The 144,179-nt window shown below is 35.2% G+C and overlaps 1 protein-coding gene across 5 annotated transcripts; it reads left to right on the top strand.

Annotated features, from left to right (window-relative positions):
- Positions 1–45,665: 45,665 nt before the first annotated feature.
- Positions 45,666–141,355, top strand: Musk (muscle associated receptor tyrosine kinase). 5 transcript variants are annotated; one of them, XM_087183567.1, is made up of 17 exons: positions 45,666–45,883; positions 60,433–60,559; positions 63,607–63,758; positions 65,906–66,033; positions 66,859–67,000; positions 89,653–89,682; positions 94,573–94,697; positions 103,884–104,048; positions 109,671–109,686; positions 114,610–114,640; positions 118,617–118,880; positions 124,042–124,217; positions 124,915–124,938; positions 133,437–133,638; positions 134,098–134,289; positions 135,417–135,565; positions 140,049–141,355. In XM_087183567.1, exons 1-17 carry the CDS (start codon positions 45,805–45,807, stop codon positions 140,729–140,731), a joined length of 2,685 nt encoding a protein of 894 aa, XP_087039693.1. In that variant the 5' UTR covers positions 45,666–45,804; the 3' UTR covers positions 140,732–141,355. The 5 variants fall into 5 exon arrangements, with proteins under 5 accessions (XP_087039693.1, XP_004848189.1, XP_087039694.1 ...); XM_004848132.3 differs by lacking the exons at positions 109,671–109,686; positions 124,915–124,938 and having other exon boundaries at positions 103,884–104,043; positions 114,634–114,640; positions 140,049–140,897; XM_087183568.1 differs by lacking the exons at positions 89,653–89,682; positions 109,671–109,686 and having other exon boundaries at positions 45,677–45,883; positions 103,884–104,043; positions 114,634–114,640.
- Positions 141,356–144,179: the final 2,824 nt, after the last annotated feature.

Here is a 144,179-nt window from a genome sequence, read left to right as displayed (position 1 = left end):
ATGTGTATGTATTTTATGTGCCCAAAATCACATATTACATCTGATAGATGCAGGTTTGGATTCACCTACTGTGTGTGGTGGGTGTAGGAGATGGAGAGAGCACTGCACAGCACCCTCTGCTGGACAGCATTCCTTTGTTACTGGGCAGTCTATGCTTGAACACTGTGCAATCATGAAAAATATCACTAAAATCACATAATGTTAGAAGTTTACAGTCTCGTGGGGCCACATTAGAGCCTCTATGCAGCCTGCAAAGTTCATATTGGACACTCCTGATATAAATGCTACACCTTATGTGTAGCCTGGCACCCTAAATATGCATATAATCCTAATGTAATGTTGTAGAAAGATGTTTACTTAGTGATTTGTAACATCAATAAATGTCTTCTGTAATCTAGTGAACATTACAGTTATATTTTTGTATTATTCTGAGCTATGAGATTTATACCCTGAATTTATTTATTCTCTTGTGTAGGTGCAGGAGGAAACTTTTTGGATGTCCAGGAAAATGGGTTTATGACATTAACTATGAACTACTTACAGATCTCTCACAGTTCAGACCTCATTGCAGGATTTTAGATAGTGGTCTCCAAATGAATCTTCTTAGATAAGTTACTAAAATCTTTTAACTTCCCCTGTTATTTTGTTTTTAAAAGTCTCCCAGTTCCTTCTTAGACTGCCATTATACTTGTGATTATTTCTATTTTTCTCATCTTCTTCTTGCCTTCTTGCATTATAATGCTTTACTACTCAATTTCTTTCTTTTTCATAAGTATATCCCACTTGTCCTTCATAGTGAATAATGGTGTCTTTTTTATTATCAATTAGATTTCCAGAATTTTATGTATTATATTGATGTTCATATAGGCTTTGGGTTTATTTAACAATTGTATCTTTTTTTGGCTTATGTTCTTTTATTGGTACATTTTAGGTGTGCAGTACGTTTACATTCATCATTGGGTGTTTGTACCTGTACATGATGTATCTTGGTTCTTATTTTTTCCCCATTACCTGTGCACCCTTCACCCCTCCACCCTTCCCTATTTACATACTTCATTTCCATTTTTTTCTTTTCTCATAATTTTTCCTTTCCATTCCTTCCTTTCCCCATCCCCTCCCACTACCCCTACCCCTTTGGACCTTTTCCTATTTCAAAGTATCAATTATTAGTTATTAATCCTTTTAATCTTTATTTACACTCTCAGTTTCTCACACTAGAGAAACTATTCAGTATTTACACATGTGTGTCTTATTTATTTCACTTAAGAGTATGGCCTCAATATGCATCCATTTAGCTATAAATGACTCTAGTTTCTCATTCTTTATGGCTGAGTAGTACTCTATTTTATAAAAATAAAACCCACATCTTCTTTATCCAATTTCCAGTTGATGGCCACTTGGGCTGTTTCCAAGCTTTAGCTATTACAAACTGTGCCGCAATAAACATGAGTACACATATGTCTCTGTGGTATGATTCTTTTAATTCTTTTGGGAAAATATCCATCAGGGGAATAGCTGGGTCAAATGGGACCTCCAGCCCTAGGTTTTTGAGGTATCTCCACACTGATTGCCACAGTGGTTCCACCAGCCTGCGCTCCCACCAACAATGGAGAAGGGTTCCTTTCTCCCCACACCCCCACCAGCATTTGTTATTGGTTGATTTCTTGATAGCAGCCACTCTTTCTGGGGTGAGGTGGAATCTCAGTGTTGTTTTCATCTGCATCTCTCAAATGACCAGTGATGTTGAACATTTTTTCATATGTTTACTTGCTGCTCTTACTTCTTCATCTGAGAAATGTCTGTTCATTTCAGATGCCCATTTTTGGATTGGATCTTTGAATTTGGGGGTTCTGATTTTTTTCAGTTCTTTATATATTCTAGATAGTAGCCCTTTGTCTGAGGTACAGCTGCTAAAAACTTTTTCTCACACTGTAGGTTAACAATTGTATCATTTTTATATCAGTAATTTTGCAATGTTTTCAATTGATAACATTGAAAATAACACAGTAATGAAGATTCACTTTAAAGCTAATCCTAAGAGAGGATCATGTCACTAAAGTCTTTCCCCCAATGTTTAAAAATCAATTTCACTGGAATGTAATTTATAAAAAAGTAAAACACATCTATGTTATTCAGTTTTCCCATTGCTGCGACACAACACCTTACACCCACAACTTAAAGGAAGAAAAATTTATTAAGCTCATGGTTTTGGGAGATTCAGTACATGTAATTAGGCTCAAGGGCAGAAAGATCACAGCAGAAGGCCATAGCAGAGCAAAGCTGCTTCGTTCACAGTGACTGGGAAGCAGAGCAGGGGAACAGTGCTGGAGAGGAATGGGCCAGAGAACATTTATGGCACCCAAGGTTATAATTCCATGACCCACCCTGACACACGTAAGAGTGTGCTTTACTAATATACTAGGCATTTCTTAATCCAGTGGAGTTGACAATGTCAGGACTAATGGTTTGCTTTAAGAAATTCACACAATTATGTAACTACCGTCACAATCAAGACATAGAACACTTCCACCACCCTACAAAAATTCCTACTAACTCTCATGACTGATACTCTCCCGTATGCCATCTCCAAGGAAACCACTGTTTTGTTCTATGTGGTGGTAGTTTGGCTTTTACAAGAATGTCACAGTAATGGCAGCAAACAACCTATAGACTTTTGCATCTTTGCATCTGGCTTCTTTCACTTGGCATAGTGTACTTCTGAGATTCATACATGTAGTTGGGTATTTTATTCACTACTATACCAAAGCATTTTTTTTGTAACAGTGAGGCATTAGAAAAATAACCTAAATAAATGTTCAAAAGGAAGTGTATGATATAAATTCAGTATCATAAGCCTCAATAGTAATCTATGAATTAAAGTTATGTTTTATTTAAATAGTCCTTTGTGAAAAGTCTATGAAATTTCAAGTCACAGTTAAAATTTGAAGAAATTTTATAAATTAAAAAAAAATAAGAAAGTAAGAAGTATATGCAGTATTTTTTCTAGTTTTGGAAGTGTACATGCATATACAGATTGTGTTTAATGTAGTATGTCTATGGACACATAAATGTCTGAAAGAATATATTCTAAGTTACTAACAATGATTTCATCTGTTGTGTGGTTGTCATTATCTGAATCTAACATGTAAAAGTATACCGACTCACATTATCCTTCATCCAATTTCTTTAAACTTCAACATATATTTTAGTACATTTTTCTAAAATCTTCTATAAATTTTATAATAATACCACAAAATTTAATACATAGTAATATAATCTTTATTCCACCATCTTCCATTGCTCTTAACAGGATAATTTTGAGATTAAAACATTCAGATAATTTTATTGAACAATTGACATTATTGAATCAGGACGAAATTCAAAAGTAGAAACAAATTGTGTCATACATTTATTTAATATAAGTGCAGCCTCGACATCCATTTTTTAGGACTCACATAAGTTATTTGAAACTCAGTTGTTTCTGCCACCTTTGGCTTGCTTAAAACTTTTCTTTGTGTGTGCTTGTTTGTAGTATCACCTACTTGGTCTTTATTACTGACTAAAAGCCTAACGTATCTTACAGTTGCTGACTAGGATAAACATCAGAGTCAGGTAAGTGAATACTCCTCGTCATGTGTTTCCTTTAAATTAGACAGTCCACAACCCCTGAGGGAAAGCCTAAGGGTTTACATTCACGGAACATAATCATAGTCCACAGGCTCATTCTGTCTCTTTCTCTGTGTCTCTGTTCCCCTCCCTCTCCTTCTGTCTGTCTGTCCCCATCCCTTCCTCAGTCTCCCCTTTCTTTCCTCTCTTTCTTGTCCTGCCCTCCCTCTCCCTTCTCCACCTCCTTCCCTCCCCTCCCCTCTCTTCTCCTTTCCTCTTGTCTCCTCTCCCTTTCTGCTCCTCTTCTTCCTCCTCCTTCTCCTTCCTCTTCCTCTCCTCCTCCTCCTTCCTCTCTCTTTCCCTCCTTCTCCATTCTCCTTCCACATCTCTGTCCCCTACCTCTCTATTTCCCTTAAGCTTCCCATTGAGATGCCTAACTTCTCTGAGCCTTCTGATTAAGACATTTATGTTTTTTGTACTTAGCTTTCTCTTCCTCACTGTGCTTCACTTGACTGATACTCTGAACTAACTTCCCCCCAACATAAACCTGCCAGGAATGTCCTAGAAAGGGACCATCTTGGCTTACAGTCACTGTCAAAACAGAAACTTTCAAACCAAAGTGGAAAAAATCTGTAACAAAAGAACTCATAACACACTGCATCCAAGAAGTGTAGGAGAGGAAAAACTTCCCTTAAACTTCTTGGATTCTGTGACTGGACCTATTAATTAAACTAACATAAGAAAGATTAACAGGAGAAAAGCATGAGAGTTTTATTTAATATTGTGTAATGCACATGGCAGTATTTATAAGGAAAAAAAATACCCAAAGAAGCCATTAGGTGCAAAAATAGAGGCGATTTTTTAAACAAAGATTAATAAATGGTGGTGATGTGTCAAGATAGAGACTTGAGCTTGCGGCTGTGGGACAGTGGGACAGTGATTAGGAAATATATGGAGGAAACTAATGGAAGATGAAGATTATTAATAATGTTGGTATAGATTTGTTTTGGCATTGACTCCCAGTCTCTGGTGATAAGAATATTCTTTTCTTTCTGGTTCAAGGAGGGCACATTTCTCATGAGAAGTTTATGAACTGCTTTTAGCAAGAAAGGGGAAGGTTGATGATCTTCATTGCATTCACTATTTCTCAAGTGTCTTTAGTTCAAAATAATCAATATATGAAAGCACCATATTTTGGGATGACATTTTCAGAACCCTTTCAAAAGCAAAAGATATCAAGCTTGGTCAGTAGACAAAAAATAAGCAAAAATATCAAAATGATTTTTGTCATTGAGATCTTATAGAGGGATTCATACAAAAAGAAAAGAAATCAAATAAATTGTGCAATGCATTTCATTCTTGTTGACACAAAAATGAACCAAGGACACAATAAGAATTTTGACCAAATAGAGTTAAAATTTTTCCAAAAGCTGAATTTGGCATATAGTGCTTCCAGTACTGGTAATGAGACTCCCACTTCTATAACAATTACATTTTAATGACAATAAAACATATATAAATATAATAAGCAATAAAGACCGAGTCACATGTGTTCTGTGTAGTTCCATTTTAAAGAAAATTTTAAAGAGGAATTGTGGAGAAATTTTTGTTGTAGGCCTAAGATAAAGTTATGAAAAAAATAATTTGAGTTATATAAATGAACAGTACAATTAAACATCTGTACTTAAGAGCTTTTGAGTATCATATATTCCTGTGTCTCCCAATGTCTTTGAGTACAGTGCAGTTACAGCCACATTATCTCACCTGTTCTTCCCATCAGCATTTCTGATGAGGAAAAAATTGGGAGCAGAAAATGGTGGAAACTTATACTTTCAGTGGCCTGTGAAACTTATTGACTCCTTGGTTGGAAAAATATAGTTAGATCTCTATTTAAAACTGGACATAAAATGAAATATCAACTGTCTTAGACATGAGAAGTTAAAAATTAGGATTGTAAACCTATTCTGAAAAACTCAAAGATTTGTTTTTCAATATATGGAGAGGAAGCCTTCTTTAACATAGCCTTAAATCCAATAAAGAAAAAATTATGGTGGACTTTAAGTGTACAATTATTTTGGGATATGACTTTTCATAAACAAAGCTAAAAAGACAAACTATAGAAAGAAAATATTTGCATCATCTGTGAGCCTATCATGAAATACTATCATGAGAGACAAATAGAAATCTTTCAAATCAATAAGAAAAAGTAAAAAAACTGAAAAAGAAAGGATAGAGGCAGGCAATTCATAACAGAAATACAAATGGTTTAGGAAAGTAAAAGTAGATCGTCTTCTCTTTTAACCTTCGAAATGTACATTATGTCATTATCCAGCATAAGCAGTGCCAAAATAGTAAGAGAGAAGATAAAGAGGCACATGGGGCAGAGGCAGAGAGAGAGAGAGAGTGATTTACTATCAGCCAAGGAATGCAGGTTGCTGGCAACTGCTAGAAGCTGGAAAAGACAGGGGAAGACTCTCCTAGTCTTCAGGGAGAGCGTGTCACCTTATCAAATTATTGACTTCAGATTTCTTGCCTCTAGAACTATGAGCAAATAAATTACTATTGTTTGGAGCCACAAAGTATAAGGCACTTGCTATAGCAGCACTAGGGAACTGATACAATTTCCTTAGCAAATTACCTATTTTGTGTTTTCACTCAGTTCTTTTTTTTGTTTCTTTTTTCTTAATAGTATATTTTGTCTGTTGTTTCATTTAACCCCTTAAAAGTGAGAATTTTATCTATGAATTAGATTTATTGTTTTCTACTCTCAATCTCAACAATTATGTTTTTATTTTTATTATTTCCTTGCTTTCTTTCTTTGATTTATTTTGTTGTCTATCTGGGGTTTTTTTCCTTATTTTAATATGTGCCTTACTTTGTTCCTTGCTTTGCATTTTGATCTGGGAATTTAATTCACTTATTTTGATTCTTTTATGTTTATTCATAAAATATTTTTAAATATATTAAACAGATTCTGATATATAACATTTTCATTTTTTATTATTTTTTTAAAAATCTGTAATTTCAATTTGATTTTCCTCTCCCATCTATTAGCTGAATGTAAGGATTTTCCATGTTTCTAGCTGAATCTGTCTTTGTTGCTAACAATTTTTATATTTTAGGGTTTATGATAAGACAATGAATAATATTTCTATCATGGTATTGTTTTCTTTGTGACATGACATATGATCACAAAGTGAATTTTTTTCAGTACTCAAAATTGAACCCAGGGTCTTGTACATGCTAGGCATATGTTCTACCACTGAGACAGGCTCTTGTTAAGTTGCCTAGGCTGGCCTCATAATTGTGATCCTCCTGCCTCAGCCTCCCAGATACCTGGGATTATATGCATGTGTCACCATGCCCAGTGAAAAGTTAATTTTTATGACCATCACATGCACTTGAATAACTACATTCTCCTTACTGGAGTTTATCATTTAACATATCCTGAAGATATATCCTCCTGATCATGTTGTTTAGGTCTTTTATCTCCTTGTTTTTTGTCAATCAGTCATGTAGAGAATGCTGTGTCAAAGTTTCTTATTATGAGTGTTTCCATCTATGTCTCACTGCATCTGTTGCAGCTTTTGCTTCACTGAAGGAATTTTATGTTATTTAGCACATAAACATTCATAATAATGTCTTGATTATGGATTATGATATTTAGCATTGAAAGTGTCATTTTTTCACCTTTATTGCTTATTGAATTGAATCTTTTTTTGTTTAACATCAGAATTGCTTAGCCTTTTTCCTTCACAGATTTCAGTTGCCTAATGTGCCTTGTCCATTTCTTTGTTTTCAGGCTTCTGAATCACTTTTTTAGATGTTTCTCTTGTGAGGTGATATTGGTGTCTCTTGTTTTATGAGCCATATTGAGAATCTTTTATTTATTAGAATTAAGTGCAGTCATATTTATTGGTGAGACATGTATGACTCAAATCTGTCATAGTATTTATTATAATTATAGTTTGTTATATAATTGTTACATTTCTATACATTTATTCCCTTACTATTTTAGGTTTATAATTTCTTTTACCATTTAGAAGGCTGTAGTAGCTGGGGATTTAGCTCAGTGGCACCACACCTAGCTTGCAAGCAAAAGGTCCTGAGTTCGATCACCAGTACTGCAAAAATAAATAAATAAATAAATAATAGAAGGCAGTAGTGATTATCTTTATCCTTATATCTTTTTTCTTAATTGAAAGATAAAATTGTATTTATCATGAGAACATGCTATTTTAAAATATATACATTGTGAATTGGCTAAATCTAGATAATTGATATATGCCTTATCTCTTAAAGTTGCCATTTATATGTGTAGTGAAGACATTTAAAGTCTACCCGCTTAGCATTTTTCAAGGACATTTTATATTGTTTAACTACAGTCACAATATTTCCTGAGAAATTTGATGCTAGTCTAATGATATTGGACTTATAAATTATTTGCTTTTTGAAGCCCTAGCAGATCTGAAAAAATCTCTTTCTTCATCTTTAATATCTTTTTTTTCTTAAATTCATTTATTGGTACATTTTAGGTATACAAAAGATTTACATTTCTCATTGGGAACTTGTACCTTTACATAATGCATGTTGGTTCTTATTTTTTCCCCATTCCTAGCCCTCCCGTCACGCCTTCCACCCTTCCCTATTTACAAAGACTTTATTTCCATTTTTTCCATTTCTCATCATTTTTCCTTTCCCTTCTTTCCTTTCCCCTGCCCCTCCCACTACCCCTACCACTTTGGACCTTTTCTTCCTATTTTGCATTATCAATTATTCATTCTAATCATTGGTACATTTTAGATACACAATATAATAACATTCATCATTGGAAATTTGCAACTTTACATAATCTCTCTTGGTTCTTATTTTTCACCCTTGCCCAGCCCTCCCTTCAACCACTCCAGTCCTCCCTATTTACAAAGATTTTGTTCTTATTTTTCCATTTTCTCATATTAATCCCATTCCCTTCTATCCTTTCCCCTAGCCCTTCCACTTCCTTCCCCTTTGCCCCTTTTCTTCCTATTTCACATGACCTATTATACATTTTAGTCCTTATTTACACTTTCAGTTTCTCACACCAGAGAAACTATTCAGTATTTATATATGTGTGTCCAATTTATTTCACTTAAGAGTATTGCCTCAATGTGCATCCACTTAGCTATAAATGTCTCTAATTTCTAATTTTTTATGGCTGAGTAGTACTCCATTTTATGAAAAATCCACATTTTCTTTCTCCAGTCTCCAGTTGATGGGCATTTGGGCTGTTTCCAAGTTTTAGCTATCACAAACTGTGCTGCTGTGAACATGGGTGCACATATATCACTGTGGTATGATTCTTGTAATTCTTTGGGGAAGATCACCAGCAGGGGAATAGTGGGGTAAATGGGACTTCCAGTCCTAGTTCTTTGAGGTATCTCCATACTGATTTCCACAGTGCTTGCACCAGTCTACACTCCCACCAGCAGTGGAGCAGGGTTCCTCTTTCCCCACAGCCCCGCCAGCATTGGTTATTGGTTGATTTCATGATAGCAGTCATTCTTTCTGGAGTGAAGTGGAATCTCAGCGTTGTTTTCATTTGCATCTCTCGAATGACCAGTGATGTTGAACATTTTTTCATGTATTTATTTGCTATTTCTACTTCTTTGTCTGAGAAATGTCTGTTCATTTCAGATGCCCATTTTCAGATTGGGTCTTTAAATTTGGGAGGTCTGATCTTTTTAAGTTCTTTATACATTCGAGATAGTAGACCTTTGTCTGAGGAAGAGTGGGTGGAGATGATTTAATACATTGTGGTTTCTCTTGCTGTGCAGAAGCCTTTTAATCAGAAGAGATCCCACTCGTTGATAGTTTGTGCTAGTTCACGGGGAACTGAGGTTTTGTTCATAAACTCTTTTCCTACACTGATGTCTTCAAGAGTTCTACCTAACCTCTGTTCCAATTGGTTCAGAGTTTCTATTTTAATATTTAGATCTTTAATCTGTTTTGATTTTAGTTTAGTGCATGGTGAGAGATACAGGTCTGGTTTCAATCTTTGGCAAGTTGAAGCCCAGTTTTTCCAGCACCATTTATTAAAGAGGCTATCTTTCCTCCAGTGAGGGTGTTCGGCTCCTTTATTGAAGATGAGATGGCTGAGTGTGTCTGGCATTGTTTCTGCATCTTCTAATCTGTTCCACTGGTCCTCAAGTCTGTTTCTTTGCCAGTACTATGCTGTTTTTACCACAGTAGCTTTGTAGTATAGTTACAAGTTGGGGATTGTGATACCCCCTGCCATGTCTCTGTTACCTAGAATTGCTTTTGCTATTCTGGGTCTCTTCTTGTTCCAAATGAATTTTTGGATTGTTTTCTCAAGGTCCATGAAGTATGCTGCTGGGATCTCAATTGCAATTGCATTAAATCTATAAAGTAGTTTTGGAAGTATGGCCATTTTCACTCTATTAATCCTTCCTACCCAGGAGCAGGGGATGTCTGTCCATTTTCTGATATCATTTTCAATTTCTCTTTTCAGAGTGCCATAGTTTTCAGAGAAGAGGTCTTTGATTTCTTTCATTAGGATGATTCCTAGGTATTTCAGTGTTTTGGATGCTATTGTGAAAGGAATTATTTGCCCTATTTCTCTCTCAGTGAGTCTGTCATTGGTGTAGAGGAAAGCTATTGATTTTTGTGTGTTGACCTTGTAACCAGCTACTTGACTGAATTTGGTTATTAAGTCTAGAAGACTTTTGGTGGAGTTCTTGGGGTCTTCTATATAGAGTATCACATCATCTGCAAATAATGACAATTTGACTTCTTCATTTCCTATCTTTATTCTTTTTATTTCTTTCTCTTGTCTAATTGCCATGGCTAATGTTTCCAGAACTATATTGAACAAGAGTGGTGATAGTGGACATCCTTGTCTTGTTCCTGATTTTAGTGTGAAGGATTTCAGTTTTTGACCATTTAGTATGATATTGGCTATTGGTTTTTCATAGATGGCTTTTATCAGTTTGAGGTAGAGACCATCTATTCCAATTTTTGTAGGGTTTTTATCATAAATGCATGTTGGATTTTGTCAAATGCATTTTCTGCATCTATGGAGATAATCATATGGTTTTTGTCCTTGGCTCTATTGATATAGTGTATTACATTGATTGATTTGTGTATATTGAACCATCCCTGCATCCCTGAGATGAATCCCACTTGATCAGGGTGGATGATCTTGATGATCTTCTGCATTCTGTTTGCCATTATCTTATTAAGGATTTTTACATCTATGTTCATTAGTGTAAAATTCTTTGGCATGGTTGTTTGATATTCACGAAGTTCCTAAGGTGCTCTTTGTCATTGAAGGATCTTATTTCTCCATCAATTTTGAAAGATGGTTTTGCAGGGTACATCAATCTGGGTTGGAGGCAGTTTTCTTTTAGGGCTTGGAATATGTCACTCCAAGCTCTTCTTGCCTTGATGGTTTGTGTTGAGAAGTCTGATGTGATTCTGATGGGCTTTCCTTTGTATGTGAATTGTTTATTTTCTCTCACTACTTGGAGAATTTTGTTCTTCTGTTGATTTCTGGAATCTTAACAATTATATGCCTATGTGTAGATTTTTTTTGATCAAGGCTATTTGGAGGCCTACATGCCTCATTTATCTGTATGTCAGGCTCTTTTCCCCTGCTTGGGAAGTTTTCTGCAATTATTTCTGTGAAGAGATTTTTTTATGTCATCTCCACTCTCTCCTGTTTCTTCATTGACTCCAATCAGTCTTAGTTATTCTTTTTTGCATCATCTAGCAGCTGCTGAATTGATTTCTCATGTTCCCTTATAATTTTGAAGCAATTTTTCTTTTCCTGGTCACTAATTGCAATCTTATCTTCTATATCTGAAATTCTATCCTCACATTGGTTCCTTCTGCTGTGTAGACTTTCAATGGAGTTTTTCATGTCCTGGAAATCTATTTGCTTTTGTTTTATGGATTCCATTTGTTTCCTATGTTGGGATTCCATCATGTTCCTGAGCTTCTCTCTAAATTTATTAATTATGTCTTGCACTATGGGCACAATCTTTGCTGTAATCTGATAAATTATTTCTGATTTCATTTTTTCCAGATCCCCTTTTGTTGCCAGTTCAGTGGGTCCAGGTGGTTGAGTATCAGAGTGTTCCATCTCATTTCCCTTTGAGGTTGCAGTAGGTGATCTGGATGTCTGGTTTTGAGACTTAGTCACGTGTTTTCTCATTTTGACTGGGGAGGGGGCTGTTGGCGCCTGCACGGATTACCTCCTCTGAGCTGGGAGAGGTGGGATAGGGGCCAGGAGCAGCAATAGGGATGGTGGCCCAAAAGCCCTTTCCTGGGGGCTGGGAGCAGTGGGAGGGATGGTGGCTGGGAAACCCCTTTCTCTGGTCCAGGAGCAGTGGGATGGTGGCTCAGAAGCCCCTCCCTCTGGGCCAGGAGCGGTGGGAGGGATGGCGGCCCAGAAGCCCCTTCCTCTGGGCCAGGAGTGGTGGGACAGAAGGTGGCCCCAAAGCCCTTTCCTCTGGGCTGGTAACAGCGGGAGGAATGGTGGCTGGGAAGTCCCTTCCTCTGGACCAGGAGCAGTGAGACGGCAGCTCAGAACCCCCTACCTCTGGGTCAGGAGCAGCGGGATTCAGTACCATGGTCTGGTGGTCTGGTGTCCTCTGCATCATTGTAGTGTGGAACCAGGTGGCTACCTGTCTGCAGCAGGCTGATTTGGCATGTTCCGCGTGACTCAGGACCATGGTAGGGCATGCGCAGACCTGTCTGTCTGCAGCAGGCTGACTTAGCATGCCTAATTTCCTCTTTTTATTAAACTGAACATTTATTTTCCTTCACAGACATATTATATCTTCTTAGTCAAAGCAATATTGATTAAGAAAGAGAATGTCAATCCCAACACCAAGGATTAGAATAAAGTCATTTGCCTCATCACAGTCAATAATTATTCTTCCTAAAACAATGTAATTTTGCACAAAAATTCCTTTGGTAATATTACTGATAAATCTTTCCATCATTTATACTCTTTGCAGAAATTTATTACTACAATTCATAGTACATTTGCAGACAATTTATGCTCTTACTGACCTGTGACAATCAGATAGTTGGTAGCTTTTTAAATTACTGAATCAATTTCCTTTTTTCTTTCCCCATTAAGTTTATTTGTACATTTTAGGTATAAAATACTGTTACAAACATCACTGGGCTCTTGTACCATTACATGAGTATCTTGGTTCTTTCATTTTTCCCCTTCCCCTGCCCTCCCTTCACTCCCTCCACCCTTCCCTTTTTGCAAAGACATTGTTTCCATTTTTTTCCTTTTCTCAAATTTTTTCTTTTCCCTTTTTCTCTTTCCCCTACCCCTCCCACTTCCCCTGCACCTTTAGACCTTTTCTTCCTGTTACACAATATCAATTATATATTTTTTAAATTACAATATCAAGATCTAGGAGACATTACCACAGATTTTACAGAATTTAAAAGAATATAGAAAACATATTTCAAAAATCTTTTTTGAAATAAATTTGACAACTTCTAAGAAGTACCTTGGAAGACAAATTAATGAAACTAACTCTGGAGGAAATATAAAATTTGAATAGCACCTATTAAAGAAAGTATATTCCTAGCTTGAAAACCTACTTATATGACAACAGCAGGCTCATATACATTTTAACTGATAAATTATATCAAACAATTAAAGCAGAAAAAAGAGGAACGCTTCTCCCCTCATTTTAGGAACTCAACATTTTGCTAATCCTAAAACTGGATAAAGATAATAGAAGAAAAATGTATGAACATAGATAGAAATTTGTTTAACAAAACAAACACTTAGAAGTCAGATCTGGCAGGATGTAGAAAGTGGTTTTGTTATAGGGATGGCAGTGTTGGTTCAGCATTGGGCGATCCACCCCCAAAAGTCATCGTTTTAACAGAGGAAAGGAAAAAGCCATATGATCCTGTCACTTGTTGGAGAAAAAGTATTGGACTAAATTCTACAGCTGTTCATGGTAAAAGCTATCAGGAGACTAGAAGTAGAACAGATCCTTCTCAACTGATTAAAGACATGTACTCCATACTTCCAGCAAGAATACCTTATATGAATGGAGAAGATGCAATGCTTTCTCCTTAAGATGGGGAACAAGGGCAGATATGGTTACTCTTTATCTGGCCATTAGACTTTGAAACATAGGTCTAAACCAAAATAGTCTGGTAATAAAATGACACAATTAGGATAGGATTGGCAAGGTAGAAGCAAAGTCTTTATGTGTAGATGAAATGATCATCTACAGAGAAAATACTAAGAAATCCCTAGGAGCCCCTAGAACTTGTACTTGAATTTAGCAGGATTAGAAAACGCAAGGTATATATAAAAATTCAGGTCTGTGTATACTTGCTATAGATGAAGAATTGGATATTGAAATTTAAAAGTTATATAGGAGTACAAAGGACCTAGAAAAGTTAAAAACAAAAACAAAAACAGTGTTGGAAGATGTTTAGTACCTAATTTTAAGACTTCTTCTAAAGCTAAAGTAATCAAGGCAGTGTTGGTGTAAGGAAAGACATATAGATCATTGAAATAAAACAGAGAATCTAGAAATAGAACCACACATATATGGTCCACTGAGTTTTGAAAGATTACTTAACATTAGCATTTTATAGAATATAAACTCAATTCAAGAGCCGAGAAGAGATAGTGTTTTCAGCAAATGGCACTAGAACACCTGGTATCTGTACATGAAAAATTAACCTCAACCCTTTTTTTCCATACATGAAAATAACTTGAAGGGATCTATGAACCTAAATAAGAAAGCCTAAAAGTATAAAACTTTAAGAAGAAATTATAAGGGAAAATGTTTATGAATTCAGGGTAGGCAAGAACTACTTAGGATACAAAAACCATGATGTATAAAAGAAAAAAATTGATAAATAAGATTCCATCAAAATTTAGAACTTTAAATGACATCATTAAAATGAAAAGTAGTCCTTAAACAGACCATATTTACAATGCATATAACCTACAACCAGAATATATAAAGAATTCTTAGAGCTCATTAATAGACAACCCAATTAAAATGTAGATATAAGAAGATGATAAATAGCCAGTATAGCACAAGGAATGCTGTGCAATTCTAGAATCAGAAAAATACTAATCAGTACAATAATAAGATTGAATTATACACTCATTAGGGAGATGAAGTCAAAAGTTTTAAAAGCCTTATCATGACTTTTTCTTTTTGTTGGATTCTCCCCTTTTGCATTTAATTTGTCACACCCAATGGATTCATTCTGCTGGGTTTCCTGGGGTTGTGATCCTCATTGTCTTTTCCTAGGGTATTGTCTAAAATTTTTTGGAGTGCCGGTTTGGTATTCATGAAGTTCCTGAGGTGTTCTTTATCATGAAAGTATCTTATTTCTCCATCAATTTTGAAAGATAGTTTTGCAGGGTACATCAATCTGGGTTGGAGGCTGTTTTCCTTTAGGGCTTGAAATACATCCCTCCAAGCTCTTCTTGCCTTGAGGGTTTGCATTGAGAAGTCTGATGTGATTCTGATGGGTTTTCCTTTGTATGTGATTTCTTCCTTTTCTCTCACTGCTTGTAGAATTTTATTCTTCTGTTGGATTTCTAGAATCCTAACTATTATATGCCTATGTGTATTTTTTTTTTTATTAAGGCTAGCTGGAGTCCTACATACCTCTCTTATCTGTATGTCAAGTTCTTTTCCCCTCCTTGGGAAGTTTTCTGCCATCACTTCTGTGAACAGTTTTTTTATGTCATCTGCACTCTCTCCTCTTTCTTCCTTGACTCCAATCAGTCTTATATTATTCTTCTTTGTATCATCCAGCAGCTGCTGGATTGATTTCTCATGCTCCTTTACAATTTTAAAGCAATTTTTCTTTTCCTGGTCACTAATTGCAATCTTTTCTTCTACATCTGAAATTCTATCCTCACATTGGTTCATTCTGCTGCGCAGACTTTCAGTGGAGTTTTTAATCTCCTGGAAATCTGTTTGTATCTGTTTTATGGATTCCATTCCGTTCCTATGTTGGCCAGGTCATCACTGAATTGCTGTATACCATCTATTCCAATTTTGTTTTCATCTTGAGGATCATTGTATCTATTGTACAGTTGTTCTAACTTCTTCCTGTCCAATGATCCTTTTACACTCTCTCATGTATACAGTTCAGGATTTTGGAAAAATTATCTGTTGCAACATCTAACTTCCAGTCATTTTGAGGAAGACAACTTACTGCAGTGTTTTCACTAGATTGTGTGAAGATCATAGACTGTCAAACTTTATCCTTCTACAATGATTTTAACTTGTTCATGTTGGTGTCCTCCAGGCCTCTCCCCTCCTCCTCTGGCTCCGAAGGGAATGGACGGTGGCGGCAGCGGCAGCGGCTCCTCTCACCCGCTCGCCAGGCTCCCACTCATGCAAAGTGTGGGTGGCCGGCGTGGCCAGAGGAGGCTGCACCCGGCCTGGGGAGGTGGAGGGACGGGAACAGGTGGCAGTGGCGGGCACAGGGCTTCCCTGGCACCTGATTCTTATATATTTATTTAAGTAGGCTTTGTGGACTAGTATGTGGACTGCTTTTGAGAACGTTCCATACACTGCTGAGAATATGTATTCTGATGTGTCAGGGTAAAACTATCTTTAGGTATCTATGAAGTCCATTTTTTCAAAGGTGTGGCTCAGCTCTACTATTTCTTTATTGATTTTTGCTTAGCTGATCTCTTTGTGACAGTAGGGTATTGAGGTAACCCACTATGACTGTGTTGGTGTTTGTGTCCTCTTTTATGTCCAGCAGTATTTATTTTATGAAGACACTTGCTCCAGTATTTAAGTTTTATCTCTTCCTGTTGAATTTTTCCCTTAAATACTATATAATGACCTTCTTTGTCTCCTCTGATCAAATTTAGTTGGAAGTTTACTTTCTCTGAGAAGCAAATTGCTACCCCTGCTTGTTTTCAGGATTCTGGTGCATGAAATACTCTTTTTCATCCTTTGGGGGTTTTTTAGTATATGAATATCTTTTTGGATTAGATGAATTTCTTGAATTCAATAGACTGTTGGATTCTGTTTTTTGATCCAGTGTGCCAATCTGTTTCTTTTAATTGGAGAGTTGAGGCCATTAACGTTGAGAGTTATTCCTGAAAGAAGTTGACTTACATCTGACATTTCATTCTTTCTCTGTTGATGACTCCTTTTTTGTTTGTTTATCTATTAACCTTGCTTGATGTTTTCATTCCATCTGGATTTGTGGCTTTGTTAGCTTTGTCATCTTTATCTAGGATATTCTTGAGTATTTTCCAAAGAGCTGGTTTGGTGTTCATATACAGCATCTCTTAAATTGTTCTTTTTCATGGAATGTCCTTATTTTTCCATCTATTTTGAAAGAAAGTTTTGCCAGATATGTTAATCTGGGGTGGAAGTTATTTGCTTTTAGGGCTTCAAATGCTTTACTCCAGGCTCTCCTAGTCTTGAAGTCTGCATTCAGAAATCTGCTGTAATCTTAATGGGTTTACCCTTATAAGCAATTTTTTTTTTGCTTTTCTCTGGCAGCTTTTAAGATTCTGTTGTTGTTGTTGTTGTTGTTGTTGTTGTTGGACATCTAGAAGTTTGATTAAAATATGTTGGGGGAACTGTTTTTAAAGTTGTTGTTCATTGGTGTTCATAAGTAATCCTCACTAACTAGTATGCTGAACTCTTTCTTCATAATTAGGAAGTTTTTTATTATGGTTTCTGTTAACAAATTTTTTGTTTCATGTGTACTGTCTTCTAGTTCTTCTCTAACTCCAGTTAGCCTTAGATTGGTCTTCTTAGTGTCATCTAATAGCTGTTGGATGAGTTTTTAAGGCTTCTCTGAATAATTCATCATAATTTACCACTTTGTCCTTAGTTTTAGAAATCTTGCATTTACACTGGGCATTTCTGCAATTTATAAATTCTGTATATTTTTCATACTTGGCATTTATGTCTGATACCTTTCCATGGAGTCTATATCTTTGTTAAATTTGTCACTTAAATTTTGCACTGTTTTCTTCAACTCTTCCAATTTTTAGTATGCTTCTCCCATATTCACATTGGTCATTTTCTATGATTCTATGAACTTTTGGTACCTGTCCTCTTTGAACTTGGCAGATTTCTTTATCTTTCCTTAATCAATTTATAAACATCTAGCTGAGGTTTGCTTTTCTCTCCACTTGTGCCCCTTAGATCTGCCTTGGGAGAGTTGAGAGACCTCACAGGTATTTTGATGGCTTGTTTTCCCATAATCCTGTGTGTATGTATATATGTGTGTTGTGGTGTGTGTGTGTGTGTGTGTGTGTGTGTGTTGTGTGCTGAGGGTTGAGATCAAGTAGAGTGATGAGAGATTATATGCTTAATATGAAGATCTTTTTAATGAGATTTTTCCTTCCAGAGATATGCTCATGTTTATCTTCTCTGGCCAGAGTCCAGTGTAGGGGGACTCCCTTGCTAGAGTGAGTGCTTCAGAGGACACCACAGGAATGCAGCTTTCCTCAGTGTTTGGAGGGGGAAGATGGGGATGAGGATCCATTTTATGCAGAGTCTGTCCTAAGAATCTGGGCTCTGCAGTGCTAGTTCTGTCACTCAGGCTATGTGTGACGCTCTCATATGGCTGCTCCCCAGAGGAGCGGGGTTGGGGGTAGACAGTCCAGCCATGGCAGCACCACTTCTTCATTCAACTATCCAAGTGTTTGGTTTGATCTACAAATATCATCTTTCCTACTAATTTTTCATTTCAGAGTGAAACCTCTCCCCCCCACACACACTTCATAATACCTTCATTTTCAGTGACTCTTCTCTGCGCATCTCCATTACTACTCCCCCTCTGGTAAGCTGTGTTGGATCTCTAGACTAGTCTTTGTGTCAGCTATCCTCTCCTCACCATGTAAAGGAGATCAATTAGCACGTTTTCTTCTGAACTCATGTCCTGGCCAATTTCCCGCATTTGTTACTCCAACTTCTGACTCAGTTCATTTTTTTCACTTATTATTTACTTATTAGGGTATTTTACTTTATGTTAGGCCTTGGAAGTGTTGCTCATTGCAATTTGCTAGCCAACATGTACACTTGACTGTAATTCATGTTCTGACTTTGATATGTTCTATAAAAATGATGATTGTAAATTGAATATGACAAAAGTACAAGGTAAAATGAAGGGATACAATAATGGTAAAGTCCATATTTAGATTTTGAAAACCATTTTAATGGCATAATATATAAGAATTAAACTAGGTAAATTTCCAACATTTCTTCTCAGTTCTACTTGTTAAATGTTTTATAATGTTTAGCTGTGACAATTACTGACATCCCTAAATTCTGAGCTTTTTTTCCTGAAGAAATATTCTCAAGATGATCAGCAGATGGCACTGCTAACTTGAAGAATCACTTCTTAAATGTATTAAAATTGGAGACAGTTTTTAAAAGATTGGTGGTCACCATTTTCATTACACATGTAGCTTATGAAAATTTAAAAAACAAAGTAGATGGAAAAACTTAAAATTATTCATATTTCAAATTAAATTGAGAATTTAGCATACAATTAAATTTTGTACACAGGTTTAACAAAAATGGATCATATCTTTCAGGAGCTTAATAACTATGCTTTTAAAATGAACAATATATTATAAATATATTATCATACTATCAAATTTTCTACAGCAATATGATTTCTTATGGCTACATAAACATATCAAAATTTAGGTAATCAATGATCTGTTAGAGGAATCATGTTACCCCCAATCTTTTATTCTCATAAACAACACTGTCATGAACATCCTTGTGCCAAATTCCCTAGTTATAGGTCTCATTTTTAATTGTCCTCATAGGATAAATTCCTAGATGAAGTTCTGTATTCAAATAATTTTTAAAGTATTATTTTCATTTTCATTCCTCCAAAGGATATATAATTTGCATGCTCTTTTTTCTTTGGAGATCCAACATATATCTTACATTAAAGAACTATTTGCCTCAAAATCAATAAAACTATAACTTTATTTTAAAATAATATATCTTTGATTATAAGTTTATTAATGACTTGATTTTTGTACTCATGTCTTTTAACTTCTTTAGAAAACAGAATAGTTAATAATATCACTATTTTGTGAGCACTGTTTATATATTAAATTTGTTGTTGCCATTAAATTTATCCCAAATATATTAATGCCAGTGATTAATATGATATTCAGACTATATCTGTAATTCTTTATATTAAGTTTATTAATTTTCTTTGAAAGCTATTTTATCATTAATTTTAATAAACATTTCTTAAGGTGCTATGAAAAGGGCTAGTCTATATTTATATGGTGTAGAATATACATTTTACAATCAGGTTAAAAATTTTTCAAATTCTCCATTAAATTGTATGTATTTTTTACCACTGGATTTCTCATGGTGAAGCAATGCCAAAATCTTCAAGAATTGTGTTTTTATGCATTTATATATTTTGTATATTTTAAAGCTTATATTTTCAATGTGATTTGTGCATTTTTACTTTTTAAAAAGTTCTTGGTTGGGCCAGGGATTTAGCTCAGTGGTGCCACTGCCTGCCTCGCAAATGGAAGGTCCCAAGTTCAATTCCCAGTACAAAAAAAAAAAAAAAAAAAAAGTTCTTGGCACTTTTCTTAACTCAAATTGCATGTGACACATTTCCTAATCAATATATCAATTTGTGTATCTGTTAATATATGAATTAATAGACCCTTCCAATGTTATTGGAAAGCTTGATCTTTTTGTTAGCTTTAAACATTTTCTTCATCATGTTTCCTATCTTTTACTGACAGCCTCCTTTAAAGCATAGGTCTGTGAACCACAGGTCTACATTATCACATATTGAGCATTTATGAGGTCTGAATTCCATACCACACAAGCTATAAAGATGACTATCGAATGTCTCATATACACTCAAGTTTTAGGGAGGTGCCTAATTGGAATATAATTATTTCCCATTTAAATTAATGAAAGTTAAAAAATAATGGCTATTCACTTTATGACAGAGTTTTTAGGAAGAATTGAAATTTTTAAAGCAAGGAATAAATGCATGTACACATCCAAACATCCACATGAATAATTATTATTGCTATCACAACCTTTTCAGAAGGAGGAAGTATAGAGTTTAAGTTCCTTGCCCAAAGTAAGACAGCCAGGATTTAAAACCATACAGCAAAAACTATCTATTTGTGGTTTTATTTCCACAACTATGCTGGGGGTGGGGATTTAAAAAAAAGCTTAGAGAGCTGATTTTATTCAAAATTCTGTAAGATGTTGTTTGTGACATAATGTCACTTGCTGCTCTATGGCTGAGGTCCTTGGTAGCAGCATGTAAAAATTTGCAGTGGGAATTGCTTTAGGAATATTAGATGATTGTCTCCTTGGCAGGTCTGATGATATTATTACAGAGAGCCATAGAAGCAGTGATGGTGATTAGGAGCTTACAGCTGAGGTTTGGCAGAATATTTCACTGAAAGGCTTATGCAACAAAATAATAACAGATATAGGGTAGTAGAACAGACCCAACTTTGAATTCATCCCACACATTCACTCACCCTGAGGATACCCACTAAATGTGAAAAGTTCTGTAAAAACACCTTCATGGAGTGAAGGAGCTACAAACAAAAATAATTGCATATTTCTTCATGAATATTCTATTTTGCCTCTCTGCTAATGTGGCCTACAAAAAAATACAGGACTTTTCTACTAAGAAGTTGTGTTGAGATGGGAGTCAATGTAACTCACAATGTAAGAAAGACATTCATGACATCAAAGAGTTGGTTTGTGTAGCTCCAATTCATACCTGGCCTGTAATGCTGTGTGATAGCTGGAATCTAGTAATCCTCATTTTTGGTTGATTGGTCTTTTGACTAAACCAATCTGCAGTGGTGAAAACTGAACAAGGCTTGGAGGAAAGCTAATATAAGATTTAGAAAGATCCACTCATGGATTATACTCCATAGATTTTTTTTGTTATTTAATTTTTATTTTTTAACTAGTACATGTTTGTAGTATATAATGATCGCATTCCTCTTGGGAATTTGGTACATGTACATAGCACATCTCAGGTCCCCCCCAACACACACACTCTTCATCCTCTTCCCATTTGCAAAAGATCTAGCTCCCTACTTCCTATTATCTTTTATTTTGCACTTTATTTATATTTTAGGTTTCTAGTGTAAGAGAAATGTATAATATTTAAGCTTTACTATCCACAGATTTTTATTGAGGGCTTCATACAATAGGTTGAATCTTAAAAGTTACCCAGAAGGCTTTATGGAAAAGGCTTGGTCAGCAACCCGAGGCTCTATTGGGAGGTGGTGGAACCTTTAAGTGTTGGGGCCTAGTTGAGAGAAGTTAGGTCATGAAGTGCCCATGACATGGATATTGGGACTCTGACCCCTTCTTGATTCTCTTCACTTCTTGACTATGTTGTGAATAGACTTCCTTCACCACATACTCCTGACATGACTTACTATGCTACCATAGGCCCAAACTGATGATGCCAAATAACCATGGATTGAAACCTCTGAAACCATGAGCCAAAATAAATCTTTTATCTTATAAGTGGATTAGCTCAGGTATTTTTGTCCTAGCAATGGAAAACTGACTACAATACTACTGAACCAGTCAGCATGAATATCTATAATTTCACCCATAGAGTTGTAGCCTTAGCTCTGACAATTACCCTGAACTTTTTCTGACCTAAGGGAGACTGTACACAGCCATGGTATGGCCTAGGGGTGACCACAGTCATCTCATATTCCAGATGACATTGACCTTCAAATTAAAACATGTCTTGTGTGATAGGTACTATTAGTGGAAAATGAACCCAAAGCTTTTCTAATTTTAATGATAATGAAAACACTATAACAGGAGACTAAAAAAAGGGCGACTTTCAATGGCTCAAAAGTTAGATTTGCCTCAAACTTATGTAATATTAAATATCAAGCAACTGTGAAGAAAATCCTGCAGTTGATAAACATTGCCTTTTATAACTGGAAGCTTCAGTAGAAAATCTTCAATATATGAAGCCTTATAGAACATACCTACTATCTACCCTTCTTGAAAAAGAAAACAAATATTTTATTCAATAAAAAATTAATTAAAATTCAAGATGATTTTGTGACATATTAGAAGTGATGAATAATGTTAAAAGTTGTCTAAAGTGTTATAAGAATAGCTACAAAACTGGACATAAAGATGAAAATTACATAGAAATGATTATTCATAAATTATATTTGGAAATGTATTTTAAGATAATATAATCACAGTGACTAATTTAGGAGATCAAAAAAGCATAAAGAAAAATATTCAGTTGTAATTATACCTTTGAGAGAAATCTGTTTTTCTGGAAACTTAACATTTTAGTGTAAAGTATTTTATCTTGCAATGTATAGATGTGCGTGGAAACCATACTGTTTAAGCAAATTTTATTCTTATATTTTAAAAACTTAATAATGGATAAAAATCCAATATTCTTAAATTCTGAACATACTATTTTATGTACTTACATAATCTTATAGCATATAATTTCCAAATATTTCCCCTTGGGGGCCTTTAGGTCATTTTAATTTTTTATAATTTTGACTATTATATATGAGGTGTAATAGAAAAATACAGTGAAAGTTTAAATTTTTAAAAAACTGGTTACAATAAAAGATACATTGCCATTAATCCCCTTCAAAATATTCTCCCTCTCTTTGAATCCACTTATTCCATCACTCTTTCCATCTTCTGAAGCAGCTCTCGAAGTTCTCTTCCTCTGTCCTTAATTGTGTTGTCCTGGCTGTCTCAGTGTCCTCAATGGATTCAAAACATTTACCTTTGATGTCATTTTTACTTTGGGGAAGAGCCAGAAGTCACATGGTGTCAGATCCAGTGAACTGAAAATACACCATAGTGTTTTTATATGACTGCCTTTCCACTGACTGGCACTTGGCAGCAGCAGTCACTATATTTTTTAAATTATACTTCAGAAACACACTCAAGAACAAGGACTTCCAGATCTGCTTCAGAAAGTGACAGGAACAATTAAATATTGGTAAGTGTGTTTAAAGTGAAGGTGAGTACTTTGAGAGGGACTAATGACAATGTGTCCCACTGTGATACAGTTTTTAAATAAATCATTCACTGTATATTTTGATCACTATTGGTATATCATAAGTACAAATCTCTTTTACGTCTCTGCATTGGATAGAGTCCTAAATGTGAGATTAGTTGGTTCAAGTGTATTTTATTTGTGAAGTTCTTTGTAAAAGTTTCTAATTGATTTATACAATCTTCATCTGTGAATAAAAGTTTTAGTCTATGTCATCAGTAACAATAACTATCATTGGAAAATTTAATTTTCCAGTTTTAAAGACAAAGGATCACACATTTTACTCCACATAGGCTCTGTGTCATCCAAATCAGGCATTCTGAGGGAAATGTGGTTAGTAAAGGAGGAATTCTCTCTGGGATGAATGTGATTGGTAAAGCAGGCAAGCAACCATGGTAGACATTTTAATGGCACCAATCCCTCAACCACATCAGACCCACTTTCTACCATTCCCAACTAACACTCTTCCACTACACTGTCTTTCTAGCCCTTAGCTGCTGTTACGTTTTCAGACTATCTACCAGGTAGACCAGATAATAGCAAGTCAGCACTTGCATTAGGAACATGGTATATTCTTCTACAATTTGCTAATTAGAAACAGGGAGCCATTTCTTATCTTATGCATTTGTTTTAATTTCTTTGATGAGAAAAACTTAATAACATTAGAAATTAAGGCATTCTTACACTCACCACTAGCTAACAATAATAGGCTTCTTTTACCTTATTATCACCATACTGCTCTGTACAAGCAAATGGAAATTGCTTTTATCTCCTAGTATCACTAAGTGAATGATAATTCTAAGAAATTCTATGCATTGGTCAGCCTTCTGTTCTGTGACCAAATACCTGTCATACACAATTTAAAGGAGGAGTGATTTATTTTGGCTTATGTTTTCAGAGGTTGCAGTACATTGTCAGCTGGCTCCAAGGCTGAAACATCAGGGAAGAAGGGCATGATGGAGGAAAGCTGCTCACCTTATTGCAACTAGGAAGTAGAGAGGGTTGTAAAGAGCCAGGGAGAGAGGAAGGGGCTGGGGACATGAATACCTTTCTAGATTATACCATCAGTGACCTACTTCTACAGCACATTCAGCTATAAACTCATCAATGATTGAAGCCATTGATGAAGTTACTATGCCTGTTATCTAATCACCTTGCAAAGTTCCAACTCTGAATACATGAACCTTTTGGAGAGCATTTTTTATCTAAACCATAACATTTTATATGTACATTATGTTTATTACTTTTACCTTTTTTTTTTTTTTTTTTTTTTGGTACAGGGGATCGAACTCGGGTCCTTGCGCTTGCGAGGCAGGCGACTGAACCACTGGGCTAAATCCCCTGCCCTATGTTTATTACTTTTATTTCTTTGAATATTGATGGGTTTGAGAATTTTCAGAATTTATGTTAGGAATTTTTAATTCTGTATTGTCACTGTATTTTGTTGAATTTTCTGTTGAAACTATTCTTTTTTTCTTACTAGCTTATACAAACTCTTTGTGCACTGTGTTTAGTAACCATTTGTAAATTCTGTAACAAATATTTACCTTTAAATTCTGTCAGGTGGGAGGAGTGGTTCTACCTTATTTCTAAAGTTTATCTATAAACTTTATTTGTATAAGAATTCTAGGCATCTTCTGACCCTATTATCTTTGCTTCCAGGGAAGAAAAGCACTGTAATCCTACCAATGAGTTTAGGAATATATAATGTATTTCATGTCTCTGGGCTATCACATGCCTTGTTCATTTTTTTCCCAAAGTTCTATTTTTAAACTTGCCACTACATATTCTTTAACCAAGTAAGAACAATGTGATTACATGGATACATGTTATAATAAAATACCATTTCAATGATAAACTATGTAAGCAAATGTTTAAAATAATTTTGTACAATAAACTTTTATTATTTGATATATGTGATATTTAAACATTGTTCTTGTACACGAGGAGTGAGAACCCTGCTGCCTGCAAGTGAGGCTGTGGACTGTATCTTAGGTTGTGCCACCAGCTGGCCTGTTGCATGACACAGAATGGTTTCCACCAGTCACAAATTACATCTGTCTATGCCTCTATTTGTTAGACAATCTGGCACCAGGAACAGCTGAACAGAAAGACTTGAAAACAACTTGCTTGATTGATGTATCCAGAGTTATCTCTAAATCCAAATAAAATGTTAAGTGCTATCAAGAATTTGTGAATCAGGCATGTCTCTCTTTGAGCCATGACAAGGTCTTGCTAAAGCTTTTATGACATCCATGTGTGAGAGATACAGTTGGCTTGTATTCAATAGAATTTAAAGCTGATTGTACCATATAATTAATCAGTGCATACTTTTTATCTGACTGAAATGTGAGGTAGACCATAGGTCTAGCATTTATATCATGATGATGAAAATCTTTGGAACTAGAGTTTCAACCAGGTAAGAGAAACATAGTATTAATTAAGAATGAAGAAAGTTGTTGATAACAATGAGTATGTTGCAAGAGGACCTGTGATTGATGAGATCTGTTTATGGGGAACAAAATGCCAATCATGACAGGCATAAATAATACAGGGTAGCTGAGAACCAACCACTAGAACTTCACTTTGGGGAGATACTAGCACTGAGTCTCCAGGTGTAATAAAAAGAAATGTTCACACTTTTATATTTGTTAAGAACTATGGGATGCTATGAAGAACTATGTTAAGAATGCTATGGGACAGTGCAGATATAAAGCTTTAAACAAATTCTATACCTGTTCTATCAGTTGCTGCCATTTAATAATACTGCCTAACTTAGGCTGCAGAACAAATTATTAGAATAGTGTGAAGTTCATGGAGTCAACAGGAAAGCTAGAGAATTGAACTCCAAATAAGGATAAAAACAAGAGTTGGATTCTGTTGGCGTCTCATTGCAACCACCACAACCAAATATCCTGCCGTTGCCATACACCATGATGGTAGGTGAATTCCAAAGTGTCTCTTTGCTCTTGCTGATGCATTCAAGACTCAAAGTTCAGGTTATAAATATCTGATTGGCTGATCCTGGTCTCACACCCACATGAGGCCTGATTTTGGCCACAAGGGACAGAGAATCTGGACCCTTCAATGTCTTTAGTGAGAGAGAGCACCTTGACTTTAGAGCAAATCTCTAAGTATAGAAAGGGAGGGAAGGGTCTGAATATTGAGCATCAAAAAAATACAAAATTCTGTATTCTTACTTATAAATATTTGTTTCATTTTATGTTAATTCTTTTTAAATTATGTTTCTTAAAGTCTGATTTTTTTTCCAATTTTGATAACAAGAATCTCTTCTACTTATTCTGATATCAGCTGGATATATCTCTCTAAGAGATATTTTTCCATATCTCACTTGGGTCATATAATGAAGTTTGAGCTCTAGCACCTTGTTCTAGGAGCCCAAATTGAATGCAGAATTATAGGGTCAGTAGCAGGCCTAGCAGGTGAAACTTTCTGGAGAGGGTCTCATCATTTATCTCTCAACACCTGTACGGCAAATACTATATCATATACACCAGGTCCCTGTTTCTAGTGTTGCCACTAAAACCATGGTTAGCACTCTGAAGGCCTGGGGCCTGGGCCTTGATAAAAGTTGTCCAATGCCATCCTTGCCAGCAGCCTCTGACTTTATAAAGCCATCTATGCCCCAGACCTCTCAGGATAGCTACTCTGGAATCCTGTTAGATTCCCCAGAGGCAGCTACAACATAGAAAGAAGTCTGGCTAGCAGGAGCTACAAAATGCCTCAAAGAGGATTTTTCTGTGATCTGATGGTCTGTTTCTAATTTAAGCCCAAGACCATATAAACTATGGAATTTATGATGTTCACAATGTCTTCCTAAATTTTGGAAGGTTCTGCTTTCTAAGGCAAGTGATTTGCAAATCGGTCCTTAATTAACCTTCTTTTCACAGGCCCCATCTGCCTTATGAGAAATTCTAGCATTCGAGTGGCTCTCTAGTTCCTTTCTGCACATGTAGTTGTTTCACCATTTCCTGAGTGATTTAATTAGTTACTGTGGAAGAAAATGACAGATATCTGTTGTCAAGTACCACTTTCCCCTAGAAGACAAAGTGGTCTCCATTTGTTCTACCTCTTCCTTTGAATCCTTGTCTTATTGCTTTCTCTTGGCATCCATGGAAAGGTACAAGGATAAAAACAAATCAGGCAAGAAAATCTCTCACACCCCCATGTCGTATAGAATCCTCTTCTTCCTGGCCTCATATCTACCTAACAATGGCTCAGCTTTAATCCCCTCCTCCCTGGGAACCATCCCAGACTCTATATCCATTGCTTGCCTCCCACAGTGTCCATACTCTATATACCAAGAGTTCTCTCCAATACTTACTGCACTATTTCATAATTGTTGATACCATCACTCACTTTCCTAGCCAGGCTGCAAGTTCCTGATAAGACTTTATCCATCACTGTAATTCTAGAGTCAAGTTCGGTTAATTGAAATAATGTACATGTTTGGACAAAGAAATAGAAAAGTTATTCATAGGACCTCCAAATTTTTCCTAAGTTGGAAGCATTTAAGATCTTTCATGCTTTGTTCAACCAATTCGGGAGGACAAAAGTGCAGAATAAAGAAACAACTAAATTACAGTACTAACGATCGTTTTTGTTTCTGCTGTTTTAAAAAGCAGCATGTATTGGAGGTTAACTTACTGATATTAAATAACTGCCAATAAAAACAATGACATAAACATATCTTTGGATAATACTTTCTATTAATACCCAATTCTTGGTAATAAATACATTATTCTGCATTGGTAGAAAAATGAATTGTTCACTGTGAAAATGCCACCATTCACATCACTGACTCTAAACAATATACAATCTCGTCTTTTATGGCTCTCAGCTGCACACTGCTTGGGAGATAGTTTAGATATGAGCTAACTTTTTATATCTAACAAATGCCCAATAAAGACACTTAGAATTTCAGTAGGACTGAATTTACCCCTTTTCCAGAGGGCATATAATTACAAGGAAATCCCCTCAGATGGCGTGCACACTCGCACACACATGCATACACACACACACACACACACACACGCATGCTATCTGCAGAACAGCTGTGTTGTATTATAAGTTGGAGGGGTTTTGTTAGTTCAGATGTTTCAGGTCTGCAAAAGCACTCTGGAGAAGAAATAAATATTATGGGCAAGTCTCGTTTCCATGCTTGTAGTGGGGAAACACTTACCAGCAGAGTTTACTACAGCTTTATACTAAAACAATCTCATAAAAGAATAGCAGCATTACTCACTCAGCACATGACTGCTGAGACAAGATGGTGTCTGTTTTATTCCCTAAATATTCAAAACATGATTCCATTCAGACTCCTCTTCCAGATGGATTTTCTTTTCAGTAAAAATAATGGGAATAATGATGGATTATATACTTACTTGATCTAGTCTTTTTTTAAATATTCACTTTTTCCCTTTATCAAATATTGCATACTTATAAAACTACACAAATGAAAGGGTGAGCAAGATCAGAAACAAACATTTGAACTGTCCAAGGAAAGGAAAACTGTTAAGGGTTGGGTGGAAGCCTAATTTGGAATGCAGGTCATTCCATTTAAGGATCTGTTTTGTTTTGAAAGTTCAGAGTTTGAAGTTTGACAAACTTGGGCATGAGAAAAGTACATACTGAAGACTGAAAGAAGTATGAATTTATTCGTTTATAAGGAGAAAAGACTTTCATAATAATCAAAATATTAAATGTGCAATCAGCATTTTATCCTTTTATGGTCAAACTAAATGTGAAACCAATTTATAAGAAGACTTTAGTGAATACAAGTCAGAACAAGGTGAAACAGAGAAATTTATTTTTAATGGCAGTAGCCTAAGATACATCTGTCTCCTTATGAGATTTTGTTAAAGGGATTAGAAAATACTTTGCCATACTCTTCTCAAAGCCTGGGACATTCTTTTCCCATCCTTCACTAACTTTTACTAATCCATCTAATCTTAGCTTAATTATCACTTTCTTGGAACTTTTCTGGTCTTATCTAAGTAAAGGTCCCTGCAGCATACTCTAGAACACCATGTAATTTCTCTATAATACTCACCCCAGTGTATGCTCCCATGTCTGTTGGCTGCTTTTAAGTTCTGTCAACCTGTACACTGTGAGTTCCAGGAGAGCAGGTACCATGTGTGTTTTGAGCACCACTGAGTTCTTGGTGCTTGCCACATCTACAAGCTTTCAGAATAGATTTGTTGAATACCTAAATGAGTGCATAGGGTAGTGGCTAAAAGCACAGGTGCTGGATTCAGGCTTTCTTGATTAAAATCCTGGCTTTGCTTCTTAATAACTATGGGAGCTTGAACATGTTATAAAATTAGTCCTCTTATCTGTAAAATGAGGACAGTGACAATTCCTCCTTTACAGTATTCTGAAGAGGAATAAATACATTTATAGATGTAAAATACTTACAAAAATGACTGGCACACAAGCTGAGTTAGCTGTTAATATCATCTTGCAAAAGATAATTTTAAAAAATATTGAAAGCCTAATTGCTAAAACTGTATTTCCCTGCAATACTACCGACATGGGTACTATCAGTTCTGACCTCTGGAGATACTCATTAATATTTTCATGGTTCAGCAGAACCAAATTTTTTATCACAAAAATTTTTAAATTGAATATGTGAATATTTTAAAACATGCCCTTCTGGCCTGAAACCAGTTTTGACTTCTTATCCATTATGCAAAGTTTTCAGAACTTCATTCTGATGGCAACTGTATTATGCTTATTTCCAATTCTTGGGAGGTCCATCTTTGTAATATACAATTATGGACAACAACACTCAAGGTGGAAATCTTATAAAATTTGGAAAAGAATATATAATAACTATAGCACAATTTTAAACAACTGAGGTAATTATTGCATTTGTTTTATGTTTTAGCCAGGTGTGGTGGTGCACACCTGTAATCTCAGCACTCAGGAGGCTGAGACAGGAGGGTCGCTGCAAGTTCAAGGCCAGTCTGAACTACATAGTGAGATCTGAAAAAAAAAACTATATATCTTGTTTAACAATTATATATTATTATATTGTAAGGAAAACGCATATGGCTAAGAATGTCTCTGATTCATTCATTAATTCAATATTTATCAAATGCCTAACTGGTGCCAGAAATGAAACTAGGTTCATGACACTTTGGCGCTTTGAACTAAAAAATGATACAAATAGGATTCTGTCATTTGATCAATTAATATTCTGTTCACAAAAAATTTTATAAATAAGTTTTTGCTTATGACGTCTTATTTTCAATGATAAAATACTGACAAAAATAATGCATGAAAATGCATTGCTAAAACAACAAAAACATGCCAATTATCTTTTTCCTTACCCTGTATACACATGAAGGGCATCCTCTAGTCATTAGCTAAAGCTATTATTAAAGCAATTATTTTCATGTAAAAGTGAACCTTTTTACTTGAAATTATGATGCACTTATGTCAAAACCTACCCTTTCCTTATTTTTTATAGTCATTATGGTACTAAACTCCAAATCATTCCTTCTTGATGTGTTTTCAAATATTTAAGCCTGAATTTTTCATCTTCTCCCTGTTTGGAACTTCTATCTTCCTATTGTTATCACATAGGAATTCTTTTTTTTTTAATAAAACAGGATTTTAGCATAACTAGTCCACAACCTAAGCCAGTGCACTGACTTTCAGAACTGGAAGAACCTCAAATACCTTTTACAATTACTCATCTGTTACTCAATTGCTCCAGACCAAAAAAAAGGAGAAGAAACCCCTACAGTTTTTACACTTGTATTATTTAGAGAGACATATTAGAAATGTTTCACAATGATTGTGATTTGTCACATTCTGATAGTAATTCTATAAATTGCTTTATATACATATATATGGGCTGATTATTAGGAACATAACTACACTATACATTACAAGGTCTAGAATACAAAGACATTAAAGAAATACAATGTATAAGTATAAAGCATATTTATGATTCCCTTCTCATTTACATGCTCATGGAAGACTCTAGTAATCAAAAGTGCCACTCTGCTTTGGTCCTAAAGTTGCGTCTGTGTAGGTTCTAACATAGTGTTCTGTACAGTCATCTTAGTTGTCACTCGAGATATTTCTTGTTTGCCTTTCTGTGCCTCACCATTATATTGTCCTAAAGAATAGAACGTATTAAAAAGATGTGATTTCAGATCAATAGGAAGAATAAAATGTTATTTAACAGGTGATGTGGGAATAATTGATATTTTTATAAAAAGATGCCATATTTCTACTTTCTATTATGTACTAAAAATAATCTGGATCTATTGAAAATTTTAATGTTAAAAATTAACTCCTAGATGATCTAAAATAAAATAGAAGTAATTGTCATGTTTTGGGGGATCCAGAGAACTTTCATGAACATAAAAGCATTAGGGAGAGGGCAGAAGGAAAACGTATGCTAGATTATGTTATATCAAAGTTTAAAAATGGCTTTTTTTAGTCATGAAAGACAGATTCAACAAATGACAAAAAGTTTGGCAATATATAAGTATATAATACTAAAAGTTCTTAATATAAAAAGATAGTATACATTAAGAGAAAACAAATATCCTGAAGGAAAAATAGACAAAACACAAATTCACATAATTTACAAAGGAAGTATTAATGACAAAAACAAAGATCACAAGAGGTTAAATTTCACATTAATAACAAAATAACACAGGATACCTTTTTATCAATCCTCATAGGCCAAAAATGGTAATGTGATAGAATGCACATTGGTCTAGAGGCCAGCTTCTTACCCACTACACCATACTGCTTTTTTAGGGGAGCGGGGGATATCTGAAAGGGAATCTAGAAACAGATTATAATCATTGATGGCTGAAATGTACACAAAACCATTTGCAGTGATCTTCAAATTCTATTTAACATAAATTTTCAATATATAACAAATGCAGATGAGAAATTAATGTACAAATATAGTAATAATATTTGTTTCCTATTTTGGAAAGACTTAAATAATTTTTATTTTTATTGCTCTCATGTCTTATGGTTGTATTCATCTTTTTTCTTTTGACAATGAACAGTTATAATCAGAAAAAGATTTTTAAAAAGAAACTATGGAGATTTTTAAAAAGAAACTAATAAAGAGTGCTGAAAAGTCACATCAATTTGTTACAGTCTCCAAATATTTCTTAATCTAGAGAGACAACCAACCTAGTTTAATCTGGCTATTGCCAAAGAAACTTCTTAAAGTTACTTCACTCATGAAGACAGAAATCCACAGAAAAATGTCTTCTTGGGTATATATTATAATAGTACATAAAAGGCTATATACATCACAGCTCAGAATTTCTAGGACTTTTTCTAGTCAGGACAGTTCCATCTGGTTCTTTCCCTGAGCTAAACTAAAGCAACAAGTCTGGTCCATGGGCCACACACTCAGGCTTGGAACAAGGGCCAGAAGCATGGTTGCTTCGCCTCCTCTAATCCTAGTGATTACTTGGACATTCCAAAAGCAAGTCTTATCTGTGGGCTTATATTTTTATTAAGTTAAATCTCCTGAGAACATCAGAGTTATGCATGGACCACATTTATTTATCCTTGCATCAGCTCAGAGATTGTTGTAAAAATTGACTATAAATAAATTGACCATGTCATACTGATTCAGTTGTTTAGTGTACTTCTTGTACTTCTGAGCCACTGAATTGTTGAGGAGATAAACTGAAGCTGTAAATTCTTTTTACCTGAACTTGTAAATTTTTCAAAACTGAAAAATTCTTTTCTGGATAGCTTTACATTATATTACACACTTCTGAGCCATTATTTACCAAGCATGCTCACAGTAAGTGTACTACACTACTCATACACAATGCTAGAAGATGTCATTCTTGAATTTGGTCATATGCAGAAGTAGTTTGATAATCTGTGTGTGTGTGCAAATAGCAGTAATTGTTAGGTGAGGAGATTGGGAAGCTAAATGTATTTGTTTCTTTCAATCAATCACTTTACAAGAAAAGGGGCTAGTAATTTTGGGCAGCAATTTTCAAAGCTACCTTAAATACAGTGTTGACCAAATATATTATGCTTTCATTTTTTGAAATGAAGAACCCATAAATCAAATTAAACTAAAACTAATTAATGTACAGATCTCCTAAGGACTTGTCAAATTTTTTTGTCTTTAATGTTAATTTCTGTTAAGGTCATATTAACTCTTCAGTTTTCCAGGTGAGACTGACACTTCTCATCCCTTAACTCCCTCCTTCCAGCAGTATGGGACCACAGTGATCTCTCTCTCTCTCTCAGAACTTCCTTCCCCTTCTGCCCACAAGAATATAAACACCCAGATTTCCTCCAACTTCGTTGGCAATTATTTCTTACTCTTTTGCTTCATTAACTTGCTCTTCTTCCTCAATACAGCCAGGATCCTAAATGATACAAACTAAGGAAAGCTCAAATAGTAGTCACCTTTTTGCTGTATATGTAATATCTCTGTAATGTCTTCCTATCATTTTTTCCCCTAGTGAGCTGGGTTACTACTATAATTTCCTTTTTTTCTCTACCAAAAGCATAGACTTCAACTATGTATTATTGAAGCCTCAATATTCATTTATGTTCCATCTATATTCACCATGCTGATCTCTGCTGCCCTTTGGGTAAACAACATCAACCTGTAGAAAAACCCCAAATTTATTCTAAAGCCCAAATTTCCTTTCTGATCTCTAGACCCAAATCTGACCTGCCAAACAGACATTGGTTTGGGTGTCAAGTAGATATCTCAAACTTGACATACAAATCCAAATCATAGGTAAGAACTTTTACCCCCTTAAACTTTTTTGTTGTCCAGTCTTCTGCCACACACCACATCCATCAAGTTAAGCAATCCAAATATCTGGGCATAATTTTTTCTTCCTCTTTCTATCTCACCAAATCCTATCATTGTAACACCCCAGGGGGAAACAACAATCTTTTTATAACCTAGTCTTGGAAGTGACATACCAGTACTTCTGCAATCTGTGCCTTAGAAGTGAGCCATTAAATCCAGCTCACACGCTAGGAAAAAGGACTGCATGAGACTCCACATTGGTACCACTGTAGAGGCTCCTACTGCATTCATCTACTTTTAGGGCAGCCTTGGGAAGGAGTTCTCTCAGCCTTCTGCAGTGCTCCAAGCCTTGCCAAGACCTTCTCTCCTCACAAAGCCGTATGGCCTGATGGATGCAGTCGTCAATGTTTCTTTTGGAGTCCAGAACCTGGCTTAGGGCCTAGCAATGTTTTGCTGAACTGGATTGAGTTGTATAACTCTCAGCCATGGTCAGAAAATACAAACAGTGGTGGTCGATGAGCCTAAACTAAGAAATAGACTCATTACATGGATACCTCTTTTGAAGATGTTATAGTTCAGTGTTTTACCATTTTTCCACAGTGCTCTGAAAACATATTCAGTGTTTTCAGAGAATACAGAGTAGGAGTGTGGAACACTGTTTATCGTAACAAAGAAAGAGGAAGGAGGCAGGCAGAGAAAAATAGGGATGAATCCTGATAAGGGCTCTGATGATGATTTCCAGGCTGCTCTGTCTCTCCGTATTGCCTTAGGAAATGCTGGATGAGGTTTAGGATAGTAAGGGAGAAGAGAAGATACAGGAAGGAGGCTTTTAGGGCTCTAGTGTACCATGTACCAATTGTATTACACATGGAACTAAGCAAGGACGTTCCGTACCACTGCCTCCAGGATCCCAAATGATACAAACTAAGGAAATCTCAAATAGTAGTCCCCTTTTTCTTGTGTATGTAATATCTCTGTGATTTCTTTCTATCATTTTTTCCCCTAATGAGCTGGGTTAATACTAAAATTTCCTTTTTTCTCTACCAAAAGCTTAGACTTCAACTATGTAGCACTATGCAACCCCAGGCTTTCTTTCTCTCCTGTGTTGACCGTACTTTCCCTCCAAATATTCATTTCCCTGAGGTGTAAAACACAATTCTGTCACATAATGCAACTCTAAATGGAAAGAAAAAAAATGGGGCATGAGTCAAGAAATCTCTTGCAATAATTTCACTTCTTTATCAGAAGAATTCAGCTCCAAAGCCTAAAATTCTTAGACAGAAAAGAAGATATGTACTCATTTATACACTTTTATCATAAAATAGATATTTAGGACATCAGGGCCTCTTCTAGACAGGAGAAACAGATATAAAGGCTCTAAAACCAGGCTTCAGTAATTTTACATTATTGTGAAGGTAATAATTCTGTTATAGAGTATATTGTGGCTTAAGAAAGTTGAGTGTAGAGTAGGAGCTCCCAGTGAGAGCAGAGAAGACATCCTACTAGGACTGAAGCCCAAAATAAAACTTCTCAGGAAAGAGAGAACCAGGAAGAATATTGAGGGACAGAGGTTGTTGGGTAAAAATTAAAAGGGAAGGGATATCCTAATAGAAAGCTAAGCTCAATAAAAAGTGTAGAGTTCAGAAAAAGCATGATGATTTCGAGTAACTACAGTTATACCTAGAAGGAAAAGTGTAAGAAAGAAAAGATCAGACAGGATAAGTGAGCAGAGGTTTGCTATGGGAAGGAATATAAAGTGTATTTCCAAATTCATGGAGAATCACAAAACATTCTGTCAGATAATGATGTAACCAAATTTACGTGCTACATGGAGTTCTTTGATGCTGGTGTGGAGAAATTATTGGCGGGGAGACCCATTAGGGAGCTGGTGAGTGACCCCTTAAACTGAGGCACTATCGAAGAAGCCAGGTGCTCAAAAAAAGCTTCAATCAAAAGTAATTAGTCAATATTGTCATATGTTTAGGAAAACTCAAGTAAGATAGATACAGATATTTATTAGCTTACCAAGGCTTTTTTTAAAAATTTGACTTTTGGCAAATATGTTTTGCCAGAATATTTAAAAACTTTTCCTAGTCAAATTTATTCAGTTTTATGTAAATTTTAACTTTTGTGTTTTATGTTAACCTTTCCAAACAATAAGATTTCATACATATTTTATATGTATATATTTTTATATGAATATATATTTCAACCCACACTCTGTTTTCTTCTAGTACTTTTGGTTGATCTGGAATTTTACTTTGGTGTAATATGTGACATAGATGTAATTATTTTCTTAGGAAGACTACCCAATTAACTTGATTAACTTTTCTCACTGATTTAAAATACCAAGCATTGTGGCTATATACCCCAAATTTCCATAATTAATATTGATGACAACTGGCTAAATAAATAAAATCCCATAATAGAATCTGCCATCCACAATGCATAAGTGGTAAAAGCAGTAACCAAACCAGTGATAGTGATTCCATGGTGAAATCCTCGGGGTTCTGGGGTCAGAAGTTGATGCCATTATCTCTTCTTTCTCTTACAAGAAGCCATACCTCCTGCTCCTTATGAACAACTGGAATATTCTTGGATAAGGTTAAATTGGAGGGCAATAGGGTCTGAAGTTTTTCTTTTGCTAAGCAGCCAGGAAGTAAAAGAGAGCTGTGGCTTGGAGAAAACCATGCTTTAAATTCCTGGTTTCCTTTAGCTCAGGAAGACTTCTCAAAGCCTGCTGAAAAAGTTACACTGGTCCAAGACAGCAGGAGACATCCTTGTCTCATTCCCATACATATTAGTAGGACAAAGTCCCACCACAATCCTGACTTTATCATTAGACACTTGTACATATTGTATTACTAGCTAAGCCCAACTGCTTGCCAAGATTGTTTGCACCAATTTGTAGAGATCTGGGTAACTCACCTACATATGCCAGGCCTTGCCCAAAGTGATCTTTAGACAGTGATTGCTAGCCCCATTGTCTTTCCAGGGTTACTGGAAATGTTCTTCTGCTGCCCTATGCCTATGGAAACTGATCCTTACAAACTTTATCAATGGGCTTTCTTGTCCATTAGTTTCTTGCTGTGTTTCACCAATGGCAGTATTTGTGATTTCCAATTTCTCAGTTGGACACATTACAGAAGAAGATAACATAATCATTATTTTGATTGGTTTAACCTTTAAGTTTCCTAGGACATTATAATACCCACTATAATAGAAAGTGTATAGATGACATGCATTGGTTTAGAGGAGAAAAACTATACCCAAAAGTCAGATTTATCTCCATTAGAAATCTATCTCCATCATTTACTAATTATAGTACTTTGGGTACAATTTTTGATCTTTCAGTGCCTTAATTTTCTTAACCACAAAACAGATATTTACTGTTGCAAATGAACAGAGAGTGACTCTGGTTAACTTAGGAGATAGGAATTATTGGAAGGATATTGACTATCTTATGGCATCTTTGGAAACCCTTGAGAACTGGGCAAGAGTAAATGACAGTCAGATGACTAGAACTACAGCCAAGATCTCAGCATAGGAATAGTGCAGTCAGGGTGACACAGCTCTGCTGCTGGGCACTGGGCACAGCCACTGGCACTGTTTTCAACAGATACTGGATACTTCTGAAGGCACTGCCATGATTGCACACTGCTATTGGCACCACTGCCAGCAGACACTTGATGCCACCATCACTAGAGTGAGTCCCAATTCTGCCCTTCTTTGTGTTACTTATTCCAGATTCTGAGTCCTTACAAAGGCATCTGACCATATGAGTTTAAGAACTTAGGCTTGTAAAGAGTATTTTCTTTTCTTGGCTTTTATAGAGAGCATGTACTTGACTGCTACCACAACCCATCTAAACACAAAGATATTCAAATATTAAATTTCAAAAATCATTCATTTTCAAGAACAAAGCCTTCCTTGAGAAGATGTTCTTATGACCAGCAGTTGATCATAAAATGTCATTTGTATTTGTCATTAGATCACTGAAATGAAAGTTTTGTGTTATTATCTGTTTGTTTCTTTTGTGTAAGAATCTTTTTGATTTATGTCTTGTACTTTGAGTAACTACTTTGAGCTAACTATGCACAGTGTACTAACTACTGTATTGTTATTCTCTTATTATTTTGTTATGAAATTCTGTTTTCATTTTTGGGTTTTTTTGGTACCTTGGATCGAACTCAAGACTTTGTCCTTGCGAGACAGGTGGCAGAACCACTGAGCTAAATCCCTAGGCCTCTGTTTTATTTTTTCATAAGATAAAAAGAAGTTCTTAAAAATCCCTCTAGGTTATCCCTGAGAATCTAAAACCCCATGGTGTAGACTGAGTCAAGGTATATGAAGCTGAATGAAAAACAACAGCATCACAGCTTTCTCTAGTAAGAAAATAATGGAATTAGCATTCCCAGTAGATAGGGTGGAGGGCTTCTTCTTTCAGTATTGTTCAACCAGATGTGAGAATCTCAGAGTCTAAGTTAATCAGCTTTCCCATCACTTGGACAAATATCTGACACCCACAGTATAAAAGTACATGATTTGGCTGACAGTTTTAGGGGATTCAGTCTATGGTCTGCTGTTTATGGTCAGCTGGATCCAATTCAGAAAGGACATGATAGAAGAGCAGGAGGGAGGAAGACTGGTCACCTTATGGCAAGTAGGAAACAGAGAGAGAAGGAAGTTGTTAGGGAGGGAGATATATCTATCCTCCAAGCACATGCTTCCAATGACACACCTCTTCTAACCAGGCCCTACCTTTTAAAAAGCACATTTAGCTATAAATTTCATCAGTGGACCAAGCCACTGATGAATGTAGTACCTCCATGATCCATTCATCTTCCAAAAGCCCCACCTCTGAACATATAAGACTTTTGAGGGAAATTCTAGACCTAACCTATATGAAAGTCTTAGAACCATAGTACAGTTAGAGTCTTAAAACCTTCCATAGGTTTTTCAGACCAATATGTTGATGCTTGATCAGTTTTCAGATTGATCTGTTGACCTAGAAAGAAGTGCTGAATTCAGGGATATCACCAGTGGATCTCAAAGAATAGTTTTGTTCCGCAGTCCTAAAGAGACTGTAACACATTGGCCTATTGTGGATCTTTTTTAAAGAGGCAAGGGGTTGTACAATAGGGAAGCAATGTAGTCAGTCTTTGGGAAAAGTAGAGAAGTGAGTAAAGATGTAACTTGCTTATTGAATGATCAAAAAATATAATTGTGGCAATATATGAGAGTGTTGGCATACCTTTCTGTTTTTTTAGTGTGTCATCTGTGCTCTGAGAAAGGTTAGGGATCCTTAAAGTGGCCATCAGAACTGACCTTCCATTGTCTTCCCAATCTCCTCCTCAGTCTTCCTCACCTGTCCTGTTCCTATGGGAATTGGCCTTTATCAACTCTATCAAGGGGCTTTCTAGTCCTCTAGTTTTCTGCTGGGTTTGGCCAATGTCAAGAATCTGCTGAAATCCTTGTGGACTCAATCCCTCAACCTAAGGTCTTGCCTCCTATTAGGAAGCTGTCTCCACATAGTTAACTCTGCCTCTAGGTTCTAATAATTTTTTTCTGTCTTTTCTACTGGAAGGTCTAGAGATAGTGATGAGCAACTGTTAGTAGTTCATAGATTGTACACTGATTTTTGTGGTTTCTCAACAACTTGCACCTTTGTATATCTCTCCTAATTCTACTTAAATGGGCCAACTCTTTCCTTCTGGGACCCTAACAGCCCAAGATACCAAGGGTATAAACTAATTGCATTTCAGTGGGCCACTTTTCCTTTGGTAAGTTCCTGCTAATTTATAATTAAATGCTCCATTTTATACATGAAGGTGAAAATCTGGTGTTTGTCTTGACTTTATAATCAAATCCTTTTGATTCTTCTTTCATCTTGTCTTAAATCCACCCTTTCCTCTCCACCTACACTAGTTCAACATTTCATTCTCTTTTCTGGAACACTGCTTTCCTAATACATCACTAACAACTACCTTTTCCACCCTCAACTGCCAAAATAAACCCAATCATTCAAATCCTGTTACTTGGGAGGCTGAGAAATGCTTCACACATATATGAGTATCAGTATAAATTTGTAGATAACAACTCAATTGTTTGTTTTCCAACTCTCTGGAATGTGAGTTCTGTATCTTCTTAGACCTTGCCTTCTATTTTTTTATGTACAATAGAAGCCATCACATGAAGATTGAATAAACTTTTTGCCATCTTGCCCACAATTTCCCTACTTATTCCTTCCTCAGCATCTTTTGTTACAAGATATTGTACTCTATGTCCCAGCTCCTCCTGCCTTTGCTGAGACCTTGAACCATCCATTCTTTTTTCTCTCTCCTGTGTCTTTATTCTCTGTCATTACACAGCACACTCCCAAAGTAAACTTTAAGTAAACTTTTTAAAAATCTGTCTGCAAATGCCTTCTTCCTCCAGTGCTGTGCAACATTCCCCACCCCTTCAGAGTTACTCTTCTTGAGGTGATTATACTCATCTACTGTTTCCATTTTCTTGGCCCTTATTATTTATTTTTAATTAACAATGATAATTGGATTCATGTATGTGGCATGATGTGACATTTTGATCTATGTATGCATGTGGAAAGAGTCAAATAAGCTAACATTTTCATCACCTCATCAGTATACCAGCTTTTGTGACAGGAACATTGAAAATCTATTCTTTTAGTAAATTAAAAATATACATTAAAATGTATTTCTCCTGTCCAGCTGAAACTTTGAACCCTTTCCTCAACTCTCCTCCTACCCTAGCCTCTGATAAACTACCTTTCCACTGTATGTTTCTATGATCTTGACTTTTAAAGATTCCTCAAATAAATGAGATCATACAGTGTTTGAGTTTCTGCCTGTGGCTTATATCACTTAGCATAATGTCCTCCAAGTTTATCTATGTTGTTGCGATGACAAAATTTGCTTCTTTTTAAGATTATACAGTATTCTATTTTCTTTATCCATTGATAGATTCTTAGGTTGCTTCTGTATTACCTATTTGAATAATAGTAGAATTAACATGGAAATATGTAGATAGCTCTTGGAAATGTCAATTTTCAATTCCTTAGGATATATGCCCAGAAGTGGGATACCAGCATTATATAACGATCCTACTTTTAGGTTTTTGAGGAAAATAACTAAAATTTACATTATCACCAACACTATTTGAGGATTTCCTTTTCCTCACATCCTCATCAACATTTGATATCATTAGTATTTTTGATAATAGCTCTTTGGATAGTAGTGATGTCTCACTGTGGTTTTAATTTGTGTTTCCCCGATGAGAGAGATGTTGGGCACTTTTCTTGTATGAGTTGAAATTTTATATCTTTTCTTTTGTAAAATATCTATTTAGATCCTTTGGCTATTTTATACTTGTTTTTTTTTTTCTTGCTGTATCAAATTGAATTCCTTATATATTTTGCATAACAATCCCTTATCAAATGTATGGCTTGCAAATGTTCTCTCCCATTGTCTAAGTTGTCTCTTCACTCTATTCTGTACAGAAACTTTTTAGTTTGATGTCCTTGCATGTGTTTATTTTTGCTTTCCTTTTCTGTGGTTTTGGAGTACTCAAGAACTTATTGCCCCAATCAATTCAGAATTTGTACTTTTGTTTTAGTCACTTCAGAGTTTCAGGTCTTACAGTTGATTCCTTTATCCAGTTTGAATTAATTTTTCCTATATGGTATGAAATAAGGCTCTAATTTCATTCTTCTGCATGTGAATATACAGTTTTTCACCATCCCTGTTCTTTTCTCATTGCGTGTTCTTGGCCCCTTTGCTTCCTATGCATTATTTGATCTATGTGAATCTGGTTTCTCATTTAATTCTTTACTATTCTCTGACACTTTCCTTTTTCAAGGTCATAAATGCTTTGTATGTTGCTAAATTCAGTAAAAACCTTTCTGTTCCTTGCTTGACTTCTCAGCAGTATTCTGTATACTTCTGCAAAATACTTGCTCATTCTGGAAATGCTAACTTCTCTTAACTTTTATAACATATATAGTTTTTTTTTCCACTTTCTTCAGCTACTCCTTGTCAGTCTTTTTTCCTACCTTGTGATTTTTGACTAACTCTTAAAAATTGGGATGTCTTTTGGTTCAGTTCTAGAACCTCTCCTCCTTCTACCCTCTTTCCTTAGGTTATATTATTCACTTTTATAGCTGCAATTGCAATCTACACTCCCATGGCTTTTCATTTATCTTAAAGTGAAGTTCTTACTGAAGTACACAACATATTGAATGGTGTCCCTTCCTTGACTCTGTAATTTAACAGTCATGCTCTGTACTCAAACACACTAACATTCTCTCCTTTCCATCATAACACCACATTCCTTCATGTCCCTTAGTACACCTCCATGCTTTTCCCACTGCATATTAAGGCCTACCCCAAGCCCTTCCTTGTGATCCTTACTTATCCTGTAGGACTCAGGAATTTGTACCTACACATGACACATCCTGCTTCTTCCTTTTTTTTCCTCACTCCTCCCCACCTTGAGCTTCCCATTAAATCTCAGGCCATGGACAAAACATAGACGAGTTCATTATCAGAACATAACAGGAAGGGCTTTTGTCCAATTCCCAATAGAGTCCTTCTTCCTATCTGAAACCCATGAGCACCGTCTTTACTGTCTGCATTCCTGTCTGCATTCCTGTCAACATTCTGGTCCTCTGAACTCCCACCAGATTTGTTCATGAAGCTCTGCTATCCTATGCTAGGGTGTCTCTAGCTTGCATCTCCAAACATTTTCAAACTCCTCCCATACCAATCCCAAAAGCGTCTGAATCATGGTCGAAGCCACAGTCATGACCATATTTCTCTGCACAGATTTTCCATAAGTTTTGTGTTCCTGTGATAAAATACTTTATAAACAACTTAAAAGAAAGAAAGATTTATTTTGGCTCATGGGTTCAGGGGGTTCAATTGATGGTCATTTGTCTCCATTGCTTGTAGGCCTGTGGCAAGGCAAAAATATCAGGATGGAAGGGATGGCAGAGGAAAGCTGCTCACCTCATGGCAGCCAAGGAAGCAGAGAGAAAGGGAAAGAGCCAGAAATGAAAGTCCAGGTGAAAATATATGCCCTTCAAAGCCATACCCTCCTTGTGTGGCTTTGCCCAGTTAGGCCTCACCTTTTAATAAGACTGTTGATCTATAAAGTCATCGATGGATTAATCCACATCATGAAGTTAGAGCCCTCATGATTAAGTCACATCCCTAAATCTCATCAGATCTGAACACTGTTCCACTGGGGACCAAACCCGGAACACATGAGCCTTAGGGAAAATATATCCAAACCATAACATATACTGTCCCTGGGCTTGTTCTAGCCTATGACTGAACATGGCAGGAAATATTAGGACACTACCATTTCTGTCCAGTGAAGCATTCCCTCGACAGAGCCTCTGTTCTTGCTATCTCGCCAGTGATTATGAGACTTTCACAGAACTGCATTGAATTCTGAATCTCTTCCTCTCCAGTCTTGATCCCTATCTTCTCTCCTTTCACAAATATCTGCAGTCTCAGTGTTCTTACTCCCTGCTAGTACATTGACCCTCTCTCCCCTTTATTCTTCATGATCATTTTCCTTGAAAATCTCTGACTTGTCCATTACTGCCTTGGAACCTGTTTCTTTGAGGACACAAAGTGACACATGGAGGAAGATACTACTTACAAACCTTGCACAAAGCAACTGTCTTTTTCTATATGCATATATACATGTGTGTGTTTCTGAAAAGATCTGGAAGAATATATATCAAATTTAAAATTGTGATTACTTCTGGGTAGGAAATTTAGATTGGGTGATGATAGGGCAACATGAGTAAAAATGAATTACTTATTGTTATTTGTTATTCTTATTAGTTAAATAACTTCTGGAAGGTTAAGCAACAAAATAAACACAAAAATTAATAATTGCTGCCACAAGAGAAAGGAAGAGAATGTCTCCAACAAGTGTGGAGATTTTTTGCTACATGCCTTCTTATGTTGTTTACTGTTTTTTTAATTTTAATATCACATGCATGAATACATTTTAGATTGTTTTATAAAGTGGAGGTAAGGCTGCAGTTTTGCCCTCATCACTATGGTTTATGTGCATTTATTAACATTGATTCATCACTCTCTTCCCAAGACTGCCATACTGTAAGATCCAATATATCTCATTCTTTTTGTTTTTTAAGTTTGAAAACTTTTTATTAGTACATGTTTATAGTAAATATTGCTCACATTCCTTGTGGGATTTAGTACACATACATAACACATCTTAATTCCTTTTTTCATCTCCTTTCCTTCCCCTTTCTTCCTCCACCTCTTGATCCCTTCCTTCTTTGATAAAAATCTAACTCCCTACTTCCTACTTATTTCCTTTTATTTTGCTCTAATGTGTCTAACTCTCATACTTTTGTTAGCAGGTGTTGGCTGTGGTCTCATGCAGTTATTTTAAGTGTGAAAAGATGACTGCCTTCCAGTCAGTTGGATAACTCAGGAACAGGCCACCATCAGCAGATCACTGAATATTAGAGTAAGAAATATGATTGCAAAATATAAGGCTAATGGGGCAAACAGACTCTATACATTCACCTATGTCACATTTGGTAGGTTAAAATATATTTTTATGTGAGGAGGAGACACTGTAGGCTTTTGAGCAGGAAGACTTTTGTGAAAAGAGATTAAATGATAAGACCCAAGACAAAGAGAAAGTACAGGATACTATGACTATAATCCAGGGACAATGAATGTCTGAGGATGATGCTGAGATAACATGATACTGGTGTGAATAAAAGGTGAAGAAGAATTCAAGGATGATTTATTTGGTAAAAATCTTCATCAATTAGAATGAATTTGATGTGGAGGCAATAGTGAGAGATGGAGAGGAGGCTAAAATAGATCCAGGTTTCCAGTTTGAGTGCAGGAGGGGGATGGGCTGCATCAGGAGATCAGAAAATCTATACTTCAGGGAATACAGTGATGGTTGCAGAAGTCATCTGGTATTGTCCTTCTGCCACTGTCTTAGAAGAGATTTTTAAAGGATTTTCTTTCCCTTGTTCCTCCAGCCCTCCACTTGCATTACTGGCCTAAGTGATTCTCACCAGCTGGCCGTGTCCATCATTGCAGCCAAGTCTGAGAATTCCTGATTATACTTAGAGCCTGTGGAGCTGCTGACACGAACAGTCATTAGCAGATGACCCTATTGTAACAAACTATGCTTTAAAATGTAAACTGTGTGGCGTTTTCCTTGCATTGTCCGGAAGGAACTTTCTCCTGAGTGAGCCTGGATTAAACATGAGAGAGCTCGTCAACATTCCACTGGTGCATATTCTCACCCTGGTTGCCTTCAGTGGGACTGAGAAACTTCCCAAAGGTTAGTTCAAGTAATCTTGTCTTCTTGTTGACTGATCAGAGTCCTAAAGTGTATGTGTGCTCGATAACTGCTGATTCATAGTACGGTGAGCTTTGGTTTTACTTGGCAGCGTGTACGTATACAGAAAGAGGAAACTATATACATAAGTAATTGGAAGATGGTCTTTTTCCTACCGATATGCTACACCTAAATTCTGTAATAACAAGTTTCTCTATACAGGCCAGGCAGAGTCCTCCCTTCTAGGGGAAACATTAGCAGGTTGACTGCAAGTTATCAGGTCTGTTTTGTATATGTGTATGTCAGACTTCAGGGTGGTCTAAATGGATGATGAAAACCTTTTCACACCAAGGTTGCCAGGAATATAATCCTCCCAACTTCCCCACATCTAGAGTGTTTGGCTTCTGAACAAAAAATCATTTCCATATTTTCAGTTTTTGTTTTACCAAATCCTTAATAAATATTTTAGATGTTAAAATCAGAAATAGATAAACATGTGTAGCCAATGAAGGCCTGAAGACAATAGATTCACAATAACTTTGAGGGTGGAGTTATGATTTGGCTGGGAAAGAGACTGCAAAAGTTCTTTCAGAGCCTTTGGAATGTACCGGAAATAACACCACCTCAGGGGAAAGGAAAGCAACTTAAGAAACTGACAAACACCTGTTGCAGTAGCAAGAATGTCCACAGAGATATAGTTTCTGGCCAGTGTATTATGAAACTGACACTAGTGAGTATACTTCAAATCAAGAAGACTGAATCTATGATTTACAAATGATTCAGGGCTTCATTGAAACTGTTTTAGAAAGCAAGTTGAATGGTATGAATTTAAAAAATATTCATAGTGAATGTATTATAGTGAAGTAAAAGGGTTCTGTGTTTTTGAACACATTTAAATTGTTTTCCCTCTGTATTACTCAGTCAAAATGACAAAGAAATTTGTATTGTGTTGATCAGCAGATGTAGCTGTCTATAGATGGGAAACATACCTTCAGATTTTGCAGTTCCCTAAAAATTCTGTAGCCACAAGGTCAAGTTTCACATACAAATAAGAAACAGCGTTCTCTTCAATCTGATTGTACGGGTTCACTTCTGTTTTGGTGCTTCAGTCTTTCCATTTTACTAGAGGAGAATAGTACCTTCTAATACACTATACCATGTAATTTCCAGTGAATTCTTTTAGGTATCTTCAGATGAAAGAGCATCTAGACATTGCCAAATAGCTAATAATAGCCAGAAAGACTTAACATTAGCTTCAAATTATTTTAATACTTCCTGATTGTATAACGGATGTCCGGTAAGGTAGCATCTGCAAATTCAGACTTATGGATTCTCATAAGTCTAATCTGTTTTACTCTACATCACACAGTTACATAAAAATGAAATAGCTAAGTGCTAAACTTCACTAAAATTCAGTCTTATAACCTGGGCAATTAATTTTGATGGTCCAAATCAGAATTTGGTGTGCAAAACCAAAAAGACCAAAACCACTGTATGCAAAACTCCTAATTTATATTCTAGAATTTTGATAATTTTTAGTTTCCAGACTTCACAGATAAAGTCCTAATTCAAATAAACACTGTCTCCATTTTGAAAACTTCAAAATGCTGTAGGGCAGAGATAACTATGCCAAATATCCTGACTTTTAAATAAAATAATCAAATTATTAATCCATCTTTGTTTCTTGTAATTTATCATCAACTATAATTAAGATTTAATATTTGAAAATTAAACAATATTTTTTTCTTAGTCTACTCTGTTTATTATAAAATCTGAATTAGTGTAGATTTAATATCAACCTTAGCCTAAAACATCCTGCTTGGGGCAGTAAATATCCATTTAATACATATACCAGTTCTGAAAATAAATAATAGCATGAAAATAGTATTTAAAATTTTAAATGTTGAACTGTCCAAAATATACTGATAGAAAAGAACCACTTTAATGTGTTATTAATTTGATTCTATTAAAAGTAATGAAAATGCTCCACCCAAACCTTCTCATAGTTGTTTTCTCTATTCTGGCCAAAGGTAATAACAAAAAGACTTTTACCTGCATACTTTTACCTGCAGCCTCATGATCAAAACCTCATGATTGAAACCTGCAGCAATAATGTATTATAAAATAAGTGGACATATTTAAAATAGTACATGAGTATTCAGAGGATTCTTTTCTAATTCTCTGTCCATAACTTCCTTAATAAAATTACCACCCAGCTTTGGTATTAATATTGAACTGTGGGATTAATTGTTTATTGTTTTACTTTTAATTTAAATTTGTTGCCTAATGTTTGAAGACAAGAGAGCAAAGGTCATTGTCCTTCTGGTCTTTTCAACTAGTGAGACTTTCAATGATAAGCTCAATTTCAGTAGGAGAATTTTACAAACTTCCATGCATGAAAGTTGGCAACATTTTACTGAATATATGCCTCAACCACATATTTCAAAAACACTTAAAATGCTTTATGGGAGAAGATCAAGCATATGGAAGGATTTTAAATTCTGGGGGAATATAGGAGTTCATGTAAACAGCCCTGAATTTTCTTAACATGCACAAAGAATTCCTGTCAAAACCTCGCTTTCAAGGTGACCCCATTTACTACCACACCTAGAAATTTTTGAGTCTGATTTATCTTTAGATAGATTTGAGTAACCTCCTCTTTTAAGTCATATATATATATATATATATATATATATATATATATATACACACATACACACACACACACACACACACATATATGATAGGACTCATAGATTTGACATATGACTGAAAAGGTGTGGACACAGCTGTCATTGAAATCCAGGACAGCAAGTCCTGGTTGGATGTTTTATATTGACATACATTGCAAGCATTACTCATTGTGTGCTTAGGGAAACACAGTTGCTTTAAGCATCATTGACCTTAAAGAACTAAATGTCAAGATTTCTTTAATCCCTACATTAATTCCAAAGAAATAGGTCTTGAGGTCACTGGAGGAGAGTGATAAGGAGGAATGGGAGGGAATTTGAAGGGAGCCATCCATTCAGGAAAATGACAGAGGATTACAAGGGCCATGCAGTGCCCAGCTGGGGCTGAGGACAGGAGCTTTATAGTGATCCTGCCCTGAACAGTTGTCTCACTTTATCCAACCGCACTATATGAATACATAAGTAGTGAGGACAGATGGTTGGATTAATTCAGGATTGGTGCTTTCCAGGGTCAGGACAGCTAAAGAACTAAAGGGTAAAGGAGTTGGGGTTAGAAGGCAAAAATGCCATGGGGCAGAGGGTGGAAAATGAAGAAAGTGAAACAAGGACACTTAAAGCTTGGAAGAAAATATTGAGATCAAGATTCGTTTTCCTAGTCCCCAACATCTTTCTGTGTATATTTTGGTAAATCATATCATTTCTTCATAAAATGATAGTGCCCACCATAATTCAGTATTATGTTAGAATTATCAATGATTAATGTAATGATCACCCCTGAATAATCACTTGTGTGTTTTACATGGGTTCTTATGAGACTATGGTTTAACCAAGAGGAACACCTCCAGATGAAGAAGTTTCAGAAATTAATAGCTTGTGCAGAACTGCCTGTACCACATACCATTTCTCAAGGCAAGGGCCAAGAATGTGTTCTGTTAAAAGGAATTAATGACACGCATTAATATGTGGTTATTGAGTATTATTATCAATGAAACTTACTGCTTACAAAGACATCATAATAAAACTTTTAATTTATTACATTGTCAGTTAAATATGTGTGCCAGTTCTTAAGATATGCAAGATGATGATTAATAATGGATAGCCTTTTGGGAAGATTTGAAAAGCCATACTGCACTCATAATGTTAAAGAAACATGAATATTTTCTAAGTCTCAATTCTAATTTTACTGAACCAGAAAGCATAAAATACACCTGGGTTCTTTAAATGCCCAGTCATTTGGTCATGTCAATCAGCAACTATTCGATCAGAAGCTGGTATGTCAATGGCCATGTCCACTTTTACCCATAAACTTCAAAGGAAATGTAACATCATGTCATACTCATCAAGTGGCTGTTATTCAAGTTAAGTTCATTTTGGGTCCAGAGAAGTATTGTGTTTGTTTTCATGTATTCGTATTCACGTAGTCCTTGGAGCAAGACAAGAAATGGTGCCCTAATTTAAACAGGCTCTGGCTGAGATGAAAGCAGGGCAACAAAATGAGAGTAAACAGGAGACAATCTGCTGCATCAACAAATATCATGAAATACAACTATGTGACTGTGTCAGTAAAAATTTGAAAGCAAATTTGGGTAATTTTGAAATATGGGCAAAGCGGATTTAACCAACTATATTCTGCCTAGAGAAGTTGATATCCGTGTAACCCTTCCTCCTCTGTAAGTAGTATCATATGACACAGTATACCATAGTTAGAAGAGAGGACCTGTAAACCAAACTTAATCCTGAAGTTCAGCTCTATCACTTCCTACTTTTGTGATAAAGACAATTTATTTAATTATCCCTAGCCCCCCCCCCGACTAATCTTCAAGGAGTAGTATTACTAGCATCTACCTTTTGTTTGTTGTGATAAATGGAAGAATGAGTAAAAAGTATAATGCATGAAACACAACAGCTGATTCATCAATTTTACATACTGGTATTATTAAAAACAGTCAAATTTTACATAAGACTGTCATGTCACTGAATGTTATGAAAGGTGCTAAGGAAGTAAAGTTCTTAATAACACTGCATACATTTTTTTCATGTCTAAAATCATCAAGACTTTAGAGTCTTACTTCTTCGGGCTTAATCTCAATAACAATTGTGTCATCTCATTATAAAAATCATATTAATAATAAGACTATCACCTCTGCCACTTCTTTATATGTGTGATGAATGAAAAAAACTAATGTTTTATTTTATTCTTTTTTTTATTGGTACATTTTAGGTATACAATAAGTTTACATTTATCATTGGGTGCTTGTACCTGTACATGATGTATCTTTGTTCTTATTTTTTTCCCCTTTGCCTGTGCACCCTTCACCCCCTCCACCCTTCCCTATTTACATAGATTTTGTTTCCATTTTTTTCTTTTCTCATAATTTTTCCTTTCCCTTCTTCCCTTTCCCCTTCCCCTCCCACCACCCCTACACTTTTGGACCTTTTCCTATTTCAAATTATGAATTATTCATTTTAATCCTTATTTACACTTTCAGCTTATCACACTAGAGAAACTATTTGGTATTTACACATGTCTGTCCTATTTATTTCACTTAAGAGTATGGCCTCAATATGCATCCATTTAGCTATAAATGTCTCTAGTTTCTCATTCTTTATGACTGTGTAGTACTCCATTTTATAAAAAAAACCACATCTTTATCCAGTTTTCCGTTGATGGGCACTTGGGCTGTTTCCAAGTTTTAGCTATTACAAACTGTGCCTCTATAAACATGGGTGCACATATATCGCTGTGGTATGATTCTTTTAATTCTTTGGGGAAGATACCCAGCAGGGGAATAGCTGGGTCAAATGGGACCTCTAGCCCTAGTTCTTTGAGGTATCTCCACACTGATTTCCACAGTGGTTGCACCAGTCTGCACTCCTACCAACAATGGAGAAGGGTTCCTTTCTCCCTGCAACCCCACCAGCATTTGTTATTGGTTGATTTCTTCATAGCAGCCATTCAGGGTGAGGTGGAATCACAGTGTTGAAAAACAACTAGTATTTTTTTATAAAATAATGCATGGTGTTTACTTATACATCCAGGGTTGCTATGTTCATATATTTTTTCAATTTTTCTATGTATCCTTTAAAAACAGTGTGTCAATAATATTGTTTATACAATTCAGCTACATGCATCTTTACCTAGCACTAAAACATAAACATTTTCTATACAATTAATGCTCTTCAAAATATTATTTGCAGTGATTTATAATACCCTGTTTAGATAACAATGTGCTGGTATATATTAAATATCCATCTCTCTGAGATAAAAGACCCTCATTTATGGCACTTATTTATTTCTGCAGTGTAAATACTCCACATCACAACCAATTTCAAGCTGGCAACAAATACTGAAAACTGTTATGAAACAGGGGCCGGGGATTTAGCTCAGTGGGATTTAACCACCACCTGCTTCACAAGCGCAAGGTCCCAAGTTTGATCTCCCGTACAAAAAAAAAAAAAATGTTAGGAAACAGCATCCTTTGTATCCTTGTATAATATCCTTGTATAACACCATCCTTTATGTACTATTTCTACCTATGATACATTAGATGAAACTAACCTCAAGAGCATAGATAATAGTAAAATGTTCTTAAATAGTAAGTACTATTAGTTCTTAACATAACCTAATTATAAATTTATACAATTTAGTTTTTAATACTGGCTATATTTAATAATTATTTCATAAAACTCCTAAAAAATTAACAACTGGCTCTTGCAAACTGGTACAAGCTTGCTCCAACAAACTTTAGGGGGAAGACACCTATCTAGGCGCCCAGCTCTTCCCTCACTTTACTGTACAATTGGTACAATTTTGTGCAGATAACCTGTTTTTGTATAATTCAGTGAACATCATCTATGCCCCTTTTTATATGTGAAATTATTTCTTTGGGATATATTCCAGGAGCTAAATATTAACAGTAAATCTGAAAGTAATCCAGAGACCAGGAGAACAATTAACAGTCAAGGTTTCTGTTTCTAAATTATAGAACCAAATAACACTGACACTGTGTTTCATATAAACCAAGCACAATTTTAAATGTTTTCCATATATTCATTTGTTTAACTCTTATGAAAAGCCTAGTGTAGGCTTTATTATTATCTTGACGTATAGTTGATGAAATCAAAGTTAAGTGTGACTGGGTGTCTTGGGGGGACCTGGGAAGTAATAGAGCTGGGATTTGAATGCAAGCTCTGTTCTAGGCTTCCTCTCAATGCCTGGTAACAGTCTTGTATCCAAAATCATCAATTAACCTTTGGGTCCACCATTACTACAGCCTACAAGTTTCATATAATTTTGTTTTAGTTTTTGTCTCTCAACATCTATGTAACTGTCCTATTATGGTAGATAGATGAGCTAGGTAGAAATAGTATAGGCAGTCAGATAGGGCTAGGTCCTCAAGAGGGTTAGGACAAAGGTGAAACACACCACAGTGGCGACCGGAGACACATTGGATGAAAAACAGGCCTCAAGATAAAGACAAGATGACCAGACCTACCTACTTCCTCAAAGAGCAAACACTAGGCCTAATGAAGTCTACATAGACATCAGCCACCCTGGTGGGTGACCAGAGACCTCTGGACCCACCGCTTCCTAGGAGAACCTTTGTTCTTTCCATCCACACTTATTACATTAATTGTTTCCCAACTGGGCCACCATTACCTAAGTGACTATACTTGCAAGCTTATTGGATGTTCATGGCTGTGGCTCACGTGGGTTTCACCCTATAAAAATCCTCTGTAAAGTGGGGTTCCCTGGCTACCACTCGGAACCCCTTCTGTCCCTCAGGAGCTTCCCTATCAATAAATATCTTCCTATTCTTAACCTTCATTGTTCCTAGGACTCATTCTTTGATTTCTAGAGAACAAGAACTCGGCATTAACAGGTTGGGAGATATAATATTTCATATTTCATCTCCAGTATTATTTCCTGTAACACTATTGACTATTTCATTGATTAGTTGTTTAGAAAAATATAATTCTTCAAAAAGATTAACTTTCTCAAACTCTACCAGTTAGAAGTTTGTTTCTATTGCACTTAAAAAAACTAATATTCCTGTGATATTTTGATTTATTTGTTGTAACTTTTCTATTACAATGGTAATATGTATTCACTTTTTAAATGCTACAAGGCATAGCAAAAAATATAAAAATATAAAATTGCATCTAATCTTCATACATAGAGATACTTTTAACATTTTTATATCCAATTTATTCTTCTATTTTCTTTTTCTCATGTATACATATACATATAATTGATTGTTGGTTACATATTTTATACATACATATGTTATATATGTGTCTATTGACATATATGTTACATATGTTTGTGTGTCTCTCCGTGTATATATCTGTACATATATTTATATGTATAGTACATATGTCTCTCTCCATATATATATATGTATGAAATTTTCTTTGTAAATTTAGGGGACAGTTACTTCATTGAGAAAAGAGGAGCATTTAGACTAAAATCTCTCTTTTTAGTTTTCGGCACACAAATGGAAAAATCTATGGCTACGTCCATCTTTTCAACGTGACTCAAGAGGACTCTGTTCCCCAATTCCTCTTCCTAGCTGTATCCCACATTTGTCTCCTTCCTCAAGAATCTGTTTCTTTCAATTATCTCCCCTTTCTCTTTAATATCCAACATTTTTCTTTCTACTACATACTTAGGCTTTGGCATTCAAACCCACCTTTGGGCCATACTCTCCTTCTCTTCCTTCTGTAGCTAACTCTGCTGGAAGAAGATGGCAACCCTCAGGCACAGTCTCCTCTTCCATCACTCAGGTCACCCCCACCTCACCTGTTCTTCCACTGCCTGAGGACCACAGAACCTGCGTGCATCAGAGTCCTCCTTGTTAGGAAACTCAGCAGGCATTGTTTGGCAGCAGCTGATTCTCCCTGCTCACTGAAACACATGCTGTCTTGGACTCTGCCAAAATTCTCTGCTGGCTGCCCTTACAGGGCTGGTTTTTCTTATTCTCTTTTCCAAGCTCTCCATTCTCCTGCCCATTCCTTGTAAATGTTACTGTTTTCTTGTTATCGGCTTAGGGCACCAATCTTCTTCCCTCTTTAAGCCTTCACATATGCTATTTTGTCTGTCCGGAGTAGTCTTCCCTCCCTACTACACCAAACCAAATTCAAATAATCATGTCTGTATGAGTATGTGTGCAAATGTATGTCTGTGTGTGTCTTTCTTTACTAAAATGTTTTTTAATGGATATTGGGCAGTAAATTCTGTTACTGCTCTAACATCTATACATATCTCCTTTCAACTATCGCTATAAAGAATCCTATTTAAAAGACTTTTCTAATAAATTATTTTTACATTTTTGTAAGAATTTATTCATTTTTTTTAATTTAGGATTTTACATCTTGTTTAATTCACATCTGCATGTGTTAGTCCAAAAATTGGATAGGAAACTTCTGTATTTTATATTCCCCAAGGCTTTTCTGTGACATGACAATTCTTTCACAAAAATTCAAAAGAAATTACCTGAAAACCTTTGAGGGCCTCATTTTTTCCCCAAATGTTCTTTGATAATCCAATCACTTCCTTCTATTGGTCTTGCTGAAAATTTCATAACATTTTTACTATGTTCTGATGCATAGTTTTTGCCTTTAGAATGCTTTTAATTACAGTATTGATTTCCTATTTTGATAATAAAACTACTTACAACAATTTTGGTTTAAAAATTCTTAATTGTTTGGGTTTTGTTTTTTAATAAATTACTCACTACTGTCTAGTATTATTGCATTGTTATCTAATAGTATGGCTTTTATAATCTATGTTTTAAAATTTATTAAATTTTTAGTTTTATTGGAATTTGAAGTTGTGTCATGTATCAGGACTTAGAGTTTAATAAGCATATCTTTATAATTAATTTTATTCATTCCACTCCACTATATATGTAATTATATTTTTGTCTTGATTTATAAGCAAGGTGAAGTTTTTCTGTTTTACAGATTTTATTATGAGTAAAAAATATTGATTTATGAAATCAACTTTTTCACCTAGGTTAAAATCTCCTTTCTAATTTAGTGCATTTTCAGTACTTCCAAATGTTGCATCTCTGCATCATTTAAAAACTGTATTTTTTTTTTTTTTTTTGGTACTGGGGATCGAACTCTGGACCTTCTGCTTGCAAGGCAGATGGCACAACCACTGAGCTAATTCCCTGGCCCTAAAAACTGTATTTTTAATTGCTGCATTCAGTGTTTTAAATAGGTAATTATAACATTAACATTGAAGACTTATATCTTCTCCAGACATATTATTATTTTCGTTTGACTTATGAGTTCTTCAGTGAGATATGTTAAAGACTTACATTATGCTAGAATTTCCTCCATATTTTCTTGTGATTTTAGTTCTACTTTTGACTTCAATATTTTGAGTCTATATGTATATATTATATATATGTATATTTTTCCCCCGGGTACTGGGAGTCAAACTCAGGACCTTGCACTTGCCAGGCAGGCGCAGTATCACTGAGCTACATCCTCAGCCCATTAAGTCTATATTTTTAAATAATTAATATGATTCTTGTATCTTCTTCATGGATTTTCCTTTATGAGTAATATTTCTCTTTTTCCCTATAAATGCTTATTACCTTGTTTTTTTCTTATATTAAAACTGCTATATCACTTTGTTTAGGTAATATTTGCTTTATATTTATTTTGACTTCTCTTTATTTTCAATACTTCTACTTTGTTCTACTTTATTTAGATGTCTTTTGTGCTTTTGTCTCTCATTTTATAGTCTAGCTTATGCCACTATCATTGACTGTGAGGTCTGATGTGTTTGGGTTAGTTTCATCAACAAGATTTTACTTGTTCTGTTAAACATGACTTTTCTTATCTTTGTCTTCTTTCTCTTCCTGTTTTTTGTTTCCTTGATTATTTTTTGGACTGATAATAGATTTTCTAGCCCTTCTTTTTCTTCTGCTGTTTTAGAAGTTTGCATTTTTAGTCTATTCTTCTAGTAGTGACCATTAATAAAGTTTGACGTGTGCATTTAATTATAGATTTTCACCCCATCTGTGTTTACTCAGTATTTCTATTATCTTACTGTTCATGGCCTAGAGCTTAGCATGTGTCAACTACCCACTAAACTTCTTCCTAAACCCTTATCTTGTAAATGTTTGTTTAAACTTAATTCTGTTTCTTTTTTAAACATACCAAAAATAATGATTTTCATGTTAATGTTCCACCATATAACAAAACTGTGATGATATCTTACCAATATCAGTGCTGATATTGTTTCTCAAAATGTCCTCTTTTGAGGGCAGGTTATTGCTTACTGAGTTTATGTATTTAATAACTGTTTTAGGAACATCTATGAAAAGAATATGCTTTCAATATGTATCTCTTTTTTTAGGTGTCTTCATTTTGACTTCTTTAAAATTATCATCTAAAATAACTATACAATTCCAGGCTAACAATTTTTTTCAGCCTTGTAAAGATATCAGTCTATTGCTTTTTGGTATCAGTTGTTTTGGCATAATCTCAAGGTCAGCCTAGTTGGCATTTTAATAAATGTAGTTGACTTTTTCTTCCTAGTAGGGCTTAAAAATTTATTTTTAATTTTCTAAGATTTAATCCACTTTATTTGGGGATTTATTTTTCTATTAATGATGCCTGTCACGCTACATTTTATGCCTCTTTAATATTCTTGAATAATGTTCACCTCTGTTTCTATGTGTTACCTTATGCATTTTTTAATAGTTACTGTATTAGAAAGTTGGCAAAAAAGAGGGAGCTCTGATACACAAGATTTCATTTTACCTGAAAATTCTGCTCTCTTCTGCAACATTTTCCTTTATTCCTCTTTTAAAAATCTCAAAAATACAATTCAGTTCGTTTAAACAGCACATCAATCATTGTGTTAATGTTGGGATTTGAAAGGGGTCTAAAAAGTGGTCCATAGCTAAAGGCTTTGAAAACTGAGTGTGGAAGAAAGACATAAACAGATCATTTTAATAGAATTGATGTGACAAGTGTTATAAGAATAATATATACAGGATGGCCTAAGGTTAAGGAAAAGGGCATTTAGTTCTGTGTAGGAAGGCAGGGGACCTGGGAGAAGACAATGCTTAAACTGGAACTTAAAGAAAGAACATTAGCTGGGCAGATATAGACCGATTAAACACTCCTACCCACCATCCCTCCCACCTGTGCAGATGAGCTTGCTTTTCATTTCACTAAAAAACATGAAGTTTGTTCAAAAAGTGGAAGTATTTTTGTGTTCAAACAACGGGCCAGTCTGTTCTAGGCACTTGATAAGACTATCACCACTTATCCTACTTCTAAAACGTTCTTGTTACTTGGCTTTGATATGCACCTTGCATTTTAACTAAAGTCATTATATAATTTATTGTTCAAGTTTAGCTCTTTTTGAAGCACAGGGGACATTTTTTAACAATTATGAGATAATAACAGGCATACCATTATTATATATTATATTTTATACATCCTATCTTATCATATAGATAGTGGGCTTTTACAAGGCAGAAACATACCTTATAATTTTTCTTTCTCTGATTTTTGGATTTTTTTTATTGACACATAATATGTGTACATATTTATGAGTAGAGTGTGGTGTCTTGATTCATATATACATTGAGTATGGATTAACTCAGGTTAATTAGCATATCCATCACCTTAAAATTCTAGTTATTTCCTTATGTTCCATACATTCAACTTCCTCTCTTTTATTTTGAGATACACAGTGCATTACCATTCATTGTATTCACCCTGCTGTGCCATAGAACACCAGAATTTATTCCTACTGTCAAACAACAACATTATACTAGCTTATCAACCTCTTCCTCTCCTCTGTCCTTCCTATTCTCTCAACTGTCTACTAGTGACTACTCTGCTCTCTACTTCTACAAGATCACTGTTTGTAGATTTTACTCATGAGTTAGATAGTTCAGTGTTTGTTTTTCTGTGGATGCCTTGTTTCTCTTACCATAACGATCTTCACATTCATCCACATTGTCCCAAATGACAAGACTTCATGCTTGCTCATGCCTAAATAGTTTTCCACTGTGCATACATACACACCATTTATTTGCTTCTAGTCCAACCCACTACCCGCTACATGGGAAGACTAAATATCTGTTGAGTAATAATAATGATAACACAGTAGTGGTGATGATAATTATGCAATAGGATAGATTTTCAAGCTCACCTAAACATAGGTTCCAGAATTTTTTCCATACAACACAGCCTTTTAGATGCCCCAAACCCCAATCCTTTTATTTTGATGGCATTCACAAGTTTCTAGAAACGTTGAAGATGGAGGTCATCTTTTAACCAACACATTTTTATCCTTCCTAACTTCTTTTTCCTGTCACACTTTTCAATCCAGGTAATTCTCAATTCTCATTTGACAGGAGAGGTGAGGGAGGCAAGAAGGCACTGTATCTATAGCCTCTCTTTCTGTTTTCTTTCTTTTTGAAAAATAAAATACACTTATTGAGATATAATTTATGCACCATGTACATTACCCATTTAAAGCGTATAATTCACAGTTGTGCATTATTTACCATAATCGATTTTAGAACACTTTCATTAAATATAGTTAGATAAAATCCTGCATCCCTTGCTAGTACTTCCTATTTCACCTATTAACTAGTTATCACCCAGACCTAGGCAAACATTAATACATTTTCTGTCTCTATAGATTCTGGACATTTGATATATATGTGGATGGCTTCTTTCACTTAGCTTATTATTTCTAAAATTTCTCCATGTTGTAGAATATATGAGATTTCACTTACTTTTATTCTTAAATATTTCTTTGTATAGATATAGTACATTTTATTTATCCAATTCATGTGACAGACACTTGAATTGTTTTCAACTTTTGCCTAGTGAATAATGCTGTTATGAACAGGGGTGTACAAGTATCTCTTTGAGTCCAAGGTTTTGATTCCTTTGAATATATATCCAGAAGTGAAAATGTTCAATCATATCATTTTTTAAAGAAATATTATATTCTTTGGTGGCAGCACCATTTTAATTCCTACCAGTAATGCACAAAGGTTTCAATTTCTTCACATCCTCTTCAACACTTATTATCTTTCTCTTTTATTATACCCATTCTACTGTGTGTGAAATGTTATTTTGTGGTCTTGATTTGCATTTCCTTAATGGCTATTGATATTGAGTCTCTTTTTATATGATTATTGGACATTTGTATATTTTCTTTGGAGAAATGCCTATTCAGATTTTTACCATTTTTTATTTGGGTTATTTTTCTTTTTATTATTGAATCTCTATTCCATTCACAGGCAGAATGTGAATTCTTTATAAATTTGATGAAACTTAAGCTTCAAAGTCTCTCATTTGGAGATCCCCTTCTTAAACTCTCAAGGGGCCCTAATAATGTATTGTTGTGAACATATAAATTTTTGAAATTTGATAAAAATTAATTTTAGACAACTGTTGAGAATTCTGTCCTTTTCCATTCTGACTTCTCTTCAGACTCACTTCCATTCATGTTAATTGGTTTTGGGGTGGCCACAGAAATTTTGTATTCACAATTATATTTTTTTTTCTTTAAAAAGGGAAGCCAAATTGTACAGTGTTGGGCCAGACATAATCTGATTCTACTTCTACTCATATAATAAATTTTAAGCCTTACTCTCCTGAAAGCCTTCTTTTTTTGACTCTCAAATGCCTCGTTTGGAAGTAGAAGCAAAGTTTTTTCCAGAAAAAACCTCTTTCCTCTTGGCAAAATTTTGCTCTGGGAAAATATAATTATCCCTCAGGTAACTGATGACTTCTGACTGCTTTAAGGAAGGGCTAGCAAACACATTCTAGAATGTTCTCCTTTGATTTGTCCTCTCCTTTCAGCTCCTGTCATCACTACTCCTCTTGAAACTGTGGATGCCTTAGTTGAAGAAGTGGCTACGTTCATGTGTGCAGTGGAATCTTATCCGCAGCCTGAGATTTCCTGGACCAGAAATAAGATTCTCATTAAGTATGTATTCTATTTTATTCTGGTAGGAGTATCTGTGGCTGCCTTGCTGTTTGTCTTTGACATAAATGAAAGTATACCTCTGGATAGTGCTACAGTTCACCTTCTAGAATATGTAAGTGCAAATTGTCTCATTTTATAAATATAAGATCTGAAATTCAGTAAATTTCAGAACACACCCCCCAGAAAAACCCCAGGGATTTACCTGACATGGGGAAGTCAAGGAAAGTTCCAAATGAGAACTTAGAAGAAACTTCAGAGTCATTATGAAATACTGTGATATTCTTAGTTTGGACATATACATATATTCCAGGACATGCTGAGAAAATAATAGGTAACAGCCTCATCTCCTGTATTTCTAATATCTCAATAAAGTGCAGTCATTTGTCAAGGAACCTGACTAGTAGACCACCTTTTCTTTTTTTTCCTGTACTAGGGATCACACTCAGGACCTTAAGCTTGCCAGGCAAGTGTGGCACCACTGAGCTACATCCCTGGCTCACCTTTTCTTTTTAAAGTTAGAAGTGACCCTCAATATGGAGTGAGATAGACTATCAAAGACATAAAATGATCATTTGGCAGATAAAGGTTATGCTGTCCTTTTCTCATTACAATAGTTATCTGATGAAAAATACTCTTTATAAAGGTCTGTAACAAAGTGAATTACAGGCTTTCTAGCAGGCAGTGTAGCTTGCATAAAGGCTAAAAGCTCTTGGTTCATTTATGCTATTTTAATAACAAAAAAAACCATAGACTGGAGAGCTTATAAACAACAGAAACATATTTGTCAAAGAGTCAGAAGATTCGTGTCTAGTAAGGGCTCACTCTTTGGTTCAGAGGTGACCATTTTTAGTGTTGTGTCCTCACATGAGAGAAGTGGCAAGAGAACTTTGGGTCTTTTTTTAAGGGGCACTAATCCCACTCATGAGGGCTCCACTCTCATGATCTAATCATCTTTCACAGGCTTTCCCTCCAAATATTATCACATTGGGGGTTAGATTTCAACATATGAATTTGGGAGGAACACAAGTGGTCTATGACAGGTGTTTAAATGGGTATTGATAGAGGGTCCATGAACTTGGATGAGAAAAATAACATCTTTATCTTCACTACCCTCTATAATAAATGTAGCATTTTCTTCCATTATACATGTTCTAATGGGGGAAATTACCCTGTATTGTGAGAAACTACCTTGTGTGCCTTCAAGGGTTCCATCAGGAAAGGTCTCCTGGAAATTCTGGAACAGGAAGACTCACAGACCAAATTAAAATATGTGAAGTATTTTTTAGTAGCTTTTGAAATCTGGATAGGTTGAGAATTTCCCAAATCTTCTTCAAATCCTGATTTATTTTTTGGCTTAGCAATTCTCCCTCAAATTATATAATAAAAGAAACCAGGCCATTGCTTCAACACTATGTTTGGAAATTTTCTCAGCTAAATATCTGAGCTAAACATGGATGAGGTTTGTTTTCCATAAAACTGCAGGATACAATTCAGCTAAGCTCTCTGCCATGGTGAACAAGGATCCCCTTTCCTTCACTTTCGAGTAACGTATTTTTCATTTCCATCTGAGCATCCACCAGTGCTTTTAACATGCGTATTCGACCACTGCCTATTCATAGTAATCTAGGTTTTCTCTGAAATGATTTAGATTTTCTCTACCATCCCTCTTTCTTCCTTTTAAGTCCTTACTAGCAGTCATTAATATGCATATTTCTACTCACAGTTTCTTCAGGAAGTCTAACCTTTTTCTATCACGCTCCTCAAAATTCTTACAGATCTACCCTTTTCTAACTGCAAAGCCACATATCCACTTTTAAATATTTGCTGCAGCAACCCCATGCTTTCAAGTATCAACATTTACATTTATTTCCTGTTGTTGCTGTAACAAATTACCACAAACTTAATGGCTTAAAGCAACTTAAATTTATTATATTATACTGCTAGACTTCATTAGTATGAAATAAATCCCACTGGACTAAAATCAAATGTTGGCAAAGCTGAGTTCAATGCAAAGGCCTTTTCCAGTTTGCAGCCTTTGGCCCCTCCCCCATTTATACAGCTAGCAATAGCCACCAGTCCAATGTCTGCCTCCGTTGTCATATCACCTTCTCTGACTCTTCTGCCTCCTTCTTCCATCTTTTAAGGATGCTTATTATTATATTGGGCCTATGGGAGTAATCTAGAATATTCCATTTTGAGATCTTAACAAGTACAAATTCTCTCTTGTCTTGTAAGGTAATTTATCCATGGGTTCTGATGATTAAGACATGGATTTAGGGGGACTGTCACATATTTGGCATAAAGAACTCTTATTTAGTTAAAAAATAACCCTCACTTTTATGTTAGTTTGATGTATGTTTCTTCTTAAATATCGTTCTTTTTATTTGTTTGTTTGTTTGTTTTCGTACCGGGGATCAAACTCTGGACCTTGCACTTGCAAGGCAGGCGGTGGCACCACTGAGCTAAAGACCCAGCCCTCAAATATTTTTCTGTTGCCCTAATTCCTTTCTCAATGGACAGTCTGCACATAATTAAATTGATAATGTATGAATAGCATATGTTTTTTTTACAATTTGAAGCTATTTCACTTATTTATGTATCACAAGTAACTATAGCTGTGCCTGGCTCTTATTAGACCCTCAGTATTTGTTTAATGAAAGAATGAATATTCAATTAATTGTTAGTTATTTCCATAAATATTTAACCCTTTCTGCTCATCACATTTATGCATAGATGTTAGCTGATTCTTCCTAGTAATTACGGGAGAAGACTGAGATCTTGATTATGATATACTTTCCTAAATAGTCTTTACACTTGGTCTTAGCAGCAGCCATTAGCTTTTGAAAGCAATTTTGAAGGACTCAGTAGTTGTTTGATTATTAGGTCCTAGCTTTATGCTACTATATCAAGTACAGCTATTCTTAAAACTCACTCAAATTTCACTTTTCTCCTGCTTCTGCATTGACAAGTCATCAATGTGATCAGTTAAGCAAAGGCAACAAATCACAAATGATGCATGAATCTGTCTTGTCCTCTGTGACCCGCAGGCTCTTTGACACCCGATACAGTATTCGGGAGAATGGACAGCTCCTCACCATCCTGAGTGTGGAAGACAGCGATGATGGTATTTACTGCTGCATAGCCAACAATGGTGTGGGAGAAGCCGCTGAGAGTTGTGGAGCCCTGCAAGTGAAGATGAGTGAGTGGCAAAGTTGATGAAAGTTGACTTGGTACAATTGGAAACAGTCAGTAGTAAATACAGCCTTCCTTCTTTATGTCTGGAGGTTTTTGTTGTTGTTGTTGTTTGTTTTTGTTTTTGTTTTGCATGTGGAACAACAGCAACAACAACAAAAACTGAGTAAGGAAATCAGATGAGTCTATTTTGCTAAATGCTGAAGACTTGATTTTGAGGATGGAATCCAATCAAGTATTTCAATACTTTGTGGTGCTACCATATTTGTAATGCTTCTCTTTTTCTCTCTAGTACTAATATTCTAGATCTTGTTTCTATGTTAAATCTTTCTACTTTCTCTTCTCTTCTTCTTTTCACCCTCTCCTGAGGAGAGTTCACTTGTCTTCATGTGAGTATCTTCCAAATGGTAAATTTTGGGAATGCTCTCATAGTGCTTGGAAAGAGCTGCTTCATGAGACTCCCAAGGACTCCTGGCCCCCATCACTACTCCAGCTTCCCTCCCTCCCCCAGGTTATCCCTCATCAAACCTTCTAAGGTTTATCAATTAAGGACTCAATGCTGGCACAGCAGTATACCTCTAGTATCCTGCTTCAACAAGAGGGCCATTTCTGATTGGCCAATACTCATGGCTCTCTCATGAATCACGTTTCTTTAATGTGGGGATCCAGGACTCAACATCAATACTCTACTCATTCTTAGTTTACTTCATATTCAGTTTCACACAAGGATTCTCCTTAGTGCTCACCTCACAGATGACCAAGACATCTATTTCACTGAGAAGACAGGAACTATTTCATTTAAACAGGCAAATACTTCATTTGGTATGCTAGGTACAACATGTGTGACTCAGCTTTACCATAGAGATCTTGTCCAGAGAACACAATTTAAAAAATAGACAAGCCCCTTTTTGACAGTTATAGGAATAACAACTCCCAACCCAGGCTTTTACTAGCAAGTAGATGATAATACAATTCATGAGGTGCCTGGGAAGAATGTGAGGTCTAGGTATTCACTAATATCAATTAGACTTATAGGCTATAGATAACAAAGCTGATATTTTCCCATAGCATACTTTAAAGCCTGTAATGTATGTTTGCCAGAGTTCAAGACAATATAAACTATAAATGATGATAAATGCCTAGATTAAAAGCCAATATGTTATGTAGAGTTTGCAAGTATCACATACAATCACCCCCTACCATTCCTTTCTTACACACTGAAGTAGAAAGGAAAAGAGAAGTCCTTTACACTCAGTGTCACAGATTGGTTCTGGCTCATGACCTGAAAGAAATAAAATGCTTCCATTTCTTATCAGTCTGTCCAACAAAGACATTCTTTTATTTTATATCTTTATGATTACTAATGGAATAAATATACTTTTTAATTATTTTATAAATCTTTGAAGTACTAAAATAACTAGCATTTTAACCTGTTAATTATTCTGTATGTTAGACTTAGTAACTTCTTTATTTGAAAATTTCCTATTATAGAATTAAAATTACCTGACATTAGCTATTTCTTCTGAATGATTAACTTGGATCTTTGATATAACAGTACACTGCACAAGTTTACTTTGCAGACTTGAGTTCCCAAGTTATGCGACAGATATATATAGATATATATAGATATATAGATATAGATATAGATATAGATATATGTGTGTGTATGTATCTGGTTTACTTTCTAGAGGATAAATTTAGCTCATTATTAAATATCAACTTTAATCATAAAATTAAGATGGAAATTATTGGGAAAGCAGGTCATAATTCAGAACAATATGGAATACTCATATTAATTTTTCGAACATGTTCATGTTTACTGGATTAATTTAAATAATGCTGACATCTTATGTTGATCAACTTTTTCAGTAACTAGCTTTTAAAATTCAGAATACTGTGGAAATTTCTGACACCTAATCTGTTTCAAAAAATTGTGTTTTGTACAAGAGGTCTTATAAAATAAAGATAACCCAAACTTTTAAAAATGATTTCTGCTTGATAGCCACTAAAAACTTGTCTTAGAATTTGATGAAATTTAAAATGTAATAGCCTAAAATTACTTTTGAAGCGACAATGTAGAGTTGAACAGAAACTTAAAACTAAGTTCAAACCAGCCATATTGTCTTCTAATTTTGCATTTTTATTTCCCTATAGAACCTAAAATAACTCGTCCTCCAATCAATGTAAAAATAATAGAGGGATTAAAAGCAGTCCTGCCATGTACTACGATGGGCAACCCCAAGCCAACTGTGTCTTGGATTAAGGGGGACAGTGCGCTCAGGGTAAGTGATTATTGTATGAAAACATATTTTAAAATTTAACACTCTTAAACAGTTACATGCTTACAGACTTTAAGTTTAAATTTTGATCATATGCATTTTAAGTAAACTTAAATATTTCTATTTATCTTTAAATTTCTATTTATCCCTAAATATTTATTCTATTTAAACTTCAATATTTCTATGAATTATAGAAATATTTCTATAATTATGCAAATTATAGGACATTTCATGAGGCTGAATTTAACTCAACTGCTTCAAGCAAAACAACATATTACAATAGTTGAATGCAGAAACATGTATAAGAATCCAGGATTTTTTTATTAGGCTAGATATTAAAGAAATTTGCAAAATTAAAATGTAAAAGTGGCACCAATCTTCTCACTAAATCCCTTTTTTTTTTGTCATGAATTATATGTGATTTGTACTAACATGGATGGGGTTTGTTACTATCATTTTTAAATGAATTAATGAATATATATTTTATGTTTATTTCTTTTAAAGTTTCCATTTTAGTTTCTAGCAAGCAAATATAGATAAATAAAAAAACAATGCCTTAAATCAAACAGACTTGGGTATGATTTTTAAGGAGTCAAGGAAGCTCTTGTGTCCTCATGAGATGAAAGAAAATGACAACATCTCTTGGGATCATTATGATGGTTAATTGGATCCTCTTGTATTCGCTTACTTAATATTTTATCTTATGCATAATAAGCACTCAATGAAAGTTAATATTTTTGTTGGCAATACTTATAATGATGACTTGATGAAAATAACAAGTGTATCCTGGACTGGATGTTTTCAAACTCATGTCCTGGTCTCTGGCAGGAAAATGCCCGCATTGCAGTTCTTGAATCTGGGAGTTTAAGGATTCATAATGTGCAAAAGGAAGATGCAGGACAATATCGATGTGTGGCAAAAAATAGCCTGGGGACAGCATATTCCAAACTGGTGAAGCTGGAAGTTGAGGGTAAGAAGCTGCATGCCTTCCTATCACAGTGTGATTGGGGACCTCACATTTACAGGGAGTGCTGTGCTTTAGCTTAAGAAAGAAATGTAGATATTCCTGGTCCCCCGGCTGTCCAGATCACAGACCATAGGTCAAGACTATGAGAACAGTGAAGAAAAGTTAAGAAAGAAAGAATTGTTCAGTATCATAACAAGTCATATTCTAGTTATTTCCCACAATCACCTGTAATTTTGATCACCATAATACTAAAGTATAATAGTATAATACTAAAATAGTTGGACTTTTGGTGCTAAAATAATAGACATTTTAGAACTTATTGCTGGCTTAGACAATTTTCTCTCATTTAGAAATTTGGAGACAACTATTTTATCTTTCTTTTAACAAAAGGTATAAAGAAAAAAGATGATCTTTTGCTGATTGTACTTTGTCATAAAAGGATGAGAAAATAAATGGACTCAAAACAACAAAAAATGATCATAGTTTTATGGATCATTTGATATGTAGCAGTTTGTCAACATAGTAGTATGTTGTCAAAGTGATTTTTTTAATCAGTTCAATGGCTCAGTGTGAAGAGTCTTCATTGAAAAATCAGAATCCAAACATTTGATCCTAAAACTGCATATTTTACTTAAAAATACACACTACCAGCATACCTATTCTGTGAGTAGACTGATTACAAAACCTTGCCATTGCTTTTTATTCCAAGGCACAGATTCAATATCTTGAGCTATCAGTTTTCTTTCTGTAAAGTGGGGGTTGTTATACTTAATGAAATAAGATATTGACAGCTTTTAGCTATGTTTGGCCCTTTTCGAACGCTCAATAAATGCTGGAATCTGTAGGAATTGCCACTTTTTTTTTCTTACCTGATTAATAAAACGTTGTACAATTGCCTACTGGAAGAAATCAGAGTTCACGCAGGAAAGGCTTCAAGGGTTCCAAGATCTTTGAGTCCATCTTACTCTCCTTTAGCCAAAATTTATCTTTTCCTGTCTCTTCTCTCATTCACTATTTTCTCTTTTATAGTTATTTTTATTTCCCAAGTTGGTCTTTGTCCTTCCTCCCACAAATTTAATGATCTCATTTCCCAAATTTGCCACAATTGACACAACATTTTATTATGTCACTACATAGATTACTCCTAAAATTTTCATTAACTCTTCAGGGGCAAAGAATGAATTTGGTGGAACTAGAGGCTGTCAGAATATAAAAATATATTTTTAGCACAGTTACTATATCTCTATTAAAGATTAGTATTAACAATTGATGTGATTTTCTTTTCAGTGAAAGCTAAATAAACAGAAACACATCTAGACACACATTCACATATATTGAATATATGCATGGGTACAGTGTTTCCTTGAAATTGGTATTACCCATTCATATAAAGTGCTGCTGAATTTTTCTTATCAAACTATCCATTAAAAGTCCTCCATATTATAATAATGACCCTTTTGCCACTGTGTTCATAGATATTAAAATAACTTGCTTTAACATTGGCTCCACCAAAATTATCGCCAATATCAGTTAGTTGGAGTCCAATTACACCGTTAGGTCCTGGCTCACCATTTAATTTTGGATCATGGCTATTCGTAAAACTGAATACTGCCTTCTTTGTTCCTAATATTTAAATGATCTTGTTCATTTCTTTCACAGTTAATAGATGCTACAGATTTTATTAAGCCATGACTGTACCGAAAACGCATAATATCATTTAAAGTTCCTCTAAGAATAGGTAAGACAATCATTTTAGCTCAGATATCTATTTCTACCCCCTCTTGTTCTTATTAAAATAGTCCAAATATGTGACATGTTTAGCAGCTGATGGTACACAATAAGTATTTAATAAATGCCATCTACAATAATTATTACTTGTAAAACATTAATATTGCAGCAAATCTGTTTCGGCACTGGACATTCTAAAAGGTTAACTTCCACTTGAAATGACAGTTAAGGAATTGCTACAATATACAACAAGGACATGTTCTCTTCAAAGGAGAGCTGATTCAAGGGTGAAATGCAATAGAGAAATAAACAGAAGAGCCCCCAAAGTACCTGCAAAGGTCTACTATCTTGGCAGTGGTAAAAATGGAATGTGTGGTTGGACCATGATCAGTTGAGGCTGATGAATGTATGTATGCACCATGTAGTGACTCTGCAAATGAGTTACACATTGGATATTTTGAGTCAGAGCTCCATAGTGCCATTTGATGCTGTCCCACACTTACTATGGGTGGGCATGCCAGGAAAAAAGAGGCCTTGCCACTGAGAGCTTCTAACAAGGACAAACATACCAGGCATGTTAACACACTGGGTATAGTGTGACTCCCAGCTGTCATAATGAACATAAAAGAAACACTATCATCCAGGGGAAATAAACTTTGCTTTCTAAATTACCATCTGCAGGTTTTTGGACCTCTGGAATGGGAACATAAGGACATTCTACTCCTCTGTCTTGTCTCAAATGATTCAACAGTGACATAGAATTCTCAGAATGTTCCAGCATGAATGTCTTTCTAAAAGGATGAGCAATGAGATGGCTAACATTTTTTAATGTGCCACTGATGCTAAATGCTTTGGTTGGATTATCTCATTTAATCATCACTAACAGTCTCTGAGAAGATCCTTTCTTGTGATAGTTTAGGAAACCGGGGAACACGGAGATTAGCAAATTACAAAAGGCCACACAGATCGTACTAAGAAATTGAGTAACACTGAATGCTTTCTATTCTATTAAAGAAAAAGAGAGTCCTGTGTGATGATGTCAAGAGGAAAGAAGGGTAAATTTGAGTCATTTGTAGGAAAATAGTTGCACCTTGAGACCATAGTGCTTAGTGAAATAAATCAGATACAGAAGCTTAACTATCACATAGTTTCTCTTATATGAGATACTCAAGTATAAATAATTCAAAGAGCAAAATATAAGATGTATAATAGGAAACAGGGAAATAGACCTTTTGCAAACAGGAAGGGAATCTAGAGATGGAGTGTGATGGGAGGGATGTGAGGGAAAAGGGAGATTAAAAGGATTAAAATATGCTAGGTACATGTACCAATTCCTCAAGATGAATGTATTCATTTTGTATTGCAAACATTTACTAATGAAAAAAGAGTAGTAGCAGAATGGAAGTGAGGTATTTTGTAAATGAAAGACAAAAAAGGAATGTAGAGAGGAGGGAGGAAGAAACAAATTTTTCAATAAATTTGACAGAGAAAGAGAGGAGTCAAAAAAGGAAGCAGTTGTTTTAAAGTATTGAAAATATTAAAGCACCAATGAGAAGATTTGAACATATATAAGATAAAGGAAACATTTAGGGGACTGTAGTGCTTAGCATCCACAAGGGATGACCCAGGGGCCAAGTGAAATGATAAACTTTATACTGAGGGTGACCACATGTCCTGGTTTTTCCAGGACAGTTCTGGCTTACACCTGTTGTCCTGGGATAATTATTAACGGAGTTACTCTTTTACTTTCAAAAGTATTCAGGCTTCCATGATAAATGATATGGTTACTCTCCTTGGCCAAGAAGAGAGGAGGTTTTTTTATTTTTTATAATAGAAAGAAAGGAGAAAATGTCCATTTACCAGCATGAATTAATAAGTTAAGTGAATATAGTTTGAGAAAGCTCTGTTCTGATGGACTCTATTTTCTCTAGGAAGTAGAAAGTAAGGTTATCTTCTGAAAATACTTTGTAAGGGGGCCAGGCAAAGGGGGTGGGGATAAAAAGAGTGGAAAGGTTTTAAATAGCTGTGAGATGGGAGAGATGACTCACAAGAGAAACTAGGATTGCAGAGGGACATCAAGGTATACTTAAGAAAAGGACTATGAATATGGAGTGGCACCAACCTGCATGGCTGCTGGGTCCCTCTCCCAGCCCATGCCAACCATGTTGCTCTGCATAAGTTCAGAAAAAGTAGAAAGTTAAATTTAAAGGCAAGACATAAAAGTCGGAGTTTTGCCAAGAAGGAAAATAGGGCAAAGGAGAATATTCCAAGAGAGATTGAATCAATGAAAGATGGGATTTTTATGTATCAAATATACCTAAGGATTAATATCCAAATATCAAATATAATAGAAATTAAACCTAGCATTAAACAGTTGTTCCAGCAATATGGAAGACAAGGTAATATGAAAGTCTTCCTACTACAAACACCTGTAAATTCTGGGTTCGCTGTGCAATTCGTATGAATAAAATGTAACTCCTCAGAAGTCAGAAATCAACAGAAGTTGAACCAACAGACCAGTAAGCTTCTAAAGTAGTTTCTTCATTGTCCAGGAGGCAATGGGAGAGATGTTCATGGTCTTAAGACCTAAAAGAGTCAGGAAACAGTCTTCAACCACATGAACCGGAGGTTATCATTGAGAACCTATGTAAATCTGAGGACCACAAAAGTGGTGAGATGAGCCAGAAAATTTCCAGGTATAGGAAAAAAGATAACACAAAGGTTTGACTGTGTTCATCTAAGTTCCAGTTGTGACAAGAGGAAATAAAAGCCTTTTATGAAAAAAAAAACCACTGAGAACACAGCGTTTGATATTAAATTGATAAGATCAGCACAGTTTTGAAATCCCCCACTGAAGAAACTAACATAAAAAAATTGGTTCTGGGCCAAAAGTTAACCACAACAAAAAAATTTTAAAATGCACTTTATCCAGTTGACGTAAGACTTTTATGGATAAAGTCGCACTGGGGGTGAGTTCACAATGTAAACTTTTTTTACCTACAGGAAGCAACCTACCTTCAGTAATAGTTAGGTGGTATAATAAACAGAAAACAGATATTACAATACAAAAAACATTAATAAAACAATGTAATAAGGATTATAAAGTAATCACTTTAAATTATTAAAGACACAAAAGAAGGAAGAAAATATATCAGGAGGAAGGAAGGCTATTCTGAAAAAGAATTAAATATAATTTTAATAAAAGAAAAATATATAATGATTGAAATTAAAATGTAATGGATGGGAATGGGGATTTAGCTCAGTGGCACCTCACCTGCCTCATAAGCGCAAGGTCCTGATTTCGATCCCCTTACCAAAAATAAATAAATAAAATAAAATAAATGAGTAATTATATATTAAAGAGATAATTCACCCATTAGAAGAGACTCTTAAGAATTTAGAATTCCATGTAGAGATTTAAAAAATGAATTTGAGTTTAAGAAATATCATTATATGATATCAATATCAGGATATGTTACAAATATCAATATCAGGATATGTTACAGAAACAGCATGGAGGAAATGACAGGCAACACCCAGACACTTGACTGAGAATTTGATAGCAGTGATGAAAACTCAAATCCTCCAGTATGAGAAGCACACCAAGTCCCAATCAGTAAAAATAAAGAGAAAATAAGAGAACAATTTTATCCAGGGACATCACAATGAAGCATAAAAAATAAAGAGATGGTATTTTGGTACTACTGGAGATTGAACTCAGGCCTTCACATTGAGCTATATCCTCAGCACTTTTTCTGTTTTATTTTGTGACCAAGGCTCATTCAGTTCCCCAGCTGGACATAAACTCGCAATCCTCCTGCCACAGCCTCCCAAAGTGCTGGGATCTCAGGCATGCACCACCTCTCCCAGCTTAAAGAGATGATCTTAAAAATGGAAGAAAAGTCATGTTACTTACAAGGGATAACAATTTGAATCACAACCATACAGCATATGTAGGGAAACCACTGCTTTCATCTATGCTTATGATTGGTGTACCCTCATAGAGGTCTTTTTGGGAAAAAAGTCAAACTTTAAAATGTATATAGATTTGTCACAACAATTTAATTTCTGATAATTATCTAAAGAAACATTTAGATAAGCATGTGTTCAAGATTATTTATTACAAAGATGTTTATAATGGTAAAAAATTAAAAAGAACTTAAATTTGCATCAATATGAGATTGACTAAATATGTGATGAAATTCCATTCAGTCATTAAAAGAATGAGATTGATCTATATACATTAACTTCTAAAAATATCCATCATATATGTGATAATATGTCTGTTTCCCATTTCTGACCCTCAGTTTCCTAATCTCTAAAATAAAAATAAAAGCACTTACATCTTTAGTTGATGTGATTATTTATTAATATGGGCACACAGTCAACACTATATAATTTTTCCTCTTTTTGTTATTTACTTCATATAGTAAGTACTTGTACTGTGCAAGGTACAGTTCTAAGTTCTTTAGGATATTAATTCATTACTCATATAATATATTCATAAATTTAAAAGTTAAATAACAGTATATGTTATATATTATATATGTATGTGTATAAAACTTAACAGGTCATCATCTCTATCTACAATTACATGGGAGGAGTTAGCTTTCATTGTACACTTTATACAGTTCTATAGATTTTGAACCTTCATAAAGAGACCTTTATAATTAGGAATAATTAATACACATGCTTATACTTAGAAAAATATTTCTTCCAAATATTATACTATTTTGAAAAATGTCATGAACCTTTCATTCATAGATGTGAGATGTTGTGTTTGCAGTTCTTTTGCTCCAGTTCTTCTCCTGGACAAAAAGGAATGGGAAACATTTTGTGCAAGACAATTGATTCCTATGTTGATTAGGTATTTGTAACACTTGACTACTGGGTGAAGAATGTTGGAAGTAGGGGTCCTGATGAACAAAACATGGAACATACCCTTACTTTACAGAAGTACATTGGTCACTTGCCCTTTGATGGGACAAAATTCCTGATTCCCACAACTTAAAGGAGGAGAGGCTTAATTTGATTCATGGTCCAGGGAATTCAGTCCATGGTAAGCTGGCTTCAAGGCACAAACATTATGATGGAAGAGCATGGTGGCAAAATCTGCTCACCTCATGGCAGCCAGAAAACAGACAGTAAAGAAGAAAGGAGCCAAAGCCAAGAAAACATCCTTTTGGGTCATGCCCCTTGTTACACACATCTTCCAAGCGGGCTCATCTCCTTAGAGGACATTTAGCTATGAATTCATCAGGGGATTAATCCACTGATGAGTATAGTGCCTCCAATAGCCAATTATCTTCCAAACAACTCCACCTCTGGACACATGAGGGATACTGGGGGATAGTCTAGCTCTAAAACTTAATAAAAAGGAATCAATCAATAAGAGTAGTTGTTGTGAGACCTGTACAAGAAATAAGTGGAGCCAACTAGATGGAGTAGGTGAAGGGAATCAGACAACAGGAGCTGCTGATAGATTCTCTACCTATTTGGAATTTATCATTTTTTTGGAAGATCCAACATGAAAATTCAGTCTGGGCTCTGATTTCTCTCTGAATATTTTCCACACTCTGTGGATGTTACTGAATTATGGCATAAAGGGAAAAGTAAAACAAAAAAACCAACATAAGTTGCCATAAAAAGTAAATCACTGCTAGTAAGATCTACTTGACATTGGAAGAGAACTCCTCATTGTTTCTCAAGTTCCATAGTCATCTGGAATGTAGAAAAGCATTGTCAGGCTTACAACTGTGGAAATGTTAACCCCTGTCTGTGGTACCTCTGGGATAATAGACTTTAGAACATGTTTCATAGCAAGATATGTCCAGGGACATCTTTTTGTCTAATATCACCTGAGAAATCTATAACATACTACATAATTCTGAGGCTTATTTTTCGTATTTTACTGTATCTGGATTGCATCACAGAATCATTGGTTTCTTGTGATTAATATTGACTAGTTTTTTGTTCTTTTGTTGTAAATTTTAATATGTCTAAAATTGAGATTTATCTCATAGATGCTGAAGGCTGTTGAAGCTGATTCATGGCTTCCACCCTTTATCTAGACTCATTCCTTATGTTTCCTAATCTAAGAATGAATATACAATGATAAAACAAAAACAAATCAACCATATTGCTTCATAAAACCTTCTCATTATAACTATAAATATTCCTTCTGCTTGTGATCATTTTTTTAAAAATTAGTTTCCCATAAAAATGAAATCATCATTTTCAGTAGGATGAATCCATGTAGTCTTTTATCCACCTCAATAAATTATGTTGACTATATATTAGATTTGTTAGGTTGAAAACAGAAGTTAAGTAACTTTTTAAAGTCTTTATAGAAGGAATTTCCTTCCAAGAGAGTCTTGCCTGCTTCCAGAATCCACTCTACATTTTACTTTAGGTATGGTGCATGCCCAAAGAATTATCTATACTGAAATAGTTTTCTCCTGATCATGGGTAAAGGCCAGGAAGACAGACACTCAGTGGTCCAGGGAAATGACAACAGAATGTACTGTTGTGAATGGTGGAGCTGGGGTTTCAAAAAGAGGTTACTATTGTGGCTTCTCTGGACAACCTCTGAAGTATAAGACTGAGTTCATTGGGCCAGGGATTTAGCTCAGTGGTTCCGGCCCCTGCCTCGCAAGTGCAAGGTCTTGAGTTTGATCCCTGGTACCAAAAAAACAAAACAAAAACAAGACTGAGTTCATGTTCTTCTTCTTAACCAGTGACATATATCCCTTTTAAAATATATTTTTAATGAATAATAATATCACAGAAAATAAATCTTTTGTGTATGATGATGTACTTTTTGTTTTTATAGCTGTCAGGGCCTTTGTTGTAAGTTTTTTAATCATTGGAAAAGACCCATTGCAATATAGAAATATTTCATTTTCCTTGTTATGTTCTTTGCCTTAACTCAATAACAGGATTTGTTTATTTGGGGCTGAATGTGGATCTCACTATACCCTGTGAATATCACATTCACATGAATCTTGTTTTGTGTATAGAAACTGTTTGAGAGAGACTCAAATTAAAATAGATGGATGTTGGAGAGTATCAAACTCCCTGTTAATTACATTTTCTATTATTACTTTTTTTGCTCTTGGAGCTTTGAGTCATTAAGAAAAAAGATTGGCCAGAAGGGAAGTTGGGACCAAGACAGGGCTATCTGTTCTTACCAGTGCGAAAAGGTCACTTGGCATCAATACAAAGCCACAGATGAGAGCCAGGGAGGGTCTGGAAGCAGAAAAAGAACGAGAACTGAGTTCTTCTACACAGAGGGTTGCTGTGGGTTTCTCTAATGCTTCTCTAATTCCTCATTTCCACAGGGCTTTTACAAGCAGCATCTTATCTCAGCATGTGGGAGAGGCACCTTGGGAGCAGGGAGGAAAGGGAAACCATGTGAAAAATTTAAATGGGCTCAATCCACTCGTCTCCATCACTTGTCAGGGGATCTGAATGCTGTCAGTACAGTTTCTTTGCAGTCTTAGGCTTTACCCCATACACTTAGGGCTGACCAAGTCCATTCAGAAACTTATTTTCTGAAGTTTTTTCCAAACATATAGAGTATGTCAAAATAAGTAGAATTCCAAGAGACCAAAATAAATTGTAATTCATATCTGTCTGTCCAGGTCTATTGCGTCCAAGAAGCAGCTATGGTAGATTTAACTACAAAAGAGCTGCTCTATTTTTTAAAGTATTAGACTTCTAGCTGTCTTCCTTCCTCAGGATCCAATGTTCTTGTTGCCTCTGCAAACATGGAAGTGATCATGTGATGTTTACACCACATTTGACTTGCTTTTTCCTTTGTTTATGCTGCAGCTCTTAATATGACAAATGCCACAGAGAGAGGTATTTGAACCCCCAACGTGTGCTGTGAGTTCAGTGATTGCAGTTTTAATAAATTTGCAGTGGTCCTGTTCCCGGCATCAGTCCTACTTGTCTGATGCCACTAACAGGTTTGATTTGCTGTCATGAATACTTTGTGTATTTTAAAACCAAACAAAAGAATAAATCATAAACCTTTGATATCCCTGGGTCTATATCATTGGGGAAATTAAATCTGCATGATTTAGTAGAGTGCATGCTCAAAAAGAAGAGTTTGACCAATTGGTTTTGACTTTAGGAGACATTATGTAGAAATATTTCATTTTCCTTGTTATGTTCTTTTACTTAAACAGTTCTTTAGGACTTTCAGGGAAGAATGCTAAAGCTGGCCTTTAGTTAAAGACCTGTCCCTAAAGTTCCTCAATGAAAGAAAAGTGATAAAAGAATTATAGCACTGAACAGATAATGCTTCAAAGGACAGTTAGACTCTCTTAAATTGTGGTGTTAACGAAAATGTACTCAAAAATAATTAAACCGTTCAGATAATGTAAACATGATACTGTTTGAAATGAAAAGTTATTATGACCTGAAATAGGCTTACTCTGATTGAAATAAATTTTATTTTTATTTTTAATAAAGACAGATATATTTAAAAGAGATGTACAGATTCAAACACAGATGCACAGAAAAAGAAAGTTCATTCTCTGTAATGAATTAATCTGTCCAACAAAAATGCATTGAACAATATTCCAGGAACTATGTAAGACAGAACCAGCCATTACTTCTTCTCTGGGCTTAATCTCACAATGTAAATGTAAAATTCCCAGGCTTGGATTCATGCAAAGATGTCATGGAAAGCTCTTAGAAATCTGTGGCAATATGGAGTTCAAATAATTTTGCATTCGGTTATTTCCTTCAGATATCAAATATATGATTTTGAGGTTTTAATTAGTATATCACTTCCATGAATAATTATCTACACATGACATGATTTTTGGAGGGAACTTGATGTGCTAGTTAATTACACAAGCTCTAGGCTCTCAAGAAAGCTACATGGGCTCAAGAATCTAGCAGTGCTGGGAAACCTATGCCACTCATGCCACAGCCAGCTGTTCGCTATCATTAAAAACTTGAAAAGGTGCACCATCGCTGGCTTCCTGAGTTAAAATCTTGGTCCCATCACTTACTATCTGTGCAACTTTCAGTAGGTTACTTAATCTCTCTCTGCATCAGTTTTCCCACCTACAAAATAGTTAATATTATTTATCTCAGGAGTTGTAGAAGGATAAACCTAGACAACATATTTATAACTCTCATGAGAGTGGCACAGATAAATCACTCAATAGTTAATAACGTTATTTCTAGGGCTGATGTAACTTCCATGCAATAGAAACAGTGATATGAAGGCAATTATAGCTCTTTTTCCAATGTGTCATCCTTCTTTCAGGTAGAAACAATAAAGTTCAATGGCAAAAGCTAAATTTTCATCTAAAATAGAATTCATTTTGATTCTATCTGAAGAGAAATCACAGACTTACTATCCAGAAAGGGCTCTCAAAATCATATGCCTGATACTTTATTTCATAGATAAGGAAACTTGAAACCAGTTAAAGGATTACTTTGCCCAAGTTAGCAAGGGAACTTGAATATCTTGATTCCTACCCCAGGACACCCTCCACTAGCCACTCTTGATTCTTTCCTTTTTAAATCTTTGTATTGTGTAAGTCAGTAGTTTGGAGAGTTCACATGCTCTAGTATTAGTTAGACCTGGGTGTTAATCCTGACTGGGTAACTTACTAGTTATGTGATGGTGGGTGATTTACTTGACCTCTGCAAGTCTATTTCCTCATTCATGAAATAACAGCATCATTACTTAGAACATGGAGTTCCTAAAATGGACTAAGATAGTATGTACAGAGTCTCATGGGAGCTCTTTGATAAGTATTTCTTGTTGCGAGTATTGTTGTCTATTGTTTACATTTTTATACAGCTAGATCACCTCTATCCAGAGATTCCTACTGGTTAGGCTTCTCAAATTTCATAACTAGAATGTCAACATTACCAACTGCTCATCTGGTTTCCAAAGAACATAAATCTATCCCCAGTCAGCAATGCTTTGTACTTGCATTCTTGGTACTTGTTAGAGATTATAACTTTGGTTTGGCACCACTGTGATGAGTGATGTAGGGAAGCTTACCTAAGGAGCTGTATGAAGCTGTATCTATGGCAAACTGGAAGGAATACCCTTCCAAAAAAAAAAAAAAGCATAATAAATTGAAAGTAACTTTAGTGATGTAACTTTAGATGTAATTACAGAAATGCATATTTACCAAAAATCTTGTTTGGAATATTGATCATTCTAATTGATCATTCTATTACTTACTGCTCCTTTGTAAATCCCAACTGAGAAATTGCCTGGGGAAAATAAATGGTATTCCATGGGAAACTGGCATTTTCTCTCCCCCTTCCTGAGTGAACACTGTGTGATTTATTTTATTTTTTGCCTTAGCTGGCATGTATCTTAGACTCCAACTTGAAGCCTAGTCATAGTATCTGTTACACTAAACTTGACCAGAAGTTGCCTTCTCTCTTATAATATCCTATTATTTCACTTAACTTATGGTCATATCATTGATTTTAACTATCTTCCCCCAAAAAAAAACTTTTAAGGAAAGTAATAGAAAAAAATTTTCTTTTTAAGAAAAGAAATAGAAAAAACTAAGTTGATATATTGGTAGAATTCTTACTCCAAGTGGCTCTCAAACATCCTTGTACATCAGAAACATCTGCAGGTCTCTTTAAAAGGCATAACCTCAGGATATATTTCCCAGAGGTTCAGATTTGGCAGGTCTCTGTTAGGGCTTTTTAGTAACATCCCCATGATGCTTCATGCAGGTGATTTATGAACCACACTTTAGGAAACATTGACTTAAAGTTTTTACTTGGAGTGTCTTTATTCCAGATGAATCATAAAAATCTAAATATAAAGTTAGACTTTCCATAAATAGGACAATATAAATGTCAGGATACCTCCAAATTTACCCATCTATGTCCCATTTAATGAGGTAACTCCTAAAGATACAGAAAACATAAGATATGTATATTAGTCAGTTTTCTGTTACTGTGAAATAATATCTGAAATAATCACCTTAAAAGAAAATAGGTTTATTTTGGTTCACAGTTTCAAATGTTTGAGTCCATGGTCTCTTGGCCCTATTGCCTTGGGTGGCATATGACATGATATAGAGAGAGTGTAACAGAAGACTATTTACTTGATGGCCAGTGAGAAAGAGAAAGATATCAGGGGTCTAACATCCCCTTCAAGGGCACACTCCCAGTGACCTTGCTTTCTCTCATTATCCCCTCTCATTAAGATTCCACCACCTCCCAACAGCACTCTGGGCTGGCAACCAATTCTTTAACACATGGGTTTTCAGGGTACATTCAAACTATAGCAACTTAGTTCATTTCTTGAAACGATTTTGAATTTAGTGAGGAAGAGATGGACATGCAAACAAGTAGTTACAATAAGTAAAGTGCAATATATTTGTAGTGATAGGAGTTTTCATAGGGTACATACCTAGGACAGAGGAGGTAGTGAGAGGTCAGGTAGTGAGAGATTCAGAGAGGTGAGGTACAACTGGGCTTTAAGATGAAGAGCTCCTCATGGTGTGGATAACAATGAGAGAGGAAAAAGAAAACAAAGGAGAAAATACATATTCATCATACATGCACAGCCTGAACCTGACTTATAACCAGGGAGTAAAATAAACGCCAGAGAGTTTGGAACATCATCTGTTAGTGGTGTCATACAGGCCACAGGAACCTGTGATTTGATTCACAGTCTCACACTGAGATTCTGTTCGATAGTATTCTTTTGGATCCTCTTTAAATGGGTAAATAATATCTATCATGTCCACATAGGAAACTATAGATTGGAGGCATGTTCCCTGTTTGGCTTCTAGAGTTCCATCTGAAGGGCCACAGAAATGTTCCCAATCCAATCCACCAAGGTGGAATATTATGGTGGTAGTAGATTAAGATTGTTATGGCTCCTCTTTCTTCTTCCTGGTAAAATTTCTAGGGGCAAAAATTAAATAAATAAATAAATAAATAAATACCTTATTTTTTATAAAATTCAGCTTTACTGTTTTCAGAGTACGGGTACCGTCCTGAGCTTAAGTGAAAAATGTCTTTAGCAGTAAGCTAAGATTTTTGATAAAAGTATCATGCTTATATAAGATTAGGAAAAATTAGGTAAATCATACATGGAAACTTCTATACTATCTTTGTAACTCTTTTGTAAATCTAAAATCATTTTAGAATAAAAATGTTTTTAAAAGGTAGACTGAGAAAGATGCATGTCCTAGTAAAACCATTTTAGCACCTTGTTCCATCAAAACTGGAAGGTGAATTTCTTTTTAAAAACTGAAAAAAGTGAACCAGACCTGAAATTCAACATTTTTTTAGCGAGTAGTTAAACTCCTAATATAGTTTCAGAACCAGTTTAACAAAAATATTCTCAATAGTGCTGTATCTGCATCTAAGACTAAAATGAAAACAAGTGTAATTCATGAAGCCCTTGTCTGATTTACTTGGTAGACATTTCTTGCTCATACTCATTAGTCACCATCCATATTTACAAGCTAGAAAAATATTATCATCTCAAAAGCCACAGAAATGTTCCAACCCAAGCCACTTTAGAGACTCATGGAGGCAGGCAGCCATTCCTTTGAGGACTTTGAGAGGAGTAGTCCCTGCCTTTGAGGATGATGCATATCTTCTCTAAAGATGAGCCACAATGGGTAAACCACCTCATGCATTGTTCTGCTTCAAAAAGAACAGAAATGTAAACAGTGGCAGCACACCAGGATCCAGTTTCTTCGCATTAGCTACCAAGAGTTAGGAAAGAGAAACCAGGTATTTATTTAAGCTTGTCATTATTATTGCCAGATTTTTTTAAGGATTTGAAAACAAAAGAAGAATTTGTTGAGAAATGAAGGTCCACAGAGCTTCCATATGATTGCCATGTCTTAGCCAACCAATTTTTCAAAACCAAGAAATTTAAAGATTAAATAAATTAAATGGACCCTTTTCATTCTTTGTAGTGCTTGTCTACTAACAGGCATCTTCCACACAATAATTTTTAAACCACAGTGCTTTATGAGATTGTCTAATTATGAGTAGATTCAACTGGCCCACACTGATTAACATCCACATTTTACTAAAATGGTCTAAAGAATGAATTTTACAGAATGATTCCTCTCTTAAATAATTCATTTTAAGCATGGAGTTAAGCACATGCTTTTAATACCTAGCAAAAGGGTACTCAACATGATCCGCATCCGGGAGGCAGCCGGCTAAAGCAGGTTGACATTTAAAAAATAAAATAAAATAAAGCTCTCTCTCTTTGAAGTCAGTCGAAGGAATGGCCTTCATGAGTCACAAAGATATCCTACAGATCAAAATAGCTCTGGAAGAAAAAAAAAAAAAAAAGAGCTAAAAGGCCTGGCTTCAAAATTTGCCTCCAGGACTTTGTAGCTGTGTGTTAGGTGCTATATTAACTTCTTTATATAAATCGTATTATTTAGTCTTCTCCATAGCTATATTAGTTGGAAGTTAATAATTATATTTTCTGGATGAAAAAACTAAAGTTCCAAGAAGTTAAGCAATACACCCAATCCAACAGCTAGTAAACAGAGAAGTTAGAGTTAAAATATAAATCTACAGCCTTGATTGTTATAAGGGTATTATATATGAACACAAGGGAATTATCCATGTAATAAGGTTTTGATTTCCCAATTTCTAAGTTTTGCCCTTAGAAAAAACTATGGAATGGTATTCTTATAATACCAGATGATCGGAAATTTCTTTAAGATATTGACTATTAGGAAAATTATAAACAGCTTAGTGGATTGACTCTGAAAATAAAACAATCCTTTGGAAAGAGACTTTTTTCTGTAAGAAAAAAAAGAGTGCCTTATATAAATGGAATTATTTTTACATTTATTCTTGATACACACCTCTGACTTTTTAGGAATTTTCACAGATTTTCTTAATCTTTAATCCTGTCACCAAATGAGTTCTCACAACATGAAAAGCTCAGAATATTTATATTTGAAGAGTAAATTTAGGGCTCAAACTGAGAAACATCTATAACTTTCTATTTTGAGAAATGACTTTGTAGCATTTATAAACTTTCTATTTCAATAAATTTATACTATAACAAAACTAAATGCATTTAGAATTATAGACAAAAGTAACAGAGAGTTATTTTTCTCCTTCACTTATGTTCTTAAAATATTTGTGACCTTCCCTTTTGAATGTTGGCCTTGTTATTCAAAATAGGCCATTTGCCCTTCACATTGGACAAGCACAATAAAACTTTCAATAGGCTCTTCACTGGCAAAAATTCAGCCTTGTATCAGTACCTTTGTTTTATGTCTTCTCTTAATTCTATCAGTTTGGGCTTCATATGTTTGAAATTATACTATTAAGTACATACACAGTGATTATTGTTGTAAATCCTCCTTTGAGAATTATATTTTTAAACTTTGGAGAATTTTTTTTCATCTCTATTAATATTGTCACTACATTTTCTTATTTGTTTGGTATTTATTTTCCTATTCTTTGGTATTCTTCAATGCTTTTCTTTGCAGAATATAGCTTGATTTTTTTTTTTAATAATCCAATCCAACAGACTGTGCTATTAGTAGACAAGTTAAGGTCCTTATATTTATTCTGAAAACTTGCTTCTATTGTTTATAACAAGGTTTTATTTTATTTTATAATGTATTCTGTTTTTTATGCTATTTCTTGTCTGTACTTCTTTTTAAATTCCTGTTCTGCTTTCTGGAGGATTGATTTCACTTTAATTCTCCACTTTATCCCACCCCATTAACAACAATATTATATTATGGTGATTTATTACTTTTACATTTTTAGTATCCAGTCAATACTAATTTTAATAAAGTTTAAAATGACATACTATCCTCTCCAGTTTTCTAAACCAAGGCAAGGATCTTATCTTACTTTAATTTCCTGTCTAACATCAGTTCTCCTCATCACTTGCCATTTCCCTTAAGTATTTTCTAAAATTTTATTTATCTCAAAAAAATTGGACAGCTTTATAAACCATAGTTAAATAGTTCTACTTACTTATATCACCAATTTTTGTGCTCGTGATTCCTTTTCTGTGTTTTGTTTTCAATTTCTTATTTCTGAAGTATGTTCTTCATTTGTTCTTTCAGAGACAATGTGGGTAGTAGACTCTCTTTGCCTTTGTATGTTTGAAAATATCATTTACACTAATCATTCAGGTCAGCATTGAAAGCCATGTTGGCAAATACTTTTCCTCAGCATTATTCTCTGCTTTTGTACTTATTGAAGAGATAGTAATCTAGCTCTTTTATCTGGTAATTTTATATTTTTCTCTTTTGATAACCAATGTTTCTCTTATAATTATCATAGTGTCTGCTATTGACAATTCAATAAATTACACCAAAAAACGTCATTGTTGTTCAATAAATTACAGAACAACTTACTATAAACAATAGGCTGGTCACTTCATTGTTTGTATGAGTCAAGAATTCCAGAGTGGCTTCACTGAGCCACTCCCTGGGCTGTATTTGCATTGAAGATGTTGACTACATCTGCATTTCTCTGAAAATCTGGCCAGGCTGGAGGTTCCAGATCAAATATGGCTTGCTTACGACTGGGTGCATGTTGATGCTGCCTGGTGACAAATCTCTGTTCATCCCCATGTGGGTACCTCCACATGTTGATTGAGTGTTCTCACAACATTGTGTCTTGCTTGCACTACTCCTTGCCTGGGATTGAATAGAGAGCAAGAGGAATATTTTCTAATGGCCCAGCCTCAGAAGCCATACACAGATACTTCTGCCCCATTCTATTTGTAAGAAATGAGTCACTAAGTCCACCTCAAATCTAGGAGAAAAATTAGATTCCACTTTTCCAAGAAAGGATTTGTGGACACACTTTAAAACCACAACAGTGTCAAATTATTATCAATCTGTCTATATACTCATTTCCATAGTGGTTTGCAATCTCACTGCCCCTTGGAAACATCAGGCATTTTTCAAAACCTTCCACAAAATGCACATTCCCAATGTTCCAAATTTATTCTCCCCATTTTTTAGCTAATCTTTCATATGTCTCTCTCTTTTTCACTTTGGCCTAAAGGCTTTATGATTTCTTAAGTACAATTATTTTATTCCCTAATTCTTCTTTTGACTTTGTCAGTGGTTGAGTTTATCCTCCTCTCTGTGTTATGTGTCAAGTACAGCTATTATATTTTTAATTTCTAGTGTTTTTATTATTTTTAGAATTATTTGCTCATATATCAATTTTGTCTTTTGTTTCATAATTTCTTGTTCTTTTTTAAAACAAGAAACAGTTTTTGTTTTATTTGATTTTGGCTTTTGGTTTTTGTGATACTGGCTTTCCAAATGAGCTATGGCCCCAGTCCTTTCTTATTTCTATTTTGAGACAGAGTTTCTCTAAGTTGACCATGCTGGGCTTGAACTTATGATCATCCTTCTGCAGCCTCTCAGAGAGCTGAAGTTACTGATGTGTGGCACCACTAGTTTGTTTTTTTTTTAAGTTTTTATGTTACTCTTTTTTGCACAGCTTTATTTCTTCCAGAGTAAGCTAATCTCCTGATTATAGAATCCATTTAATTTCTTAGCATTTGTTTTCCGAATGTGTTTCAAAATTATGATTTGCCCCTGAGAACTATTCTGTCTTCAAAATAATTTCTCCTTTTTTTCTGGTATTTTTGGAGGTTGCTTTTAGGAAGTCTTTTAACTTCTTCATTCTAATGAGGTATTATGAATTGGAGTTAGGATCCCTAATAAGTCATGTTTTGGAGTTCAGCCCATATCCAATCATGAAGGCAGAGGAACGCATGACACACATTCTGGCTATAATACCAAGACTACTTCTTCATCTTTTCACAACTAAGGGACACTTCACTCCTGCCCTTTGGTTTCAAGCACTGAGCTGTCAGCTCCCCATCTTAGGTGTTTTACTGTTAGAGAAATCAAACTTCAGGCTCCCTCTCCCAGTTTAGAGAACCAGGACTCAGTATATCCTGTTTATCAATTATATTTTGTCCACCTTCTAATGCATTGACACATTTATCTTGTTTTTCAACATGGCTTTGTCTTTTTATATAAAAAATAGCTGGTCTCTCCTCCAGTATTGCTATATCCTTGTTCTAGCTGGATGATTTTGCACCATCATGATTAGCAGTCTTCACTCTTAGAAGTATTACAATTATATGTGAATTCTATCCAGTGAAACATGTAAGAAATAAAATATGATGTATTATTATTCAAAAGAGTGGTTATAAATTAATTTTATAACAGTATTTCTAACCAGGGTCCTAGGTCTGGAGCCTGTTTTCTTAACCTTTATGTACTATGCTACCACATGATTTATTACTTGCATTGCCTTGATCCTAATCATTGCAATAAGAAATGGGCTAGTATACCTGGAAACTCTAAAATTCTCATATTCAAATGCACCCTTTCCTAAATATCTCAAGTTCTTTCCCTTCATGATTTCAATACTTGACTATTGCTCAAACTTTTCCAAAACATCCAACAATTTTCCAAGGTAGAGCTAGCCAGATCATATTTCTTCATTTGCATATTTTCCATGATAATTGCATTATGAGAAAGAGGTCCCAAGGCCATCCAACAAGGAGCAAAAAATGTGGACTCTCAGTTTTCTCAGAGACTTCAACTCTGTGTAGTCAAATTCATATTGTCTTCTCGGCTCCCCTCACTTTTTGTGGCCAAAATAATGCAAACTTTTCCACATTTCCACAGTGCCTGTTTCTCTTTTGGTTTTGTCTCTTTTTCTCCACAAAGTCTCTATCACCTGTATGATTTCATTAAATGCATTATTTTTAATCTCTATCAGGGAATATTGATGACTTCCCTTTCTGTTAATAATAGGTATCTCCTCTACATTTGTTCTCCAGTCAACTAATGCAGTGAGTTTAATAGGAAAAACTTATTTTATCTTTCTTAGAATTAAGTTTAACTGTATATGCAGTCAAATTGGGGAGATAGACCTTAAAAAGAGTAAAGTAAATGAAGATGAACATTGGATATTCATGATTTTCAATTGAATCAACAAACTAACTACACTAAACTAAATGATTAGATGACTGCAAATAAAAACACACAAATTTATGTTTCTAGAAGAAAAGCATTTAAAAAGAGGATTGCTGTTCTTTGAATTTGTTAGACTTTACATTTGTGTTAGGTTTAACCCTGAATATCACAAAATAGGAGGAACTGGTAAGTTCAAAAGTGAACAGTCAGAATGGGGAACCACATTATCACGTTTGGCAATGTGAAAATATTTGTTGGATATTTTCTCATTCGTGTCTAGTGGTAGAAGTAGGAAATAGGTCTTATGGGCAGTAATTATAAAGAGATTGGTTTTAATTTGGTTTGATTTAAAGAATATTCTTTTTTAAAAAAAGATTTGATCAAAATGTGCTGCGATAGTGATACTGAGTTCCCTATAAATACAAATATTCAAGAAAATGATGTATTAATATTTAATTTGAATGTTGAAGTAAAGGGAATAGATTATATCAGTAAGAACAGTCCTTGATTCATTATTCTAACTATCCTACTAGACAATCTCAAGAAGGCAGAAGGAAAATGCATGACTGATTCAAATTGCAAAGAAATTTTTTGAGTAATTATTTTCCTATAGGAGATTGCATGAGGAAAAAATAATAAAAATATGATATTAATCCCCATATAGTTCTAACCCTACCCTTTTAGAAAAGATTAAAAATATGTTTGGAAGATAAGACCAATGCACTCCATATAAAACAGTTCAATGAGAATATAATGATTAAATACGAATAAAGACTATGAGGCAGAATATTTAAATATTGGTAAATGGTAAAACAGTAATTTTGGAAATCAAGAGGGATTACAGCAGGCTGGGAAAGCAGGGCACATGAAAAAATTAGGACTCCAATTTGATCTTAAAATGATCAACAAGCTGACATCAAGCTGCAATAGGTTTTACAAACTATTTGTTAATAATTTTCTCTAATTTAAAGTAGCTTCAATTGTGTGTGCATGCATATATGTATGTGTATATATTAATGCACAAGCATGCATAAAAATGTATATTTGGATTTATGCATAGAATGATATTTGAAGTACTGATACAAAAGTGAAATTTCCAGGAGAACTTCTAAGCTCCCTTTTAGGAAAACAACAAAACTTAGATTTTTTTAATTTCTTGAGTTGGTTCTACTTATCTGTGGTGGTTCAGTCTTTCAAACTTTACATTGCTTCCAATCCCCAAAAAATCAAGAAAAATGAGCAATAGTAGTAACAGTAACAAATGAAAAAAAAAAAAAGAAATCAGAATTGTCCACTACTAGGTCTATGCTCAAAGTATAGTTCAAGTGTTGTCCAATAAAAGATCAGTGGAGCAAACTTTTAAAGGAGACTCAGAATGGATCTGTACTTGCTCTAAGAAACCTAAAGACGAGGTGTACAAGAGATCCTCAGAATTGACAGCTGCTCTTCAACTTGAGTGAAATAAAAATTTGGAACCACACTAGTTGTGGAATAAAGGCACTTATCCCACAGGAATTCCATGGCCATCCCAACTATCATAAATAGTTACTCGGCTAGTTTTTTTAAAGAAAAAGAGAAAAAGTAAAAGGAAATTTTGTTTCCAAACCTGGAAACACACACATCGTTCCAGGGAATTCAAAAGACACCCTTAGCCAAAGGCATTCTAATAGAATTTTTGAGGCCTATTGTGTCTCAACCATCCATACTTAAAAAAATAAAATGAAATAAGGATGTGCTGCCGACTTGGTGAAGGTAGAAAAAGTTCTTATGCAGTAAAATCTAAATGAGAAATTATAAATTCACTTAAATTTGAGGGTACTGGGTATTAGCTATAAAAATATGACCTCACTATGACACTAGGTTAGAGGAGAATACTCCATGTCTGAAAAAGAGGTTGAATTCCTGACAAATCTGACACAAATATTCTTTATTTGAAAAATAAGCTGGCAATATGAATTATGCTCTATCACAGAGATATCAAAATTCAGTGAGATGAGGTATTATGTATGTAAAACTACCCATCATCTGTGAAAAACTGTGTATTCTTGTGATTAGAAGTTATTGCCAACAGCATCATTATTCTTATTTATTAACAAATATTGCTGGTGGCCTATCATTAACTCCACGAAAAGTCTGAATGGACATGAATAAATAAACCTTCAGGAAAGAAAAATAGAGCTTCATGTGGGGTCCACCATGACTGATATGGTTATAATAAACATTTTGGAAAAATTGATTTTGTTTTTGTCATCTATCCTCTAGGATTTTTTTTTTTAAACTTTTAAATTCTCAATCCATTAGGTACAATTTAGTGATTTTCACATTCTCTTCTGCAGCATGCTTCACTGGTAGGTTCTCAGAAGGCAATGACTTGCTTCTTTTGCTCTCTGAGTGTTAAGTCAGTGTTGTGGATCTCTGATGGTGGAAGGCTCTGGTTCAGCAGAAACCCCCTAATCCTCTGTTTACCACAACAGGAGTCTATTGCCATAGAAATGATAGCTGAGAGCCCACATTCAACATTACTGACTTCACAGCAAGACCTTGTAAGCGGAGAAGCCAAGCTACAAGGAGGAGCAGAATGTATGAGAATAGTGGGGACTCTGTTGCCTGGAAAGAAAGGGGGATTGTCCTGATTAAAATAAAAATGCATGAATGAGCTATGTTGTTGGGTATGCTGTAGTTTATTTTCTGTATAATACTGCCTGACTAAAAGTAGTAATTTGGAATCTTATGTCATATAATAGTTTGCTTTCAAAAAGGTCAGCAGTTTCCCGATTGCATCTGTTTCTTATTGAAATAAGAAACAAGCAGATTCTAATTAATTGTGTTGCACAATTGATGTTCTCTGGTCAAAGATTTTCCTTTTCATGATGCATTGTTTTGTTTGTGTGTTTATTTGTGTGTTTATTGCGTGTTTTTGTTTTGTCTTGTTTCTATTAACAGAAGAAAGTGAACCTGAGCAGGATACTAAAGGTATTCTTTTTTTTTTTTTAACTTTTTGTACTGCTTCTTTTTAAGTGCATGTCTCCTTTCAATTGTTTATTTTCACTGACCTTCCAAACAACTCTGAGTGCCGTTATTTTGCTAAGAAACATCAAATGACCTATGGGGGATATGAAGTCACAGCATTTAACAAAGTGTTAGCAGATAGACTACTTTGTTATATAAACTGCTTATTGACCATTTACATTTCTTAAGAAAAGACTGAGGAAAGAGAACTCTTTAAATTGGGTGTCCTAAACTCTGGAAACACAAGCAAATGAAATGTAATAAATCAGCATATGAGTATAAATCCAGCATAGGTTGGAACAGAAAGTTACTCTTTGTAACAGACTTCTTGGATGGGTGGGGCTAAAATTTTGGAGAAATGTTAAGATGCCAGATTAGGTTTTTACTGTCATTATTTCAACAGGGCAAGCAGATTATGCAATTTCTCCATGTCAATAAAAAATAATTTCATTTTAATTGCATACAGATATGTATATTTTGTAGAATATGTTTAGAAGAAAGTGACTGGAAATCAATTTTTTCTGGGAAAAACCCTATTGTGAAACAAGAGTTTTCCATTACAAAAAGTACCTTGAATTTTGAGCAAGCCCCACAATTTACAACCTTTAACCTAATCCTCATCTGATACTTTGGGGATAAATTTTACAAATTGTCATATAATAACATTTTTGACTCTAGGGGTTATTTAGACTGTTATCATTTAAAACAATACTTCCTCAGAATCTCAAATAAAATGCAGGTTGACTATCCTTTAATCCAAAATGCTTGGGATCAGAATGTTTCAGATTTCAGAGTTTTTAATTTTTTCAAATATTTGCATAGACTTTAAGGATTTTGACCAACCCTAATTAAAAAATCTGAAATCTAAAGTGCTTCAAAACTGAAATTTTCCAAGAGTCATGTCTGTGCTAAAAAAGTTTCTGATTTGATTTCTGGTTTTAAGACTTGTTCAACCTAGTATTTGAAATGTTTTCCTCATTCTAAATACCAGCTTGCTTGTAACCAAGTTCAGGAGAAAACATTTCACCTGGTTCTGTATGATTTTTGTTAAGTTTTTCTCCCAATCTGTTCCTATTAGTCATTAGTTTTTTGAAGCATATAAGAACCTCTTTAAAGAAAGCTAGAAAATAATAACAAATGAAAAGAGTAAGAGAAAATAAAATGCATGTGAGCTCATGGTATCCTTTTAAATAGGTGCTCAAAACCGGAAATTGATCAGAAACATGAATATTCTTCTGATTATTCCCTTACCAAGGCCAAACTGGTAGGGACTTACCCCTATTCCTTGAGCTTCCCATTATACCAATAGGGCAAATTCAGGGTGAACGATGGCCTTATCTCCTTAATACATACTGCCCCATAGAACGAAAATCAATAACAAGACATCATGTATCTGAAAGTACTTTGAAAAAGGGAGGAGGTGGAAGAGGAGCAGAAACAGATCACAACATGGTTGTGTTAAAAAAGACTTTGAAATTGCTGACTGCTTAAGCGCGCAAATTGAATTGAATACATTGAATATAAGAGTCTCAACTTGCAGTTATCTCTACAAATCTGCCCAAGAGAAACAAAACCCAAAACACATGAATAGATTCCATTAGAAAAAAAAACTGGAGATAAATGTATTACCTGTGTGTACTTTCCATGCTGAAGAAGAAATAACTTGCCTGACTGCAGGCAAATGAAAGAGATCAAGGTGAATTGAAGAATAATGGACAAGATCATATATGGCAAGAGGAGCTGGATACGTGTTTTTTCTTTAAAGATCCATATGAAAGCATTTTCCAAATGATTAAGTAATTTGGTGTGCAGTTTACTTGTTTATGTAACAAAATCACTAATATATTTTTATTCACACAAAGAAATACAAAATAAGGATATCTGATGGACTTTGTTTGGATAAGGAACATAACATATTATGTTTTAAATTGGTGACCTAGAATGTGTTTTCAGTCTGTGATTACCACTGAAATAATGGGGTTTGTAATTGTACTGTGCCCTAATACATTATTGCACATACATTATCATTCATGGAGGTTAGTCTGCCATTTATTTTTAACTGAAACTGACTTTATTGTTCTCAATGGTTGTTAAATGTTTTGGAATTCCTTTTAGCATCCATTTACCTTTCTTATTTACAAGTGGGTACAAAGACAGATGGGTAAAAATGTATCAGCGTTACTGATGGTTAAGCTGGATTAAAAATAAAGCTTTTTTACTCCATCTAAAAAGTAGACTATTCTAAAAAGTAAACAATTTCTAGTTCCTCATCATCCTTCTCACCCTCTCTCCACTCTTTCCTGCTACTCCTAGTTGTTGAATGAAGAAGCCCCACCTGGTGAATTTCCCACCACACATCAACACCTTTCCCTTCACACATGCAGGATAGCTGGGAGAGTGATGGTTGGAAGGATGACACACACACCATATACCAGTCCCTTCCCCTCCTCTTCCCAGAGAAGTCACTCATTCATTCATTCATTCATTCACTCATTCAGCAAATATTGATCAAACACCTACCATGTATTACATAGGAGTCTGGAGATAGACACAGATGTAGAGGTAAATCAATTAGACTGCACTGATGAATAAAGCAAACCTTGTCCTTGTGATGCTTACGTTCCAAGGGAAGAGGCAGTCAAATGAACAAATAACTAATTGATTCAGCATTTATGAAATAGTGATAAAGAAATAATAATGGAGAAAAATAAACAAAGGTAAAGGAAATGAAGACAAGAAAGCATTGTGATAGTGAAACATTTAAATGGAGACCCCAAAGATATTTAAAACTTCCTTTGAAAAATAGAAACCAAAAGGAAGGGTTGATGATAGCTTTCCATACTGAAAAAAAGAGGGTTGAGTCTCTTTTTTATCTTTTGGAGAGAATGTGAAAGTCAGGAGAGACCAGCTTCCCTGGTCTTTTTACTTCTCTTAACTCGCTGCACTTTAACAATGGAAGCCATGGTGAGAGAAGGGTGTATCTGCCCCCTTAGGGAAGGAGAACAGCCATTTATCAGCACAGTGTCACATTCATGAAGCTGTAATGCCAACAGTACTCTTTAATGCACCCTTATCTCCCCCCACTAGAGCCCCCAGAAAGTTTTGAGATGGAGCAGAGAAGAAATTAATTTAATTCCAATGTCAGCATGAACTGTAAAATAGTAATTGACTCTCTAACTTATTTACTATTTCACATAATGCTTAGCTGTGTTGTGCATATGGGTCATCAGAGGTTTTGCAATGAGCCCAGTTGATATTTCAAATAATGTTAATACCAGCCAAAAGAAAAAAAAGATATAAATTAGAACAAAATAAATCCTCCCTGATTACTAAATTTCCAAGAATTTTAAATTCCCCAAATTAGAACTTTTGCCTTTATAAATTAAAGGAGTAAAAAATAATCTAGATTTCATTCTTCTCCTTTTTTTAAAATTCTGATCATCTTCAGCCAGAAGGCTCTCATACAAGTTCAAGGGCGCAGTCAATGTTATTAAAACATTTTTTCCAGTACTTATGAGATTGAAATGATCCCATTCCAAATTTCTTCAGGATCTTGCTTGTTTCAGATTCTCAGAAGCCAAGGGACTCAGGGATGGATGCTCACTGCAGTAGCCTCTCACTCAAAAACTGTAATACTAAACGTACAAGAGTTATTCCAGCCAAATGGTGCACATGGACTCAAACTACAGATAAAACAGTTAAATGAGAATATAATGCCTATAAACTTAGATTGTTGGGAAAACAAAAATCCAAAGAGAACCATACTTTGTGATGTCTCACTTAAAGCTCTTTTTTTTTTTTTTTGTACCGCGGATCAAACTTGGGACCTTGGGCTTGTGCCGCAGGCGGCGGCACCACTAAGTTAAATCCCCACCCACTTAAAGGTTTTTTTACCTACAACAGATTACTCTTCTCCTCCCCATCCCCACTGCTATATATTTATTGAGGAAACTAAGTTATTTACCATTTCAAATTTCCTGAATTCTGGATTTGATTGAAATGTATCTCCATGATATTATTTAACACGTTGTTGATTCATTTCTTTATTTATTTATTTGTTGGTAATTAGACCCCAGAACTTGCTTAAATTCAGGCTCGGTTTTGCTTTTGGGGTGGACAGATTCAGCTGGACTTTAAACATTTAATACTATTATTGATTTTAAAAGGTTTTTTTCAACTACTTATTGCTTGTGAGGACATCGCCTTTCTTGCTTTTTTGTTTTCCTGGCTTTGGGTCCAGTGGGGTTTTGCTGACCACTACTGCAACCACTGTGGATTGAACCTAGGGCTTTCACACTAAGCTATATCCCCTGCCCTTTATCTTTCATTTTGAGAGAGTGTCTTGCTAAATTTCCCAGACTGGGCTCAAACTTTCAACCTTCCTGCTTCAGCTTCCTCCCAGACTACTGGGGATTATAGGCATGTACCACTATGCCTAGATGGGGCCAACATTTATATATTCAAAATGTCCCAGATTAAAATAGGATGATGAAAAACCAAATAGACGAAGAATTGTGTTATATGTTGGGCGACAATGGTGGACATTTCTAAGGAAATGTCACTTCAACAGAGATTCGAATGGTTCAGGGAACCTGGGGATGTGTGTAGGAGACCGAGGAATAGCAAGGGTAAGATCCTAAACTGGGAATAAGCTCAATGCATCTTGGGATGGTGAGAAATGCAACACAATCGTGAAAGGTGCTTGGAGGCCAGGGCGTGCCACTTGGTATTATCCTTAAAACAGAAGGAAGGATCCCACACCCAGAAACTGGTCTCCTTTGCATTTTTTAAAGATCACTGAAGCTTCTTCCTTCTCTAAAGGAGAGTCACTCACCACTTCTGTTTTCCTAACAGTTTTTGCCAGAATCCTGCGTGCTCCTGAATCTCATAATGTCACCTTTGGCTCCTTGGTGACTCTGCGCTGTACAGCAACAGGCATCCCTGTCCCCACCATCAGCTGGATTGAAAATGGAAATGCTGTGAGTGTTGTGTGTTGGGACTTGTTTGGGGAAGACCCATTCATCATGAATTTCAAGATAGAGCCTTTATTTGTGCAATTACCCTGATCTCTGTCATTGATACCACTTGCATCATTTTTTTGAGTCTTCCAATATCTTTGTTGTAGGGATTACTGATGTGAAAGTTAAACACTAGAAGTTTGCTTCTTTTCTTGTATCATGGAAAATAGTAGAATATTAAATGGGTACAATTATTTTCTGCATATAAAATAATTTTCATATAATGTGTCAGTGACATCAGTGAAAGGTTGGTTGCCTTTTATTTGTGATAGGGGATACCATTGCAGATCTGTTTTTGTTGTCTGTTTTTCCACTGACTCTTCCTGTTATGGTTATTACTTAAAATACCCACCCCACCCCCCCACCCCCCGCCGCCAAATATCATTGTGTTGAAGGATTGGTTGCCAGCTGTGAGCTTTTGAAGTGATTGGATCATGAAGATTCTAATTTCATCAGTGGATGAATCATTTATGTGTTCATAATTTGATAGTATTATTGGGAGCTGATGGAAATAGATGAGGCTTAGTTGAAGGCATCATCAGGTTGTGACCTTAGGGATTATGTATGGAACCCTGCCCCTTTTCTGTGAATCTTTCCCTTTCTCTCTGCTTCCTGGCTGTTGTGAGGTGAGCGGATTTCCTTTGCCTGGCCCTTATGCCATTATGTTTCTGCCTTGCCACAGAACTAAAACCAATATAGCTGGCTGACCATGGACTGTATCCTCTGAAACTGTGAGCCAAAAATAAATCTTTCCTTCTTTAACTTGTTTTTTTTTTTTTTTGGTACCGGGGATTGAACTCGGGTCCTTGCGCTTGTGCAGCAGGGGGCAAAACCACTGAGCTAAATCTCCGGCCCCTTTAACTTGTTTTTATTAGATGTTTGATCATAATGACAAGAAGCTGACCAAGATACCTGATCATTGTATTGTTTTCTTGTGTGTCTAGTTATCTTTGATGACTTGTTATTCAGTATATTGGGAAAAAATGTCAGAAACTATTTTGAGGTCTAGATGAAGGTATTTTCCATCAGAGAGAATTATTGCTTATTTTTATCAAGAATAAATTTCTACCACCAATCATGGACAATCTGAAACTAAGCTCAAGGTTAGAAGCTTCTTGGACATCCCAGATCATTATAACATGAGCTGTAATTCTCTATGTGGGCTAATTCACTTGTAGTTCATAGTGACATGTCTCTGATATCTAGTTCTTTGTGTTATTAATTTAATGTATCTTTTACTATACTATAAATCTGTGTGGGCTCTGAGTTTTGACTTATTTCCTCATTCCTTAAGGCTATTCAAAAAAAAAAGTTCAAATTTTCTAGGGTTGAAAAAGGTTCTCATGGGGGAAAAAAACTTAAGCTTGCTATACTGTTTAAATTATTTTTCAGTTTTGATTTTTTTCTGTCAGTGTGATGGTTCATCTGAATATTCTAGTTCATCAATATCTATGAAAAAGACCTACTATGGGTTATTATTATTATTATTATTATATCTTATAGACTCTACCACTTGTTTAATTATGTTCAGTTTACATCTAGTTTTTCAGTTTCTGATATTCTTTATGAGGTAAAAAAAATTATATATGAAGTTTTAGGTATGTATACCCTAGGTAAATACTCACCACTGAGCTACAGCCAGCCCCACTCCCAAGGTTTTCATTACTAATTTCATAATATAAATATAAATATATATATATGAGAGAACTAAATAAAATACCTCGTCACTGATTATATCAATGTTTTGATGAGCATGTGATTTTTTTGCTTTATATTGCAGTTTTCCCTTAAGTAGAACCATTGTTTTATTTCTGGTAACATTGCATTTTTGCTTAATTGCACCATTTCAATTTGTTTTAATTTTTATTCAAGATTACTACATCCATTTTCAAAACTGGGAATGGTCTATCCTTTAGCGGGCTATCACAATCATGATCTGTTATCTCTTTAAGTCTTTACTGTACAGCAAGGGACATTATGCCAACTCTGTAGCTAGTCCTATCAAGGACACTTTAATGCCTTAAAAAGACAGTAGGTACATGTCCAATTCAGTCCCTTAGGTGTGTGAGGATGACTCTTAGTATTACTAAACAACCCAACCCTTGATAGGTCATCTAACTGTACTTGGCTGTTTTTATTCCATCACCTGCAGGATAGTCTCTTGCCAACTTTGTGGTGTCTTGGGTGTAGTAAACATATCATTCTATAATACATTAACAATAGCATTTTAAAGGCCCAGGAAGGTCTCAAACTAGTATCACAAGAAAATGGGGACTTTTTTTTCCTGTAGGCAGGCAAAATATTTTGTTATAATTGAAATCACATTAAGTTTTATTTCTGTCCAATCTGAGGCACATTCCACTAGGGACTTAATTTATTGTAGATCCTCTCCACTTTCTCTTCTCCAGGATTGTATAAGTCTGCTAGGGCTGCCATTACTGTATAGCACAGATGTGGTAGTCATATACCTCAAATATATACCATTTGTATTTGTCAGTTATACCACATTAAGCAAAAAGATGTGAAAAAGTTAGATTGGAAAAAGGAATCTCAGAAAAGTGATGGTCTCTGGCTGGGAGTGTAGCTCAGTAGTGTACACTTGGCTAGCATGCGCAAGGCCCTGGGTTCAAACCCAAGTGCAGGGTGAGGTAGTAATGCTCTGCACCTCCCAGTCCCTTGTGCCTAAAATGCAGTGCATCTAAGAAAACTGACTGGTTGTAGTCCTGAAAGATGAGAACTAGGACACAGGGCATAAGAAGAAGAAGAAGGGGAGGAGATAGAAGAAGGGTGTGGAAAACAAAGTGTGCTAGTGTGGTGGTGGTTGCAAAACAGGGAAAGGATGCCAAATTCTATGGCTACCTCAGTAACAAGGAGTGTCTTGTATTCCGTTACAAACCCCCAATCCTTACAATTCATTCATTATTATTTTCACTACTGCCATTTTTGCTGAAAGTATTTTTCCCTTTTCTGATACTTAAAAACATTTTTTCACAATTAGTTATTAAAATTGGTTGATTTCATGTGTCTCTTCTATATCCCTTCAGAATACAGTAAATGAATGCTACTTTATCAGCTTATCACTCAAGCCATGATAGAACAAGAATTAGATAAGAAACTGGGGGTCTTAAGTGGTTAATGCCCCTCTTCAGCTAATGTGATTTGGAGGGAGTCCATTTGCCATTTAGACATTGATTTTCTCATGTTGAGAAATGTCAGGTGGCTGTCAAAGATCTCTAGTATGACATCAGGGCTAACATCCTCTAATTTTGTTAAGTTTTTACAAAGTAACTTGTAGTCCTTGCTCTTCTTTACCTCTTTAATTGCACTTCAAGTATCCATTGAAATTGAATCATTTTAGCCAATGTGTTTTATAGCTCTCCTCTAGAAGCCGCTGCAATTGACTTCAGTCTCTCAAGGTAGTATAAAGAATCCTAAAGAAATTGGGGGATTGACAATGTAACTTTGGTAATTTGTCTTATTGTGTGAAAACAATAATAAAGAAAATAGAAATATGTGTGCTTTTTAAACATTCAAGCCAGGAGTGGTGGAATACGATTATAATCCTAGCACTACGGAAAGCTCAAGCAGGAAGATCTTAAGTTTGAGCCTGGCCTGGGCAACTTAGCACTTTAGCAAGACCCTATCTCAAGATAAAAAATACAAAATGGGGCTGGGGATGTAACTTGGTGTGAAGGCCCTGGATTCAATTTCCAGTTGCACCCTGCCCCGCCCCCTCCGCCAAATCCAGGATTTTCAAAAAGCTCATATGAGTTTAGAAATGAAAGATATATGATTACTTCCTCCTAGAGTTCAGGACTAATAAGAGGAGGATAGCTGGAGTTAGTGTGGTCTTATTGAGACCCCCAATTTAATCATTCAATGTGTGACTCACCAAAAGAGAAAGCAAAATAGATCTATGACTCTGATTCTAAAACAAGAATAAAATAAATAGTGACTTTCCTCCAGGAAGAAAGTAAAGGTACATTCATAGTTCTCATAGTCAGCATGTGTCGATTTTGTAGCCAAGGTCTTGGTAATAGGACCCAAGTCAAAATGAATTGGAGATGACTTTGCCTATACTGACGCAAATTACAGGAAATGAAGGCAATTTAAGGCATTGAATGTCATAAACATAGCAAACCAGAAAGTCTATGTAGGGGAACATGAAGGAACTCATAACTCTGATATTGTTTTGGGCAGAACAGATGGTATGTGAGCTTTAGAACTGGTAAATCAAAATAATTACATATAACAAGTCTATGTGGAATAACTCAGCAGAGCTTTTAACACAGGATAGAACAGAGTTTGAACTGCGGCTCTCAAGCAGGAGTTAGTGAACTAACCTCTTAACTCCCTGCTAAGTACATGGCTGCTAAAAATGGAAATGCTTATTTTCCTCCCTTTATGTACATACCAGTAAATTAAAATCCTAAACAATCAGAGCTGGAGAAAGTTAAGAAACATGCACCAAAATGGTTAAGAAATATTTTGCTTTCTTTCTATGGAAATGACATTAATTTTTCAGGGAAATTTGTAATCTAATCACAGAACTTCAGAGGGACTGGTAATGTTCCTTTTCTTTTATAATATTCCACAAAGAAATTAGGTATAGATGGAACAGATTTTACTTTTTTAAAATTTTTATTTATAGTAGACCTTTTTTTAAAAAATCCTCTTTTTTTTTTTTTTTTTGGTACCGGGGATCAAACACAGAACCTTGAGCTTGTGAGGCAGGTGGCAGAACCACTGAGCTAAATCCCCAGGCCAAGAAAATCCTTTTTTAAAATAAGCAGATCTATTTAAAGCTATAATGATAATGTCTTTGTCATTGAGACATTAAATTAAAACTTTAGAAAATTTAAGTGACTTTCTTGCTTTGTCCGATAAACATAATCCTTAAAATATTTTCATTTACTAGAATTTTATAAAATAAATAGATAAATCATGTATTTTGAAGATTGTAATTTTAAATATTCTTACAGGGAGGCTTATCTATATTTTATGCAGATTTTTAAAAGGCACTATTTTACATATAACAAGTCTTATATAGAACAATTTAGCACCCAGTTTGAAAGAGACCAATACTTTTGGTGATGTATATTAGAAACAACATGGAAATATCTCCCTATCATCCCTTTATGTATGATGCATGGACAGACATTATTATAGTTCTTTGAAGGTGGATTCTATGGGGCCTCTTCCTAGCAGTTTCACAAAATGTTCTCAGCCACTTGGAGCTGTTTGCAAGGCAGCAACACTGAAGCCAAAATACCGTTCAGAGTTCTGCCTGTACTAAGGTCAAATCAAGAAGTTACCAGGTTATCCATAGCTGTAGGCAGATTCTCTCAAGAGAGTGTTGTTAATGTATTAATGATAATAAAAAATATCCCACAGGTCTGTACTCCTTTACCACCTTCAAAGATGCTTTACACATAGTATCGCAGGTGTTAATTAGTGTAGCTATTTGAGAGAACTTATTTTACAGTCTCTTTTTAAAATTTTTATTTTATTATTTTTTACTATATAGATCTAAGGTATACAACATGATGTTTTGATATACATTACACAGTGAAATGATTACTACAGTTAAATAAATTAACATATCCATCAACTTAAAAGCCAGCACTATTGCTTAAAGATAGCACACTGTGTCTGAGAGCAGAGAGCTATTTATCTGGCTCCTCCTGGTCAGTATTTGTGAGTAACTTGGAGAAAACAATGTACTTGATGTAAATATCCAATATAGTCACTTCAATTAAGTGTAGTAACCCTCAGTAACTATGGAGATTGTTTCTAGGACCCTCATGGATAACAGCATCCTTGGATGCTCAAGTCCTTTCCATAAAATGATGTGGTACTTGCATGTAACATATGTACACCCTCCTGTATACTTCAAATCATCCCTAGACTACTTGTAATACCTAATACAATATAAATTTTGTGTAAATAAATATTAAACTGTATTGTTTGGGGAATAATAACAAAAAGGGTCTGTACATGTTCAATACAAAAATAATTTTTAAAAATACTTTTAATCCATAGTTGGTTAAATCCACAGATACGGAATTCATGGACATGAATGGCCAACAGTACTCTATTTCTTAGCCATACCTTGGTAAGAGCTCACAGTAATAATCTGGATTCATCCTTTTGATCTTTTAAACCGGGGGGGGGGGGGCAAAAGGATTCAAATGGAGGGCAGAGGGTTGTTTTTATTTTTAGATCTTCAAAAATACTACACTGTTGGTCAGGGTGATCCATGAAGAAAGAAAAACAAATTCAAACTATGACTAACAAGGCCTGCTGTGCATGAGTCACCAATGAAGCAGGCAAGGCCTCTGGACACAAGAGGAGAAGCATTTAGAAGTCACATCATAATGGAGCAGTGAGCCCTGTAACTTGCTGGTCTCTTCACTGAACTATTTCAACACCTGGATGAAGTCCAGGAGAAGAGAGGTCAGGAAGCTTAAAAATTGCTTCTCTTTCCTACAAAGAATGTTTTCAGTGACCTTGAAGAGGGATTTAAAAATGACTTTCTGAAGTGTGAACATGAAAATAGTGGAAGTTTCGGCAACCTTGAGGGCAATATTTGTTTCTAAGTTTCTTCCAAGATATTGCATAGCCCTACTTCTTGAAGGAGAGAACCAGTTTTGCAAAGGAAGAAAACAGCTACCTTACAGATTTCACTTATGTAAACTGGAATGAGATTATCTTTATAAACAACACACAAAATACAAAATAACATAAAGGCTTGCAGTCTTTAGCTTTTTTTCCTCATTGCTGTTTTGTTAAAAGTCAGTTAAAGTATAAAATTAGATTTCAAGTTGTTCAATTTTTAAAATCTAATTTGGATACCCATAACATATAAAACTTCTGATAAAAGTAATAATGATGAATTCAGTTGGAATTGCCTACTACTCAGTTTATAACACTCAATGATATTTTTCTGTCTTGTCACTTTCCTGTAGAGACCAGGCTGCTTATCTGGAGAAAATACCACCATACTTGATTTTACCTGGATAGTTTTTCTAGTTAAGATAAACTAACACATGGGGATTTAACTGATTCTACCATAGGTACTGAGACCAGTAGTGAGGGTAGAGAATAAAAAGGTAAAGAAAGAAATTGGACAAACTTCCACTGCCTAATTGCTACAGAATAGACCTGGTGCCAGGGATACTCAACCACTTGCAGCTAGAAGGAAAGCTGGTATACATTAGTGCTTTTCTTCCCCTTGCTAGCCTGTGCAAATCTTCTTGTGGAAAATAGTAAAAACACTTTCTCCAAATTCCTCTTTCTTGGCTTTGTTCCTTATTACTGGAACAGAAGAATCTTTTTTTCAAGATTCAAGGCAGTCAAACTCGGCCACTACGGTCCCCCGCTCTGCACCTCCAAAATGAGGTTGAGGCACATCCTGGGCCAATTCCTTAATTGTCATTCACTCAAATTTCTCTCAAACTGCCATCATTTTTCCTCATTTAAATAGTTATAATGAAAGAACAATCACTTAAAATGGTACAGTGCTCAAGAAAACAGTGAAGGAAGAACTATCATTTTAAATGCTATCTCCTTAGTGACATTTGTCAGGTATTTACCTTGTTCATAGCTGGTTGATTTGTTAAGGTTATTCTATTAAATCAGATGTTTGTTTCTGTGACAAAATACTTGTGAAAATCAGATTTATAGGAGGAAATCTTTCCATGGTTTCAGAGAGTTCAGTCAATGGTCAGTTGATCTTGTTACTTTGGACCTCTGGTGGAGCAGTATGTTATAGCATGGGAACATATTGTTGCTTTTCTTATTTTCTTTCTTCTTTTTATTTATCTATTGTCTTTTATTTTGCAATGCTGAGGATTAAGCCAAGGGCCTTGATATTTGCTAGTCAAGCACCGAGTTACATACATAGCCCTTTTTAAATATAATTTCATTTTATTTTGAGACAAGTTCTAAGTTGCCAGGCTGAGCTTGAACTTGGGATCCTCTTGTCTCAGCCTCCCATGTAGCTGGGACTGCAGGTGTTAGCCACTGCACCCAGCTTGTTTTTGTTTTCTAATGATTCCTCATTCGTTCTCTTCTAGGACAGGGGATGACCAGGGCACACAATAATTAAAAGCACAGTCTTTGTTGTCAGACCAACTAGGACACAAATTCTAACTCTGCATCCTAATAGAACATGTTGGGCAGAGTCTTTACCATGGAGTTAGACACACTGGCTGACTAATGAATAAGCACTTATCTAAATTAACCTGTCCAATTCTATACTAATATAATGTTGATATTCTAGCTCTTCAGGGACATTTGACTTTCTGGTTCAAGTAGTTCAGAATCATTTATGTCATGACTCAGAAATAGAGTTGACTTCACAATCATTTTTTTTGATAGCCATCTATCTATCTGATATGCAGTTCTAAAGCAATGATCAAACGTTATAAAAATAAGTCTGGAAGACTATAACCCCTCAGACTTGACAGCCCTATCTTCATGCTATAGAGGAAACATCTTGGAAGATACACACAGGATCTCTTTCATACTTTGCATTAGTTATCTGTTGCTATATCACAAAGCACCCCCACATTTAGTGGATTAAAACAGTGATTGTTTATTAGTGGCTATAAGACCATGCATCAACTGCACAGTTTTCCTGATGGGGTCAAGATTACCTGATGTTGGCTGGCTTGGCTCCTATGATCAACAACTCCACTGGGTGCTGGGTGGTCCAGAATAGCCTTACTTCCATGTTTGTTGGCTGTTGTTGGCTCCCACTGGAAGCAGTGGGGATAAATGGCCCATGTGTATTTTATCCTTTAGCAGGCTAGCTCTGGCTCATTCATGGAAGGCCACAGGTTCCAAAAAAGAGCAAGCCACAGTGTGCAAAAACTTTGCAAGTCACTGCTCAGCATTCCAAAACACATCACGAGCTGATCTAGATTCAAGGTGTGAAGAAAGACATTACCACTTAAGGGAATACCTACAAAGTCACATTGTAAAAACATGGAAATAGGGATGGAAATTGTTTGGCTACTTTTGCAATCTACTACACGTCTTTTGGTCATAAAACTAATACTTTTTCCTTCTAGTCTACATATGTAGTATATTAGGAAATCTTTGACCTAGTTCCATTTTTTAAATTTCTCCCTACTCTAAAAGGTTTCTTCTGGGTCCATTCAAGAGAGTGTGAAAGATCGAGTGATTGATTCAAGATTGCAGCTGTTTATCACCAAGCCAGGACTCTATACCTGCATAGCTACCAATGAGCATGGACAGAAATATAGCACTGCAAAGGCAGCAGCCACCATCAGCATAGCAGGTATGATGGGCCTGCATGCTTGCATTGCTCTGAGAGGGGAGAATTGTTCTATTCCACAACATCTGGCATTAGGGAAAAATCTTTCGTTTTTTATTCTCGTCTACTTTGGACTATTTCCTCTTCCATGGAGACACCTCAGAGATGAATTAGATAAGGATGCTGGCAGATTTGTTGTATCAAAGTTCACTCCTCCCTTTTCCCTCACTTTTCTTTTCTCCCTCCATTTCTTTCCTCCTTCCTTCTTTTTCTTCCTTTTATTTTCTTTTCCTTTCCTCTCTCCTCCTCTTTTCTTTTTTCCTCACACTGAGTTAGCTAAACTTTCCAAGGCTTTCAAATAATAAGTCAGCAAATACCTAACATGATTGAGCCAATTTCTGCATGGCTGTTTCTTGACGAAATTTTTACCTGTGAGCATGATTTTTGTGGGTTTTGTTTTATGCAAATGACAACAGGACTTACAGGTATTTTCAAGAAAAAAAGGCTGACAAATGAATTTCTAGGATATTTATGTTACATTATAAAGGTTTATTTTTAAATTTTAAATGTCCCACAGGCCTCTGAGAACATTTATGGAATTCCTAGAGATGGAAATGATCCCTGTATCAGGAAATACCAGGCTCGTTATATTCATAGCAGGCCAGCAATCCAAGAATCATCAAAGAAGTGCTTGGCCTGATGTGTAAGAAAAGTACTGGTAGAACCTGTGCCCAGGGCCAGCTCCCCAGAGCCTGTTTCTTATTACAATGCCCCTTCTTTGATCTTCCCTGATGGAGAACTTCCCAATTCTGTTAGTGATTTTTGATATGAAATGAATAGAGAAATATACATGGATCCCTGGACAAGGTTGGCCTGTGGGGCATGCCCAGGAAAGAAAGAGCAGACTCCAAAGCTAAGATTCCCTCTACCATCTCCTCCAGGGATGTATCTGGTTTGCAGTGTCTTCAGACACCATATCAGTCATGGGAAATCATTTCTTCCAGAGAATGACAAGACTCCTAAAAGTAAACTAAACAAACAATGATAGAATAATTGCTATTTATACAGAACTTTGCTGTTTATAAAGTACTTTCACATGCATGCTTATCCACTGTACTGGATGTGGGTCATTGTATTGGGTAGAATAAGGAATGCAAAATGGGTTAATTAATAAATGGGTCCTTCTTTTCAGGGACTCTCACTATAGAAGAGAGGTTTGCCACATACATCATGGCACAGACTATGTTGTGTTGCAGAAATATAGACAGAGTACAACAGCACAGAAGAGAGGGGAGTTTAAGAGAATCATTGAGAGAGGTACCATTTGAACAGAATGTGGTTATAAAATACATAGGTTGAAGTGTGTCCAGAAGGCAGCAAGTCTGTTGGCTAGAGCACAGTGGAGACTGAAATGGGGTACAAAGTGGGGGGTTAGGTTTGAAATGTGGGCTCTGGCCAGCTTAAAAAGAGCTGGGTAGGTTGAATGTATTTTTCTTCCATCAATGAGAATAATGTAATTATTAGAGGAAACAAGTCAGATATATCCTTTAGCAAATTAAAAGGTGACAGAAGGCATGGCAAGAAGTTAGGAGACTCTGCCAGGATGATGCTCTGCACAGCAGCAGTGATTTGTACAGAGAGAAGAGGAGATATACATGGGACCTATAAGAATAGAAATAAGACTTGTAAGTTCTTTTTTTTTTCTTTTCTTTTTTTTCTTTTGGTACCGGGGATCGAACTCAGATCCTTGTACTTGTGAGGCAGGCAACGGAACCACTGGGCTAAATCCCCGGCCCATAAATACATTTTTTTTTTTGGTACTGGGGATTGAACTCCAGTCTTTGCACTTGTGTAGCAGGCAGTGAAACCACTGAGCTAAATCCCCGGCCCTAGGATTTGTAAGTTCTTGAATGTCACAGTGGGGTAGAAAAAAATGTGTTTGAGATTTTGAGCTAGGTGTGTATAACAAACACTAATGTACAAATGAAACAAAATATAAGAATGTGAAAAAACCCAAGAGGTAATAAAATACTCAAAATTTCTGATGTCTTTCAATTACCTGGAATTAATCTAGTCTCAACATCTTTGCTTTGTTGTATCGAAAACTATTAAATTAGTCTGTGTAAATTTCTAAATATATCTTATACACATATATTCATATATGGGAAGGAGAAGGAGCACATTTACATGTGAGTACTCAAGTAGTAGCACATAAACTTATCTGATTTAGTTTAACCTTCACCTCCACTGAACAGAGGAAAAAAATCAATAAAAATCTCATTTCCAGTAATTTTTCCTTTTTTCATAGATAACCCCATGCCAGAGCTCTTGTTCCCCTCCTCCTTCCATCTCTCCCCCTAGATGGCAGGGAGAATAGCACTTGTATTGATGCAATAGTGTCCGCTGAATTCCCCTGGTCCTAGTGAAGTCTGCAGCTGGGGAGCTTATGATTTCATCTCTTGGCTTAGTGGGACCCAAATGGGCCTCTTTGACTGACTCAGACCCTTCAGGTCTCTTCTGGAGCAGCATAGTCCTCTGCATCTCAGCCAAATCTGTCAACAAGCCTCTGTCTAGAGTCCACTCTACAACTTTAGCTGCAAGGTCACCCTGTCTGTTCCTACTTTGGCTCTAGTGCAGGCCTGCTGAATTAAGATTCAGCTCTCTACTTATTCCTCTTGGGGCCTAAAGAACCTTCTACATTCCTTTCAAAGTACAGGAAATCAAAGAAAAAGAGCAAACTTGTTCATTGAATTCTGCTGTCTACCCAACCATGTCATGCTATCATGTTTACACTAATGTAACCATGGGATGTCAGGGCACAGGATCCCTAGTGGTGTTTTCCTTTTAGTATTTCAAATAAGCAATTTTAAAATTTCTTCTTCTTTGTTTTTTCCTTAATTAATGAATATGTCTATTCTAAGACTTCAGTCCTGAAAAAGAATTCTGTAAATCATACATCCAAATTTGTCATCCCTCTACCTCCCTCCTTTCCACAACATACCAAAGTGCAAGGATTGATCAGGGATTCTCCTTTAGTGTGGTAACCTTTAGAACATATTCATCATAAGTACAAAGATAGTTGAGGAGGTAGTGCTATGACCAAGAAGGAAGAGAACCTCATAAAATGGTTATGGCTACTCCTCACAAAGGTATATTTATCCTGTGGGTATGAACTTTAAGACTAAGAGCATGATTGCCATGATAGTACATACAGCAACCTCATCTCTGCACCCTGTCCTAGTCCAAATGAGAAACTGTCCAACTCCATTAAATGCAATACACCAAAAGGGAACTCTGTAATCCTGAAAACACAATGGAATCTTTGGGTGGTGGAAAGAGCTGTAAAGTATGAGATTGGCAGCATAAGAAGACAATGTCCTGGGGTGAAGGATGAGACCAATCAGTAACATCAGCATGGGAAAAATAACAGTAGAAATCACATGGGGGAAGGAATAGTGGCAGTAGTGCATAGGTTGACATGAGCAGCAGAGGATTTATAAACTGCTAAGCAGCAGAGCTGAATGCAGATGAAGAGCGGTCACCTCAGTGGGGACAATGGCCATGTAGACTGGAACCAGTAATGATTTGACTAGTCAATAGGCCTGCCAACAGTATAGTATGGAGGTCAATTTTAGAGTGAGGGGAAAACTGGGACCTAAAAGTGAGACTAGAAACCACCCTGGACAGGGGTATATTTATACTAGTTGCTAAAGGGTCATCAAAGAACTTGAGTAAAGCATGCAGCATGAATTCTAAAATTAAGACCTGGAATCCTGCCCTCTTTTGAACTGCATAAACAACACCTCAATCTGTCCACATGTAGAATCATAGTATTGCAGTGTTGGGGATCAAGTAAGGAAGTAGGAGTTTAGATGAAACCTGGAAAAGAAAACTTAGAAGATCTACAAGAATATATGATAAATCAGAAACATGTTTATGAATTGGAAAGTTGCTACATATTTAGTGTTATTCCCTGCCTTCTTTCATAAGAATCTCCAAAACTTCTTTGTTCAGTCCCTCATTTGTCTTTCTGATTGGGTGTCACTGACTCTTAAGGGATCTCACACCCTGCCTTTCCCAAAATTCCCCCAAGCAGATCTGAGGGTATCTTATGTGCAATCAAATAAGACCTCTGAACTACATGAGACATCTGCCATTCTCTCCTCCTCTCTTTGACCTATTCTTGTCAGATCTCTTTAATGTCTCAGGAAAGCACCCCCGAGGATACTACCTCCCGACTCTGGGGTATTTCTAAGACCAACATTTCAGAGAAGTGAGGCCAGTCTTACTAAAAAGGAAACAAGCATTTTAAACAATCATGGTCTTATTCTCCATGATCTCCCAGAGCTTTGGTATGGCATATGCTTTCCCCATTTCTGCTTTTAACTCTCTCTCCTGTGACCTCCAGTGGGACTAGCCCAGAGGTCCAGGGCTTCAATCAGACATGATGCCTCCTCTCACCGTTCTGGCAATGCTTCCTGCCCCAGACTCTGCCATCTCTCATTCCAGCCAGATCCATGTTTCCCTTGTGTTCTGTAATCAACAACCTCCTCTGCCACAGCCTGTGTTTCACTTGGAAGATTTTACCCTATCTGTGTATTTACTCAACCCAGCAGGAAAACTGGATATTAGAAAGAGCTAGTCTAGTGCTTAGGATTATGTCTAATGATATTTATTAGGGTTTAAAGGACAACAGAAAATCAAGATTAGCCCAAACCACTTTCATGTGTCTGTCAAATCCCTAGGTATTGTTTGAGAAATGTGATATACTTCTTTCTGAGTCATTTACATTTGTTGTTGGTCATCAAAAGGAGTCAGAAAAACTCTTGGAAACTCTCCCTACAAATGAAGAAGTTGAATTTCCCTTCCAGTCACAACCCCAGGGGCTCAAGTTGCCATTTCAACTCATCAGGAGGCTGGTTTTTTGGCCATTTGGCTTCTCTTTGTGTTGAGAACCCTCAGCCGATAGATAGACCAGCAGGACAGCCCGTGATCCCTGTAATAAGCATTGTCCTAGAGAAGCCAGGAACCACTGAAATAGACTCAGGGATTCAGGACAGTGACATCGATGTTAGTTTCCTATTTTCAATGGGATTAATAAAGTTCTCTATCAGGTACAAGTATGAATCTGTGGTCACATCCTTCCTCTAAGAGTAGCCCTTCCCCATTTATCAAAGTCTCCACTGCCTGTAATATTCCTTCTTTAACTAACCACAGGATCTGGGACTTCTGGTCTCAATTTGAAACTCAAATGAATATATGTGGCATCACCAAAAATGGGCAGTAGCGAAAAACCTAGTATGGTAGCACTGAAGTCTCCCAATGTGAATGACAGCATCCCCTGATTTTCTTAATGACCTTAATATTCATTATTGGTCAACAAAATGAGGCACGTAGTTTTCTTTGCCACATTTCAAAAAAAAAAGGTTTTTTCGCATTATTACAGAAAAAAACAGAACTTTGAATTCTATAGTATAATCGATAGAGATGATTGAATGGGCTGCCATGTCACATGCTCTTTCTCATGGCTGATAGTCACACTGCCATTTCCCTCCAGTGTTGGAGATCATTTTCAAGTGTGTGGTGATCTAGAAGGGACACACACAATCCCTTAACCACTGAGTGCTTACTCTACTTTTCTACTTCTCTACCCACCATGGGTAGAGAATGTTCTTATTAATAAAACAGACACCATGCCCTGGCATTTCATGGTGGATTTATCTGGTTTAAATTGATTAAAAATGTTTTGTTTTTTATTTTAATAAAACGGGAAGGAATAAATGAGTAACAGCCATTAAGTAGCCTCACTTAATTGCTACCAGATGTTCTGCAGTTAGGGACAAAAGGTAAGCATTTTTTTTATAACCAGACAGCTTTCTTCTAATAGAATAGATGTATGTTTCAGAAGAGGGCCAAAGCTTTACTGAATTTACCAGATAATTTAAAAGATACTACATATATTGATGACTGTCAAAATTTTTGGAATTTTTAAAAAACCTAGTTTTGAGGAAAAATCATTTGTTTATAACTTCAAGGTTCTTTGATTCCTTCCCCATCCCCTCATGGAAAAGGGGGAAAAAAGGAGAAAGAAAAGAAAAAGTAAGAAACACATGCAAGCCCAATGAATGACGGCACCTCCTGATTCTCTCAATAGTCTAGAAACTCCCTGTCACCCTTAGATTAACTTAATTTCTCTATGCTCATTTGTCAGCAGCTAACTTCTTCCCAGGGGCTATGTCTAGATTCTCTCCAGCATTTGTTCATCTACATGATGTTGAATCCTCCTTTTGCATTTTACAATGAGGGCTTTTTCATTTATATAACCTTACCTTCCTTGTGTTTCAAGGAGTCTCTCTGCTCAGCTGTTGTTAGAATCTGCCTTTACTCCTCCAAATCACATGCCATTCTTTCCCAAAAGCATTTCCTGAGGTTCCCTTCTATCTGCTGTATTGGTACAGGGGCAGAATTGTCATGAGATTTGGAGCAGGTAGGTGCCAGTTTACCCAGAGCTCCACAGTGATGTAGACCTCTGTCCATTCTCTTTCACATCCTTTGAAAATTTTCATTGGTTGTTAAAGATTCTTTGCAGGTCTCTCCCCCAATTCAGTAAAATTTGAATGCTAACTCTGATTTAAAATTTGTGGACAGCACTAGTAACATCTATAAGATGATCAAAATGAGAGTCCTATAGACCAACCTGCCTATTTCAACAAAAGAGGGAACCTGATAGGTGTTTTTTTTTCCACCATGAGAACAGGTGTTAAATCTGTGATACTGATTTAGCTATTTGCTGATTCTTCTGGTGGTTACAGTCCTGAAACTTTTGTGTATATTTTGACATTTCCTTTATCCTCACATACTAGCCTGTTGGTTCTTATTTCTGAGTGCAGTACAGGATGTATCACAAAGCAATCCGGCTTTTCTCAGGGCTAAAAGTATGTGGGCTTCTGTCCCAAGCTAAGCAACTCATATGGGGAAGAGCTAAATTTTGTAGCTCACTACTGGCTAAAACTGTGATCTCTATTAAAAGCGTTTTTTAAAAGTTCATCATGAATTGCAGGACAGCTTTGAATGACTCATAAATTCAGCAGAAACCAAAGAAGTAGTAAAGATCCAAGATTACATATGTAACTAGCATATCGAACAATGTAAACTTGACAAATACACAGAGAAAATGGTGTTATCTTTCTCCAACTATCGAGGGACTGAGGGATTATGCTTTCTAGAATCTTCTCTTCCCTCAGGGATTAAATCCATCACAAGCTTTTTTGTAGATTCCATAATTCTCAGGTAATGTTTAGAGATCAAAAACCCCAATCCAACCTCATTGAAAACTCTACTCTCTTAGCCAATTTAAATGTCATCTGCTTCACTCTGTTCACTGCCAGCCGCCAGCCGATCTCACCCAGGAACTTGGAGAGTAAATGAGACCTGAGCTCCTGCTGTTTCGCACCCTCCCCTCCCTCTGCTTCTCAAGTTTCTCTGCCATTCCCAGAAGAGGATTTACAGGGAAGGGGGTAAATGTCTTTTCCTGAATCGGACATATTTTAATCCTTTCTCTATTGGCTGCTCTTGCTTCTCTGAATGATAATGATAGTGCTAACAATTATAAAGTACATTACTTTCTTCCATATCACACAACACTCTGATTCAGGATTTTAAGGCTTTCATGAGTTATCAATGCTTCTGTATTGCAAGTATCTGACAAAAGACATGGAACATATGAGTTTTTCTGAGAATCCTTCCATAGAGGCTTCCATATCACACAATACTCTGATGTAGGAAATTCCACATAATCCCCAGCCCTTGATCTCAATCTTTGTTCAGGGTGCCTACATATAAATTCATTTCATCCCACAACTTGATGATATGGATGCTTACATTATCTCCATTTTATAGACCAGGAAACTGAAGGTCAGGGAGATGTCCAACTCAAACAGCTAATAAATAGAGGAGCCTGTATTAAAACCCAGCAGGCACAGGGACTAGGATTTTAATGCTTTTGCAGGTTATCAATGCCTCTGTGCTGCAAGTATCTGATGACTGACATGGGACATTTAAGTTCCTTGGAGAATCTTTTCATGTAAGTTTCCATATCACACAATACCCTGATCCAGGATTTTAATGCTTTTATGGGCTATCAATGCCTCTGTGCTGCAAGTATCCAACAACTGACATGGAACATATGAGTCCTTCTGAGAATCTTTCCACACAGGATCCCATATTACACAATATCCTGATGTGGGAGATTCCACGTAATCCCCAACTCTCAACGTCAATCTTTAATGGGGCAGCCGACAGTTTCTACCTACTGGGGTTCTTTTGTCTGGTGGCCAGTGGGCTTGGCAACCCAGCAACCCTCTTATAGTACACGCTGGATTAACAGTAAACTCACAAATCTCTGCTGTCTAAATTATGGGGGTGGGCCCTATTGCTGGACCCTCTTTCTCTGCCCTTGGACCTGAATGATTATGGTTCTTTTTAGAAAGTAATGCTATTTAAAAAAAAAAAAAAACTCTTAAACCCTTTCGTTGGCTTTGGGTGCTAGTCTCTAATTTTTAGACAGTTGAAAAGAACTCCATTAGATATTTTATAATTATATGCACAGAAATTATTCAAGGATGAGATGACCTAGAGAAATGATTTCTTTCTGCCTATTTTAACTGGAATGCTTTCCACCTTCATTTGAAGGCTGAGAACCACAGCTATTTGCCTGGGTATAGGGCCTAATAGATGAAACAAAGGATGGTGTAACCATGCCCTTCTGGACATTCCAAGGAAAAATGTCCAGTTGTGTGTAAGTGTATGTGTTCATGCGTGTGTTCACATATTTCCTATAAGCATTTACCTTAGATATTGGAAGTATGCCAACAACAAGTAAAAAAAAAAATTCAAATTCAAATTATTATAAAGGGACCCATACTGTGAATGGCTGGAATAAAAATATCAGTTTTTTCTTTCATAGCAGTGGTGACTGAACTCAGGGCCTTTGCCCTGAGTTTCATCCCCAGAGCCCTTTAAAACAATTTTTAAATTTTGAGACAGGGTCTTGCTAAGTAACCCAGGCTGGGCTCAGTCTTGTGATCCTCCTACCTCAGCCTCCCAGAGTGCTGAGATTAAAGGCATATGCCACCACACCCAGGTAAATACCAGTATTTTTATGGGATGAATACTGTATCATTATAATTGATTAATTTACCCGAAATCAGTTTACCTAATTTGTTACCTTAGCTACTGTATCTAATATTTAAAATTCAGAGTTAAAATTAAACATTTTTCAGATGATATGTCTGAGTAGTTCTGATTGATTTTCATATTGCTATTATTTTATCACAAATTATGAAGTTAAGATTATTATAGACCATTGTCTTTTCTATTTTATTTAATTTTGCAGGACTCTTTACTCAACTTGCCAAAAATGTCTATTTCTTTACAGTTTTATAAGAAAACAACTTTTAAGTCATTTATCCATAAAAAGTCATAGACTCCAAGCTTACAAAAGCCTATAGTCACCAGTCCCTGAAAATATAAAAGGCAAGATCAGAAAGACAAACTCATTGTATTTGAATACCTCTGCCTTCTCTGAGAAATTCATTTTAAATCCTTAAAAATGCCAAAAGAGTAACACCAAAATGAATCCAAAACCTTCAAAAGGAGTTAGATCTCATCAGTCAGAGAACTTCTAATACAGCAAATTGGCTTTAGATAAAGCCTCTGAGTATGGTCTACTTTTTACTTTTATAGTGGGAGTTTGGGGCACAATATCATAAAGGAGTTGGTAAAGAAGATGAAATCTTAAGTTTCTTGGGCCAGGGATTTAGCTCAATGACACCGTGCCTACTTGGAAAGCATAAGGTTCTGAGTTTGATCCCTGGTACAAAAAAAAAAAGTTAAATTTCCTTTACTAAAAGAAGATGGAATAATTCAGAAATGTTGATGGACACAAACCCTTCCAAAGGCTCTCATGCTGTGGGAGAGTCTGAGTCAGCCTCTCCTGCTAAGAGTCACATAACTCACCAGAGGAAAGGCATAGTGTGCTTGAAACCTTGAGCCCTTAGCTCTGTAGGTATGGCTGCTATGTACTTCACAGGGCCCTCTGCAAAATGAATATGTTAAAAAAAAATAGTATTTCAGTACAGTGACAGTAAGCACTGGACCCTTTGAGCACAGGACACTGGGTGACTGACTGCCCTGGTCATATGCCCATGAAGCCAGCCTGGTGTATCAGGATAACAGTTTTCTACCCTTTCCTCCACCTATTCCCATCTTGTGTCTTGTCTCTTAACCACCATATCCTGGTGTCTTAAAGCAAAGTCCCCTGGTGGCTAATGGAGGGAAATTCTGAACCCAGACTCTGCCTTGGCTACTGCTGCCCAAGGCTGCCAATGTTTGAAAATAATATAGTTCTTGGGGAAAATATTTTCTTAATCTCCTTCTCCAAATCTGCCTGTGAATGTAGTATCTAGCATCCCCCCAGAAACAGAGAACTTTATAGAAAATTAGAGATGGGTAGTATCAAACTCTTCCAAATCATAAAATGAAAATATACTAACTTCCTTTTTTCCTCCCCTTTTAAATTTGATTTCCTACTGGAACTTCCTTTCCTGTTAATAGAATGGAGGTAAGAAACTTTTTATATCAATGTTTTCTTGTGTGTGCATGCATGCGTGTGTGTGTGTGTGTGTGTGTTTTATTTCACTGGCCATTAACTGGTATTTGCTGAGCACGGTAACATTTTTTTAAAATTTTTAATTTCTAAGCCTTTAAATCCTCTTAAAAGATTATGATGATGATAGCTAACAATTATTGAATATTTACTATGTATCAGGCATTGTGCTAAGAGATTTGCCTATATTATTTAAATGTACCCCCAAGATATTTCTATGAAATAGGGTCCATGGTTATCTCTTTTCAGAAAAGAAGCTAAGGGCATTTCTTTGGATTCATGTGTTACTAGTAAATGATGTAGCTGGCAATGGATCCCAGGATTGATTCTAAAACTTTTCTTTAGCTTTTTCTAAGAGATAGGAAAGAATAATATAACACTTTGCAACTTACAATGTTTTATGCACTATGTATAAAAATTTACTTTTATTAAAAACTATATGAAGTATGGTAACTTTTTCCATCTAATTTTATAAATGAATAAAACTGAAATACAGAATGATTTATGATAGTAATCACAGTAGTAACAACAATTAATTGTGATTAATAATAGTAATAATAACAGTTGCAGCTAAGTTTTGTGGCACATTTATGATCATTACTTTTTTTCATTTTGACATTTCAGTGGTTTCATGGGAGAACTATTTATTACTCTCTCCATTTTTTCATATAAGGAAGCAGATGCACCAGGAGTTGCTCAGATCACAGGGGTAGCAAACTGCAAAGCCTCCATCTGAGTTCAGGTAGATAGACTCAGAAACTCAAATTTGTAATCACTTGTCTTACCCAGGTAGCATAGTATCTGAGCAGCAGCTAGAACCCACTGATTTATTCGAATTGCATGGAACAAAATAATTTATTGCATAACATAATGTGATTTTTTTCTAAATCTTGTTGCAATTCACATGTTTCGTTCCTTTGTTTACTCAATGAATAGTAATTTATTATGTGATTATGATAGTTCTAATAATCTGAGCGCTGACTTAACAATGCCACAGTGAAGCCACATGTATGCTAAGGGGATATATAGTACAAGCATGGTAAAAGTTAAATTAAAATGTAGGGCATTTCAATGAAGAAATGCCAACTTTCATTCACATGCCCTCTAGCATACCTCCCTCTCTATCCATTTTAAATCTGTACTATACTGGAAATGGAGAAACAAAACCAAATATACATCTTTCCTCCTCTGAGGAATTTATTATTTTACTAGGGGACTCACATATACAAAGATGAATTACAGGACAACATATTAATGGAAACATGTCCAAACTCTAAGGACTTAAAGGATAGACACAGGTCAAGCACATGCAAGTAAACTCAAACAGAACAGTTTAAAGTTAGCTAGTAATGACTAGCTAAATAAATCCCAATTAAAGAACAATGCTGTACTATTATTCACTTGTGATAACACAAGTACTTTCAAACTGTGCTGATAGAGAGAAAATTGCTATAAATTTTGCAATTTTGAAGTTGGGAATTTTTATTATGAATCCTAAGAGATAATGAATGTTAGCTCAAATTAGCTCTTTCACATTGTATGCATATTTAAAATATCATGTAATATATTATTAACATACATAATTTCTGTTAATTATAAAGATAAAATAAAAACTAACTGAAGAAATACTATATATAAAAGAAATTATATATATATATGTATAAAACCAGTGACAATCATGACATATATTAAGTGAAAATAAACTAGTTTTAAGAATCTGTGATAGTGATTTGTCATAACTGATCATATTCCAGTGTTTTAACATGGTATCAAAAATTATTAGCTCTTTTTTACTCTGAAAATTTTGCTAAGAATTTTTATAAGCTAATTGTCTTACAAGCTCCATTTGCTGACCCCTGTCTTAGGGAATGGACCACATACAAAGTCACTAGGCATAAAAGAATAAGAACATTTCCAGTTTTCTTAGGAGATGGGAAATGGGGCTCCCTTTTCCTGGGAGAGTTCAAGGAGCATACAGGGCAGTTGGCATGGAAGGGAAGCTCAGCCCAAAAAGGAGCGCAGCTACTAAGTGGGCCTCCACTAGAGATGGAGGGATCAAAGTGTGGAGTTCCATTAGAGTAGTGCAGTTACCATAATCCAGACAGGACAAGGCTGACCACCTAGATATGCCTTTGGACACAGTGGTATGTGTTCAAAGGGAGGCCTCTTTTATAGCTACTGGAAGGTAGCATTTTACAATGTGGCTCATGCATGTTAAAGTAGAGAGAAATCAATATGTGGGAATATTTTGTGAGCTTTTTGAGCTATTTCTGGTCATAGCTATCCAGTTTCTTAAACCAAAGCATCTTTGCTTTTTGTAACTTTTTTAGAGTGGTGACCAAGGATTTGGTTCCCTAAGCTTTTGGGTCATGAGCTTTTTCTATTTTTTTTTTTTCTCACATTTACCCAAAATAAGTTTTCATGGCAGTTTTATTTGTTCTTATTCAAGACCTTTATTTTTAAAATCTCCAGTGAATGAATTGATATAGTAAAAACCATGCTCACTAACTGGAAAAAGGCTAGTCAGAGTTAAAGTAAAATTCTGTTTAATAAAACATTATTTTAAAGTATAGCTGTGTTTCTCAGAAGTTTCTTGTTATATCTGAACGCATTGTATCTTATTTTAACAAATTTGTTTTGAAGACTAGCCCATGCTGATTGGTAAAGTATCATTTTTTCAAATTCAAGTAGAATCTTTTAACAATTTAACATTTCCTCACAAATTCCAATGTATTTAATCTTCTTTTTTATATAAAGATAATGAGATGCTAAATTCCATCAGTTTTACAAATCTAAATAAGAACACAATTTAAGAGTTTTCTATCATTGTTAGTGATATAGATCTGATGAAGGGCATAAGAACCTATTGAGACCATCACAGTGCCTACACATAATAATTGTTCAATAAACACTTGTCAGGTGATTTTATGAGCTATGACTGTAATTTCTAACATTGTGTGAAGTCAACAAGTTGTTGTATGACATTAACAGTAGCAATTTCTATCACCTAATTGTCATTTCCAGTTATTATAAGAAATAAATATTACAAGTTTTCCCCATATATCATTAACACACAATAATCTGAGCTCACGACAATACTTACATCACTCTACAGAGCAGAGCAGAGCATTTGGGGCACTGGTGACCTGGCAACTTCCTCCACACATATGAGAGGAAAACAGTAAAGCTGAAGCTTAGCTCCTCTTTTTTTTCTTTTAAAAATTAAGAAAATCTCTTGTTAATTGCAACCTATCATATTAAGCTATATGAAGCTCTTTAATGCCATATCCTGTGCTTTCTCCTCCCTATGTGGCTTTTTCTTGAATGGAATTCTGGAAAAATGTGTGAGTGAAAAAAATCCAAGTTCAGAAGGTGTTGCAAAAATGTGAATATTCTACAAAATTTGGATACTTAACTATCATAACAAACAAACCATGTTTTTCAAAGCTGCAAGCGTCTTGGATCAGAGCCATTACTATCATGTTCCATCATTTGTTAACCATCACAGTGAATATGTTTTCCACATCCATATCTTTGTTTATATCAGCTTATTTGCAAGATGCCTGTAAGCTGACTTAACTAAGAGCAGTAGAATTCTGTTTATAATGTAAATACAAAAATATCCAAATTCATTCAGTCCTTGATAGTTTCCATTGCTTTCCACACCCATTATCACATTTGGTTTTCATAATAGTCCTCTAGAGTAGCCACAGACAATATAATTACAGCTGGAAAGAAACAAACACTATTCAGATGAAGCATTTCAACTAATTTGCTGATATGATTTTTCTCCTATTTCTGTGATACAGAAGTGAACACCAATAAATAAATAAATAAATAAATAAATAAATAAATAAATAAATATTGTAAAAGGCAGATGAATGCCAAGAAATAGCATGTGACTGGGAACATTGTCCATTGCTTCTTTCAGTAAACCACACAAAGATAACAAAGGCTACTGCGCCCAGTACAGAGGGGAGGTGTGTGATGCAGTCCTGGCAAAAGATGTTCTTGTTTTTTTCAACACCTCCTACACGGATCCTGAGGAGGCCCAGGAGCTACTGGTTCACACTGCCTGGAATGAACTGAAAGCCATGAGCCCATTCTGCCAGTCAGCTGCTGAGGCTTTGCTGTGCAACCACATCTTCCAAGAGTGCAGCCCTGGAGTAGTACCTACTCCTACCCCCATTTGCAGGTAAAACTTCAAAAATCAATAAATGGAAAATTTCCATTGTTCTGTCTGAAAACAGGAAAAGTTTTCCAAAGTGATAATAAAGGCAAAAGTTGGCTTTCATTAAAAAGAGAAATAATTAACAGGACAAAGTTATTACTGTGTAAATAACTATACTGCAAAGACTGAATTTCTAGAAAGTATCGTGGAAGGTAATGTTCTATAATTCTTGTTATTGTTCACATTATCATATTCATGAATATCCCTTCTTCTTATCAAATAAAAAGAGAAACTCTAAACTAACATGGACTTGATTAGTAAGCCAAGATAAAGAATACAATTCAAGATTTTTCAGCATTACTTGTCAATAAATAAAAACATGTTAAGCAGAATATTATTATAAATTAAGTACATTCTCTCTTAAGCTCTCAGTACTGACATGCTTCATGTGAGAGGGAAGAATGGGTTATAAATACATATTTCTTTAAAACTCATATTCTTTAAACATTGAAATTCATGAGTTCAATAGAAATAACTCTGCTTTCATTATCTTCATATATAAAGGAAAACTACAAGAAGCAACCTGGCTTTTGAGCCAAATACAACAAAGTTCTCACTGTTGGTTCTTCTTTCTAGACGTGCATGACCTTGGCTACACTTCAGTTTCCTCATCTGCACAATAGAGTTGAGAGGAAGAAAGGACAAATCCTACTCTTATATATATTAACAACTGGAGAGATGTCCTTCCTCCTAAGCTGTCTTTTTAGTGAAAACTACCAACACAACACATTTCTATCTCTATTTTGATAAAACCAAGACCTGTTTAAATTGAAACCATTTGGAGGCACTCTATAAAAAGACCATAGTAAGGTCATTAACATAGAGTGTTTTCTTCTGAATTTACGACAAAGTTTGAAGTTTTTCGACATTGTAAGAGTAATATAATTTGTTTTTTCACCCGAGAAGATTATATTGTGAAGAGTCATGACATCTAAAAGTTTCCAGGTATTCTGGCATTGAGGGAATTAGAAAGGAAAAGAGGAAAGGGGAAAACCTGAAGCTACTGCCAAAAAGAGAATGAGAAAAAGTGGGCAAGGTGAAGTAAAACTTTGTCTAATGGGAAGTAAGGAAATACTGATTGTTTCACATGGCTCTGTTGACAAGGCTACATTTTTAGTTTAGATTTCTGTTTCTTGGACTACTTTATAGCATTCTCGTATTTGTATATTTGTGGTACTAGTCAATAATGAAATCTTTTAGCTAGAAAATAGCACATACATAATACATAACAAGTGTAACTAGCAAAAGAATGTGACAGTAGATTCTGTCTGTCTTGTCCTTAGCACTACTAATGTAATTTGTGGTGACCACTAGAATAGTTATCATACTTAAACAGTGACACTTGAGTGAATCAGCTCAACACTATGGACAAATGCTTGAGAGGGATAATAATGAGATCAGAAATATATTTCTTTTGGGGGACAGATTAGAAAACCACATGACTCCACTGTATAGATAAATAGAATATACAAAAACACAAAGAAAGAAACAAAAATCTTAAGTATACTTGACCATCTTAGTTTTTTAAAAAAATTTTTATGTTTATAACCTTTATCCATTTTTTCACTAGCTTGCTCATTCATTTCTAATGAAATTATAAGGTTACTATCACTTAACTATTTGCTAATTATAGGTTTTACAGATTATTTTTCCCAAAAGAAAAATGAATTTGCTTTTGGCTGTTTTTTCATTTTTAAATTATAGGCATTTTGGGCCGGGGATTTAGCTCAGTGGTTCTGCCTCCTGCCTCACAAGCACAAGGACCAGAGTTCGATCCCCGGTACCAAAAAATAAAAAATAAAATAAAAAAATTAATTATAGGTATAGATAGATAGATAGATAGAGATCATGAATGCCCATGTAGCTGTCACTCAGATTTAAAAATTATCAATTAATGATCAGTCTCATTTCATTCCTACCCATTCAACCTTCTGCAATGCCATCCCCAGATTACATATTTTCAAGTGAATCACAAATATTATTAATATTATTTCATCAATAAACATTTTGGCATATATCTCTAGAAGAGGAAGAACTATTTATTAGGCTGTTTTTGAGATATCACTTATCAAATTTTTTGTAGTCAAATCAATGTCTTTGTTGTTAGTTTCTGCCTTTATCATTATGCTTTAAAAACATATGCCCTAACTGTGATATAAATTTTTTCTTATGATTTCACTTTGGGAAAAGTTGACTTCTTCTTTTTTTTTTTGGTTCTGAGGTATCGAACTCGGGACCTTGCACTTGCGAGGCAGGCGCTGGAACCACTCAGCTAAATTCCCGGCAAAAGTCGACTTCTTAACCTGCTCTGTAGAGTTAGCCAGTTATCATGCTACATATCAAAATTTTCATCCTCTCTTTTGATTTGAAATAATGCCTTTATCACAGCACTAACAAATCGTACTTCAAGTGTGCGCTTTACATGGCTACATGTAAAACTACATGTAAAACTAGACTTCTAAACAGCCAAGTCTCAGGGTCGGGGATTTAGCTCAGTGGTTTTGTCGCCTGCTGCGCAAGTGCAAGGTCCCGAGTACCAAAAACAACAACAAAAAAAAACCCAGCGGAGTCAGAGTCGGTGGAGGACTACATGCAATCAAGTTCTCCCATCATGGCCTTCATTCTTAGCATCTGTTTTCTGCAGAATTCTGCTCAGCTCACCACACTTCCCCAAGCATTGTCATTGCATCAAACTAAAATCTCATCCAAAAATGACCCCTATTTAAGAATATACTTCCAATTTGCCTTAAATGGCACAGATTCAGACATATCAGAAATTATGTTTTATTCATACTGATACCAGTAATAGTTAACTACTCGTAAAGATCAATGCATAAAATTATTAACAGATTAATTGTTGAGCTTCATTTTCCTTTGTCATTTCAAAAGTGTCACATTTATTAAATGGAAATGGTGGATAGAAATTTTGTCCATTAGCAAACATTTTTTAATCAATTGTATTTGTAGGATTGTATTTTGGGGACTGAGGAGTTTGAAAGATGAGACTTTCAATGCTAAAACTGAGCTAACCGGTCACTACTAAGGGATGTTTACTTAATATTTATTTAGATCCATGTTTCTGTGCTTTGAATTCTATTTCACTAATGGTTTGTTTATTTTTGCACTAGAACTGTTTGAATTTAGTTACAGTGTCTTTATAATTTATTTACATTTTTTTACCAGGAAGTTCACAGGTTTTCATTTTTTTAAGAATTGTTTGTTATGCAATTATTTTTTAAATGTGAAATTTGGAAATGTGTTCTCAAAAATCAACATGTAAATGGCATTTGAAATTTCATTGCAATGACACTAAGGTTTTGGAATTAACTTCAAAAGAATTGCTATATTTACATTATCGAGTATTCCCATTCAGGAGTATGGTATGTCATTCATTTTAATCAGATTTCATTTTAGCCTGTTATTAAAATTTAGTGATTTCCTTCATATGAATATTTCTTTTTCTAATTAATTTTATGGCTAGGTATGTTGTGTGGTTGTAGATAATGTGATGGTAGTACTACTTACAAAATAATTGGCATACTACACTAGAATGTTCACAAAATTGCAGTGATATAATTCCTTCCCTCATTAAATATCAGTATCAAAATAAAGTTACAGAAATGTTAGGCCACTAATGGGTTCTCCCTCACCAATAAAAGCAAAAGAGTCAGATACCAATTTTTAGCAGAAAGGAACATCTAAACAATATATCCATGTAATTCTTAGATTATTTCAATTTTATTTGACACTATATATACTAACATAATGTATAATAGTATTAGTATACTAATATATAGTATATGAAGAGACGAATATATATATATATGAGAAAAGTTGATTCTTATCAATCATAAATTACTAATCTTTATCAACAGGTGGGGTAATTTTTCCATGTTACTTCCTAACAAGTTATTGCTAATATTCTGTGAAACTGTTGTGTTTTATTTTACTTGTACATATCAACTATTTTATAGAATTCTACTAGATTTTTGGTAATAGTCTTTTAGTTCCTCTGTCAAAAATAATATGGTTTATGTATAATAATGGAGCTCTTTTTAATCAGAATCTCCTTTCTTAATTAATATTTATAAAACTTTTACCAGAGTTAAAGTTAAATTTTATTTTTGTATATTAGCCTAAAATACATTTATTCAGTAATCTTCCAATATTTATGTCTTAGATCACTTTGTATTCATATGCCACAATTGACCTTTTTAGGATTAAAAATAACTTACTTTTTTAAGGAAAAAAATTCTGTCATTAAGATTTCAAATTTATTAAAATAGCACAGTTATTTCCTAAATCTGTAAAGTTATTTCTAGTGTACTTTTGTTCCTCCAATCCTAATTGCTATTTAGATAAGTATTTTATTGGAAAATCATTTTTGTTTTAAATCCTTACAGTCAAACATTTGGTTTTCACTGGCACAAGAAAATATAATCTAAAACTGCTCACATTTTATGGAGGATTTTTCCTCTGACATTATAAATAAAAATCTATATTATGTATATATATATTTTTGGGGGGGGGGGGTACCGGGAATTGAACTTAGGACCTGGCACTTGCCAGACAGGCACGGTACCACTAAGCCACATCCCCAACCCAAAATTACATATTTTAAAGACATCTTTTATGGTATAAAATTCATATATGTTATGTACATATTAGTATCACCAGTAATTAAAATATCCAATACTTTCTGCTTTTAAGTTTTATTATTCAATAGTTCAATAGTAAGACACTAAACTTTTCACGCTATTTACCTAAGAAGGTCTTTTATGATTCTTTTTTGTATGTTTCTGACTTCTGCTATTTGTAGCAATAAAAACTGAACTAAAATTGAACTTATTGTCAATAACTTTCAAGTTTGAGCTTTTAAACTTGAGAATTCCTTTCTAAGTAGCATTGATCACATTTTTTAAAATACAGTGTTTCATCTCACAGCATAATATACTATTTCTGATAAAGCCTCACATTATTTGCAGTAAAAATTCCTTTCAAAAATGCTTTTGCTAGCACAATGTACTATGATGATATTTCAAAAATTCAGATTTTTAAGCACTCTCACATATTTGACTTTAACATGCCACGATTCATCAAGTCGTGTTCTCCTTCCACCGTTTAGAGAGTACTGCTTGGCAGTGAAGGAGTTCTTCTGTGCAAAAGAATGGGTGGAGATGGAAGAGAAGACCCACAGAGGACTCTTCAGACCTGCGATGCATCTGCTGTCTGTGCCGGACTGCAGCAAGCTTCCCAGCATGCACTGGGACCCCATGGCCTGTACCAGACTGCCATACTTAGGTAATGAAGACTTCCAGTGAGCCTGTGAAGTCAAGAGAAATTTACTATTTTGAATAAACGAAAGTGTGGAATTAAAGCTCCTAATATCTCAAGGCTTTCTAGGCATTTCTAATGTGTTGATTGGTTGATTTGTTGATTGACTGTTTGATTTTTGCCTTCCTTACAAACCTAATAGCAGAACCGTAATGCTACCCAAATTGACAGTTAACATAAAGGTCTATTTCATTTGTTCTAAAATAAAAACCACTCCACTGCTGTTTAAAATACTTAAAATATTTCACAGGGGAATCTTATGAGAGAGAGCTTCTGACATTTTCTGAAATGTGCAGAAAAATGGCTAAGAAATATCTCATATTTCATCAGAAGAGTGAAATAAAGGGAAAAAGTTTCCTCTCTTTAGCCAATGAAACAGATTTTTAAGCATGCAAAAATAAACCACATGTCTGAAAATGCTGATCTCACAAAACAAATCTGAATTGCTGCATGTTGCTTTAATGAACTTTGTTTGTAAGGAGCTAGGTTCTTATCCATAACAGCTGGTTTAGTTTCAAACACCCAGTTTTCATATTTGAATGCAAAGAATGTTTCCAAGTTGGATATTGAAAAGCTGAAAGAGAACTTGCATTTCTTAACACTCTCCCACAGAATATACATCCGGATGCTCACTTAAAACAAATTTTTATCCTCTCCCCCTCAGATTATAAAAAAGAAAACCTAACAAGTAAGTAATTTTGTTTGTCCCTTGAAACTTTATGTGTGTGTAATTGGATTCCTGCATGCGTATTTACACTCACACTTCGTGAAGTCCGGAACAGAATGTACAGCACCTTAGTGACGTCACGGTCCTCACCCAGGCAGAGCGTGCAGCAGGAGTATTCAGGTCTGTTGAGGTCTATCCGCTCTAATTAGACCCCAGAGAACACCACATTTAATGGCTGACACAAATAATGTCTTCCATCTCCATTCTGTTAGCCTGTTTTGTGCCTTAGTTGTTCAAAAACTAAGCCAAGTTTAAAATGTTACCTTTCAGCTTAGCATTTATTATTTTGTATTATCTAATTACTCATGGATGAAAACAAATATGTATTTCTTCATTAACTCGATTTGTGATTTTTATTTGTGGCAAGTCCTTTAGAAAGATAAGTATTTTATACTTTTTTGGCTCTGTATTTTTTTTCAAAAATTTATTGTTGGGTTCTGTACAAGAATTTCATGTTCATTGTAGAAAAACTTCTAAGAGGCACAACAAAAAGTTGAAAAGGAAAACAATCACCTATAATCCCACTTCTCCTAAAAATTTTGTGATTATTCTAAAATTATAAATACTACTAACTACAAGAAGAAAAAAATAAATATGCAATTGGAATATCACTTTTCTAACATTTTGTTTATAGAAATAGGTGAGTTTTATATTCTTTTTTATACCCAAACTGTGTGGTTTTTCACCCAATCTACACATTGAAATCACATGGAGAACCATAAAAACTATCGTTGCTGGGGTCACAACACGAATTCTAATGTATTTGGTCTGGAGTGCAACCTTGGGTTAGGGACTTTTTTTTTTTAATTGACATAAAAAATTATACACGATTATGGGGTACCATGTAATATTTTGATAGATGTATTATTCAAATCAGAGTAATCTCTCGCCACAAACATGTATCATTTCTTTATGGTGAAAAGAGTCAAAATTTTTTCTTTTAGATTTTTGGAAAATATAGTACTCTACTATATTATATACTATAATATTATTATTTGGCCTCATACTGTCCATAGATCAAAAAAAATTTTTTTCAGACAGCTAATTTCCAGGATAATATTTATAAGGTTAAATCAAAGGGTTTTTAAAGGATCATCACAAAGTCTCTAGGAAAGAATTCAAGAAGACTGCTTGGAAAAGGCTGTACTAGAAACTAACTTCTATAAAATGATGCTTTAACCTACCAGAAAGCAGAAATTCTCAGAGTGAAATTAAAAAAGTTTTTCAATTACCTTCCTTGGGTGTTATAGGGCTTAATTATTGTCACTTTCTGTAATGTGCATTCCAGGTCTGATTTTCTTGATCTTACCATCTTACTCAAAGAACTAGACTTAAAGTAATCAAAGAAAGAACGCTACTGTTCCTAATTGAATCATTTAGTTACTAAACAAGAACAGTTATACAAAGCCATCAAAATCTAGGATTCTAGAAGCCTATGCAATTCTTATTCCCAGATTGATGGAATTTAAAAAATATATGTTTTAGCTGTTTGTGGTGGTGCACGCCTGTTATCCCAGCACTGGGTATGTTGAGGCAAGAGGATCCCCATGAATTTGAGTCCAGCCTGGGCTATACCACAAGTTTAGGCCACCCTGAACTACATAGAGAGATCCTGTCTCCAAAAAAAGCAACCAAAAAATTTATGTTTTAATTCTGTCATGTTAGCAGTCAGAGCTTACTTTGATGGACGTTTGATGGATAATTGCGGTCTTTGTCATCCTACATCTTTTCACTCACCCATTCACTCACTAATGGAGGATTTACTGTGTTGAAGGTACTGACATTTAATCCCAAATTAAATAAGAACAACATATACCAATATATGGTAACTAATTTCCTAGTCTTTAGAAAACACCATTCTGTGAAGACTTTGATACAGGTAAGAAAATGAGCTCCAAATGTCATAAAATGATCATTTCCTCCAAACATAAATGGGGAATGTCTGTTCTCAAGTTAAGTGGAATTATTATGAAGAAATTGGCTTTACCTCTTCTGGTAGGTCAGTGATGAGCATCCACATTCTCTGGAAATGTATAAGTATCTCAAATACTTCTTGAAGAGTCTTTTGATTTCTGAGTGAACTCCAAAGGGTATTAGCAGTTCTCATTGAGGGGTGCTGGAAAAAATTTTTTAAATCATTTATTTATCTTTGCATTATTTTCTTGTTGCTTGAAAAACAGACCAGAATTTCAATATTTTCTATTTTTTATAGCTTCTTTTGATGAAGTGAAATACCTTTTGGAGCATTTAATGCCTTTGTGGTATTTATATTATTTGTTTGCTAAGCACACTAGTCCTCTCTTCTGTGGGATTTTCATATACTTTACGACAGAAACACTCACAAGTGAGTCTTTCATCTTCAATGTTTCTGTGGCAAAGAAGCATAATTTGGCTTATTCTATGATTTGCTTCTCTCCTCATTTCTTCCATTCCTTCTATACTGTCTCCATAGATATACACAGAGAGTAAACAATTATGTGCCCAAGTCCAGGCAAACTGTTTAGTGTGTTAGGTATATAATCTCTCTTAATACTCCTAAACCCTGTGAAATTGGGTACTGTCAATGTCCTCAATTTTACATAATAGTCAGTGAGAAAGCGATTTGAGCAACTTACCCAAATGGACTTAGCAAGTATGGGACTGAGTCAACATGTAAAATCCAAATCTATGGATCCTGGCTCTGTCTTCGGATTGTACTTAAGTTTATGGAATGCCTAGCATTGAACGCAGCACACAGAATATGATCAGATCAGATTTATAATGTAACCATTATTTTCTGCAATAAAGGTCTTGTTCTCTTATTAGTTTTATAAACTCATGTTATCTGTCTAATAATCCCATCATCTTCATAGCCTTCTACATTTATGTCAGTTTATTGATTTAGTTGATTTGATTTCTGACAAATTTCCCACTAGATCAATCCTACTCATGATGATTTTTATCAGATTTTTCTTGAATTAATAATAAGTTTTGCTCTAGATATTTGTCTACTGTGATCTGTGACACTTTTTTCATGACACTTTTTCCTCATCTTACGTTAAGCGTTTTACAAATGTAAAATGTCACCCTTGTCTTATTTGAGTGCTTTTAACTTTAAATTTCTGACATTAGTATTGGTAATCTTTCTTTTCTACATTTATAGCTTTCTGGAATCTATTTCTTTTAGTCCTCTTTTCCTATAAATAATATTTAGCTGGGTTTATCCTATCCTGTCATTTTCCTTTAGTAGGAGAATTTAATCTGTTCATATTTGTATAACAACTGATGTACTTGATTTTTAACCCTCCTGTCTTTGCTTCGCAATCTCAAGTTAAGTTGTTCTTCTTTCTCCTTTTCCTTATTTTTTTCTGTTTTTTTTTTTTTTTTTTCTGTACCGGGGACCGAACTCGGGTCCTAGCGCTTGTGCAGCAGGCGGCGAAACCACTGAGCTAAATCCCCGGCCTTTTTCTGGTTTTTATTTCTCTTCTGTTCAACGAAAGCCAGATACCAACTCTTTCATTATAACTCTGTGTTTACTCATTATTTCTTCTTATCTTATTGGACTTTTAGAGTCCAATAAAATTCTCAGAATATTTTTTTCTTCTTTATTTCTCCAGTACTTTAGCTTTCTCCTTGCAAAATGATACTGCAGCAATTCTCACTTAAAGATTATTTTTTTGGTACCAAATATCAAACTCAGGACCTTGTGCGTGCAAGGCAGACGTGGCACCACTTAGCTAAATCCATGGCCTCTCTCAAAGATTTAGACAAAATCCCCAACCATTTCATCATTATCCATTTAGATTTAGATATATACTCTTATCTTATATACTCTTTATCCTTCGTCTTGAGGTCTCCTGATTCAATTGCCATTTAGTTAAGAGTCCCTCATGTATTTCTGCAGAAGAGGTCTTGAGTAAGTCCCTGAGGCCTTGAATACCACTCAATAGTTTTCTTTTGCCTGTATTACTTGGAAAGGTGTATTAGTTGGATATGAATAATCTTGGGTGATATTTCTTTTCTCTCAGTAATCTATAGATGTGACTTTCAGGCTACTAGTTTTGAAGTGAGTAATGTGAGTCTGGTTATTTTTTCCTATAGTTTGTTCTTCCATCCAAATAGAAGCTTTTAGATTCCCTTTTTATTGAGAATGTCAAGATGGTGGAAATCTTATATAATGGTGTGCTACTGAATATCTCTTTTTAACTCCTCATTCAGAACTTCATGTTAGCAGCTTGAAATGAATGATGATGGGGATATTTATACCACAGAAGTTAGAGTAGCAGCCAAGAGCTCTTTCTGATGGAAAAAGCTGACCATACTACTTCTCTGCTTCAAATCTTCCAATGCCAATGATTTTCTCTGTTTGTTGCACAGAAAACCCCAAATTACTTAGATTGGCATGAGAAGCCTTTTACACACCAAATTGATATTTTTGAGCCATACCTGTAGATATTCCCCAACTCAAGCACTGAAACTGTTAGGCGTACTTTAGGAAAGTATCACAACAGTTTGGTTCACATCATGAAAATGCTATTTCTTTCTTTCTTTTTTTTTTTTTAGAATACTATCTTCCCACCCTGACTTCTCTCACCCCTTTAATCCCACTCACCCATCCCACCCTCACACAATACGTTGTCTTAGTTCAAGATACTGTAACAAAATACCATCAAATGAGTAGCTAATGAGCAATAGGAATGAGTTTTGCTTAGTTCTGAAGACTAGACACCCAACATCACAGCACCAGTAGATTTAGTGTTGGAAAAGGCCACAAATATAACTATCATAGACATAGCTGTAGATGTAGCTGTCCTTATAGACAGAGATATCTTCTCACTGTAACCTCACATGGCAGAAGGGGCAGGGGAGTTCTCTCAAACCTCTTTTATAAGGGTATTAATCCCACTAATGAGGGCTATGCTTTCATTCATTTCAACAGAAGATTTTTGTAAAGACAAAAACACTAGGACAATAGCAATTTTCAGCTAGTTACTGCCTATTCATTATATATATTTAACTTAAATTTACCAAAGAAAACCTATCAGTATCCCTAAACTTGAACTGGGGCTGCTCTTGTATGCTCATAAAGTTCAGGTTCTTGCTACTCTTATAACACCACTTACATTTTATTGCAAATATCTGTTTATTAATTTGTTTCCCGTGATAAGTAAATACTTTTTATGACTACTACACTGTTTTATACCTACCAATCAATACTAATTTAATAAATACATTAACATATAGATGAATAAGTGGCTAAACATCCCTGGTGTTCAGAGGAAAAGGATAAAGAGACAAAATTAATCAGAGAAGAAAAGTGATAAAAAGAAATGAAAAACAATGATAAAATAGAAAAGGAAAGAGAATGGAAATCCAAAATTGATAATTTGGGTCCAGAGATTTAGCTCAGTGGTGTCACCGCCTGCCTCACAAGCGCAAGGTCCTGAGTTCAATCCCCAGTACCAAAATAAAAATAAATAAAATAAATTTTAAAAAACAAAATTGATAATTTGGATCCAAAGAGACAATTGAATGTACCTCTAGGGAAGATAAAAACAAATAGATCAGAAATAATCAATAAAAAACAAAATAAAAATATCCTGAAAGGAAGAAATATTTAAAATTATACAGAAAATACATTATTTAAACTATTTCACTTCCTGCATTAAAATAAAATCTTACTGAGTCATCATGGACAATACTTTTAACACACCATTCATTACACTCTGTGTTCTGATTTTTTGAGAAAAATGATCCCTGTATTACTGAGATTACACTACTAACTTTAAAAATTATTTTTGTACTCCCCTATGTGTTATATGTGGCATGAACTCATCTGTACAAGCTACATATGAAAATACTCCTTTCTCCCCATCTTTTAAATCATTTAGCAGGAAGCATAGCTCATTCATTTAAGTGCTAGCCCCTACTCCTTTCTTGGATTAAGAAACCTAGGGGTGAGTCTGTCCCAAGAGAATCAGAGCTTTCCAGCCAGTCCCAGTGGAACTGGGGAGTCCAACGGTGCTTCGTGCTGCCGTGTCCTGCACAGGTATTTCCCTGCTCTGCTGATCTCCCAGGTTCAGGCTCCCATTTGAGTCACAGCACTGGCCAAGTTTGCCCTCCACAAGCTTCCAAACCACCTGCTTAGCCCTTAGTGGTCAGGACATAATTACTGTGTCCACTCCCAGACCCAGACAAAGAGGTCATACATAAGATTCTCTTGTAATCTCTGCCTTTACAGGTGTCCTATTTCAAATGGCTTTAGGCCTCTCTGAAATAAAGGATCTCACTTGCTGAGCTGGTGGTGGTCAGGGAATAATCACTAGGTGTGTTGTGCTCGCTTCGGCAGCACATATAGTAAATCACTAGGTGTCCTCCAGATTAAGAAGTCACACGTGGGCACCTTTGCAACCATCATGTTTACAAGTATCCTTTTAATCAAATGGCTTTTGGCTTTCATTACAATAGAGATTTTCTCTTGAATGTGTAAGGTGTTATATTGATATAGTCCCTTACATCATTGTTCTCTTACTATATTGGTGTCAATTGCTAATTTTCATTTGGAATCTTCTAAATCTATGTTGTGTAATCTACATATGCATTTATATCTTCCTAAAAGAATTTGAAATATTTTTCTCTTACTAGAACATATTATAAAATATTTTCTTTTTGAGACTAAGAAAATATATTCATAACACTACAATGACCTTTAAAATTAATTTCTTGCTTATGGCTATGTTCACATTTTCTTATTTTTAAAATTTGGCATCTAATATGTTCCTGTCACTTTTCTTAAGACTTAAAATGCATACTTGTAGTCACAGCATTTTGGAAAGCTGAGGCAGGAAGATGGCAAGTTCAAGCCTAGTCTGGGCAACTTAGCAACATAATGAGAGCCTGTCTCAAAATTAAAAGAAAAATTAGAAAGATATGAGGATGTAGCACAGTGTAAAGGCCCCTAGTTTAATCTCCTATAATGAAAAAGTATAATTGCATAAGTTATATTATTTTCTTTTTATTGACCTTTCCGTCTATTTTCATAACCTTTATCATTCTTATTTTCAGGCTTCTTCCTTTTCATATGTTTAAAATTAAAATTCCACTGATTAAACCATTTTATAACTATTTATTGGGTTTTTTTTGTTTTTTGTTTTGGTACCGGGGATCAAACTCAGATCCTTGCACCTGCGCATCAGGCGGCGAAACCACTGAGCTAAATCCCCGGCCCTTATAACTATTTATAAAACTGACTATAGATCTACTTTTCAATTCTATTATTTGTAGTATGTGTACTCTAACTTATTAATACCTGCTTGCATATCACTGTTTCTTTTGTCATTTGGTTTTTGTCTTTTGTAGTTACTGTTTCTTGACCAAAGTCTTGAGTCAAATGCTCCATTCATTCTTTTTCTTTCTTTATATCTACGTGAAAGAGATAACACTATGAGTTAATCAGTTAGTACATTTTAGTAGATTTTAGCCAAATCTCATGCATACTACTAAGAAATTTTTTAATAATCTGTAACTATGGTTACTTTGGATTTTTAATCAGAAAACTATCGATTTCTTTTTAATTGTCACACTGGGTTTTATTTAGTCTACTGTTAATTGAATTTTAATCAGGGAGTTGATCTGCATAATTTCTGCTTTTGAAATTTGTTGAGCTTATTTTGTGATCTGACATAAGACAATGACTGTCAGTACAGTCTTGCAAATTTCTGAAAAGTTTTGGTCTCCTTTTATAGGGTGCAAAATTCATTCTTCACTATTGAAATATTCTTATTGATTATTTAAAAAAATTATTCCCATGTCTTTGTTTTTAAACAAGAAACAGGATTCAAAACATAACTAGTAAGTTTGTTTTAATACATATACAATGGACTTTGCACCCTGAAATAGAGTGGTGTGATTATGCCATCTTTTGATTTTCAGCAATAGTACAGATGTTACTTGTCTTTAAGTTGAATTGGCCTTTTACATTGGATTTTGACAGGAGTTCATTTTAGATAAACTAACTTTTGATCATTGATGTCCTAATATTGTCATTTTTAATCTTCTTGCATCATTTTTACTGTTTGTAAACCAATAATAAATGTGTATAAAAGCTCAGCTAGACAATCCCAACCTCAGGTCTAATTGTATAAAATATTTTTATTTAGCAATTTCCAGGATTGTTGTCAGTCATAGGCAATGTGATATACAGAATGAAAAACACTGACCCAGGATCTACTTTTCTTTTGGAAAAATACCATTTCTTCTTTCCAAGTCTCATCTTTAAAAACCTATGATTCTTTGAGATAGATTTGCTCATAACCAAATCTTACTGTTCTCTTAAAACTAAACTTTATGGACTCTAACCCAGAAGAACCTGATACATAAGCATATTCTTAACATTAGATTTAATTTACTGATTGGTTGAAGACAAAACGTTGCTTCTTAAAGGTATAAGAATGAATAAAAATAATTATTTTTACTTACAGCATTCCCATCAATGACATCCTCAAAGCCAAGTGTGGACATTCCAAATTTGCCTTCCTCCTCCTCGTCTTCCTTCTCTGTCTCACCTACATACTCCATGACTGTAATCATCTCAATCATGTCCAGTTTTGTAGTGTTTGTTCTTCTTACCATCACTACTCTTTATTGCTGCCGAAGAAGAAAAGAATGGAAAAATAAGAAAAGGTGAGACTTTTGTTAAAGCTAAGTACACACAGTAATGTTTTAAAACCTACATATTCAATATTGGAATTCAGAATGAGAACAGGAATCTATACAATACCACCCGTCTTTTAATGACACTGATACTGTTTTAAAAGTAAGCATTCCTGAAGTGATCTAAAGTATCCTAAGGTTAATTTCCCCAGAAGAGAGAACTTAAACAATAATTTGGAAGAAAATTGTTATTGCTCCCCTTCCTTCCTTGCAATCTTATTACCACTTCCAATTTGGATAGTGACAAAATTCCTGCAAAAATGTGCCTTTTGACTCTAGATCAAACACAGTACTTCATTACTTTCAAATCAAAGACTCTGGCTGCCTTAGTATAATTTGTTTCATTTATTCCTAAATGCCGTATCTTTCAGGATCTAAGACCTTCCCTACTCTTCAGCTCATTATTGATCTTGCCTATCTCACCCACAGAGAATTAGCAGCAGTAACCCTCACCACACTGCCTTCTGAGCTCTTGCTAGACAGGCTTCATCCCAACCCCATGTACCAGAGGATGCCACTTCTTCTGAATCCCAAGTTGCTCAGCCTGGAGTATCCGAGGAATAACATTGAATATGTGAGAGATATTGGAGAGGGTGCATTTGGAAGGGTCTTTCAAGCAAGGTAAATTTACCCATGAAAGACAATAATCTGTCCACTGAAATATGTTATATCTGAAAAATTACCAGCATATCAGCCTGATGTATAAACTATGAAAATTTATTATCAAATTAATTAATTCCTTATATTGTTAACTATTTGTATTACATACTATACTTTAAATCCTAATTATTTTTCTTTTTCCTGGAAAATAAGAATATACATGGAAAGACTATTTTATTACACTTAAAAGAAGCAATTTATGATGTATGCAAATGTATCTTCATTCAAATGACAAGAAATGATTAATGGTTTTTAGAAAAGAATTTGTCATACATTTTTAACTGTAATTTCTTACATTGGTTTTAGTAAACAAGTTTTAAATTTACTTCTCTTTCATTTTCTATTGCTACATATTCTCTATTTCATTTAAAGTTGACTTTGAATTAGTGTTTTAAGAAGTCAGTTTGACATGTGTAGATAATGAGTAGATATTCATAGAATAACAAAACAGAAAAGAAAAAATAATGCAGAAATTTAGAGAATAATGAGCTGAACAAAGTAGTGTACTAGTCAATACTAGCCAATTTATTGCTTTTGTGTGAAACAGAATAAAATGCCCTGTCTGCAGGTATACAGCTCCACAAACACACAGCTGGGTCAGAAAGTGTGGGCTGGTTTTAATCACCAATTGTCACTTTGGCCTGTGATCTGTGGCAAGATACAACTTACCTCTTTTCATAGTAGCCCTGATATTAAGGTTACATGGTTAATGAATATCTTACAGATGTACTTATTTGAAACCAAATATATGCAAGATATTACTTCAGGCTCTGTGGAGGATCTAACGATGCATAAGTTATGGTCCCTGACCTTAAGGAATTTAGATTCTGGGAATAGAATGGCAATAATTGATATATGATTGATATATTTGTTTCAAACTTAATCTATATTGAAGGTAACTCCACTGAGTTTTTTTAAATGGAGTCAAACAATTTTAGGGATAGCTTATTGCTGTCATCTTCCATTGATCTGTGGATCTAGGAAAGGCTATGTAAATCTAAATGTGTATAAACATGAGTAGATATAAAGTGGGTATGTCTAACCCTCTTGATCATTGGTTTTTCTCTCTCTACAAATTTGTCTCTCAGGGCTCCAGGCTTACTTCCCTATGAACCTTTCACTATGGTGGCAGTAAAAATGCTCAAAGAAGAAGCTTCAGCAGATATGCAAGCAGATTTTCAGAGGGAGGCAGCCCTCATGGCAGAATTTGACAACCCTAACATTGTGAAACTCTTAGGTAGGAAAATATAAGTGAGGAGATCTATTTTATCAGGAAATGGAGATTTCCAAGCTTCTAACGTTTTATGGCTCACTTATTTGTGCTTTTTCCTTTTCTCTTTGATGAGTGAGATGTCTCTGTTCTTTCCAAGGGTACACTCTGCCCTTAGGTATTGACCTGGATCCTATGGCAGCACTGTAGGACATTGAGTGCTTGATGAATTCAACTTTATTACTTTCATCATCTCAATTTTATCTGTCTCCTATCTCCTTCCTGTTTATAAAAAATATTTCAAATGTCCCCATGTAGAGAATCTTCCATTAACACTGATTCTTCATCACAAAATTTATTAATATTGAAGAATATCTATATTTTACTTGCTTTTTTTGTCTCTTATTCCCTAAATAGAATGTCACGAGGATAGTGATTTTTGCTCACTGTTGTGTTCCCATTTATTCAGAGATTCATAGAATCAGTGATCATTTAACAAATGCTCAGTTAGTATAATTATAGCAATGAACAAAACTTTCAAAAAATCTCTGCTCTCATGAAGCTTACATTCTTTAGAGGAGATAAATAATAATGAAAATAAGCACATGAAAAGTATAGTATGATGTATATTACACACTACCAATTTTTAAAAATCAAAACAGATTTTTTCTGGAGTGTGAGCTAAATTTTTTGAAGACTTCATTGAAAATGTAACATTTGGCCTTAAATTCCCAACCACCTCAAAGGCTGAGCCAGGAGTACTACAAGTCTACAAGTTCAAGAATAGCCTTGGCAAATTAGCAAAGGCATATATATAACTTTTTTTAAGGAAAAGGATGGGGGTATAGTTCATTGCAAGGCTCTGGGTTCAATCTTTAGTACAAAAATCAATCAATAATTGTGACATTTATATAAAGACCTGTTAAAGGTAAGGCAGTTGCAATGTTGGAAAGATTATTCCAAGAAGAATGAAAAACTTTCTCAGAAGTCCTGTGGCGAGAACATGTCTCATGTACTTGAAGAATAGCAAGGAGATGGGGAGGGCTGAAGTGGAATGAGAAAGAGGCAGTTATCAAGGCAAGATCAGAGAGGTAATGTAATGGGGGTACAATTGGAGCTTAGTAAAAACTGGCTTCTACTGTGAATAAAATGGGAAGCAAATGGAAAGTTGGAGCTAAAAGTGAGATGACATGACTCAAATGTTTTCAGAACAGCTCTACCGCTTTTTTGAGCATAGTCTGAAGGGAGGCAATGAAAGCAAGGAAACAGTAAACCGGTTTTTCAATAATACACAAAAGGAAGATGATGGCATGGCCCAGGGAGGGTAGTGAGGATAGTGAGAACTAATTCTGTTTATATGTAATTTGAATATGCTATCCAGCCAAATGTGTGATAGGCAATGAAGAAAGGAGTCAAAGAGAAGACCAAGGCTTGTGGTTGTGGAGCTGAAACAATGAAGTTGTTATGGACTGGGTTGGGGAATACTCAGGAGGGGCAGGTTTCTCTCACTGGAGAGAGTAAGGTGCTTCCTGGCTTATTCGAGATTCTTTAATAAAAAAAAAAGTAGGAGTTCATTTCAAGACATGTTTGGGGTGCTTATTTGACATCCAGATGAAGTTAAGGAGGCAGGTGGAAATGGAGGTTCTAGTGTTCAGGAAAGATGATCTGGTTTCTGATAAAATCTGAAGTCACTAGAATATACCGAGTATTTAAAACCATGAGGCTTGACAAGACACCCAAGGAGGAAAAAGAAAGCCAGAAAAAGAGAAGAGGTCCAAGGACTAAACTTTGAAGCAGTCTAACATTTAGAAAAGAGAACAAGGAAAAAAAAGAGCTGAACAAGCAAAATAGACTAAAAAGAATAAAGTAAAAGTTAATTTTAAAAGGGTAGTGCCTGGAAGTCAAATAAAATATTTCAAATAAATGAAAGTGAACATGTCACATACAAAAGTCAGGTGAGAGAAGGACTATAAAATGACTTTGGGTTTGGCAACATGGCATTTCCTCCACCCTTACCCTTAGTCTTGCTCAAGGCTCCTCATCCACTGTTGTACTCCTACACACCCCCAAGGCTCAATGTGCCCAAGGACTCTGTCCTCATGTTTCTTCTCACTCTACAGTCTTCCTCCATAAGCTCTTCTGGATCAAGCTCATGTTTTCTCCTAACATTTTGTTAACTCAAGACCCAAATTCTCTTCTGTAATTTCTCTCCTAACCCTTGAATATAAATTGCCTATTGGTTTCTAGATGTTTATGGCCACTTCAAAGCCAGAGTTGATAAAATTATATGTGTCATGTCTGCATCTCTGTCTTAGGAGAGTTGATCTATAAGAAAAGCTGAGACCCTTCTATCACATCCCAGGTCTTGAGAGGCCTATTTAACATCTTGCAGGCATAGAAAACACAGAATTAGAATTTGAAAAAGGTACTAAAGAGAGATAAATACTATTGGTTTTTCAATTATGTGTCATTTGAAAGTCCTTGGTAATAATCTACAATAAGCACCAAGCTGAGATTATTGTCTTGTTGCAGAATAATTTTCATTGTTCCTTAAAGTGTTGGTCCTATATCAATATGTAAGCATTTGCAATTTTACAACATCCTGAATTCCTGAGATTGATTCAAACACAAACTATGTACAATTTGCAAATTTGTGAGTCTTGTGGTAACACATTTATACGTCACTGCTAAGAGTTTTCTCTCATTTTTATTGCCCAACAAGAATTCAACTTTGCTAAATATGATATTTGAATTTCATTTCAACATCCTATAAACACAAGGTCTGCTTTTTATTTAAATATACATAAGCAGTGATCATTCACATATATAGCTTCACTACTCTTACAGAGAAAGAAGTTGCTTAGAAGTTAATACCATTTCAATGAGATTACATAGTAGGTGAATTGAGAAAATCTATAACTCATTTCCAGTAAGACATATCTGCTTTGTTTTATACATTTAGAATATTGGGAACTTATTAAACATGTTTGTATTAAAGCTCGTTTCCTTGTATTGAAATCCTACTGCATAAAGATTTTATCATCATAAATTAGAGGAAAATGATATAAATCCACAGATACTCAGAATTTTTTTCATAGGAAAAAAGATTAGAAATCAGAGACACCTACTCTGTTCTGACAGTTAAGAAAACATTAGAATAATGAGGTTAGATAATTTTTGAAAGATGTCACACTGAAGTTTAAAAAGACGTGGCTTGAAATAGTTAAAGACATGGCTTGCCTTTCTTGCAACTATCATCCATCTTTAAATCCATTCAGCTATCAACATACTTTATTATAAATTATATGCATATATGTGAATATATAATTTTCATAATCATCACAAACTAAAAATCTTCCATATAATATTTTCTTATCAGGGAGTGGAGCATTTCATTAAATAATCTCAGTTCAAAGTTTTGTATTTCTCAGAGAAATAAGTTGTCTTTTTTTCCAATATAAGGATTCTTTTTAAATGTATTCAATTAGCATAAAAATAATAAGCCCAATTGGTAAAATAGGTAAATCCATATTAACTAAAGATGATCAAATGAGGATCCCAAAGCAAGAAATTTCTAAATATGATCTGGTCAATATTTCTTTCATTTTTTCTTTAGTATACATAAACATGCTGACTGCTAAAGTCTCTAAAATTAAAACCAGATCGAATAAGCCAAGAAAATAGTATTCCTTATTTCTCTTCTTTTTTTAATCAGAGTCTTCTAATTTTTGCCTGAACAAAATCTAATAATCTATTTTAATGGTTATATGAAATTATGGTCATTTGATCTAATATCCCAAGTTCTCTAGTTCCCTTCTAAAATACAGCAAGATTTTAAGATTTGCAAATGCCTTCCTGGCATAAATCTAGGACTGTATTTATGTAACATTTTTCTCTTGGAAGAATGGAGATCTATAGTAAAATTTAAATTTCAAAATATTTTACTGCAGCCACCTAAATATTTCATCTAAGGATCTTGGATTGTTTTTGTTATTTCCAAACTTGATACATCTTCCTTGATATCATTCTTCAAGAAAGTTCTCAGAAATGCAGAGCAATTACATCCCAGACTCAGCAAGTATCCACTGGTTCATCGAGTGTCATACAGTGCCTGTTCTGCCAGACATGTAGAAAGTGTGGGAAAGGTAATGAGGAATAAGACATAATCTCTCCTTTCGAAGTTCCAAAATGTTGGAGAAAACCCACAAATAAATGAATGTTTATAAAATGGGATGGTAAATAGTATGTTAATGGATGATAGAAGGAAAAGCTAACAGAAACTGGAGGAGTCAGGAGCTGAGGTCCCCTTGGAAGTGCACAAATAAATTGAATCTTAAAAGGTAAATAGGAGATGTCTAAGCAAACAAATGGCATCAGGATAAGACTATAGTGCTGTCAACAAAAAAGCAGGGCCCCACATTTCTGGATATCGTCCTTTGCTTTTGGAGTGCTCTGCCCAGTGTGGGATTTTAGGATCCCAGTCTAACCGAGGATGCTCCTTTGGTTCCAGGCGTGTGTGCCGTCGGGAAGCCCATGTGCCTGCTCTTTGAATACATGGCCTACGGCGACCTCAACGAGTTCCTCCGCAGCATGTCCCCTCACGCCGTGTGCAGCCTCAGTCACAGTGACCTGTCCATGAGGGCTCAGGTCTCCAGCCCGGGGCCCCCACCCCTCTCCTGTGCTGAGCAACTTTGCATTGCCAGGCAGGTGGCAGCTGGCATGGCTTACCTCTCCGAACGCAAGTTTGTGCACCGAGATTTAGCCACCAGGAACTGCTTGGTGGGTGAGAATATGGTGGTGAAAATTGCAGACTTTGGCCTCTCCAGGAACATCTACTCAGCAGACTACTACAAAGCTAATGAAAATGATGCTATCCCGATCCGCTGGATGCCACCCGAGTCCATTTTCTACAACCGCTACACCACAGAATCTGATGTGTGGGCCTATGGTGTGGTGCTCTGGGAGATCTTCTCCTACGGCCTGCAGCCCTACTATGGAATGGCCCACGAGGAGGTCATTTACTACGTGCGAGATGGCAACATCCTCTCCTGCCCTGAGAACTGCCCCCTGGAGCTGTACAACCTAATGCGTCTGTGCTGGAGCAAGCTGCCGGCAGACAGGCCCAGTTTCCCGAGCATCCACCGGATTCTGGAGCGCATGTGCGAGAGGGCAGAGGGAACTGTGGGTGTCTAAGGTTGACAATGTTCAGATAAAACGTTACAGTCTCCACTCAGACTCTGTGAGCCAGAGGAATCCTACACCAGAGGCCCTTCCAGACCCAGATAGGAAAGAATAACAGCACGCATCAGTAGCCCATTGTTTGCTTCCTGGGAAAAACAAAGGCAGTGCAGAATCCATGTGGCAGACATACCCATTGAAATTGATGATTGGAAACATAGGCTGGGAAATATGTCAGATAACAGGAGATAACTCTCCTTCCTCATGGGGAAAGTTTGTAACACATGCTGTCCAGGAAAAGATGTCATCGGTTCAGTTCCTGAATTAGTTGGCAGCAGAGAAGACACAGTCATATTAAATTTTAACATGCAGTGGAATTCAGAGGTTCATTTTTAATAGAGTTAATCCCTGTGCATTGTAAAAGTAATATGTCTTCATGTAAGCCATTTAAGTAAAATACAGAAAACTGAAATGGAGAAACAATTCTTTCACTACCCAAAGAAAGACTAGGTATTCATTTTTTGTCAAATTTCTTTCTTGCATTTAACACGTAATTTTATATCTGTTTGTACTCTAGAGTTGTGGCTACACTGTATTGATAGTGAGGTTCTAAGGAATAAAATGACAGATCAGCAAGGTTATCGCTTACTGTGATTCTTTATTTGCTTGTGTCTTTGTGCTCCTCTATTAAAAGTTTTTCTGTGTGTATACTTGTCATGAGTATAATCAGCTTATTTCATTCCTAACAGTTTTTCTGAAAAGAAAATTGTATTTTATCAATCTACTTTTTTCTTTGAAAATTTCATTGGCATCTTTTCTTTTGCTCTAATCATTATTTTTTCCTCTTTCTAGGCCTTTCTGTCCTCTTTTGATTGTTTTGCTCTTTTGTCATAATAAAATAACCATACTTGCAGAAATACTAATTTTTAAAATAACACTGTAGACTGATATATATATATATACATTCTGCAAATTATTATATTTTTCTCTTGTATGAGCCTTTAAAGCCACACATTTTGAATTTATCATCCTTTAGTTTTGTTGCAACAGTCTATTAAATGTCTTAAATCATGGTATGTACTACGGGATTTATAAGATGCTCTTGCTCTTCCAAGTATTTTAAAAATAATGTTTTTGTGCATTTTGACAATTTTTCTTTTAGAAAATAATTTGACTGGTCATAGAATTAATATAGCATTGCTTAATAAATTTCTTCATGATGTATTAAGCTATTTATCATATTTTATAAATTTTTTCAAAACACGTCTGGAACTCAGATACCCAGTGCTTAAGATTTCTCAGTGGAGTGCCACACAAAATATATTTAAATACAAAATAAATAATAAGAATTTTTTATGACATACCATGGATTCCAATTCCCTAAGAAACAAACTGGGAAGAGAATGTAACAATTTGTTTTATACCAGCTTGCTTTAATTCCAACTAATCGATAGTTTGTGCCATGGAGAAATGGTCTATATTCTTTGTTGGGGGAGGGACAATTTTGTATGCATGTATGTGTGTATGTATTTATTTTTTGGCCTGTATTCTTGAAAGCAGATTTTTCAACTTTCTGCTAGAAAAATTTATCTGAAATCCCCAATTCCTTTGATCATAGTTGCCATTTCTCTATGTAGCCAAGACAAAAATCTAGAAATTACCTATGCTCTGTCCTCTCCTTGATCCCCGGTATTGTATCAGTTTTGCTTCCTAAACTCCTCCTGAATGCACCCTCTGCCCTTCAATCCAACAGCCCATTACTCCAGGTCTATCACTCCCCACCTGTCAATTATCTGACCTTTCTGCATTTGAGGCTTGAGCAGACTTCTAGAGCTAGAATGAGGCCAAGGAGGTACTTATTCACTGTTCTTATTCATAAATAGGAGTTAGGATTTTGATTAAAGACCAAGTCTGTAAAGTCATGATTGTAAATCTGAAATTAATTCTGTCATCCAAAAGGCTGGATGAAGAATAAAGCTGCAGCATGAGTCCAAATCAGAAAGTCAAGAAGCCAACAAAGAAAAATTAGATATGTCCACCGGTGAATCTAGAAATTTAGTGAAAATCTCTGTCATATTTTAAATAGGTCAGGTATGTGAGTCATGTATACTCTACAAATTTTGAAGATGTCTTTAGGTTTCCTCAGCCAATAAAGTTTAATTAGGAAAGGATAGAAGTCAGGTTAGTAGGAAAAACTAACTTCCAGAAAAACAGAGATGAGCACTTGTTCATAGTAGTCACCAAATGGCTCATGCTCCAGTTACCATGTTGTCCTGCAGTACTCGGTTTCATACCTAGTTCTGTCATCAGCCACTGTGAAGTGTTCTCTGCTTCCTTCTGCCTCTGCTGAGCGACTGTCCTGACTTTCCTGTCTCTTCCTCATGGCTTCTGCAAGCTCATATGTTCTCAATCTGTGGGGCTCTTAGTCTCTGGTATTCAAGATTCTGAAGAAAAAGAATCATAGACATATAGATGAGTATAATGAGTGAGCAACCAGGTAAGTATTATGAAAGCCGTTCAATTTTATTAAATTCTCAAGGCAACTGAAAATAAAAATAAGTAGAGTTCCCATTTGTTCCAATATAATAATAGTGGTAATAAAAGTACAATTTAAGCTAGTGTTAAGGAAAACTTACCACATATATTCTAAGGCCTTTAAATATTAGTTTAAACCTCACAACATCCCTGTGATGTCAGTGCTATCTTTATCCTTATTTTATAGATGATGAAATAGGCTCAGAAAGATTTTGTAACTGAACAGAGCAATAGAACCTAGTTTATAATCCAAAATGGATGAGTTCTCAATCATCATATTATGCTATTTCAGTGCAACACAGAGGAAATTGAACCTAGATGACTATGTGGAAGAGAATATCCCTCACATTACTAATTTCTTTTTTTTTTTTCTTGGTATTTTTTTTTTTTTGGCACAAGGGAGCAAACTCGGGTCCTTGTGCTTGCACAGCAGGCGACGAAACCACTGAGCTAAATACCTGGCCTCTACGAAGTCTTTTTAATAACAGCAAAGGGTATATTTTAGTATTGTCAATTTAAATAATCAAACATTTAATAGATAGCATGTTTACATTTTTCATGAGCTCTAATTGCATTTTCATTTTAAGATTTATTTCCTTACCACCCATATTGTATTGCAGGAACACAAAGGCATTATTTACCAGAATTGCTTTCTTCTTGAAATAAAGATTTTTTTTTTCCATGACAGAATTACTGTATAAATTCAAAAAGGGAGACAAGAGAAACATGCTCATGGTGCCACTATGACCAAGCACCAGGAAAGACATCAGAAAGCCACCAGCAGGTCTTCTTAAATGTTCAGATATCAAACATGGCAGAAAAACCAAGTTGTTTTATATATGACATCAAAAAACACTTTTTCTGGTATTACTGTGGAGTTTAAAAAGAGTGAATTTTTTCATGTTACAGTATATTATGGACCCATTCC

The sequence above is a fragment of the Heterocephalus glaber genome, unplaced genomic scaffold (assembly GCF_053883595.1).
Source record: "Heterocephalus glaber isolate CG9 unplaced genomic scaffold, H.glaber_assembly_v1.0 deba00001481, whole genome shotgun sequence".
NCBI classification, from domain to species: Eukaryota; Metazoa; Chordata; class Mammalia; order Rodentia; family Bathyergidae; genus Heterocephalus; species Heterocephalus glaber.
The sequence above is the reverse complement of the archived record's forward strand: the minus strand, read 5'-3'. Positions and strand labels throughout refer to the sequence as shown.

Excerpts from the sequence above, each read along its gene's own strand:
- Musk (XM_087183567.1), top strand. The coding sequence starts at position 45,805 with ATGAGAGAGCTCGTCAACATTCCACTGGTGCATATTCTCACCCTGGTT. Across the intron at positions 45,884-60,432 it reads GACTGAGAAACTTCCCAAAG|CTCCTGTCATCACTACTCCT; the intron begins GTTAGTTCAAGT and ends CTCTCCTTTCAG. Across the intron at positions 135,566-140,048 it reads TAACATTGTGAAACTCTTAG|GCGTGTGTGCCGTCGGGAAG; the intron begins GTAGGAAAATAT and ends CTTTGGTTCCAG.